The 144,179-nt window shown below is 39.6% G+C and overlaps 1 protein-coding gene across 1 annotated transcript; it reads right to left on the reverse strand.

Moving 5' to 3' along the window:
• Window positions 1-17,516: 17,516 nt before the first annotated feature.
• Window positions 17,517-120,149, reverse strand: MTP11 (Cation efflux family protein). The gene is made up of 6 exons (XM_089424424.1): window positions 119,605-120,149; window positions 116,277-116,392; window positions 115,901-116,146; window positions 113,309-113,389; window positions 20,555-20,788; window positions 17,517-18,135 (listed from the first exon to the last, which is right to left on the reverse strand). The coding sequence occupies exons 1-6, from the start codon at window positions 119,783-119,785 to the stop codon at window positions 17,788-17,790; spliced, it is 1,206 nt and encodes a 401-aa protein (XP_089280550.1). The 5' UTR covers window positions 119,786-120,149; the 3' UTR covers window positions 17,517-17,787.
• Between the last annotated feature and the right edge of the window lie 24,030 nt (window positions 120,150-144,179).

Here is a 144,179-nt window from a genome sequence, read left to right on the forward strand (position 1 = left end):
GGATCTAGACATCAAACACACATAGGCCACCTAGATTTCCTCCCAAGCATTTGCCATTAGATGCTTCATCTCTCCCTAATAAACTAGACATATCCATTTGTACAAGCATGTTTCCCAAGTGTTCATCCTTCTTCATGGAGAGATTTACCTATTCAAGCACAAACCCTAATCAACAAAAAACTTTTAAATATACATATACAAGTAAACACAATCCTTTGGGATCCTCAATCATCCTGATGCCACTTATTCATATGCAACCAATCAGAAGCTTTTCTTTTTTCATTTCTTCAGCAGCATCAAGACATCATCAATACATTGTAGTACTTTCATTTCTTTTTTGATTTCTTCTTCAAGGTATCCATTATGATCATCATAATATGTCCTCCCTCTTAATTGGGGAGATGTACTCTTTTCTTTGAACCATGCTCCCTCATAACTTAGGGAGATTAACTACTTTCTCCTTCTATGGCTTTCATTCTTTCTTACGGTATCAAGGTCGTCTTCCTTCATTATGTTTATATGAACATATTCATCATCTTGAATATTGTGTACCTGTAAATACTTCAATAGAAAGTACAACCAAATACAAATATATAGAAGTATTAAGTTAACCAAAAATCAAGTCATCATATTAAAACATTCAAACTTTAGACATCAAACACCCAGTTAGGTTCATGATCAGCAAAAGACATACTTTTTCTTAGGGTTATTGTTATAAACCCTTCGACTATAATATAAATCATCTTAATCAAGAAATCAATCTCATTCTATCTAGGACCTCAATATTACTTTCAGAGATATGTCAGACTCTACTATGATTTACTGCAAACCCTAGATTCCAACTTTGAGACACAAAGCCTTAGATATTAGTAGTTAATAACAATCCTACCATGCATCTAAGGTTTCAACAATGTTAGACACTACTAGGGTTTGTTTGAAAACCCTAGATTTTATCATCAAAACTAAATCATATCGGAAAACAATATTATCATATCCTAGAATGTCAATTACTAGGGCTTTGTTACGAACCCTAGAATTCACAGTTTATGAGTATCAAAAACTAGGTAAGCATACTTGCAAATACATAGCTGGGATTGCATGCACTAGCAATACACACCAAATCTACACAAACATCAATACATTAGAGTTAGACATATAACAATTTTGATCAGGCTAGGGTGTTGATGGGACAAACGAACAAATACCTAGGGATTCATTCATAGGACCTTGCTTTAGATACTATACAAGTTTCGTTCATAAACCCTAAATTACCAAACTCTAAATTTCTAGGGCTTCAATACATGACTTAGATCTTAATAACAAACCCTAAAGGGCTAAGGTTTCCATAACAATTCCAAAACATCAAAAGAATAGGAATTCTCGATTTCATCAAAACCCTAAGTAGACTAGGGTTTCAATATTAGCATCGACATACCCTTAGGTTAGAGTTTTATGGTGAACCTTTTTAAGGTTCCACAAGAATGATAATATAATGAGGGTAGATTCAATCTAATGATTAATAACCCTAATAAGAATCTCTTACGATTAAAAATCCTAGGCATTACAATTTCAGTAATGTAAAGCAAATTTAAAATAGAATAGACATACCTTTATGAAGAGAACTTTATAACAAAGTTTATATTTTAAGACATGCCTCAAGTTGTTCTTTAACAAACCTTGTACGACATCAAATCTTAACGGGTTTCAATAAAACTTCTTTCATGTTTCAAGTCTATCATTTTAATTCTCCTCCATAACCCTTAAAGCAATCAGTAAGCTTTCCTTTCCAAGGAAAATATAAAGAGAAAGGTTATTAGCATCCAATACAAACAAGTCTTGATGTAAGGAGGAAACCAAACATGAAAAGATGAAACCAAGAATAGAATACTTATATTTTGGTAAAATGATGGATACCTACAACCTTATAAGAATGAAAAATGTTCTAACAAGGAATATTAGACCTATAAGCTTTAGAAATCAAAACATAAAGGAAAACACTTCAAAACAAAAAATAAAAGATTAAGAGGGCTATGGGAGAGAAAGAGGACTTAGTAGTATAAATCCTTGACTTTTGATTCTTCAGTCTTGTTCTACTTAGGTGGATCTTCATCAACAACATTCGCATGTTCTCCCTCTCTCTTTTTATTTCTTGGATTCTCTGGACAATGGCTTTTGTAGTGAACCATCTTGTGACAGTTGTAACATTCAATCTTGGATAGGTCCACTTTCTTCTTTGGTCCTTTGAACTTCTTGAAGGTTTCCTTATTCTTGTGATGAGCAGAATAGGCATTTGAGGTGTTTTATTCTTCATCCTCCTCGTTGTTTACTAACGGAATTTTGGCTTCTTCTTAACTACATGTATTCCAAATTTGTTCAAATGTTGGAGTATCCTTCCAATTGTTAAGTCTTGATGCAAAGGCACTCCAATATTTTGGTAGTCCTAGAATGGCAGTAATTATGAGCTTCACTTCTGAGACAACTTCATCTATTGCTTGGAGTTCATCTCTGATTCTGGAAATTTTTATAAAATGTGATGAAAGTGTATCATCATTTGTCATCTTAATAGTTCTTAGTTCATTCTTGAGGCTTGCTATTTGACCAATGTTCTTGATTGTGAATAACTTGGAGAGAGCATTATACATTTCTTGAGAGGATTTTATGTTGGATATGTATGGAATTAGGGTATCCTTAACTCCATCCACTATTAGGTTCATATCCATGATTTCAATTCCTCTAAACTTTGATTTCTTTGCATCACTTGATTCATTAGTAGGCTTCTTGATTTTTCCTTGAACGAGATCCAAAACTTTGTTCTTTTCAAGAATGAGGTCTACCCTCTTTTTCCAAGCCTTGTAGTTTGAGGCTCCTTCTAATTTGTTTTCTCCCTTCATTGAGTTTGTCGTAGTTCTTGTAGATAGTAGGCTTGTCTCGTTATATGATCCTTTTCCTTAATGATATTTCTTTGTTACCCTTTTCCTTAATATATCTTCGACCTGCATTTTTCCTTCTTCTTCACCTTAGCTTTGATACCATGTTAGAAAATCAGAAAGATAGAAAGATTTCCTTATGTTGATAATTACTTGTGACACTCTTATGTTCTTATTAACTTTCTTATGTTCTTTTTTTTTCATCAAGAAACTATCAAAACAAAACATGAAGATCAAGTACACCAGATGTAGGCAGATAGCCAGGGCTAAAACCCTTATATAGGGGGAAACCCAGTCAAGAACTCTACCTTCAGTAATTCAAATTGAGATGGACCAAGACCCTAGACCAACAAACATTCCTCCTCCACCAAGTCAAGCTTCCAATGAGATAATGCAACCTTCAAATGTCTCTTCTTGTCCAGCAGTTATAGCCCAACATCAACCCATAAATTTCGACCCCAGCTTCACCAGCAGATTTAGGATTTCGGCCTTCCCAACAACTGCAGAATTTCAACCCCTCCAACAGCTTCACATGAGTGAGACAAAGAGAGAATTTAGACTTCCTATGCTTGTGAGAGGCCTCCTTCTTCGCTATCCTTTTTCCTCTTCTTCCTTGAAATTTGCACTTTTTCTTAGCCAGGAAATTGCAGATCGAACTTTTTGTGAGTGTGTGACAAATGAGTTTGAGTTGTTGCCTTTATATAGTGGTTATGTTGTCCAGTTTATAGGCCGACTTGTCCAGTTTATAGGCCGACTTGGTGGAGGAGGCTTGATTGACCTATTTTAGAATAAAATCATTTTCTTCTTTGACAAATAAATCTCAAGAAGGGTTATTTACATTATGACAAGGACAAAGACATTTAACATAAATCCTAAAAGCCTGCAATGGAGGCTTTGACCTAAAAATAATTGACCCAAGCATGAAACTCATGCTTTAATAAGTCAATTTATTTAAAAATAAAATTTCTTTTTCTTTCTTTTGATAAATATATTACATCATGACAAGTACAATTATGAAGACTGAAACTAGTTACATTCTTCAACACTTGTCATATAGCAGGTTAGGTTGAGCCTGTCAAAGAAAATGTAACTAGGTTCGGTTTTCATGACATTATGATTTTTGTAAAACAAGAAAATAAATTTATTATTCCTTGTTGCATGGGTTTCATGAGCAAGAGGTTTATTTTATGGATGGCTCTCATTGAGAGCCTTAGGATTTATAATTAAGGTCAAAGAGTCAAAGTCATGAATAAGGAACTCTTCATGAGCCTATGTAAAATGTATACAAGCCTAGAGCAGCGCTCCAAGACCAAGCACAATCCTCCAAGACAAGCACAAAGAAGTTTGCAAGCAAAGTGAGGTAGAAGATAGTCATGTCGGCCTAAATGCATACATAAATGTCATGTCGACTCAATAAAGAGACACAACAATTCAAGGTAACATGTCAGCTTATTTACAGAAGAGACCTAACCACTATAAATAGGCGACTAAAGTCACCACAGGAAACATAGAATTTTGGATTCTCTCTTAACTTCGGATAGGTGCAAATAGTACAGGAGGTAAAGGATCTCGGATGTCTTAGGGATGATTGCAGTAAGGAATCTCGAATACCTGCAATGTTTTAAAGGGCTTTGACAGTGTGTATTTCGGAAGTCAGTCCACCATATTTTCGGCCTCCTTACAGTCTCACTGTCATCACCATAGCAGCATAACAGTCTCAACATACTTGTGAATGGAAGGGTCATAAAGTAACACTCTTTGTCTCGGCCTCGGTGCTAGCCTCAAAATTTGGTTGTCATTACAATACCTTTCACAGCCTCGGTGCTAGCCTCAAAATTTGGTTGTCATTACAACCCATGTCATACCACAACAATCTTAAAGACTTAAGCAGTTTTGATGATTGGTATTGAACAATGCTTGAAGGCCACAAAGATCTTTGCTCATGCTAGTCAACTCAAGCAAGGTTCTACTCCAGCAAAGAGCATTGCAGCAAGGTTACAAAGATATACAGTCACAACATACATTACAACAATATCAGTTTAGAAGGAGAACACAATGCCACATCTCGAGTGGACATCATGACAGTGCTCTCAAAAATCTTGATTTCAATTCCATACCCTCATAGTCAAGGAATCAAATAATCTCAACATATCATAAAAGGCAGTAGTGCTTGGTGTTGAACAATGTAAGGAAGTCTCAAGAAAGGTTCTGGAACTCTATTGTACCAAGCAGCTCAAGCAAGAATCTCATTGAAGGAGATCATTCAAGAAAGCATCAAGGTGAATATTTCATCTTCATATGACAAGTATCTTTTTATTCTATATTCAAGTTTGGTTAAATGACTTCAGTATTGCAATGATATCTATGAATTGGATGGGTTATCAAGATTCCTTGCATGAAGAAGGAGAATAGACATAGTCCTCTAAGTAGTTGAAGTCATCAAAAGGTCTCCTCTGAATTTATGAAAAGGGATATTTATGAAAGATTCCCTCACATAGCAAAATTGGAGACATCAAAGTGATGTATATGATAAACTCATTCCCTTAAGGTGCAATAAAGAAGGTCAAATGAAATCTGATCTACAGGAAAGTAAAAAGGCATCAAAGAATGTAGGATATCTTCTGACAAGGTCTTATTTCTAAGATCTAGGAATGAAGACAACCATCATTGGTGCACTGGCAAGAAAAGGAAGGCAAGGTTGGTCCTCAAGCAAGATAAAATAAGTATAGTTAAGATTCAATGCCATAGAAATATTTTGGAAGCTCATATCACTGAAAGATGGAGGATGCTGAAGAAAAGGACCAAGGAAAGAGGGAGTAACAAATCTCTCCTATGAGTATGATAGTATCCCTCACAAAAAGGTCCTATCATAAGCTCCTAGATATTGTGTTATAAGATATGATAACGATAATAAGATGCATCATGGCATCATGGAAGCATTAGAAACAAGAGCTCGTAACATCTCCATAGGGATCATGAGGGACAAAATCCATGGCACTACATGAAGGATATAGCTCTTGGAAATCTCATTGAACATTGAAGGAAAGGCAGATGTCATCCGGGACAAGGCCCATCATACATCAAGAAAAAAGGAAACATCTACCAGATGGGGATATGCAAGATCCTCAAGGTTCTCTGATGGAATCCTCATCAGAGGGTTCACTGATCTAGAGAGGAAGCAAGTTTTTCATCAAGAACTCCAACTTATGTAATTCATGGGATGATGGTGTGATGACATGAAGCATTTCAAGGAATTGGAGATCTGTTCAATCAAGGAAGCTGCTGGAAGAAGCTTAGATGACCTAAAGGTAAAATGAGGTATGTATGCTTGAATTTAATATTATAATGTCATATCATATGGTTGCGGGTAACATGGATCATTACTAATATTTTGAGAAGCATGATCAAGAGAAAAAAGGATCTTCTCCTCTGAAAGAATGTAGGAAGGCATAAGTCACACTAAATGAAATCAACATGATATGTCCTCATATGAAGTATGAGGTAGTTGACTAAGAAAATCTGATTAAAAGCTCCTAGAAATGGAACGTGTGAGGAAGGAAGAGATCGTGAGATATGCACCCATGATGAAGCAATCAACATCCAAAAGACCAAGAAGATTTGACAAGGAAATCTCTTGGAAAGATACGATGACTCTGATGAAAGTCTGAAAAAGATGAAGACACTTGACAATGGATATCTTTGGGAGATGTGTCAACATATATGCGGGATGTTGATACCTACGGGAAGATGTCATGATGAAGAGCCATCTTGAAAGGTACAATTTGATTTAATGTTATGTTTTTATTTCTTGAATAATATCTGGATGAGTTCATGCAGGGCTATTGGCACAAGAGTTGTAAGTACAAGTACAACTAGCATTCATGTGGTGGATGGAAATCATTGAAAGAAACATGATAAGGAAGAAGTAGCCATATGACAAAGGTTCCAGATATGTATCAAGAAGGAAAGTGATGGATGGCTAATGCCCTACAAGGAAGAAGCTCAACTAAATTTCATGACATTAAGGAGAGAAGTTGATCAAGCAACTAAAGGACCCACAAAGAAGAAGTTGTTGATATATAGAAGAGTCCCTAGCTAAGAGGGAGCTCTGACAAGTCCCTGATCAAGAGGGAGTTTGAATTAAATCACCCCTAATTAGAAAGGATAGACAATTATGTTTTTCTATTTCATGTGTCATGCACTAGACTAGGACTAATAGTCGTAAGTCTAGATGAAGGTCGTGAATGGAAATGCAGACACATGATAGACACATCATTTTTGTCTTCACTTGGGAAGAAAAAATGGAGAGTTGGGTATTCATCTCACATCCAATACTCTTTGAGGATGTGTAAGGCATCCAAGATAAGAGTAGGCAAGAGGACTAATATTCTTTGAGGGTTAGGAACCCAATATAAGAATAGTCCTAGAAGGTCATACGCAGTGAACACCTAGGTGGGTATGAACCTTGAGAGACAAATGATGAAGGTGTCTATAAATAATTAGTCTCACTAACATTGTAGCTCATGGTCTCGTAGAGAGATGGAATTGTTAGTCAAGGCCTTGCACTGTGACAATGTTGATTGATATGATGCTATACAGATGGGATTACTAGTTTGATTCTTCTTATGAGAAATTCTTCAGATTGAGAATGACCAAGTACCATCATGAATACCTCCCTAGTTAAGAGGGAGTGTTGAAAAAAATGTAACTAGGTTCGGCTTTCATGACATTATGATTTTTGTAAAACAAGAAAATAAATTTAGTATTCCTTGCTACATGGGTTTCATGAGCAAGAGGCTTATTTTATAGATGGCTCCCATTGAGAACCTTAGGATTTATAATTAAGGTCAAAGAGTCAAAGTCATGAATAAGGAACTCTTCATGAGCCTATGTAAAATGTATACAAGCCTAAAGCAGCCCTCTAAGACCAAACACAATCCTCCAAGAAAAGCACAAAGAATTCTGCAAGCAAAGCAAGGTAGAAGACAATCATGTCAGCCTAAAAGTATACATAAATGTCATGTCACCTCAATAAAGAGACACAACAATTCAAGGTAACATCTCAGCTTATTTACAGAGACCTAACCACTATTAATAAGCGGCTAAAGTCACCACAGGAAACATAGAATTTTGGATTCTCTCTAAACTTCTAATAGGTGCAGGAAGTACAGGAACAATAGGACCTCAGATGTCTCAGGGATGATTGCAGTAAGGAATCTCAGATACCTGCAATGTTTTGAAGGGTTGTGACAATATGTATTTCGAAAGTCAATCCACCATATTTTCGGCCTCCTTACAGTCTCATTGTCATCACCATAGCAACATAACGGTCTCAGCATACTTGTGAATGGAAGGGTCCTAAAGTAACACTCTTTGTCTCAGCCTACTCTCTAGGTGTCACTACAGTCTCGGCATACTTACCAGTGATCTCATTCCAGCATTCTAGACACAGTCAAGATCAAGGTGAAGTAGCAATGATGGTCTCGGTCATGATCACTATCTCAGAGCAGCTCACATGCAAGTATAAAAGACCTCGTTGATATGGTGATGAAACAATGATCTAGGAGGAAGTACAAGCAATGGTGCAACTACAAGAACCTTTGTGGTACTATGATGATGATCCCACTAAAGCAGCGATAATGATAATGATGATCTCACTGAAGCAACAATAATGATGATGATGATCTCTACAGTAAGAAGAAGATTGATGTCTTCGTCTTGGAGTGGCCTAGTAGGTCAAGGGTCAAGGTCTTGGTATTCGTCAACTCGAATCTCTATAAGAAGAATTGTGTGTAGGCTTTCCTCTCCAAGAGGGAGAGGTTTTTGCCCTAGCAAAAAGCCAACATTTCATGTTCTTGTCTCTTTGTTTTGGTAACAAGTTGATGAAGAAAACAAACACACTAATAATAGAAGATCAAGCTAAGATAAATTCTAAAAGAACTTCACAAATTGTTATCATGCTAAGAAGAAACACTCTAACTCTAACTGCCCTAGATTCTTCAACATAACCTTGCCAACCTTGTTAACTTGAGCAGTAACAACCCCCACCTGGCCCATGTACTCCATGACATAGGAAAGTTCCACACCTTATGTCATACTCCAGCTCATGAAACATTCACACATCACCTCCTTCACATATCATAGGAAATCCAATGATAGAGATTCAATCAAGGATGATCAAAGAGTTATCTAGCATTGAAAGAGGGAAGGAGATAACATGTGTGTGTATAGTGAATGATTAACATAAGTAACTTGATTCTAATTGTATAAATAAAGGACATTTCAAGCTCTAACAAGATTTAGGCATTGATAGGGCAAGCTTGGTCGCCTCGAGGCCTTCATTATATGGACCTGTGGTGATATGTCATCTGCAATGTGTTAATTGTACGAAGGGTTGACATGGAAAAAGTGAAGAAAATCTTCGAAGGCTCATAGCTTTGTTCCTAGAGCTCAAATTTGGATGAAGTTTATATCATTGGAAATCTCTATATGAGCAAAAGACAATGATTGTCTCACAATTAGTTTTTGAACTAAGTAAAGGAAGCAGAAATTTTATACCCCCTCCTGCTCAAGGTGACATAAGGGGGTGGGCGTGTTACAAGGGGCATCTACCTATTGTTGAAAAGTGTAACTAGGTTCGGTCTTCATAATGACATGTGTAATTGTGATTTTATGTAATTGATGCAAAGAAGAAAAATTATATTATTATTGTAATGCATGTCTCATGGGTTTCATGAGCAAGGATTTTTATTTTAGGTAAGGCTCCATTGTGAGCCCTTAAGATTGGTCATAAAGTCAAATTGAGTCAATGTCATGTATGAAGGACCCTTCTTATGCATGTTAGATATTTGTATGAGTCATTAAAAGAATAAAAAGGCCCTCCAAGACCAAGCTAAAGCATCTCCTTCAATTCAGCTTCAAGATGGAGTAATGGATCTACACCAAAAGACATGTCGACTCACCCACCGTTCAAGTTGGCTTATTTGATGGGAAAACCACTATAAATAGGGCAGCTCAACCTCATTTCAGAGATAGAATTTCAGTCAAGAAGAAGTTTGCAATCGGAAGTGCAGGAATCACTAAGAAAGGAGTCTCATATCTAGCGAGAAGGAAGGAAGAGAGAAGTTGTTTGGGTCTCATTTTTGGGCTAATATCACTCCACGCATGCGAGATTGTAGGATTATATACTGTAGAAAAAGGGTTGAGGCATTTCAGTAATCTAGGTGGTTGAATTGGGAGAAGGAAAAGTCAAAAGAGAAGTCGAGTCAAGCAAGAAGAAGCTTATATCCTAAGTGAAGGTGTCAAGGGCATTATCTAGAAGGTGACACTTTCCAAGTGCTGCAACTAGGGTTTTTGAATTAGAGCCGAAAGTTGCAGGTTTGTTTTAAGAGTCGAAACACTACAAGGTAGCCCAGAAGAAGGAAGAAACAAGGAGTTTTTGTGACTTAGTCTTGGAGAGGTCAAATAGGTCAAGGGTCTTGGTCTTGGTATTCGTCAATTGAAGTCTCTATAAGAAGAATTCGTTTGGGTTCTCCTCTCAAGTGGGGGAGGTTTTAGCCCTGGCTGATAGCCTACATTTTGTGTTTCTCATCTCTTTATTGTTTGTGCTTTGGTAGTTGTTTGATGAAGAAGAACACTATAATAATCTAACTAAAGAAAAGATCATAATCTATGGAAGTAAAAATCATTCGCAAGCAGTTATCATTAATAGAGAAATCACCTAATCTTGATGCCCTAGATTTCTCAACATGGTATCAGAGCTAAGGTGACAAAGTCAAGGGCGGGCATTGTATCAAGGGACAATCAAGGATCAAATCTCGAGGAAGGCATCAAAGCCAATCTAGAATATCGTCTGGAAGTCAAAATCTACAAAAGAAGTATCAAAAACCCTAGATTAAAGAAGAATTCTACACTAGAAAGAAGTCTTGGAATCCTCAAGTAATCTGAAGAGACCTCAAAGACCCTACTCGAGTTGAAGGACTTATACATCAAGATCCTTTCTAGAGAAGCAAGACCAAGGACGTTGTCATCAAGATTCGAAGGTGATCTCCCTCTCATTGAAGCAAGGCCCTTACCATTGAAGACATCATCAAGAAGTCATCATTGATCATCATCAACAAGGACATCACCATCAAAAGATCTAAAGTGATCTCCTTGTCGAGGATCACTCTTGAATAGATCTATGTTCATCAAGGAAAAGTTCTCTATCATCTTTACTATCATCAAATTCAAGGAGCCTTCAAGTGGAAGAAGCATCTTCTCAAGTAATAAGTATATTTATGTATGAATCTATCAAAATGTCTTTTTGCAAGGAAAGCAACAAATTGGTTGGGGCTTCAAATTATCTTGCATGGAAGAAGAGGACAGATTTGAATCTCATTGAAAATGAGGTTATGGAACGCGTCAAAGGATCTATCACCAAATCAACAAAAGAATATACTCAAGCACTTGCGAAGTTTATGAAAGGGGAAGTGAGGGCTCAAAGGATTCTCTTAGAATCCATCAAGAATCCCCTCATTCCATATGTATCTAAACTAGACACCTCAAAAGAAATATATGACAAATTGGTAGAATTATTTTATGTAAGCGTTGCAGGAGAAGTTATCTCTCTAAGGCAAGAACTCTACAAGCTAAGGATATCGAAAGAAGAGGGAATAGCCTCATACTCTATGAGGATATCCGAAATAAGGGATCAACTTCGAGATCCGGGAGAAGTAATGTCTAAGATTCAATATTATGGATGTCAAGAATATGGGCATTACAAAAGAGATTGTCTTAAGCTCAAGAAGGACAATAATAAAAGAGGTAGAGAAGAAGCCCATATCACCGAAGAAGTAGAGGAAGTTGAAAATAAGATGTCCAAGAAAGAGGAAGTAAGAGATCTCTACTATCACTGAGATAGTCTTCCTCACCTAAGTTCTTTTCAAGATCTTGTTCTTAAGTCTTCTGTTGTAAGATATGGCTATCATGATTCACTAAGAAAATGATGGGATGCATCATGGCATCATAAAAGCATTGAAAGAAAGAGCTCGTGACATCATCATAGAGAAGCATGAAAGATGGTTGAAATTGAAGTCAATGGCAGTCACCCATGGAAGGAGATAACTCTTGGAAACCTCATTAGTAACATAAGTGGTATTTAGGGGAAAAGGAAAAAGTCATCTAGTACAAAGCTCATCATAAATTAATCAAAAGGAAAAATTTGTTGGATGAGGATACTCAAGATCCTCTATTAGAATCTTCGACGGAAGGTTCACCAATCAAAAGGAAGCAAGGGTTTCATCAAGAATTCCAACATGTGGAATTCATGGGATAATGGTATGATGACAAAAGAGGTTGAAGCAGATCAAGGGATTGAAGTTCTTTCAATCAATGAAGTTGTTGAAGTTACTCTGGATGACATAAAGGAAAATGAGGTATGTATGCTTACATTCGATATTGTAGAGTCATGTCATTGATCCGAATTTAAACAAGGACGCAATAAAATACAGAGATAACCATAAAGACAAATATGCAGCGGAAATAATACTTCATTTCATTACTGTAAAATAATGAAATATGCTTACAAATAGAAATGGAAATAACCCAGCTAGGGCAACGGTAGCTTATCTCTGAGAAGAGATGTGTCGGCTACATGCCTCTGAACTGTTCTCCAAAAACTGTGTTACAATGAGGCTCGAGGGCCTATTTATTGTTGAGAAACAATGGAAAACCCTTCACATTCCAAAACCTAACCCTAGAAGATGAAACGCCAAATTGTGGGCCCCGTTTTTGGGTAAGTTGGTACATCAACTTCCCGGGGTCGCGAATTGGTCGTACTATCTCTGTTTGACGCGCATGATAGCCCGTTGGAAAGATCTCTCCAAGGATTGCAACGGAAAAGACGATTTTTAAACAAAAAAAATCGCTAGCTAGTGGATTTCCCAAAAAACGTCGTTTAGGGCCTCAAAACGGCTCCGGAAGTTTAGGACCCGAAAAACTGCTAAAAATAGTAAATTGTGCTATAATTAAGGAAACAGAAAAACTGAAAGAGACAGTTGTGGGGGTTCAAATGGGATAGGTGGGTGGCCACCAACATCCACCTGGATCAGTCATATGGTTGCAAGTAAACATGGATAAATGCTCTATCTCGAGAGCATGATCAAAAGAAAGAATCTCCTCCTTTGAAAGGATGCAAGAAAGCATGAGTCACACATTGTTTAGATGAAATCAACATAATATGTCCTCATATGAAATATGAGGTGGTTGACCGTGATTGGAGGTACTCTGATTAAAAGTTCCTGGGAAGAAAATGTGTGAAGAAAGAAGGAAAGAGATTGTGGAATATGCAACCATGAAGGCAATCAACATCTAAGGACTAAGAGATTGGACTCTTGACGGTATATAGTTGGGAGATGTGTCAATGTGTATGCAGGGTGTTGATGCAAACTAGAAGATGTCATGATGAAAGACCATCACAAAGGTAATTTTGATTTAATGCTCATTCCTTTATCTTTGAATGATATCTAGATGGGCTTGTGCAGGACTGTCAAGGGAAGATCTATGGATATCCTCCACCCATGATGTCCATGTAGTAGGATGAAAGATCCTTAAGGAAACATGACATGAAAAAGGTAGCATGCCATGAAGGAAGGTCAGATATGAACTGATGGATCACTTTCCGATGAAAGGAATAATAACATGATTGACTATGGATGAAAGTGATGGATGGTCTGTGCCCTACAAAGAAGTCCCAAAACATAAAGACTCTTGAATAAAGAAGAGAAGTTCATGACATCGTGAGGAGTTCTTCAAGCAACTAGTTGTCTCATCATCTCCACCTAAGGAGTTGTTATAGGTCCCTAATTAAGAGGGAGCCTAGAAATAAGTTTCTTACTTGGTAGAAACTTGGAAGCAAAATTCCTAAGCCAAGAGGGAGCTTAGGTACATTCCTTTCGTAGGAATGATTGCATTCCTTCATTGGAATAGTTATGTCCTCCCTAATTAAGAGGGAGAGATAGACACATCCTTCTTGTCTTCACTTGGGAAGACATAATAGAGGATTGGATAAACATCTGGCATCTGATGCTCTTTGAGGATGAGTTAGGGCATCCAAGATAAGAGTAGTCATAGAGGATCGATATTCTTTGAGGAAAGGGAGTCGAAGATAAGAATAGTCTTGGTGGAACACACCCTAAGAACCCGGGTGGGGTATGTTCCGAGAGAGATAATGATGAGGGTGTTTATACTTCATTGGCCTCGCCAACGTTGAGCTCAAATCTTGTGGAGAGATAGAGATGTTAGTCAAGGCCTTGTTATGTGACAATATTGGTTGATATGACACTAAACAGATGGGTTACAATCTGACTCTTCTTATGAGAATTCTTTAGATTGAGATTGACCAAGTACCATTATAAATACCTCCCTAGTTAAGAGGGATTGTTGAAAAGTGTAATTAGGTTCGGTCTTCATAATGACATGTGTAATTGTGATGTTATGTAATTGATGCAAAGAAGAAAAATAAAATTATTATTGTAACGTTTGTCTCATGGGTTTCATGAGCAAGGAATTTTATTTTTAGGTAAGGCTCCCATTCTAAGCCCTTAGGATTGGTCATAAACTCAATTTGAGTCAATGTCATGTATGAAGGACCCTTCTTGGGCATTTTACATATTTGTGTGAGTCATTAAAAGAAGAAAAAGGCCCTCCAAGGCCAAGCTAAAGCATCTCCTTCAAGTCGGCTTCAAGATGGAGTAATGGATCTACACCAAAAGACATGGTGGCTCACCCACTGTTCAAGTCGGCTTATTTAGTGGGAAAACCACTATAAATAGGGCAACTCAGCCTCATTTCAGAGATAAAATTTCGGTCAAGAAGAAGTTTGTAATAGGAAGTGTGAGAATCACTAAGAAAGGAGTCGCATAGCCAGCGAGAAGAAAGAAGGAAGAGGAAAGTTGTTTGGGTTTGTTTTTAGGGTTGATATCACCCCACACATGTGAGATTGCAAGACTGTATACTGCAAAAAAGGAGACGAGGCATTTCAGTCATCTAGGTATCCAAATTGGGACAAGGACAAGTCAAAAGAGAAGTTGAGTCAAGCAAGAAGAAGCTTCTATCCTAGGAGAAGGTGTCAAGGGCATATCTAGAAGGTGACACTTTCCAAGTGTTGCAAGTAGGGTTTCTGAATTAGGGTCAAATTTTGCAGGTCCGTTGTAGGAGCTGAAACACTACAAGGTAGTGAAGAAGAAGGAAGAAACAAGGAGTTTTTGTGACTTGGTCTTGGAGAGGTCAAATAGGTCAAGAGTCTTGGCCTTGGTATTCGTCAATTGAAGTCTCTATAAGAAGAAGAATTCGTTTGGGTTTTCCTCTCAAGTGGGAGAGATTTTGGCCCTGGCTGATAGCGTACATTATGTGTCTCTTGTCTCTTTATTGTTTATGCTTGGGTAGTTGTTTAATGAAGAAGAACAATATAATAATCTAACTAAAGAAAAGATCCTAATCTATTGAAGTATAAAGCATTCACAAGCAGTTATCATTAATAGAGAAATCACCTAATCTTGATGCCCTAGATTTCTCAACACCTATTTATTCTCGTCACAATGGGCCAAGGGCCAAAGTCTCTTCAAAGACTTGAACCCGAATAAGGAGATTGCAAGACCCACCTCTCAACCATCATATAAAAACACAATTATTATCGCAAACACCCTTACTCATACTTGGTACCAAAAGATCTCAAATTCATTTCCTCCAAATGTATAGAATACCATCTCCCCTTACCCCTTCAATGTAATATTTTTCTTTTATGTCAGCGTACTTCACTTTTACATTATTTATCTTTACAACATTCTCTTGTATATCTTACCTTACCCTCTTCTACGATTGTCTCCTTATTGAATTTCAATCTTGAATTTTCAAATCTGAACTGTTAAAAACTTACAAAATCATCTGCCAAACAATGCACTACACAGAAAATAATAATAACAATTGAATAGGTGTCTTCACCTTTGAGTTTGTGAATGACAATGCCACAACCCAAAGTTAACTATTAATTATAGGGGTTCTCTAACTACCTAATAGGTATAGATCTCGTTTTGACTTCTCACACTCTTAGGTTTGGTCTATATGGTGAGCATAGCATTAATGTTTTCTGGCATCTTCATCTACTTTTAAGCAAGTTAATGTACTTTTCATAGGAAAAAGAGACTTTCAATACAGCAGCCATTTTCTCAACTTGCTCACAAATTGCATGTGCCTACTTCTTAAAAGACGATCATTTATATCTAAGGTAAGGGTGGCATGTATGCACTAATATTACACTAGCTGTAAAGTAACTGCTAGTTGAAATCATAGTCACGGTCAAGACAATGGATTTGCATTAACAAAAATAATAAGATTATCTAATCTTAATAGAATCAGTCAGGTTAAGTGGAAAGAAATCGCAGAAGGCAATACCTGTTAGAAACTGCTACGCACTCACTTTTCAAACTGCAATGGATCTACATCACATAAACTACCACAGTTCATCTAGATCACATAACTAACAGATGGGAACTAGTGAGAGCGGAACAAAAGTTTAAACTTACTAACTACGTTTCAAACAGTCTATCTATAAGCTTCCAGTTTAATTTCTGCTGGTCAAGATATAGGTAATGTTACATGCCATCAACTGGAAAATTGAGTAGATACTCAAGCTGTGGTTTAATGGTTGGGATGGAGCATCACCATGCAAAGGGTTGAACACTGTTAGGTGTAAACCTCTTGTGTGCGTGAGGGAAGGCATTTGACCTCCTAGGATTGATCTCCCTCAATCATCAAAGAGGCACAACAAATGTCTGATAAATTGGTCTTGGTAAGACATTAATGGGGCCTTTTATGCTTTATGAAATTTAGCTGCCAAATTCCTCCATCAAAGGGAATTAACAGACATCCAGAGAGTTGGTATAGGTAAGAGATTAATCGGGTCTTTATCCTTTATGAAATTCACCTGCCAAAGATTCTGATGTGTTTATACAATAGGTGTGAAGCAAGTGCAATTGACATGGGTGACAGCAGACAGCATATCTGGGATGTGTGCTAATGTCTTCTTTCTTCCTGCCCGCAACCAAAATATGCACTAATCATTATATCAGCAGTGCTACAAAACTAGAGACCATGACAACCACTAGTAGTTATGATTTTTCAGGTAAATATTAATTTGTTTGAATGTAACAGCCATGGTGCAAGCATTAAGGTGACTGGCAACCAGCAACATATTTGCCCTGCAATGTCTCCATGGGAGTATTGTCGGTAATTATATGACTCTACCCTGCTTCATGAAGGTCAGAGTCACCACACATCAGAGATATATTTGCTTTCACAAATGCAGAATATGTAAAGCTTCATTTTTCTCTTCCCAGTTAACAAGAAGGATCAACTATTGTGCCAATATTCTATGGTCAACGTATGATGGACTGTTAGCTGCATTGATAAATTGGATCTCAAAATTTTCTTTAATGCAAACACAAATATCACATGGTATATTCAGAAAACAAGAAACATTGTTCAAGTTTATAGTCCATATAACCCCGAGCTTTAAGAAATAGATTATTCAGCTAAGCTTGACAACAAATGTTTCAAGAAGAAAATTAATCAATTTTAACCAAGCCATTATATAGAACCCAAGATATTAGGAAGTGTTAACATACAAGCAATGTTGATTTCTGTATGCAATTTTCTCGGAGCAAAATCTGCTAACTTGTAGGTCAAGATGGCAGATCTACAACTACCACAATATCACTTTACCATCACATCCTAGGATGAGAATGATAGCAGCGGAAGAATAAAAGAAGACCTGAAAAGCAGATTATGAAGTTTCTATTATAAAATGAACTCACATACAGAGTTAGGAGTAGCTTTTCCCATGCTCAGGTCTGTGACTATATTCATAATCTAAATGCACAAAAGCCCGTTCTATGTCAGGAAGAGATTCCAGTTTTTCCTGAAGTGCTTCACCAATGTCATGAGCCTTGTGTAAAGGCATATCCCTGGGTAGCACAATGTCTACCTCAACAAAATAATGAGAACCAAATGTGTAAGCTCTCACTGTATCAATATGCAGAATTGCTTTGTGATGATTCCAACAGAGGTATGTCAACTTCTGCAAATAATCAGGTGAAGCTGTTTTCCCAACCAACGAATTCACATTTTCCAAAACCGTGCTTGACCATGTTCTGATTGTGTAGAGAGCCAGCTGCAGAGAGAGTCCACTATCAGCTTTATGATGTCAAATACAAAAAGTGTATAAATTCCATAACCCATTGAGGACTCTCAGTTGCATTGCATACAAGAACTACAGATAGCAGGATAATTCTTGCAATGAAAAGTAGGTTTCATTCATACATTCATAGTTCGGTATTAATGGAACCAATACAAAAACCATTTTTTTCCAACTGCTTCATTCTAACTTTATATGACCATTACCAAACAAGCCAGGTCCTGTGAAAAATACGATATCTAGCCAGATAGAAGACTAAGAGGGGAAGGGAGACCAAAGCAGCCATTGGCAGAATTAACACTGGGTCATGGATAAAATCATCCAAAAGATTTTGGAGACCAATGAGAAAACATATGAATGTACAACCGCCTTAATACATATTTAAAGTGCAGACATTAATAACTTAACAGTGAAATTTATATATCTTTGGATGTTGGATATGGCAACCTTGTCATGTGGCAGATCAAGTTAATAATATTCCAAATACCCCTTATACAGAAGGTCATGATATGGACATCATCATTGCTATTGCAAACTGCATAACAAAGAAGAACAATGTTTAAACAAGTGCAGCAAGGGAGGTTTATAAATGTGTGTAGCATACTTGTGGGTTCGGTTGAATAATTTGGTCAGCTTTGAAACAATGTCAAATGTAGGGTTACCAGTTGTGTGTTCTCAATACACCTGCATAGTGGTACCATATGACGGTTACCCCTATCATATCTGAGAAAAGAAAGCCAAGCCATAGAATTTCGAGTTGAATGAAACCAAGCACTCAAGCATCTAAATCAAATAATACAGTATGGTGGCAAATGTATTCAAATGCATGCTTGCACCTGCACCTCCACTAGTCACTTGTGCACCTGCATTTGAAGACCCTTTTAACTCTCTGAACCATATAGACTGGAATCGTGCTATCCTACAATGGACATATGCCTTGAACCTATTACCCTATATTCTGCGCAATCCTTGGAAACCAAAAAATTTAAATAACGTTCAATAACAAGTATCGGAGGAGCAAACAGCAAGATTCAATTAAATATTAAATAAAGTGTTGTATTATGACTTTAAATTAACGTTAGTTGACATGTGACCAAATAAGATACTAATTATAACACATGTTAACGTAAGGGTTATGTAGTTAAACTACTAGAATCCTCTTCGGGTGGTATAATGTTGTTATGAATATGGATATAGATGGGAGTGGTATACGTATTGTGAATGTATCCTATACCAGGCTCTAGATCGTGCACTTGCTGAAGTTAATATATCTGACATTGTATTTTGGGTAGACTACCTTCTGGGCCATTGTTTATTTGTGGTTGTCATCTATGTGATGTTACAGGCCATCTTGTTATAGTGGCACATCCCTGTGTTGGAGAAGAAAACAGCAAGCTCCAACTTAATATTAAATGCAATTTTGTATTGTCAATTTTTTATTAATGTTAGTTGACATGTGACCAAATTATATAATAATCGTACCATAACATGAGGGTTATGTTGTTAAACTACTATAACCCTATTTGGGTGCTATAAATGTTGTAATGTAAGAGGATATTAGATAAGAATGGTATATGTATTGTCGGTACAGCCTACCTCGGGCTCCGAATCATGTACTTGCTACCGAATTGATATATCTTGCATTGTATTGTGGGTAGCCTATCTTATGGGTTGTCTTTTTCTTGTGGTTGTTATCTATGTAATGTTACAGGCTATCTTACTACAGTGGCATATCCCTGGGTTGGGATTTCATTCCATGTTAAGACTTCTTTTTCTTCCTCTTCTTCTCCACACATGTATGTGTCTATTATTGTGTATATGCACCCATATAAAATTCTACAACAAAATGTCTTGATTTCCCAAGGTAAAACAAACAGAATTATGATTTGTGAATCCACAAACTGTGATTCAGTCAAAAATGCAAAAGAAATCAAATGGAGTGGATATATTCTCTTGCACCTTTGCAATCAGTTCTCCCTACTTAAAATTTAATAGACCTGGAATATGTTTTTCCTTTGAATCTTAAGCTGGATAGATTCATGGCTCCATCCTAGCTCCACAATTATTTGGGGCCCTCTATGGCTTGGGAGTTCCACACCAGCCATTGTTTATGACAGTGAAGAGTACTGATGACCAAGAACATGTGCTAAAAAGGTCATCTATGTTGCTACTAAATGCAAAGATATATCATGATAATGAAAAAAACAACAGCAAGTTTCTTATTAAACAAGTAGACGCTGATTATAAAAAGGAGAGGATGACATAACAGAAGACAAACTACTCTTCAGTAGCCAGTGCCAAGAAACCATGGTGCACACTCAACAAAATAGATAAGCATAACAAGTGAAAAATTGCAAACTATGAACTGTAAAGCAAAGGTCAAAGAACTGCTTACCACAATTGCTCCAGCAGGATCTATCCACCAGTACAGAGTACTTGCAAGAATAGCAGCAATTAGACCAATTGTGTTGGTGATCACATCAAAGAAATGATCTTGAGCATATGCCTTCACAATCTCATTAGTAAAACTTCGACAATACATTACGAGGAACAACTTCACAAAAGTAACTGAAACCATAATTCCAACCACCCAATGCCATTTGTCACCATCTAAAGATAAACCATCCTCCTGTGGAAATTTGGAAATAGATTTGACAAAAGTTAATTCCTTGTATGCAAATTGGCAAAATAGTCTCTCTCAAAATACAGTACACAAAATTCTGACCATAAGGTACATGATAGAGCAACCAACAGTATGATATGAACTTGAAGCATGGAGAAGCAAATCCATGGCTAATATGAGCTCAATATCAAGGTCGCTTTTAAGACAGTGAGTAGGATTATAACTGCGCAAAAAAACAAGAGTATGTAAAATGATTTATTAAAAACAAAACTGTAAGACTTAGCATACAAGTAGGCCCTGAGAAAGGTGCATGGGGTTGTCGCAAGCCCATGCTTCCTTTTAATCTATATTCATAAGACTAGCATTTGTAAATAAAGGAGTACTTGCAAGAGTTAATGTCAAGATAGGAGGGTTTCTACTAATGGCCATACAAGAAAACAAATCAGAAAGATTTTAATCTTTATTTGAAAAATAGAAAGCAATTCTGCCAGATATCAGAGAATATATAAAACCATAAATGCAGGCTTTGCAAACTTAGTTTTCCCGTGAGAGATTATAGAAACTTCAAATGTAAAAAGAAAATGTCCAAACAACTATTCTAATTTGACATTCATGATGCAAAATTCAGATCAACAATTCAAATTTTAACGTTGTGATAAAATGTGATTAAATCCTTCTATTTGCAAAACATATTCATATTTTGCTGCTGTTGAAATATCGGCTTTAAAAACAATGCCCTTTGTTGCTGTTAAAACTACCTATTAAGGGTGAAATTCAAACTGTTTTTAAAGGATTTTATTTTTGAAGATGTCACTTTACAGGGGGGATTTTACATCATTTATAGTCTTTGTACTTGCAGTCATTCTTAGGCAATTTTTCTGCCCATGTGATCGTTTAAACATTGTCGAAGTGATATATAAGCACTAAAGGTTAAACTTTATAACTGTTTTTAGCCTTAGAGAAAGGTCTATGTCTATCTCGTCAAATCTTACTGATCATAGCCCATGGAATACAAGTGTAAGATGACACACAAACCCCAACAATGTTAAAAATCTGAAAGTTCTATGCAGAAACTTAAAAATTCTTTGTAGAAACTTGAAAGATCTATGCAGAAAATTGAATATACTTTGCAGAATGTTGAATGTACTCGCAGAAAACTGAATGTTCTATGTTGGGACTTGAAAGTTGAAAGTATTTTGCAGAAAATTAAATGTTTTATGGTGTTACAATTAGTTTGAACACAAATTTCTTCTTCAAAACTTTTCAAATCAGCGATTGTAGATAGAACATAAACATAAGGATCATATGAAAACAGCCAAGCACAAATATGAGACACTGAGATTTAGGTCCAATGACCAGGGAAAAACCTCTCAAGGGAAACACCCAAATGATTCTTCTTTTATTAAATCTCTTCAATTGTTCAACATAGTATAAAGAGAGAGAGAGAGAATGAAAATGAATAAAATCACAAATGTCTGATCAACTTGCAGCTAAAGTGCTCTTGCTCTTTGCTAGAAAATATCCTCCTTCTCTTGATCAGATCTTGTCCTTCACACATGTTCCAGCTCTTCACTTGTTCTCACATTTCTCTTGCACACACTCAACACATGCTCTCCCTCTTCACAATGAACATACTCCTCTCAACTCTCATTTGTTCTTGCTTAACTAGATGAGGAAGGAGAGGAGTTACAAATTAATTCATGCCTTGAGCCAACAATAGGAGAATCAAAATCCATGAGGGAGGAGTCACTTGAGGAGAAGTGTAACTCATCCCAAGAATAGAGAGAGAGGTACACTTGTTATGAGGAGTTACAATTCGAATTTGAGAGAGAGAGAGAGTTACACTTAAACACGAGAGAATACTTCGTGAGAGTTACAAATCGAATTGAGTGGGGGAGTTACAAGTGCATTTAATGAGGAGTTACACTTTTGTCATACATCGAATTAGTGAGGGAGAGTTATATTCTCTTAAGTGCGGAGTTATTATTTTATTCCAAGAGAGAGGTTTGATTTGCCAAGTAAGAGATTCTCAATTTAATTGCCTTATTACATTAAAATATTGAGGATTTGTTTTTTATTAATCCATTAAAGGTGAATGACTTTAGACTATTTTATAAATAATAATATCATAATAATAATAATAATACTAGTAAGGATAAAATATTAATTCTTGACTTGTATAATCATGATTGATTTGATTTTAAAGTGGATTTCATATGTCGAGACCATCCTTGATCATTTAAATGACTTTCTATTTTTGGAAAATCACTTCCAAATTGAGATGTGACTTTTTATTTTTGGAAAGTCATATTAAAATTGTTAGAAATGAAATTTTATTATAGGTGGTTCAAACAGAACTGAAAGATATGATTTCTTCTAGGAGAAATTTATCCTTGAGTTGCCAAATTTTAATACTCCCTCTCAGTTAGGGAGAAATTTCTTTATGCATCAAAGATCTTCGCTTCCTCTGATCTCTTTCATTCATCTCAGTTCAACTCTGCTCAGTAACATCTGTAATAATGAAGTTGCAATCTAAAGAAGAATCATCCACTTAGCACAAATTTGGAAAGGAAAGAATCATCACATGTCACATAGACAAGGATTACACTCAACCAATTTTCATCTCAAAAATTAAGTGATAGAACACAGAGATCAAATAGACAAAACTCAAACAAGTCTCACAGACAAGAATCAAACACAACCAAGTTTCTTTAAACGTCAAAGTGGTGGAACACCTGCATCCCAGACAAGTCACACAAACAAATCTCACTACACCTATTGGCCAAATAGGTTGCACATCCCATGTCTAGACTGTGGGTCAGATGCATACTGAGGCCTACTCTTGTGGCACACACTACACAAGAGGTACCTCATCCTCAGAAGCTTTATGGCATCATTCCCTATTCTTGTGAGCTCTGACAGGGGGGAAAGGCAGCTCAGTGTTCTCGACTAGTTGTGACTGCTTCCCAGAAGGGTCACATCCATAAGTCCAATTTGCTCTCTAAAAACCAAGAACTTTCCTTTCGGTAAAGGCTTGGTAAGAATGTCAGCTATCTAATCATCAATGGAGATGTGATGGAGCCTCACTGCTCCTCTCTACACCATATCCCAGATATAGTGATACTTGATCTCAATATGCTTAGACTTGTCATAAAACACACGATTTTCTACAAGACAAATCCCACTCTTATTGTCACAATATATAACCGTTGTGTCTGGAACTTGCTCAAATAGTTCCCCAAAAAGATTTCTTAGCCAAACTGCCTCACAGCTAGCCATGCTAGCAGCAATGTACTCAGCTTCAGTTGTACTCAGTGCAACAAACTTCTGCTTTCTGCTCATCCAAGAGATCATGGCAAATCCCAAGCTAAAGCAACTCCCAGAAGTGTTCTTTTTATCAACAGAGTTACTAGCCCAATCAGCATCAATATATCCATGAAGTCTTACATTTTTAGTAGTGTATTTCAATCCTAAATTGATAGTTCCATGCAAAGATCTGAGTACATGTTTTGCAGCAATCCAGTGGGCATGAAAGGGATCAATCATATGTTGACTTAAAGTGTTTACAACAAAGCATATGTCAGGCGTAACGTTTACCAAAAACATCAAATCACCAATGAGTTGTCTATACTCCGAGGCATTTGCCAAATTCAGTATTGTAGCTTTGCTACATAATTTCTTAAAGTTCATTTCCATAGGAGTATGTATGGACTTACATTCTACCATAGCAAATCTTTCAAGAAGCTTAACAACATATTTTCCTCGAGAAAGATAAATTTCATCACATCTTTGCCAGACCTCTAAACCCATAAAATAATGCATCAAACCAACGTCTTTCATTTCAAATTCAGAAGATACCTCCCTCTTACACTGGAGTATAAGAAATTATCCTCCTGTCAAGAATAAATCATCAACATACAATACCAAATCAAAGGTATACCTTGGACAGTGTTGAAGTACAGGTTTGGGTTTGCACTGCTTTTGGTGAAACCAGGCTTCATCAATTAGCTATTAATGTGAGCATACCAAGCTCTTAGAGCTTGCTTCAGCCCATATAAGGATTTCTTTAGTCTGCATACATGAGTTTCCCTGTCATACTCTTCAAATCCTTATGGTTGTTCTACAAATACCTCTTCCTTGAGGAAGCCATGCAAGAAAGCAGTTTTCATGTCCATTTGGTGAAGAGTCCATCTTTGGCTAGCATTTAAGGCAACAACAGATTGAATAATAGTATATCGAGCTATACGTGCAAAAATCTCATCATAATTTATTCCCTCTTTCTGAGAGAAACCTCTAGCTACAAATCTAGCCTTATCTTTTTCAATGCTACCATTTGCATTATGTTTAATCTTAAACAACCATTTGGAAGTGACAACAGACTTACCTTGAGGTCTAGGAACCACTTCCTAAACATCATTTTGGATGATGGACTTGTATTCTTCAATCATGGCATCTTTCCAAACTTATTCTTTTGCAGCTTCTTCAAAGTTGCAAGTTTCTACATGAATTATGTTGCTCATGGGAGCAACATACCCTTGAAGTTGACTTGGCTTCTTACTTCCTTTGAACATTCCTTTTGAGGCAGCATGTTGTTCAGCATCTTGCAAGGTATCTTGCAACCATAGTGGTCTCTTTCTGGTAGGAGGATCATGTAGTGGAGGATCTAGAGAATCCATAGAACCCATGGGTGTTTATTTTGGGTAGCATCGGATGTGCTTTAGCCATGAAATTTGGTGGAGAGGCTAAGGCACATGAGATCTCCAAGACCCAGAAATCGTTTGGAGAAATTCCACCCGGATTAGGAGTTATTAAAATAATTAGTGGGTTCCTAATTCTAAACATAGGAAAATAAAAATATTAATGTGTATTAATAAAATATGGGTGAGAAAGTTCTAAGTGACGAGGATCAAGCTAGTTCTAATCTTAGCCGTTTATTAGGGACTTAATCTCGGTCGTTGATTCGTCAACAGGAAAAGTATAAGAGGAGGCTTGAGGGTCAGTAGGAGACACACCAAGTAATCAAAGAATTCGATTTTTTGGGGCGAGGTTTGCTGAGAAAATCGAGTTAGCGATCAGAGTTGCAGCGAGGGGTAGTTCAGCAAGGAATTTTCATCCAAGGCTGAAGAATACATAGCAGAGAGGCATCACAGTGCCGGGAGAGACAACGCATGCCCTAGAAAGGCTGACACAAAGGCCATAAAGTTGATGCAGAGGACACAGAGGGCTGACGCAGTCAGAAGCAGAAGCAGCAGAGGCTGACGCTGGACCTCAGAGGCAGCGCTGGGGAGATTCTGTGGGGCAGATTGGGAGCAGATCAGGAGGTTCCAAGCAAAGAGAGGGTGACGCAACTCTTGGAGGAGTGACACAATTCCCTAGCAGTGCTTGGTACAGCTTTCGTTGTCCAGCATAGGGAATAGTCAGAGTCGCTGTGGGTTTGATCATCCATTTGTTGATTTGCCGGAATATCTGTCTCTGGATAGAGGTACTACTGCCAAGGATATCCTCTGTTGGGTGAGCCATTTCTGGCACCCTAGTTGTATTCACAAAATCTTCTTAATAATACAAACCCTCTATATGTTGCACCGGTTTTTCCGAATTTCCGGGGACGATTGTCCAAACATAACGGTGTCCGTTGTGTTATTGTCTCAATTTATTTCAGTGCATGATCTGTATATTTGTGAAGGCCGCGATAGTGTTTACTTCAATGTTTATGCAATTAAACAACTTGTTAATGTAAAGAACGAGTAGGAGATTGTAAACTAGTAATTGTAGTAGGAGTTTTTGATGTGTTAGATTCAGGAATTTTCATATGGTACCAGAGGGATTGCAGACCATAGATGACTGAAAACACCAGCCAAGAAATCTGAGAATTTGCAGCAGAAAAGCAGTTGTCTCGAGAGACAGCGTTGTTCTAGAGCCGAAAGGTAGGAGTGACGCAGTGCAGAAGAGGTGACGCAGAGGCTCACACAGTGCCTGCATCAGCGTTCTGAGCCGGGAGAGGAAGACGCAGTAGCCGAGAGGAGCCCACGCAGAGATTGCGCAGAGCCTGAGGGGCTCAAATTCTTCAAGTTGTCAGGGTTAAGGGAGTTGTTGTTGGCATTATGTTATCTGGTATGACTGTATGTTATAGATGTTGTACTTGATGGCAACTCCAGTGATAAGGCTCTCAGTTTGTTGAAAAATTAAGAAGGACGCAGGCAATCGGTTCCGAAAGTGCGTCCCCGCAGGTATACCATGCAGAACCCGCGTCCAGGGACGCCGGCCAGCCGTTCAGGGGGTGCGTCTACCCAGTGCACACATTTCAAGGCAGAGAAAAGCACGTGGGGGTTTCTTGTGTGGTATCTAGCCGACGGTTTTATGTTTCTATGGTGTCGGCTCGTGGTATTGTTCCATGTTTTGGGGAGGAGCTTGCCTATATAAAGCAAAGGAGTTCATTTGGATTGTGCAATTGTCTTGGGTTGAATATCTTATTTGGTGAGATCTAGTCCAGATCTAAGAGGGCGAATCTTCTAATGGACTGTGATCTCTATGGCGCATGATCAGATCTGTAGATCTGACTGTTTGGGTTTGTCCTGAAGCCTTCATATCATTTATATCTAAAGGGTCGCAGGTTCAGTGAAGGGAAAGTGCGCCGGGACGCAGGTACTGTAAAGGGCAAGTGCGCCGAGACGCAGCATAGTAGAGAGAGACCTGCGTGGGGACGCAGGGCGATCAAGGTTCAGGTGCGTCTCTGAAGCAGAAGGACGCGGCGCGATAGTGTTTTCAGGTGCGTCTCTGTAGCGAAAGACGCGGCGCGATAGTATCTTTGGGTGCGTCCCTGAAGCAACAGAACGCATAGCAGTCAAAGGAACAGTGCGTGGGCACGCAGCGGAGCAGAAGGATATCTGCGTGTGGACGCAGAGTAGCAGAAGGTTAACGGCGTCTGGTCGCAGGCCACAGAAAGAAAAACTGCGTCTCTGTTTTAAGATGTTCTGTTGATTGAATTTCTCTATTGATAAGGTGTTCTGCGTTAGTTCTGTTGTTGCTGATCTGATATCTGTAGTGATCTATATATGTTATGTACTTGTTGATCATCTGATGCTTTATGAAAAGAAGTAGGGGGTTGTAGCTCCCTTCCAGGAGTAGACTGGAAAACGAGAGAGAGAGAGAGTTGTAGCTCTCTGCAGGTTGCAGCCTGCGTACTGGTAAAGGACTGCACCAGTACAAAATCATTGTAAAAGAAGTTTCTAAATTGAAAGAAGATAGAGACATATTGCAGCAGGTGGTTTTCACCCACATTGGGTTTCCACCTTACATCTTGTGTTCTTTGGTGTGACTATCTGTTTTTCATGCTCATTATTTTATGGTACTGACATGCTAAAATAATTCAAAGATCAAATAAGGAAGATTTATTAAATTGCTAGATAATACTGATTCACCCCCCCTCTCAGTATTATTTCCAACAATTGGTATCAGAGCAGGTCCTTCAGAGAAGCTTGATCGCTTGAAGGTAGATCGTTCATCATGAGCAACTACGAGAGAGAAGCATCAATCAGGCCACCGATTTTTGATGGGACAAACTTCAATTATTGGAAGGTAAGAGTTACTGCATATCTTCAATCTCTTGGTACAGAAGTTTGGGACATTGTAGAAACAGGCTATGCTTTTCCTTCAGCTACTCCTACAGATCCAGCTGAGAAAAAGAAGTATGAAACAAATGCAAAAGCAGTCAGTACTCTATTAGGAAGTATATCCCAAACAGAATTCATGAAGGTAATGCACTTCAAATCAGCAAAAGAGATATGGGACAAAATGGTCACGAGCTATGAAGGAGATGAACAGGTAAAACAAGCTAAACTTCAAACTCTCAGGATTCAATATGAGACTCTCAAGATGTATAATGATGAAAGTGTGGCTAATTATTTTCTTCGGGTAGATGAGATTGTTAATTGTATGAAAAATTTGGGTGAAGAAATAAAAGAGGCTATAGTAGTTCAAAAGATTCTAAGATCATTATCCCCCAAGTTTGAATCTAAAGTATCTGCAATAGAAGAAAAGGAAAATCTCCGTGTTCTCACTATGTCTCAGCTACATGGAATTCTAACTGCTTATGAAATGAGAAAGGGAGGTCCATCAGACAGAAGGGAAGCTGCTTTTAAGGCATCAGGCAAAGAAGATTACTATGAAGCAAGCCATGTTCCAGAAGAAGAGGAAGAAGAATCAAATTTTGTCAGAAATCTTCAAAGGGGTTCTGGAAGGTTCAGAGGTAAGCTACCTTTCAAATGCTTTGCTTGTGGAAGAGTAGGTCATTATGCTGCAAAATGTCCTTATAAGGATAAAGGAAAGGAACCTGCTAGATGGAACAAGAAACAAAGTGCAAATAAGAAAAGCTCCTACACCCATGAAGATAGTGATGGTTTATCAAACAGTGATGAAGATGAACAAGGTAATAAATATAAGTTGTTAATGGCATTTGAAGATGATGATTATGAGGATGCTGTAGATGTGAATAACCTCTATGATGAAATTACTAGACTCAAGAGATGTATAGAAGAAAAGAATGTGATCATTGATACTCTACAATTTCAAATTGATGAAAAAGAAAAACATCTTGAAAAACTAGAAGGTGAAATTGTTGGTCTCAGAAAAGAAATTGAGAAAGCAAAAGCTATTAATCTTAAGTTTGTCAAAGGATCTGAAACTTTGGATGAGATTATCAATGTGCAGCGGTCTCCTCTAAACAAGACAGGTTTGGGTTACAATGGAGAAACCTCTCAAGCATCCACCTCAAAAAGTTATCTTGATGCGGCAAGAAGAAATGAGCAGAAGAACAATGAAGATAATCAGGTAAAGCAGGGACAAAATACAAACAGAAACTATCAGGGGCAATCCATCTTAAGGATGAACAAAAGCTACAACCAGCCACAGGTAAAATCTTCTCAGTTTGGTTCAAGAATAGATGAAAATAGAAATTACAATCAGTTGGCAGGTAGATTCAATAACCACAGAAGCTTCTTCAATGGACAATGCTTTTCTTGCCATAATTTTGGTCACAAAGCAGCTCAATGTGTTGCATATAAAACAATCATGACTAGGGAAGCTCAAAAACAAAGAAGTATGACAGGGATGACAAAAAGGACCTATAACAACTTTTCGGTTCTTGAAAATGAAGTCGAATGTTCTATTTGCAATAACTTTGGTCATGAAGAATCTGAATGCAGGAGCAGGTTTCAGCAGAAAAAGGAGCAAGCCTCAAGCACCAAAACATGGAGAATAAAGGAACCTCAAACAGAAAGATGTGGAATAGCATTTTATGCAGAGGGACAGGAAAATCTATGGTACATTGACAGTGGATGTTCGAAGCATATGACAGGTGATAAAGAAAAACTTGAATCTTATTCTGTTCTAGAAAAAGGAAAGAAAGTCTCTTTTGGAAACGATACTCCTGCAACTATAAAAGGAAAAGGCATTGCTCAGTTAAAAGGAAAGGTCAAAGCTGGAAATGTTTTGTATGTTGATGGATTGAAGCATAATCTTCTAAGTGTCAGCCAGATGTGTGATCAAAGAACCGAGGTTATTTTCAGATCGAATGGATGTCTTGTTCGTGATCTTGATACAGGTAAAACAGTACTCAAAGGCAAAAGAACTCCAAATAATCTGTACATATTTGAAGAAGGACAACAACAATGCTATCTAAGCAAGGATGAAGAGCACTGGTTATGGCATCGAAGGTTGGGACATCTAAGCTTCTCACAAATAAGGAAAGCATGCAAATATCAGGCAGTTCGCGATCTTCCAGATATCAAAATTCCTGACAACACCATATGCAGATCATGTCAGTTTGGAAAACAAACCAGGACTAACTTTCCAGAGAAAGAAGGATCAGCTAGCATGCCTCTTGAGCTAGTACATACAGATACATGTGGTCCATTCAGGAAAAGAACACCTAGAGGAGAGGAATACTTGATATTATTTATTGACGATTTCTCCAGGTTTGTCTGGTTAGGACTTATGAAGCACAAAGATGAAGCATTCGAAAAATTCAAATCCTTCAAAGCCTTGGTTGAAAATGAATCAGGTCACAAAATTAAGTGCCTCAGATCCGACAGAGGTGGGGAATTTACTTCAAATGAATTTTTCGATTTCTGTGATGAACATGGGATAAGGAGAGAATTCTCTACAGCTAGAACTCCTCAGCAAAATGGAGTTGTTGAAAGAATGAACAGAACAATCCAACAAATGGCTCGTGCTATGCTTGATGAATCAGGAACTCCCGCAACTTTCTGGGGTGAAGCTGCACATGCTGCGGTTGTTATTCTCAACAAAACAAATGTCCGGGTGAACAGCACTCAAACTCCTCATGAGCTTTGGAGTGGCAGGACTCCTTCGGTAAAGCACTTCAAAATCTTTGGGAGCAAATGCTATATCAAGAATACTGATGAGCAGCTTGGCAAACTTGAACCTAGAACAGATGAAGGCATTCTTCTTGGCTATTCTCCACATAGCAAAGCATACAAATGCTACAATAAAAGACTTGGCAGAATTGTTGACAGCATTGATGTAGTGGTTGATGAGAAGGGATATATTCCTAGGCAAGTACATCATGAAGATATAGAAGAAGATGAAGGCTACCCTCAAAGACAGAATAATGAAGAAGAAGAACCCCAAGGAGAACCTCAAGAAGAACCAGAGGAGCAGACAAGAATAGAAGAGAAAACTCCATCCAGATATGTTCAGAAGAATCATCCAGAATCTCAGATTGTGGGGCAGAAAGAAGCAGGTGTACAAACAAGAAGAACAGTTGCAGAAGCCTCAAGCTATTTGGCATTACTCTCCTCTACTGAACCACAAAATGTGAAAGAAGCATGCAAAGATGAATGTTGGGTGAAAGCAATGGATGAAGAACTTGAGCAAATCGAAAAGAACAACACTTGGGAGCTAGTTCCTAGACCAAAGGATAAGAATGTTATCGGAACAAAATGGGTCTTCAAAAATAAATTGAATGAAAATGGAGAAGTAATTAGAAACAAAGCCAGACTTGTTTGTAAAGGGTATGCGCAGCAAGAAGGAATAGACTTTGAAGAAACTTTTGCTCCTGTTGCAAGACTTGAGGCCATCCGAATGTTCCTTGCTCTCTCAAGTTTTCAAAACTTCAAAGTATTTCAAATGGACGTGAAATCAGCCTTTCTGAATGGAGACTTGGAAGAAGAAGTGTACATTGAACAGCCAGATGGGTTCATTCTTGGAAATGATCCAAAACTTGTATGCCGATTGAAAAAGGCTCTCTATGGTCTCAAACAAGCTCCAAGGGCTTGGTACTACCGGTTGGACAAATATCTTCATCAACAAGGTTTCTCAAAAGGTTCAGCAGATAGCAATCTGTATATAAAAGTTGAAAATGACAAATTGCTAATACTTGTTGTGTATGTAGATGACATTATTTTTGGCAGCAATGAAGAAGCTATGAGTCAAAGCTTTGCCTCGGTCATGCAGAAAGAATTTGAAATGTCCTTGCTAGGAGAACTGACATATTTCCTTGGTTTGCAAATCCAACAAAAGGAAGGAGGAATCTTTTTATCTCAAACCAAGTATCTCAAGCAGATTTTGAAGAAATATGGCATGGAAGATGCAAAACCAGTATGTACACCCATGGTCACAGGATGTAGTCTCAGTGCAAATGATGAATCTGCAGCAGTACATCAACCAACCTACAGATCTATGATTGGAAGTTTACTATATTTGACAGGTACCCGACCGGACATCATGCATGCAGTTGGAATAGTTGGAAGATTTCAGGCAAATCCGAAGGAGACTCATCTTCAGGCAGTAAAGAGAATTTTCAAATATCTTCAAGGGACTCAAAATTATGGCTTATGGTATCCTAGAGATACAGATCTTACTCTTCATGCTTATACAGATGCAGATTGGGCCGGAAGCGTGGATGACAGGAAAAGCACAAGTGGTGGTGCGTTCTTTATGGGTTCCAGACTGGTATCTTGGTTCAGCAAGAAACAGAGTTCCATTGCCTTATCTACAGCTGAAGCAGAATATGTTGCTGCTGCATCTTGTTGCACCCAACTCCTTTGGATGATGCAGACTTTGCAGGATTTTCAAATCACTTGTACTCCACCAATCCCCATCTTATGTGATAATACAAGTGCAATCAGCATCTCAAAGAACCCTGTTATGCATTCAAAAACCAAGCACATACCAATCAAGTACCATTTTCTCCGGGAACAAGTGCTTGAACAGAAAGTCAAGTTGGAGTATGTTCCTTCCAAGGAACAAGTTGCTGATATTCTCACCAAACCATTGCCCAGGGACACATTTGAATACCTCAGGCAAAAGCTGGGGGTTGTTGATGCATCATCTTATTGTTGAACATCTTCTTATTGGTAGTACAAGGCTCAGGGGGAGCACATAATGCATTGTTGGCATTATGGAGAAGGAGATCTTGGAAATAGCTGCAATATGTCTCTATCTCTTTCATGGTGGATTTCTGGTTATTTGTTGCAGATCTGGAGGAGCATGAGCTAAGGGGGAGCATACCCTTTGCCCTTGATGTCAAAGGGGGAGAATGAAGCTGAAGCTTGTAAGGTTGAGGTTGCCAGGTTGAGGTTGCCATCAAGTCCAAAGGGGGAGATTGTTGGCATTATGTTATCTGGTATGACTGTATGTTACAGATGTTGTACTTGATGGCAACTCCAGTGGTAAGGCTCTCAGTTTGTTGAAAAATTAAGAAGGACGCAGGCAATCGGTTCAGAAAGTGCGTCCCCGCAGGTATACCATGCAGAACCCGCGTCCAGGGACGCCGGCCAGCCGTTCAGGGGGTGCGTCTACCCAGTGCACACATTTCAAGGCAGAGAAAAGCACGTGGGGGTTTCTTGTGTGGTATCTAGCCGACGGTTTTATGTTTCTATGGTGTCGGCTCGTGGTATTGTTCCATGTTTTGGGGAGGAGCTTGCCTATATAAAGCAAAGGAGTTCATTTGGATTGTGCAATTGTCTTGGGTTGAATATCTTATTTGGTGAGATCTAGTCCAGATCTAAGAGGGCGAATCTTCTAATGGACTGTGATCTCTATGGCGCATGATCAGATCTGTAGATCTGACTGTTTGGGTTTGTCCTGAAGCCTTCATATCATTTATATCTAAAGGGTCGCAGGTTCAGTGAAGGGAAAGTGCGCCGGGACGCAGGTACTGTAAAGGGCAAGTGCGCCGAGACGCAGCACAGTAGAGAGAGACCTGCGTGGGGACGCAGGGCGATCAAGGTTCAGGTGCGTCTCTGAAGCAGAAGGACGCGGCGCGATAGTGTTTTCAGGTGCGTCTCTGTAGCGAAAGACGCGGCGCGATAGTATCTTTGGGTGCGTCCCTGAAGCAACAGAACGCAGAGCAGTCAAAGGAACAGTGCGTGGGCACGCAGCGGAGCAGAAGGATATCTGCGTGTGGACGCAGAGTAGCAGAAGGTTAACGGCGTCTGGTCGCAGGCCACAGAAAGAAAAACTGCGTCTCTGTTTTAAGATGTTCTGTTGATTGAATTTCTCTATTGATAAGGTGTTCTGGGTTAGTTCTGTTGTTGCTGATCTGATATCTGTAGTGATCTATATCTGTTATGTACTTGTTGATCATCTGATGCTTTATGAAAAGAAGTAGGGGGTTGTAGCTCCCTTCCAGGAGTAGACTGGAAAACGAGAGAGAGAGAGAGTTGTAGCTCTCTGCAGGTTGCAGCCTGCGTACTGGTAAAGGACTGCACCAGTACAAAATCATTGTAAAAGAAGTTTCTAAATTGAAAGAAGATAGAGACATATTGCAGCAGGTGGTTTTCACCCACATTGGGTTTCCACCTTACATCTTGTGTTCTTTGGTGTGACTATCTGTTTTTCATGCTCATTATTTTATGGTACTGACATGCTAAAATAATTCAAAGATCAAATAAGGAAGATTTATTAAATTGCTAGATAATATTGATTCACCCCCCCTCTCAGTATTATTTCCAACAGTTGTGCAGACTTTGATCTGAGGAGCTGGTGGGATGTTGTTTCTGTCGATGTAGAACAATGTCTAAGGAGACTGAACCAAGGTGGAGGGAAGTACTACCTCGACAGATTTCTAGCCAAGAAATCTAGATTCAGGTTGCAACGGCAAATGAAGATTGGAGAGGAGTGATTCGAAAGTTGGCCGAAGGATTTCCAAGAGGGAAATCAAGACTCAAAGGGAGTCTAGAGAAGAGGAGCAGAAATGGCAATGAATGGGTTGAGAGATCAGGACAGATTGGATGAAGCATCCAACTTTGTCATGTGTAAGGCCAAAATCTTAGCAATCCTAGACAAACATCGCATCAAAGACTATGCCTTGAAGGTTGTTGTTGAACCAGTCGACGCTGATCCATTGAAGAAATACGAGGAGGCCCAGGCTAAGGCCAAGTGCATGATCCTAGATGGGGTGAAAGATCATGTAGTACCACACATTGCTGAGAAGAACACAACGAGGGAGATGTGGGAGACCCTGACCACCTTGTATCAGGGTTGTCTTGTGCAACGGAAGATGCCATTAGAAAATGAGCTAAGACAGTATCACATGCAGAAAGGAGAGGAGATAGATCCCTTCCTTCTCAGGTTGCAAGGGATTTGTGACGAGCTTACATTCGTGGGGTCTACACAGGATCCAGAGTTCATGGTCAAGATTGCGCTGAATGCATTCTCCAAGGAGTGGGGAACGTTTGTCCAAAACATTTTGGGCAGAGAACCTCTCCCCAGTTGGGAGGAGATGTGAGCATCTCTTCTATAGGAAGAGCTCAGGAGATTGACCAAGGCAAGGAGTAGTGGTAAGGGAGTTCGAATCAAGGAGGAGGAGGAGGAGGATGCAGCTCTCGCATCGGCGGGACAGCAGGGGCTACAGAAGAGGAAGAAGAAAGACATCTCCAAGGCCAAGTGCTTCAATTGTGGGGAGTTGGGACATTATGCCTCTCAGTTCCCCAGGAAGAAAGGCAAGTGAGAAGCTTCCGAATCAAAGGCTGCTCCAGCAAAGGCGGAGAAAGATGTCCAAGATGATGACGATTGTGCCATGAGTGCTCATGCGCCTCTAGAAAAGAGGTGGGGGGACTTCGTGCTGTAGTCGAGAGGACTACAAAAGGGGGGCAGGATCCTTGAGGTGCCCAAACTCTTGGATCACATCCGGCTACAGGAGCTCTTAAAGACAATAGCATGATGACAGGTATCGGGTGGAGCAAGGTGTGATGAAGCGACAAAGCAGTGCTAGAGTGCAGAAGTCTGTAGCAGCGCAGTGGAGGTTACAACAGTGCGAGAGGCACATAAGAGGTTGCAACAGCGCAGTGGCAACAGACGAAGCAAAGGATAGCAGCAGAGGTGGCTTCAGCATCACGAGGCTTCCAGACTGACTAGGATCTCAGTGTTTGGGTGAGGTCAGTGACTTACTTCTCGGTAACTGAGTTGCAGTGCAGCAGTTAGCAATGGCAGTGCTATGGGCAACATGAGGCAGCATTTTGAGAGGGTGTTGCAATACAGATGTAGCAGTGGCAGTGGCAGAGTCATAGGCAGTAGTACAAGAAGCAGCAGTGCAGTGGATGTGGGGCAGTAGGCCAAGCATCAGCACAGAGGACCGATGCGGAGGATCAGTATGATGCCTCTATGGTGAAGCATTGTTAGAGCACATTCCTCGCTAAGAGGGAGTGTTGATTTTGGGTAGCATCGGATGTGCTCTAGCCATGAAATTTGTTGGAGAGGCTAAGGCACATGAGATCTCCAAGACCCAGAAATGGTTTGGAGAAATTCCACCCAGATTAGGAGTTATTAAAATAATTAATGGGTTCCTAAGTCTAAACTTAGGAAAATAAAAATACTAATGTGTACTAATAAAATATGGGTGAGAAAATTCTAAGTGACGAGGATCAAGCCAGTTCTAATCTTAGCCGTTGATTAGGGACTTAATCTTGGTCGTTGATTCGTCAACATGAAAAGTATAAGAGGATTGAGGGTCAGTTGGAGACACACCAAGTAATCAAAGAATTCGATTTTCTAGGGCCAGGTTTGCTAAGGAAATCGAGTTAGTGATCAGAGTTGCAGCAAGGGGCAGTTCAGCAAGGGATTTTCATCCTAGACTGAAGAATACATAGTAGAGAGCCAACGCAGTGTCCGGAGAGGCAGAGCAGTGCCGGGAGAGACAGCGCAGGCCCTAGAAGGGTTGACGCAAAGGCCATAAAGTTGACGCAGAGGACACAGAGGGCTGACCCAGTCAGACGTAGAAGCCGTAGAGGCTGAAGCAAGACCTCAGAGGCAGCGCTGGGGAGATTCTGTGGGGCATACTGGGAGCAGATCAGGAGATTCCAAGCAGAGAGAGGGCGACGCAGCTCCTGGAGGAGTGACGCAATTCCATAGCAATGCTTGGTGTAGCTTTCATTGTCCAGCATAGGGAACAGCCAAAGTCGTTGTGGGGTTTGATCATCCATTTGTTGATTTGCCAGAATATCTGTCTCCGGATAGAGGTACTACTGCCGAGGATATTCTCTGTTGGGTGAGCTATTTCTGGCACCCTAGTTGTATTCACGAAATCTGCTTAATAATACATACCCTCTATATGTTTCACCGGTTTTCCTAAATTGGGTTTTTCCGAGGATGATTGTCCAAAAATAACAGTGTCCCTTGTGTTATTGTCTCAGTTTATTTCAGTGCATGATTTGTATATTTGTGAAGGCTGCAATAGTGTTTACTTCGATGTTTATGCAATTAAATAACTTGTTAATGTAAAGAACAAGTAGGAGGTTGTAAACCAGTAATTGCAGTAGGGGTTTCTGATGTGTTAGATTCAGGAATTTTCAAAATGGGATTATCAAGAAGCTCATTCTCAAGCTTCAGTTCAGCCTCATATGCAAACTCTTTTTCATTAACAGCTTGTCTTTCAGCGATGGCAAGAAGAGGAGTGTCTCTTTCTTTTCCAAGAGCTGCATCTTCATCAAATGTTACATCTCTGCTAAACTCTATAGTTATTTGACCAGGTACATAAATTCTATTAGCTTTTGAATTATCACAATAACCAACAAATGTACCTTTCTTACCTGAAGCTTCTAGTTGTTCCTTTTCTTTTTCCGCACATGGAAGTACACAGGGTAGCCAAATATTCTCAAATGACTCACATTAGGCCTTTCACCAATGAAGACTTCTTCACAAGTCTTATTGTCTAAGGCCCAATGAGGAGTTCTGTTTTGCACATAAATAACAGTGTTTACAGCTTCTCCCCACAGAAACTTTGGTAGCTTTTGATCATGCAACATGGCTCTGACCGCTTCCATAATGGTTATGTTCTTCCTCTCAGCCACACCATTTTGTTGTGGATTGTATGACAGTGGTTTCTTTCTTATTCTGGCATCTTTGCAAAGGTCATTAAAATCATTGGTGGTCAACTTTCCCCCATTATCAAATCAGAAAGCTTTGATCAACTTTCCAATTTAATTTTCAATCAGAGCCTCTGAACATGTCAAATGCGTCCCCTTTCTTTTTCAAAAAGAATATCCATGTCTTGCAAGAAAAATCATTAACAAAAATTATGAAATACAAGTAGCCCAAATTGTACAGGTGAATGCAACAACGACTCAGAGCAGGGGTTGTCACTCTGATCCCCGCCCTCTCTGTTCTAGCTATCTCCCTACAAGAGGCTATGGGGGGTAGTCCCTATGAAATGTGAGGATGAAAGACATGTCAGGAACCAAGAAGTTCGAGAGACACAACTGAATGGCCTAGCAACTTGGTTTAGCAAGTTAATTATTAGCATTATTTGATTAGATTATCGAAAAACCAGTGCCTTATGGAGTCGAATCACTTGCATGATATAAATTAATCACCAAGTTACCAGATGAATAGTTGTTGCTTACCATGCACACTATCCTATATTAAATGAAACACCTAAAACTAAGTGGAAGCAAACACTTGGTTGATTTTAAATTTGATGCCTACCTAAATGAGTCATTCCTCTCACCTGTTTTGGAGTTAGTCTCAATTGTAGGTTGTGGAGAGAAACCCATGGGAAGATAGCAATGGCTATATTAAGGATACCACCCTTAGAGTTCTAACCACCCGAATGCCTTCAACGCTGTAGAGACTGTGGCTCTAACGACTGCAAGGTCAGCATGTTAACCACAAGTGAGGGTCTAAACTTCACAAGCTGGGTGAGAAAGGTTGTCCTATCATCTTTAAACCAAGCTTAAGATTGGAGGTGAATTTTAATAATGCAGTACTAGTTCTAGAATGCAATGCAAATATAAGTGATAAGCCTTATAAGTGAGATTGTTAAATGATTAAGTTTTTTGAGACAAATAATGTTCAATTTAGAGCAGTCGAGGAAAATACTTAATAATTACAAAGACAATCTTCCCCAAAAGTAGTGCTTAATGAAACCTTTAAAAAGATAATCCAATGACAAGTAAAGAGCGTAAAGAAATTTCAAGATTAGCAATCTCACAATGGACAATTCATAAATCAAATAAGCATAAAATTCCAATGTCTCTCTTAACAATGTTAATGTATCAATTAGATAATGCTAGTCCTTCAACAAGATATCAATAATTAGCAATCCTTTATATTACTCAGATGACTTATCACAACATCAATATGGTGATGAATTAAGTGCTTTAAGTGTGAGCTACAATATTGCAAGATTATGATTCTTAGATATGATGTTCACTTACAAAACAATATGTTAGTGCACTTACTACAAAAAGTAAACACACAAGAAATGCTAATTATAACAATGGCAATGTAACCACTTATCCAATAGCCAATCTCTTTAGGAAATGATAGCAATGACAAGCACAAGTATTAGTATTCCTTTTAAAACCAATGTCACAAGAAATGTTCGCAATCCTTTAGACAATACAATGTACTAACGCTTTTCAATCTCTATGAAGGAAAGAGAGCAAAACATTCACTAATTACAATTAGAAATCCTCAGAATATTACTCTTTAATTTATGCTAATGAGATTAAGAGAGCAAGAGTAAGCTTGTGAGAGAAACAAGCCTATCTTATGTAAGAAATACCAATTTAGTCCAAGGACACCAATTATCTTTTAGAGCAATAGCGAGTGCACATATATCTTGTTAATTAGATGAGATTACTAGCAGTGAGTAACTTATGAATACAAGAGGGAAGTAGGTGAATGAAATGCAATAATGATCACAGCAGTCATCCAAAATCATAAGAGATGTTAAGCAATGTGTAAGCCCAACAATGCAAATGAGATGAGAGGATTGTTAATTGCTTTTATGCCATTGTTATGTGTTCTCTAGTAGTATTGTAGATGCATACAAGTTGTAGTAAAAACAATGATGAGAAAGAGAGGGCTAGAGGAGGAAACCAATAGGCCTAATGGTATTATTGGTGACCAATTTCACTGCTAGGACTCTTCCAATGAGTTTATCCACCTGCAACAACAAAGTTTAACACCCAAAGCACTGCAAAACAAAATATCAGTGCAAAATACCAATGCAAACCAAGTAATGACCAAGATAGAAAAGGAGGGATAGACTAGGGCTAGGAAAAGGGGCAGCAATGAGGAAAGGAGGGTTGAAAGAGACCTTAGCCTAGGGATCAAGGCATGCGACACTCAAAGAGAAGCTTCCTAGAGGCTATCGCAAGGGAGGGAAGCCCAATTAGGGCTCATGGCTCAAGGGATCAAGGCCCTGTGGAAAGGATGGAGGAGGCAGCTTTTGGCGTGTAGGCAGTAAACGTACAACGGCCAGCGATCCCATTCAGGTGACACTGCATGGCAGATGTGACAGGAGGAAAACATCTTTCCCCGCGAGCTAACGTGCGGGCAGCTTACAGCATCGGGAGGAGCGAACGTCGTTGGATTGTGGTGAACGCGATCGCCGGTGGGAAAAGTAAACTGGGTTTAATGAGCGGGGAAAACAGCGAAGATCGTCAGATCGTGATGCGATGATCGAACGGTACGGGTTTAATCACACAGGTAACCGTAGGAGACAGGCGTGCGGTCATGCTAGCGCAGTTACTTAGCGCCTAGGGGCTAAACAATCCTGGACTTTCACAACAATTTAGAGGTAGAAATGGAGGAAAACACATGCAGCGGGGGCTATGGCCGTACACCAAAATGAAGGTGGAGAAGGGAACAGACCGCTACGAGCTCCCTTTGAAGACAACTGAGCAGAGCAAGCCTGTCTCTGGCCTTGGAAAAACATTACTGTATAGCAGAGCTAACACTGACTCCTTCTGGGGATGAGATCCTCCCTGTGAGGTTTCAAGAACCTACAGACCATTGCCTTTCTGATGAAAACAAGTTAGCCAAAATTCCTAGTGTTCCATTGGGCATGGAGTCTGACTAAAACTGATAAAACAACATATTTACAACTTTAAAGCCAAAAGACCTTAAATCACATAAATTTTTAGAAAATGCCCATTAACTGGGCCATCAAAAACTGCTTCTCCTCCTATGTTTTTCAGCATGAAGGTATTGTTCCCTTGAATTTGAGAAATGATAAAAGGCCCTGTCCAGAAAACATCAAATTTCCCATGGTTGTCTTTCTTTTCTTTTAGTGCAACCCATTTAAGGACCAAATCTCCAACCTGAAAATTATCTGCCTTTGTCCTTCTGTCAAAAACTTCCTTGATCTTTTTCTGATGTGCTACAGACTTTTCAACTAATTGTTCTCTAATCTGATGTACCTCTGTTAAATCAATGATCCTGCGTGCCATGTCTTCTTCCTCATTACATTCATCTTGCAGGAGCTTTGCCACAGGGAGAGTTAACTGAATTGGGAATACAGCTTCAGTGCCATATACCAGCTTGAATGGAGAATTCCCTGTGGATTTCTTAATGGTCACTCTGTCAGCCCACAGTGCATACTTGAGCTTAGAATCCCAGTTCTTTTTATTGTCTTCCAACAGCTTCTTAATTATCCTTATTAGGCTTTTATTAGAGGATTTTGCTAGACCATTGCCTTGAGGGTAATATGAGGTGGAATGAACTAGCTTGATGCCCATTGAGTCACGCATGTCCACCAATTCTTTTGCCCTAAAGGCTGCTGCATTATCTGTGACCAATTTATGTGGGCAACTAAATTTGGTAAAGATATTTTCAATTAAAACTTCATGACCACCTTATGATCAGCCTTCTTGGTAGGGATTGCTTCAATCCATTCAGTAAAATAATCAGTGGCTACTAATATCCATCTGTACTGGCCGCTAGAATGTGGATTTATTTCTCCAATGAAATCCAAGCCCCACTGCTGAAAAGGTCATTTTTTATGTATTGGTTTCAAGAGCAAGGACTTCAATTGCTGCCTTCCTTCAAATCTTTGGCACCTGTCACAAGATTTAACAAATGAAAATACATCAGAAAATAAAGTGGGCCAATAGTACCCGGCTCTGAGAATCTTATGGGCAGTGGTTTTCCAATAATGATGTCCTCCACACATGCTGGAATGAAATTGTTGCATAACCTCCATGGACTGTTCTTTGTCCAGACACCTCAAAAGCAATCCAGATGGATCCCTCCAATAGAGCAGATTTTTGTTAATGCAATATTTAGTTGCCCTAAGCTTAATAGTTCTGGCTTGACCTATGCTCGAGCCTAGAGGGATTTCTAGCTTCAGCAAGAATTTAACTATTGCAGAATACCAATCACAAGAAGCTAGATTTTCGGCCACTGACTGCTTTCTCTCTGGTTCAGTTGCTTCCTCTTCTTTATCTGTCTGACCAATTTCTGCAATTGTGCACAGGAAATCAATATCCAATGATCTGCAATTTTCTTCAGCTAACAATCTGGCAAGACCCTGACCTCTGACAAGTTTGGTGGGCTTCAGTTCTATATTAAATTCAATTAACTTTGCAATCCATTTAGCCCTTCTTCCATCAGCATCAGGTTGTGTTAAGACATCTTTTATTGCAGCAGAGGGCACATATGCAATTATCTTGGAATGCAGAATGTAAACTCTGAAAGCTTTCAAAGATTTGATAAGAGCATATGCTTGTTTTTCAATGATATCATACCTCAGCTCAGCATCCCTTAAATTTTTGCTGAAAAATGCCACCCGATGCTCTGAGCCTTCTTCATCTGCTTGCAATAAAACTGCTGCAAGGGTGTCATTAGAGGCAAAAGAAAATATAGAGGAACTCCTTGCTGTAATCTGGACTTATTAAAGTGGGAGCTTCCATAATGGCATTTTTAATAGACTCAAATGATTTTCTTGCTGCATCAGTCCATCTGACCTCTGACCCTCTCTTCAACATGGAAGTAATATGCTTCATAAGTTCTGCAAAATTTGGTATAAACCTCCTCACGAAATTAATCTTGCCCAGAAAGGACTGGATATCCTTCTTTGATCTCGGGACAGACAGGGTCTATATTGCTTTTACTCTTTATGGGTTAATTCGGACACCTGCAGCAGAAACAACATGTCCTAACAGCTTGCCTTCTTCTAAAGAAAATTGTGATTTTTTAGGATTGACTAAAATCCCAAACCTTCTACACTTCAGAAACACCTTCTTTAAATGTTGCAAATGATCTTGATGGTTGCTGAAGTATACTGTTATATTATCAAGGTAGATAAGGACAAATTTATCCTTCTCTCCCACAAATGCTATTATCCATAGCTCTCTGAAAGGTGGCTCCAGCATTCATCAGCCCAAAATGCATCTTGGAATACATAAAAGTGCCCCAAGGAGTGGTGAATGCAGTCTTCTCTTGGTCATCTAGATGCACAACAATCTGATTAAACCCTGAAAATCCATCCAAGAAAGACATTACTTTGGCTCCTGAGACTTTTTGCAGCAAATGCTCCATCTTGGGTAGAGGATAGTTGTCTTTTTTAGAGCACTTGTTCAAGTTTCTAAAATCAACACAAAGTCTGATTTCTCCACTTTTCTTCCTTACTACCACCAAGTTGGCTACCCATTTTGAATATCTGAGAGGGACTATGATTTTGGCAGCCAGCAACTTTTAATTTCTTTTTCAATCAGAGGAAGAAGCATAGGATTTATTGGTCTCAACTTCTGTTTGAAAGGTATGGTATCTTTCTCCAAAGGGATTTTATGTTGAATAATCTTTTTATCATAGGTTTTCAGGTCACTATACTCCCAGGCAAAGACATCAACAAATTGCTTCATTAAATTGCAATATTCAGAACTTTGGTCAGCAGACAGATGGGAAGACAGATTTATGTATCTAGGCTGACCTGGACTCCCTATGTCATGCTTACAGACTGCAAATTGGTCTTCTTTTTGGCAGCCTTGTAAGGTACATCATTATGGTCAAACAGTCTTTCTAGAGGAATTAAACCCTTAGGAATATGATTGCTGGGAAGCTGGACAATGCTATCTTTGCCAATTTTGTTTCTAAGCTGGGATTTGGGGCTTTCTTCCAAGGCTTCATTCTCTTGGTCAATTTGCATTTCAGAAAATTCACCAATGACTTGCAAGAATCTATTCACTTCATCATCATCTTCAAAAACTTTCCAATGGTGGACATTGTCAAGCAAGGATGGTCTGTATTTCATTTGGACTTCATAAACTAGTCTGGGAGGCATGGGAGGGATAAACATGCTAGCAGACACAGCAAGGGAATCAGCAAGCTGATTTTTGGCTCTAGGGATATATGAAATACGGAAATTATCAAAGGAATCTTTGAGTCTCCATACCTCATCTCTGTATGCTTTCAGCCTTGGGTGCTTTGTTTGAAATGTTATGTTTACTTACTGAATGATTAAATCAGCATCTCCAAACACCTTTATGTTCTTGATTCCTCTGTCTTTTGCTGCGTTAAGGCCCAACAGCAGAGCCTCATACTCTGCGATATTGTTTGTGACTTGAAAAGCGAGTTTAAAAGACAGTTGTGTGCTTTTTTGTTATGGATATATCAACACCACCCCTGCTCCTGCAGTCTCCTTGGAACATGCTCCATCAAAGAACATCTCCCAAACCTGACTTCCTTGCTCTTTCTCGGCTTGGTTTATTGGTTTCCTGATCTGCATTGAGACCTTCTGTGATTCTTCTATTTGGAGGATACATGCTCCAAAATCAGTGTCCACAGCATATATGGGATGATTAGTAGGGTTCTTCTCATCACTGATGATGTATACCAGCTATGCTTCCTTATACAACCTCCTGCTTTCTCCTCCAAAAACTGGGACAGTGGCATAAGATAGATCATTCTGTAATGTCCCACCTAGTCTCTTAATCCATCCTCTGGACAGCAGCATGCCAAACTCGGGAGGGACATCTGCTACCACAATATCCATCATCATATTCTTCATGGGCAGCTGAGTTAGGGTAATGGCCAGATCTTTGATCAATCCCAGACATTTCACCTTTCTTGAATCAAAAGAGAATAAATCATGATATGGTCTAATGATATCAAGGCCTAACTCTTCCATGATAGCTTTAGACATCAGATTGTGGCTGGCCCCCATGTCTAGCAGGCAATTGTGGAGGATTTTGTCATGAATGGTCAAGGAGACATAAAATGATGGAGAATTATTATCAGCAGGTTCAATCATGGGGCTAAGCACAACAGCGGGCTTATCATCTTGCAAATTGACAGAGTCAATGGAGGTCTGTGTGGTTTCCAGCTCAAGAGCTTTAAGGATAAGGATAGGCTTTTTAAATACTTCACTCTTTACCAACTCTACCAGAGGCACAGATATTTTTAATTTCTAGACTTCTGACTCAAAGCTGAAAGAGGAAGGTAACTTATCAAAACCTCTTACCTCTTGAAGTAGAGCTTTGAGGATGACTAGATCAGCTGCGGGTCTTCTCTGTCTGATATTCTGTGACTCTGTTTGGACAGCAGCTCTTTAGGCAAGATTCTCCTTGACATTTTTTTCATTTGACCTCAGATTGTATCTTTGTTGTTCACCAGTCTGCAGAACAGCTTCTCTGTCCCACTCCTGAATGTCTTGTTCCTGCAGCAATGGTTCTTCATATGCAGCCAATGTCAAAAAGGCAGCACTGCCTTTATCTTCCATACAATGAATTTCATCCTCATCTTCCATCTGCTCCTCCTCCATGACTACATTTTGGAAAGGAGGTTTAACCTTTTGTTCTTCATTTGTTTCTTTACCTCTCTGAATTATTTGTAACTGTTCATTTACTCTTTTGAATGGATTCGGATTTCTAGGAGCAAATGTGTTCTATTGCCTTGTCTTTCCTGAATTTTGCTCAGTCTTCAGCTTAGCTATCTCTGCAGCCAATGACTATCATTCTAGTCATTTTATCTAATTTAGGCTCTGAAGATGAGGCAAAGGAAGAAGAAGCCTCACCTCTCTGCCTCCTTCTATCAGCATGTGTTTTGAGCTTTTCTGCAGCTATAATATTAGATTCGACTTCTAGCGCTGCATCTTGCATATCCGCTAGAGTGGCACATCTTCTTTCTCTCAATAACAGGAAGAAATCGGAGTCAAAAGCATTGGCATAGGTGAGTTTGGCAGAAATGGGGGTAGGCTTTACCTCAGCTGGTATCTTACTATACATACAATTGAATCTTTTATTAAAATCAGGCAATGATTCCCCATTTTCCCTCTTTAGGTTACCAAACTCAGTATGATAATAGAGCAGATATTTTCTATCTCCCCATTGCTTCAAAAATGCATCATCCAGTGCTTCAATGTCAGTTATGGACCTCTAGGGTAATTTTCTGAACCACTTCCTAGCCTCACCATCAAGGCTCTGAACAAAAACTCTCATCCACACATCATTTTCATTGATATCCAGGTTATCAACATAGCTATAAAAAGATTCAAGGTGCTCTTCAGCTGTTACTCCCTCTATACCTGTGAATTTAGGCATATATTTTTGGTACTCTACTGCAGGCATGGCATTCAAAGGAACAGGCAAAACTAAAGGCCCATACCTAGCAGCGATGATTCTTTCCATCTTCGTAGGTGCTTGCTGGCCCGCCATGACAGGGATATGTGGAAGGATACTGGCAGATTGAATAATAGGAAGTAATGGGATTGATGACAGAAATGAGGGAAATTGATGGACTGTATGGGAGACTTTCTTTGGACTGAAATCCAAAGGGGAACTAACTGAACAAGGGGCTGTATTAATCTCTGAAGGAATTTCCTTACTAACAGTGCTGGACTCTAAATCTTCAAACTGGGAGACTTTCAGAGATGCATGAGTTTTCTTAGGCTTACCTGATCTTGATGCTCCTTTCTGTGATGTTTTCTTCGGTTTAACAATCTTCTCAGGGTCGGGCACTGGAACAGCTGGAGATCTCTGAGAATTTCTTCGAGTGTGTCTCACGAACTGAGCCAAGACTATAATGTGGAGTCGCCAAAGGTTGGTCTTCCCCCAGTGGAGTCGCCAAATAGATGATTACAACAAGAAATGTGCCTAGACCTTGTCTATCATCAAAATCTGGAATTGTGTCGTTCTCCCAGGGACGTTGAGCTTCAATCTCCTCTCCCCGGCAATGGCGCCAATTAATGTTATCACCCCAAGAAACTCTCCTAGGTTGTATCTCGGAGATGCTCGAGAACATTACAAACTCAACAAAATGTTGAAAATGGATGAATGGAAGGAATGATGCATATTCAAGCCAGATAACCACTTCTATTATGCTTAACTCTAGACATGGGTGAACACCCCCAGACTACAAGGCTTTAGACCACCAATTACTCGCAGTTTGAAGATTAAGTGAACATGGAGAATACTGACCACACCAGCAGATGCACAAGACCATGTGATGGCCGGCTGCAACCAGTAAAGAGGTCTGCAAATCTATTTCCTAATGCACAGACAGGATGACAGCTCTCTGGCACTAAGTAAACAGAAACCTACATAACACATTCAATGATACATACTAGATTCTAACACAGAGGTGGGATGACAGCCCCTCTAATGCTAAACATCAAGAGCACATGAAAAATGCATAACAGGCACAGCCTAGAACATAGCAAAAATGGAAAGTGAGCAATTAACAGCAAAAGAAGCTTGTATTAGCTGAAAATGAAGACCAGACGCTGCAAGTATCACAGTAGTTACAGTCTCCAGAAGTTGAACCTTACATCAAAACAACAACCATCAACCCTCATCACATCTGTGTTTTGGGTATATATAGAGTTTGATTACAAAATGTTCTGCTATCCTATGCGTGGAGGGGTCATAATGGACCATCAACCACATTAACTATCTAATACGGGTCTCTGATACAATCTGATTGCTTCAGTGGATGAATTTGACGTTCTCTGATGTTCTGCTGTACTCCTCGAGCAGGTGGAGTGTAATATGAATAAAGCTCCATGACTGATTAATGCTTTCAACTGCTCTTTCCTTCACGGCTCTCTTTCCTTGATAAATGCAGTTGTTGTGGAGTAACTGCACCAGGTACTGGTAGTTGATCGTCGTTGTCTTTCGGGAGCACGGGACAATCAAAGGAGGTGAACACTGCATGGTGGAAGAATGGAGGAAGATCAGTCGTTGAATTGCGTGGATCGACAGTGAGAATCGTTTTGCAGAGGGTATCGGGAGAAAACGGGGGCGAACAAACGAGGGTCGTTGGATCGCGAGCGGGCAGATCCAATGGTGATCGAGAGCTAAAGCTGCGTAGGGACTTAACGGCCAGGAAAGTGGTTTTGAGCGGCGGGCGGTATTGATCGCACCGCTTTTGGCGTGTAGGCGGTAAACGTACAACGGCCAGCGATCCCATTCAGGTGATGCCGCGTGGCAGATGTGACAGGAGGAAAACAGCTTTCCCTGCGAGCTAACGTGCGGGCAACTTACAGCATCGGGAGGAGCGAACGTCGTTGGATTGTGGTGAACGCGATCGCCGGTGGGAAAAGTAAACTAGGTTTAATGAGCGGGGAAAACAACAGAGACCGTCGGATCGTGATGCGATGATCAAATGGTACGGGCTTAATCACATGGGTAACCGTAGGAGACAGGCGCGCGGTCACGCTAGCACAGTTATATGTGCTTAACACTTAGCGCCTAGGGGCTGAATAATCCTGGACTTTCACAGCAATTTAGAGGTAGAAATGGAGGAAAACACATGTAGCGGGGGCTATGGCCGTACACAAAAATGAAGGAGGAGAAGGGAACAGACCGCTGCGAGCTCCCTCTGAAGACAACCGAGCAGAGCAAGCCTGTCTCTGGCCTTGGAAAAACATTACTGTATAGCAGAGCTAACAGATCCTATAGAGCAACTACTAGGTCAAGGGCAACAATGGAGCAATAGCCCACTGTCACCTCAGCTAGGGCTCCCTACACTTTATAGACTTTCACCAATGAGAGAAGACCCAGTATAAGGGGAATCACTAGAATCTAGATGAATGGATCAAATAAGAGGATGAGTGATTCCAAAGGCCTATTCATAAGAGAAACTCAATTATATGGCTTTCTTGCTTGAAAAGCAAGGTGATAGGCTCTCTAGGAAGGGCTAAGAGGATTCTTGAGGCTAGGGTTTCAGAATATATCTTGTCAAGAGGTTTCCTAGACCCGAAAATCCTTGTGGAGAATTGGCCTTTACGTGATCTTTGTGAAATTAGAGTTGTAAAGTTGTAGGACCTAAAAAGATAAAGTGGACCTGAACTAGGTCAAGGGTATGAAGTTGATCACTCAAAGAGGGGCTTGACCTAATTGGGGAGGAGAATAGGATCAAAGGACTAATTTTCTTTGAAAATACAAATGTAATGACCCAATTGAAGACACTAACCCAAATCAGCCTATGGCAAGAGATGGTCAGGAGGCTAGGGATTGTTATCTCATGGGATTCCATTGTCGGAATCCTTGAAATTTGGAAGACCCCTTGAGTAAACTACAACGCAGTAGTGGACCAATTTTCAAGGTGTTTGGATGGCTACAAATAGATTCATTTGATGCCCTAGGTGACCTTCTAGGGTTAGGCCTAGAAATTGGAAAAGTGGAGGAAAGAGAGGTAAATTTGACCACCAAAGGGATATGAGGATCAATATCTTACTACTTGGGCTTAATGGATTCAAGATACACATAGATCATGAAATTTCGTGAGCTAAAGAGCCCTAATTGATCTTTGCTAGCCTCTCCAAGGGCAACGTCTAGATCTATGGAAATTTATACTTCAAATTTGCGAAGGAGATAAAGTTTTGAGGTATTTAACCTAAGAGGTGCTTCTAGTAACATTCGCCCAATCCCTCAAAGGTCAACACATGCATTTAATCACTTACTCAAGGTCCCAAAAGAATTTTGCATTATATTTAACCCATACAAGAATAAAGAAAACAACATACATGCAATTAACCAATAAGATAACAAGGATAGCATCAAAATTTTGACTTACATGAGAGAAAGAGTATATCCATTTATCAACTTCACATTAGAGAAGCTCCAAAGACAATAGTGAAATCCAAACATCAGTGTGCATCAAGAAAAGATCCAAAAATTTATCCTAGCAAAAAGTGAGAATATCTCATGAGAGATACTAATCGAATCCAAGTGATGATGAGAGAAATGAATCACCTCTTATCTATTTATAGCATCTTCTAATTAATTTGATTTGGCTAATTGACCTAATTAAGCCCCAAATAATAAAATAATGTGTAATAATAACATCCCTTGGTGACAAACACACCAAGATAGCTCAATAACATAAGAATAAGCCTCTCGAGAGGGTACACTGATCAATAAAATCAGTCGTTGGGCCTTTGAGTAGGCCTAATGAAATCTAGAGTGTGCCATGATGTGAGAGTGGACTCTAAACATAGTGGACAAGGAGTTGGCCCCTTGTTTTCCAGGCAAGACCCTATGGTGCTCCCAAGTGGTTCTAAGGGGCACAAGGACACCCTCATGGGTCTCAAACTGGATCGAAAATTCCTTTAAACCATCTGCAAGGGCTAGGATGATGACATAAGCCCTCCCTTTGTTTCCTACAATGGGACACATCCTCATTTGGACCCTAGAACATCTGCCAAGTGTATAAGTGTGGAGTCGGTTGGGCATGGTAAACCAGGTGCATCATCCTCATCCCAAAGGTGGAACACGAGCAATCAATAAGTGGTGTTGGGGGTCCATGAAGTACTCTCTGCTATGGTGGAGGTCCATGGCTCTCAATGCTCACCCTACAAGTGGCAATGTGGCCCTCTAGAGGGCTAAAACCCTGTATAGGGAGACCAAACCCCAAATTGAGACCCATCTGCAATCCTACATAAGATCCAATGTGTCCCCTCAGCCTCCAATACAACAAATCAACAGAATAATCAAGTAAAAGAGCTTACAAGTGATGGAACCAATGGGGCACTTCATGGTGGCATGCCCTTCCATAGTGGGCTTTGGCATGTACAAGTGTCTCCAAGCTCAATAAGCGGGTTAATCAAGGTCCCTATTAGGTGGTTTCAACCTTTAAATGGGGTGACATGTCCATGGTACATCCATTAGGTGGTAGGTGGAAAATGATAGTGATGGAATGGAGTGAGGATCAAGAGAATGCTCCAGGCCACATGGCATGGTATAAGGGTAGTCATAATAAGGGAAACCCACACCTAGGCATATGAGTGTAGGAGGGAGCAAATCGTGGTTACTGAGCTACCCCGGCCTTTGTTTTTCCACCGTTTTGTATATGCCTTTTGTCTTTAATTGATTTTTCTTCATAACAACTCGAGGCTCCAGGGGATGAAAGCATGATGCGTAGGATATAGCAGTAAGTACCCCCATTTAAGGCGAAGCATTTCATTGCCCTATTACCGCTCAAACTAGCAGGGGTCCTAAAAGGGGATCTTTGAAGGGCTACTACTAGACTAAGGGCAGCAATGGAGCAATAGCCAATTGCCACATTGGCTAAGACTCACTACTCTTTATAGACTTTCACCGATGGGAGGAGACCTATTACGATAAGGATCATGAAATGGATGGACCAATGATAGGGTGAGGGGTGATCCTAGAAGCCTATTCACAAGAGAGGTTCAAATATGTGGCTTGCTTGCTTTGGAAGGCAAGGTTGAAAGCTCTCAAGGAAGGGCTTAAGGGGAATTTCAAGGTTTAGGTTTAGGGTATGTATCTTAAAATGGAGGTTCCTAGGCCTTAAAATTTTTGTGAAAGTTTGGATTCCAAGTGATCCTTAAAGAATTATCTTTAATAGTGTAGGGGACCACACGGGACCAAGTGGGCCTGAGGTTAGGTCAAGGAGGTAGGGTTTAGCAACCAATGATATTCTTAACCTATTCCGAAGGGAGACAGGGACCAAAGAAAGAATTTTTAATGCAATACAATGTGAGGATCCCATGAGGTTTCTAGCACAAGGAAACCAAGGGCAAGATTCAGTGTTGAGGTTAGGGCTTGAGATATCTCAAAATCCCACCGTTGGATTTTTTTCAAAATTGGAGGGCACATAGGAGACACACCAGCGCAGTAGGGGCCAAGAGATTGAATTTTTCTGATGGGTGGTCTGCAAGATAAATGATGCCCTACGAGACCTAATGGGCTAGGCCTAGAAAAGAGAGGAAGGTGAATGATATAAGCTTTGAGGTGATCACCTATGGAGGACTAGTGCCTAATCCTTTTGGGGAGATTGGAGTCAAGTAGAATTATGACTACGGACTTTAGATTTTCTATGTCAAGGAGGCCTCGAAGACAGTTTAGCTTATCATTAGAGCAGCGTCAAGAGATTTATACTTCGTTTTGCAAAATAGATGGTTTATCAAGATGAATTTCAATGATCAAGTATTTCTAGGAACATTCACTCATAATACATGGCCCATACATGAAGCATCACTATCTAGAAACAAAATTTCCACAACTTCGCATAAATGGATGCAGTAAATTAGCCCTAGTATAGCAAAATCCCAACAACAATGTATGTGACAAAATAGAAAGAAAGAATAGCATTAAATTGCTTACATGTATTAAGAGTATATCCAACCATCAAAACTTTGCCAATCAAGAAGCTCCAAGGCAAGATAAAATAATCCAAACATCAAAATTCATTTCATGCTCCAAAAATTCGTCCTCCAAAAAGGATAGTGAAGTTCTCTAAAGAGATACAAGTCCAATCCAAGTGATGATGCTAAAATGAATTCACATCACTTGTATTTATACACTTCTAATGAGTTTGATTTAGCTAAATAGGCCTACATTAGCCGCTAGAATAAAATAATGCACAAAATAACTAACTTTTGGTGACAAGCCCACCAAACTAGCTCATAAACAAAAGAATAAGCCTCTCAAGAGGTTGAATGATCAATAACACATGTCGTTGGGCCTTTTAAGAAGCCTGATGAAATCCATAAGCGCCATAATGATGAATAGGACTCCCAAAAGTAGTGGATAAGGGGTTGGCCCCTTGTTCTTCAAATAATAAACATGTGGTGCTCCCAATAGGTGTGGGGGCACACAAGTAACCTCATGGGTCTCCAAATAGATCAAAGATGCCTGTAAACCATTTGCAAGGGCTCAGAGGAGGACTTGTCTTCCTGCTAATGTCTCCAAGCTCCAAAGGGGGTTAACTAAGTATCTTATTAGATGGTTTCTACCTTTCGAGGGGATAGTATGTCCAAGGTACATCCTTCAAATGGTGATGGCATGTGATAAAGAGATGAATTGAATAGGGAATGGGAGGGGCAATCCTAGGCCACATGTCGGGGTACAAGGGTAGTTAATAAAGGGAGGCCCACACTTGGGTATGTAATGTATAGGAGGGAGAAATTGTGGTGCACAAGATACTACAGCCTTAATTTTTCCACCCTTCTTTATATGTCTTTTGCCTTTTATGATTTTTCTTTGATTAATTGCTCGGGGCTCAAAGGATAACAGCGTGATGTGTAAGGTATAGCAGTGGATACACCTTTTAAGTTAGGGAAGTTCATTGCCCACTAGGGGTTGGGACAATCATGGGTTCCAAAATGATAAAGGAGACTCATCTAGGGCCTATAGGAACCAAGGTGATGGTCATGGGTATGGGGTAGAGCTCATGCATTTGGCTTTTGCCCACATGCTAAATGTGTTTGTCTTGGCCATCTTTTGCATTTTGTGGTACATTTTCCTGTTGAATGTGGCCAATTATGCTTTTAATTTTCTTTTCAGTTACATCAACCTCTGGGGTATCATTTCAAGCCCGACCGATGGTGTGGGCAAGGGATAGGGGAGGCCAACCCTATGTGGACCTAATGGGAAAATGTGGACCCAGGTGGGAAAAATAATCAATAGGGCTATAATGAATGGAAGGGGAGTAATGTATGTGGATGACGGAGCAGGACCATGCAACCAAAATCGGGGTTTCCCATGTAGTACCACCCTAAAACCCAAAGGTCAGTAAAAGAAATCCCACGGGAGTAAGATCCAAGGGTAGCATCCAAAAGAGGTCTGGGGAACAGAAGCACAAACCTAGCCCACTCTTTCCGCCGAATCCCCCCATTAATCCATGCCTAAAAGTGTCCATGATAAGAAAACTACAATACTCAATTACCAAATGACAAGGCATACCTTTAGGTTCGAGAGGCCCACCTTCAAACATATGATCATGACAAATGGGTGAGGGACCACATGGTTGGCTCAAGTGGCAGAGAAATGGCACAACGAGCTAGTTGGTGGTTGCAAGGGGTTGTTGGTTATCGGTTGAGGACCATCTTGGAGAAAATTTTCTCCTAGGGATATCACCCACAAAATGGTGGGTAACATCTGGCTCCAACTGGGATGTGATCTCTCAGAAAGTGGGCGAAGTTACTCGAACGGGAGGTTACAAGAACACTAGCAATCTCTTGGTTACCACAGACCTATTACCCGCACATATCAAAGACTAAACCCATGGGCAACATGTTTGTATGGTGTCTTATGATCACCCATGCTTAATGTTAGGCCGTAAAATCAACAAATAATAAGATGTGCAAATTTTAATCTAAATGCAGCTACTCTACTATGAGCAATATCATATGACATTAGTTCTAATGCAAAAATCAGCATGCAATGCATCCTACTCTAACATGCATATGGTGCAAAACTAATACTAAGTGTAATCATAAAGCCAGTGCAACCAACATATCATCAAAACAATATAAATATGTCGGCCTATATGATTACTCATGTAGCAAATGCCAAAGCGAATGTGGATAGAATCACATGGATGATAAGGTCGGTGGGAGGTAGGAAAATAGAATGCCAACACACGGATAATCATGTGAGAAGAGGTAAGAAAAGGATGTAATCTAGTCCATGAGATCCTCTCTTCTAACCAAAATATAGAGATGTCAATGATTAGGCTCATAAACTTTTGATGGATGGCAACCTCAGGCATATTATTATGGTCCTTATTATTTATGTCATATTTCATGGCCTCTACAGGGTTATGATTAGTAGGGAAGGGAGACTGATGAGATGGAGAGGCACAAGTAGGTTGCCCATGATGATCACACTGGAAAGGGGGAATTATAGATTGATCATGATCTTGAGGGGGTGCCCAAGGAGATAACGAATATTCAATGAGGGGCTTTTCCTTGATACTATAGTCAAAAAGGGGAAAGGGATTATGAGAACAAATGCGAGAATCACTTTCAAAATGATGAAGAAGAGATGGGACAAAGAGGGGTGTGGAGTTTTGTATCAAACAGGATTCTCTTCCTCAAAATCACAAGGCTCAAGCAATTTGAATATCGCACAATACTTAAGGGAGGTGGGATCCTTACTGATTTCCTTAGTATCAAACATTGGGCTTCTCATAACAGGAAAATTTATCACTTCAAACTGCCCCTCGTTATGAAAGGGAAAATATTTCTCCTTCCAAAGGGCATCAATGGATATATCATCATAAATAATGCTCGAGATAAAGGGAGGACCAATTGCAGCCTCATCCTGCTTGTCAGTATCGTAAATGGGAGCACAATCAAATTGAGGACCAACAATTTCCCATTTCTCCTTTTCAATATGGAAGTAATCTCCAATGTCATCTTCTAAGGGGCAGATGGAATCACCTTCCTCAAGGTTCTCAAAAGGAGATTCATTAAGAGTAATATCCTCGAGAAAGATAGGGTTGGTCTCAACTTCATCCTTCCCAACACGTGTTCTCAAAATCATTATTTTCGTCATGTGGACCCAAGGAGGACTCATCTTCCTGCTCAATGTCTTGATGATGGCTAATGAAGGCTTTCCCTTTGATGCTTAATGTGGGACATACTTGAAAATGTCTAAGAAAGCCATCAACGAACTCCTCAATAGATGAGATGCTCTTAACTTCATGATCATGCAGCCATGAGTTATGACCACTAAGAGATCCAATGAACAACAACATAATGACATCCTGGTGAAAAATCTCCTCTCTTGAAGCATGTGCATTAAATATTTCAACGTGATTAATTGCGGAGAGTGGATCACCATCAAACACGGGCACCCCATGTACCCTCCTTCCCGTGACGTGATTTGGGTGCCCAGGGATGCTAGCAATGTCCAAAGCGGGAAAATTATCAAAGAAAGACAACCTCCTTGAGATATATACATGAAAAATATGTAGGCGTCGCAAGGGTGAATTTAAAGATGCCCAGAAAAATGCTTGCTTCACCCTACAAGCATTGACCTTAAAGTTCAATGAAGAACTAGGGCTTCGTTCTTCCAATGCAGTCGCCAATAATGTTATGTCAATATGTCATATGGGGAACAAAACACACGGTTTGTATCCCTGGCAATGAGACCAGAAATATTACCGCTCAAACTAGCAGGGGTCCTAAAAGGGGATCCTTGAAGGACTACTACTAGGCTAAGGGCAACAATGGAGCAAAAGCCCACTATCACCTCGGCTAAGGCTCCCTACTCTTTACGGACTTTCACCGGTGGGAGGAGACTCGTTATGATAAGAATCACGAAATGGATGGACCAATGATTGGATGAGGGGTGACCCTGGAAGCCTATTCACAAAGGAGGTTCAAATATGTGGCTTGCTTGCTTTGGAAGGCAAGGTTGAAAGCTCTCAAGGAATGGCTTAAGGGGAATTTCAAGGTTTAGGTTTAGGGTATGTATCTTATAATGGAGGTCCCTAAGCCTTAAAATTCTTGGGAAAGCTTGGAATCCAAGTGATCCTTGAAGAATTATCTTTAATAGTGTATGGAACCAAACAAGACCAAGTGGACCCAGGGTTAGGTCAAGGGGGTAGGGTTTAGCAACAAATGATATGCTTAGCCTATTCTGGAGGGAGAAAGGGACCAAATAAAGAATTTTTAATTCAATATAGTGCAGGGATCCCAATGAGGTTTCTAGCCTATGGAAACTAAGGGCAAGATTCAATCTCAAGGATAGGGCTTGAGATATCTCAAAATCCCACCGTTGGAATTTTTTCAAAATTGGAGGGCACCTAGGAGGCACACCAGCGCAGTAGGAGACGAGATCAAATTTTTCTGATGGGTGGTTTGCAAGATAAATGATGCCCTAAGAGACCTAATGTGTTAGGCCTAGAAAAGAGCGGAAGGTGAAAGAAATAAGCTTTGAGGTCATCACTTATGGACGACCAGTGCTAATCCTTTTGGGGAGATTGGAGTCACGTAGAATTATGACTATGGACTTTAGATTTTCTATGTCAAAGAAGCTTCGAAGATAGTTTCGCTTATCATTAGGGCAGCAACAAAAGCGGCGTTAAGAGCTTTATACTTCGTTTTGCAAAATAGATGGCTTATCAAGATGAATTTCAATGATAAAACATCTCTAGGAACATTCACTCATAATACATGGCCAATACATGAAGCGTCATTATCTAGAAACAAAAATTCCACAACTTTGCATAAATGTATGCAGTAAATTAACCCTAATATAGTGAAATCCCAACAACCATGTATGTGACAAAATAGAAAGAAAGAATAGCATTAAATTGTGCTTACATGTATTAAGAGTATATCCCACCATCAAAACTTTGCCAATCAAGAAGATCCAAGACTAGAGAAAATAAGAAAAAATAATCCAAACATCAAAATACATTCCATGCTCCAAAAATTTGTCCTCCAAGAAGGATAACAAAGTTCTCTAAAGAGATACAAGTCCAATCCAGGTGATGATGCTAAAATGAATTCACATCACTTGTATTTATACACTTCTAATGAGTTCAATTTAGCTAATTAGGCCTACATTAACCCCTAAAATAAAATAATATGCAAAATAACTAACTTTTGGTGACAAGCCTACCAAATTAGCTCATAAACAAAAGAATAAGCCTCCCAAGAAGTCGAATGATCAATAATACATGTCGTTGGGCATTCTAAAAGTTCATAAGTGCCATAATGATGAATAGGACTCCCAAAAGTAGTGGACAAGGGGTTCTCCCCTTGTTCTACAAATAATAAACATGTGGTGCTCCCAATGGGTGTGGGGGCACACAAGTAACCTCATGGGTCTCCATATAGATCGAAGATCTCTGTTGACCATCTGCAATGGCTCATATGATGGTGTAAGTGATGCCACATCAGCATACAAGTCCTAGGTCATCTACCAAGTGCATGGTACAACTATGGGGTCGGTTAGGCATGGTGAACCAAGTGCATCTTCCTCGTCCAATAGGTGAATCTCAAGCAATCTCTGAACATCTCTAGAGATCCATGGAACGTTGTCTACAGTTGTGGAGGCCCATGTCTCTCTACACACACCCTACATGTGCCAATGTAGTCCTCTGGAGGGTTAGGACCCCACATAGGGAGACCAAACCCAAAATGGAAACCATCTGCAATCCAACATAAGATCCAATACGTCCCCTAGCCATCCAGTACAACCAGTGATTTAAAGGAATAGAGTTAAAGAGCTTACAAACCATGGACAACAAGTGGGCACTTCATAATGGCATGCCCTTCCACAGTGGGCTTTGGCATGTGCTAATGTCTCCAAGCTCCAAAGGAGGTTAACAAAGTATCCTATTAGGTGTTTTCTACCTTTAAAGGGGATAGTATGTCCAAGGCAGGTATATCCTTCAAATGGTGGTGGTATGTGATAAAGAGATGAATGGAATAGGGAATGAGAGGGGCAATCTTGGGCCACATGTTAGGGTACAAGGGTAGCTAATAAAGGGAAGCCCACACTTGGGCATATAATGTATAAGAGGGAGCAATCGTGGTGCACGAGATACCTGGCCTTGATTTTTCCACCCTTCTTTATATGCCTTTTGCCTTTTATGATTTTTCTTTGATTAAGTACTCGGGGCTCAAAGGATAAGAGCATGATGTGTAAGGTATAACAGTGGATACCCCTTTTAAGGTAGGGCAGTTCATTGCCCACCAGGTGTTGGGATGAACATGGGTTCCAGAATGATAAAAGAGGCTCATTTAGGGCCTATAGGAACCAGGGTGATGGCCATGGGTATGGGGTAGAGCTCATGCATTTGGCTTTTTCCCATGTGCTAAATGTGTTTGTTCCAGCCATCTTTTGCATTTTGGGACATTTCCTTGTTGAATGTGGCCAATTATGCTTTTACATTTCTTTTCCGCTGCATCAACCTCTGGGGCATCGTTTCAAGCCCGACCCAAGGTGTGGGAAAGGGGAAGAGGACCAACCCTATGTGGACCTAGGTGGGAAGAATAATGAATGGGGCCAAAATGAATGGGAAGGGAGTAATGTATGTGGATGAGGGAGTGGGACCATGCAACCAAAATCAGGGTTTCCCATGTAGTACCACCCAAAAACCCAAAGGTCACTAAAAGAGATCCCACGAGACTAAGATCCAAGGGTAACATCCAAAAGAGGTCTAGGGGATAGAAGCACAAACCTAGCCCATTTTTTCCATCGAATCCCCCCATTAATCCATGCCCAAAAGTGTCCATGATAAGCAAACTACAATACTCAATTACCAAATGACAGGACATACCCTTTAGGTTCGGGAGGCCCACCTTCAAACATGTGATCATGACAAATGGGTGAGGGAACACATCGCTGGCTCAGGTGGCAGAGAAATGGCACAACGGGCGAATTGGTGGCTACAAGGGGTTGTTGGTTGTCGACTGGAGACCATCTTGGAGAAAATTTTCTCTTAGGCATATCACCCACAAAATGGTGGGTAACATGCCCACCAGGGCTTGGGACAATCATGGGTTCTTTTATGTGGAGGGGGGTCATCCAGGGCCCTTAGGAACCAAGGTGATGGCCATAAATAAAGGGTAGAGCTCAAGTTTGGCTTTTGCAAACGTGCTAAATTTGTATGTCCCAGCCATCTTTTGCATTTTGTGGTACATTTCCTATTGAGAGTGGCGAAATGATGTTTTTTCTTTTCAGTTTAGCTGCATCAATCTATGGGCCTTCGTTCTAGGCTCGACCCAAGGTATGGACCATAGTTTTAAAAAACGACCGTTCGAAACGGAAACAGCCGAGTTGGTCCGCGTTCCATTGCCCTACAGAGTGACTCGGTACAAAAAACGGCTCGGTTGGCCGAGTCATTGAATGACTCGGCCGAGTCATGGCTGACTCGGCCAACTCGGTCGTTTCCTGTACTAACTCGGCTGAGTCACAAATAGCGGCCTGTAACCCACTAAAACAGCAATTTAACATTATTTTAATGAAATTTTAAGGGGTTTGCCGATTGGTTTGGACTCCAAGGTGTTTTATGAATTAGCTAAACGTTCTTTGGGGTCCATTTCCCCCTCCCAAAACCTATTTAACACACTCAAATGCTCTCTACTATTGATATGCTATTCAAATTTCATGGTAATGTTAAATTCTTAAAGTAAAAGTGACATTCTCCTTAATCTTCATTTTCATCTTTTTACTTAAATTTTTAACATTACCATGAAATGACTCAGGATGTTTGAGAGTGGTTTCGGCCTCATTGGATTTCATATGGAGAAAGTAGAATTTTAGATTTCATTCAAAATCCAGCAGATTTATCAGTTTTTCAGGATTTCAAGATTGGAGGATTGCAATGTTTCCATTGAATTTTGTCATGTATTAGGGTATAGAACTCGTATTTAATCAAGAGCACCAATCCCTCTATGTACCTTGATGTTAGTGACATTGGTTGTCGAACTCCTTTGGGATTCACTCCCAAACCAAGAGCTTCTGAAAATGTCGCTCCTGCTCCAGTTTTCGCTCCTGCTCCCAAGTAACACAAAGAAGAGAAACCGATTGGATAAAAAACGGTTAAATGATCTAGTTTATGTCCAATACAACCTCCGGCTCAGACGAAATCATTTGCTGAACAAAAGACCTGATTCAGATCCCATTGTGTTGGAAGACATTGATCCAACATCAGATTGGGTAGTGGAGAGTCGTCCAGCAGAGTTTGATCCTGATGAGGATCTTGATTTAGATTTAGATATCAAGACATCAGTTGAACTTGAACATGCTGTTCAGTTGAATGCAGATCCCAATCCACCAGCCTCAGTCTCACGGCCAGCAAGGACTCTAGTTGTAGGTGCTTCCTCTGCTCAGCCACGACAGAAGCGCAGCCGCATATCTACTCTATCTCAGCTTGCATTTGTTGTAGTTGCACAGCCTGCTAGTGGTACCACTTCTACAGCTGCAGTTGGAGATGATGATGATGATGAGGAGCCATGGGGCCCCCTGTTTGACTCTGGTGATGATCCAGAGATTGATCGACATTATCTTGGATCCTCTGGCAGTAGCTACTAGCCAGTAGCTATAGTACTAGTATTGGAGTCTGGTCACAGTTTACTTTTGTTGTAGAGGCCATTTCTAGCCTCTTTGGTTATGTGTTTTTTGTTTTGAGTCTTTGATCATGTATGACAATTGACTATGTATTGCCATTGGGTACCATTTTGATATAATGGATTGGTTCATGAGCCTACTTTGATCATATGTTGTCTTCCATCTATATTATAATGTTGTGTTTTTGGAAACATGAATGAAAATCTTTAAAATTATGTTTAAAATCTTTTAAATTATTTTTTTTATTAAAAAAATAAATATTTAATATATTTTTTACAACGACAGAGTCTCCGGCTCGATTCATTACCGTTTCGGAGTCGGAGTCGGAGTTGATCCTCGGCCGAGTCAGAGTCGGAGTCGGAGTTTAAAACTATGGTATGGACAAGGGGCGAGGGAGGCTAACCCTATGTGGACCCAATTGACACGTGGACCCAGATAGGAAAAATGATGAATGAGGCTAGAATGAGCAGAAGGGAGTGATGTATATGGTGTCGAGAAGCAGGACCACGCAACCAAAATCAAGATTTCCCATGTAGTGCCAACCCTAAAGCTAATGGCCAGTAAAGGAGATCCCACGGCACTAGGATAAAAGGGTAACCGCCAAATCGAGCAGAGGAAACAAGAGTATAGGCCTAGCCCACTATTTTCGTTGAATCCCCCCACCAATACATGCCCAAAAGTGTCCATGATAAGTAAGGAAAATTACTCAACCATACCAATGAAAAGCCATACCTTCGGTGTCGGGAGGCCCACCTTCAAACATACGATCATAACAGATGGGCGAGGGACCACATCGCTAGCTCAGGTGGTGGAGATAATGGCACATCGAGCTATTTGGTGGTTGTAAGGGGCTGTTGGTTGCTGGCTGAAGACAATCGAGGGAAAAAAAATTGCTTTTATGCATACTACCCACAGGTGGTGGGTTACATCTAGCTCCAATTGGGACATGAGCTCTCAAAAATGCACACAAAGCTACTAGAATGGGAGGTCATGAGAACACAACAATCTCTTAGTACCGCAAACCTATTACCTACACATATCAAAGACCAAGCACATGGGGAAGCACTTTTTTATGGTGTCTTATGATCACCCATGCTTAGTATTAGGCCATAAAAATCAACAAGAAGGTAAAATCGTTTTCCGTGCAAATTTAATCTCAATGCAGCTAATCTACCCTGATAATATCATATGATGTTAGTTCTAATGAGAAAATCAACATGCAATGCATCCTACCCTAATATGCATGTTACATCACCGAAATACCAAGTGTAATCATAGACCCAATGCAGCCAACATATCATCCAGTCAAATATGAAAACAATTGTCCTTCTACTTACTCATGCAATAGATCCAAAGGTGGGGATAGGAATGACAACATGGAAGGTCACAAGGGCAGGAGGCGATAAAATGAAATGACCCTGCATGGAGTACCATCGGGGAAGAGGGAGCCAAGGGATGCAATTTATTCCGCAAGATCCTTTCTTCCAACCAAAAGATAGAGATATCAACAATTAAGCTCATAAACCACTAATGGATAGCAACCTCAAGCATATCATCCCCATTATGGTCCTTGCTGCACCATTTTTGTCAAAGTTCCAAGTAAGCAAATATGCCAAATATTTTTCAAAAAATCGGATCATTTTTAGCAATTTATCGAGTCATTGTAAACCCATTATGCAAATTTATAATGTAAATGATGCTAGTAATATTGTGTGTGTATGTAACAACCTACGTAAGCTTGTTATTTTGGCGAAAATTTCATCCTACGAAGTTTTTCGTCTCACTGACTCATTTGTATTTCTAAACACGAATGGTCGGTAGAGTTTTTCCCTCCAACCTTGTCCCAAAGCTAAAATGGAATTGTTCGTCAAAGTCTTAGGTGAGACCTAGTGTTTTAGTTGAGTCTTATGTAAAAGTGATTTGGAAATAATTTAAGCTAGTTGACTAAATTATTTTATTACAAATCACTTGGTCTACTAGATCATATTGTGTCACATCAATAACAAAGTGAGTGGGAATCAAAGTAACAACCCCCGCCCTGAGTCGTCGTCGCAGTGCCTATACAATCTGAGCGACAACAGTCCCCATCATTAATATCATGCTTGATGACCACCATAGGGTCATAACTGGGAGGAAAGGGAGACCAATGACAAGGGGAGATACAACAAGCCGGTTGCTCATGATAATCATATTCAAAATCCTAAGGGTATGAGGCGGATGGAGGGATACATCTAATGGATAGTTCTTCCTTAGCATCATACCTAGGAGAGGAAAACAGATCATCAACAATTGTGATAATGTGAGAATGGCCAAGGCGAGGGCTCATGGATAATGTAGCTATGCTATTGGGATCCAGAAAAAGGCATGGGAAAGCAAGGCCTTTATTAGAGTCATCATTGATGTCGCAAATGGGGCCCGTTATTTCTAATAAACCTTCTTCATGCATGGGAAAACAATGACCCTCCCTTTCAATGGTGTGAGTAGTCATGTCATTATGAGTAATGTACAGGAGAAAAGGAGAGTCAATCTCAACCTCATTTTCCGTGTCAGTGTCATAAATAGGGTCACTGTCAAAATGATGGTTGCCCATATCCCATCTTCCCTCATTAATGCACAAGAAATTAGAAATGTCATCTTCACAGGGAGCTACAATATTCATATCTTCAAACACTTTTTCTTGAATGAAGGTCCCCACTTCATCGTGCTCATCCTCATGGACTTCAATAGGGCTTTCACTCATGGCATGGACATTCTCAATCATTAAATTTGCATCCTTAAGGTCTTCATTACGATCTTCTTTAGATGGATTCCATTCATCCACATGTTCCTCATTTTCATGATCATCTTCCACATCTGAATTTTCTTCAAGGTCACCTTAATCATCCAACTAATTACATTCTATAGGGCTTTGTGATTTACAATAATATTTTTCATTAACTAGATCAATTAGGATACATAAAGTATAAATCTGATGGGAAAGCTCAAGGAGACGACTAGAATCTTTTTCATAAGCATGTCATACATAGTAGAGCTCATTACTCTTCAAAGTACAATACTCGCATATAAAATCCTTGTTCTTGTGATCTATCAAATACTCATAAAACATAGCCAGCTCATCCACACATTCTTGCAGTTCTTGAAGCTCTTCATGATTAAGTTTATTGAAAGGAGAGCAAAGAACAATTTCTCTTTCAAGACTAGCCATTTTTCATGATTTTGCATATAATACCAAAATGGAGTCACCAAGGTGAATTTAAAATGCCTTGATAGATGCTTGCTTCACCCTACAAGCATTAAGTTTGAAGTTCAATGAAGAACTAGGGCTCTGTTCTTCCAATGGAGTTGCCAAATGATATATCAATAATGTCGTAAGGGAACAAGGCACACATCTCGTGTCCCCAGCAACGGCACCAAAAATGTTACCACTCAAACTAGCAAGGGTCCTAGGAGGGGATCCTATAGAGAAACTACTAGGTCAAGGGCAACAATGAAGCAATAGCCCATTATCACCTCAGCTGAGGCTCCCTGCTCTTTATGGACTTTCACCGATGGGGGGAGACCCAGTATAAGGGGAATCACTAGATGAATGGATCAAATAATAGGATAAGGAGTGATTCCAAAGGCCTATTCACAAGAGAGACTTAATTATATGGCTTTCTTGCTTGAAAAGCAAGATGATAGGCTCTCTAGGAAGGGCTAAGAGGATTCTTGAGGCTAGGGTTTGGGAATATATCTTGTCAAGAGGTTTCCTAGACCCAAAAATCCTTATGGAGAATTGTTCTTTACGTGATCTTTGTGAAATTAGAGTTGTAAAGTTGCAAGACCACAAAAGACAAAGTGGACCCGAACTAGGTCAAGGGTATGGAGTTGATCACTCAAAGAGGGGCTTGACCTAATTGGTTAGGAGAATAGGATCAAAGGACTAATTTTCTTTGAAAATACAAATCCAATGACCCAAGTGAGGAAACTAACCCAAATCAGCTTAGGGCAAGAGATGGTCATGAGGCTAGGACTTGCTATATCTCGGGATTCCACCGTCATAATTGCTTGAACTTTGGAGGACCCCTTGAGCAAACTATAGCGTAGTAGTGGACCAATTTTCAAGGTGTTTGGATGGCTACAAAGAAACTCATTTGATGCCCTATGTGACCTTCTAGGGTTAGGCCTAGAAACTGGAAAAGTGGAGGAAAGAGAGGTAAATTTGACCACCAAAGGGATACGAGGATCAATGCCTTATTGCTTGAGCTTAATGGAGTCAAGATACACATAGATCACGAAATTTCGTGAGGTAAGGAGCCCTAATTGATCTTTGCTAGCCTCTCCAAGGGCAGGAACTAGATCAATAGAGATTTATACTTCAAATTTGTGAAAGAGACAAAGTTTCGATGTCTTTAAACTAAGAGATGCCTCTAGGAACATTCACCCCATCCCTTAGAGGTCAACGCATGCATTTAATCACTTATTCAACGTCCCAGAAGAATTTTGCATTACGTTTAACCCATACAAGAATAAAGATAACAACATACATGCAGTTAACCAATAAGATAACAACGATAGCATCAAAATTTCGACTTACATGAGAGAGAGTATACATTTATCAACTTCGCATTAGAGAAGCTCCAAAGACAATAGCGAAATCCAAACATCATAGTGTATCAACAAAAGCTCCAAAAATTCATCCTAGCAAAAAATGTGAAAATCTCATAAGAGATATTAATTCAATCCAAGTTATGGTGAGAGAAATGAATCACCTCTATCTATTTATACCATCTTCTAATGAGTTTGATTTGCCTAATTGGCCTTATTAAGCCCCACATAATAAAATAATATGCAATAATAACATCCCTTAGTGACAAGCCCACCAAGATAGCTCAATAACATAAGAATAAGCCTCTCAAGAGGGTAGAATGACCAATAAAATGAGTCGTTGGGCCTTTGAGGAGGCCTAATGAAGTCCAAAATGTGCCATGATATGAGAATGCACTCCCAACATAATGGACAAGGGGTTGGCCCCTTGTTTTCCAAGCAAGTCCCTGTGGTGCTCCCAAGTGGGTGTGAGGGTCATAAGGACATCCTTATGGCTCTCCAAGAGGATCGAAAATGCCTTTAAAACATCTGCAAAGGCTAGGATAATGACATAAGCCCTCTCTTTGTCTCCTACAGTGAAACACATCCTCGTCTGAACCTTGGAACATCTACCAAGTGTATGATGCAACTATGGATTCGGTTGGGCATGGTGAACCAGGTGCATTATCCTCATCCCAAAGGTGAAACACAAGTAATCAATAAGTGGTGTTGGGGGTTCATGAAGTATTCTCTGCTATGGTGGAGGCCCATGGCTCTCAACACTCACCCTACAAATGCCAATCTAACCATCTAGAGGGAAAGGACCCCGTATAGAGAGACCAAGCCCCAAATGGAGACTCACCTGCAATCTTTCATAAGATCCAATGCGTCCCCTCGCCCTCCAATACAACAAATCATTAGAATAATCAAATAAAAGAGCTTACAAGTCATGGAATCAATGGGGCACTTTATGGTGGCATGCCCTTCCGTAATGGCCTTTGGCATGTACAAGTGTCTCCAAGCTCAACAAAGGGATTAACCAAGGGCCCTGATACTGCTCAAACTAGCACAGGACCTAAGGGGAATCCCTAAAGGGAAAATGCTAGGCCAAGGGCAACAAATGGAGTCTTAACCCACTATCACCTCAGCGAAGGCTCCCTTTTATTTATGGACTTTCACCGATGGGAAGAGACCTGGTATGTGTGGATTCACTAATGAAGGATAAGTCAATGGATATGAGTGACCCGAATAACCCTTTTCCATAATTCGAAGGATAAAGATTGCTTGTTTTATAACCAAGGTACTAGGTAATCTAGGGAAAGGGAGAGAGAATTTGAGGGTTAGGTTTATGGGATAAGACTTGTAAAGGAGTTTCCCAATCCCTAAAATCCTTGTTAGAATTGGTATCCCGAATGGTTCTTTGAAGAATGGTCTTTCAAAGGAATGGGACCACGTGGGGCCAAGCGGACCTAGTCTAGGGTATGAGGAAGGAATGTAGCAACCAATGATATTCTTACCCTAGGCAAGGTGGAGAGAGGATCAAAGAAAATGTAAATACTCAAAGATGTTGGTTTGACCATAGGAAGTGCTAGCCTTGGGGATGGCAAGGCAAGTTTTGGTCTGAGAGCTAGGGCTTGGCTTTTCTCCCAATTCCACCGTCGGAATGTCTTCAAATGAGGAGGGCTAGAGGAAAGGCCAGCAGGTGACCCTAGGAGATCAAATTTTTTTAGTGGCTAACTTGTCAGGAAATTGATGCCCTAGGCACCCCAATGTGGGTAGACTTGGGAGAAGGTGAAAGAATAAGAGTTTTGATGACCACCCTTGGTAGATCAGTGCCTTAATCCTTGGGAGAATGGTGTCTATGTTGATTGTGTAAGATTTCTTGGTCTCCAGTTAAGGAGGCCTCAAAACTACTTCACAAACCCTCTAGGTCAAGTGAAAGCAATTTTGCAGCTTTTATACGTCAAGTGCACAAAAGGAATGACTTATCAAGGTCAGATTTTACCCCTAGGAGATTTCGCTCATACTACATGGCCCATACATGGAAAGAACGTTATAATAGAGACAAGCCCACAATATTAAGCAATAATTTGCATGCATCAATTAGCTCTAAAACAACAAAAATCCCAATCCAGCATATATGACAAAAGTAACAAGAATTACATCAAAATTTTGTACTTACATGCAGTAAAGTATATCCAACCATTCACAAATGACAATAGAGAAGCTCAAAGAGAAGATAGACCAATAACCATACACCAAAATTCATCCATAAATGCTCAAGTTCATCCTCCAGAAAAAGTGCGAAATTCTCTAAAGAAGAGAAAGATCCAATCTCAAGTGATGATGAGAAATGATCTTACCTCACTTGTATTTATACACATCTTAGGAGTTTGAATTAGCCTCCTTGGCGCACATAAGCCCCAAAAATAAAATAATGTGCTAATAATACAGCTTTTGGTGACAAGGCCACCAAACTAGCTCATAAATGAAAAGGTAAGCCTCTCAAGAAGTCAAATAATAATCCATGCATGTCGTAGGGCCCTCTAAGAGGCCTAATAAGTTCCATGGGTGTCACAATGAAGAATAGGACCTGTTTACCACTCTGTGTCAAAGACCCCATAGTAGTACACCCCCTTTTTCGCAAAAGGGATCTATCATGTTCAAGTATTCGCACCATTCAGAGTTCATTATCAATCAGCAGTTTGTTAAAAATGTAAACCCATTCTGCATGGTTATAATGTAAATAATGCTAGTATGACCACGTCTGTATGTAATAGCCTAAGAAAATCTATTGTTTTGGTCACAATTTCCATTCTAGGAGGTTTTTGGTCTCACTGATTCATCTGTGTCTCTAGACACAAATGATCGGCAGAGTTTTTCTCTCCACCCTGACCCCAAAGCTAGGGTGGTATTGTCGTCTAGATCTTAGGTGAGTCCTAGTGTTTTAAATCGAATCTTTGTAAAAGTGACTTGGGAATAATTTTAGCTAAGTGGCTAAATTATTTTATTACAAGTCACTCGGTCTACTAGATTATATTTTTTGTGTCGCATAAATGGATAAATGTTGAGGATCTATAACGAACGGGTTTTCCCCCTTCATGTATTAAAATGTAAGATCTTCAGGTAAAAAATATTTAATGCATGGCCCTTCATAATTAGACACCATGGGTAAATATTAGAGAATTGGAAAAATTATTAATCCCCTCATAAGTCAATCAATTAAATTTTCTGGCAAAACTAAATTAAAATCCTAAGCCAGAAATTTAATTAATTTTGTGTCTTAGGTAAAATTAAATTCTCCAAAGGTAAAATTCATGGGTTTTCAAAAAAAAAAAAATTGGAGGTCCCTAGCCAAGGGAATATTGAAAATTTCAAGAAATTTTGGACCCTTGGGCCCTGGTAGTTGAGTCAAAGTCAATTTTTTGGGGAAATTAACTCAAAATAATTATTTTTAAGTTAATTAAAAAATAATTAAATGAAAAATTCGAAATTCTTCAAAAAATAAAATAATTTCGACGGAGATTAAAAGATAATTAAATCTTTTTCAAAGGTCGAGATTAATTTGACGAGGATCAAGCGAACTAGCCGTTGGAGAGTTTATCTATAAATTAGAGGTTGGTGTAAGTTTATTCTATCCGATCATTGAATCGTGTACTAATTTGTGAAGCTCTGGAATGATACAAAGCAAAGTCTTTGGGGTCTTACTTGATGGCAGTGTTCCTCTCTGATATCTTATGGTAACGTGTGTTTAATTTTTTGCTGATTTTATTCATAAGTTGTTTTTTAATAGCTCTCGTAGATCAATTTATTGCACAAGTATCTTTCTTAAAGTGTTGGGTTTTAAGATAGCATTAAGATTTTTATTTGATTGGCAGGTATCTCTAATCTTTGAATATTTAATCGTTATTTTATACCTCTATTAATTTGACGGCTTATATTTTAAGTGTGCAGAAGTCATCTTTATTCACAGATTTTTGGGTGTTTGGGGAAGTCCTTGATTCGACCAGCCGACTTCTGAAACTTAAGATTTGGAGAGCCTTCCAAATTAAAACTCTGAGATTACCTAACGAGATATATTTTGCAAGGATTTTTTGGGCTAGTACCTAAAATTTAAAAGAATTATTTATCTTCAAAATATTGTACTAAAGAATTAGATCTAGCTAGCAAGAGCCTGAAATCTTCAGATCTGGGAACGAAGTCGGACTCATACTCCTCAAATCTGATAGATATGTAATTTTAATTGTATAAACATCTAGAATTTTTAGATTTGATCTTCCAACTTGGGGTTTTAATTTCAGATTTCTTTTGTATGGGGTTTCTGGGTTTTTGTTTGTTGTTTGTGCAGGTATAGATATAAAGGTTTGTCAAGGAGAATTTTCAAGATCTGAGACAAATCTAGGCCCTGGAGGGCAAAATCTTGTATCAGAAATAATTTGTTTGCAGGAAAGAAATCTAGATCTGGGTTTCTTCATAAAAAAATTTGAAATCAATATACTTCTGGGCAAAGATTTCGGATTTAAATTTTTTTAAATCCAAGGGACTAACCCCTTTTTTATCCCTCCATCCTCTGCTCGAAATCATTCTTCTCTCTCTGCCAAATCACAGTCCTCTCCTACTACATCTTTTAGACTTCTCCTCATTCTCCTCTCTGCTTGCATAACCCTCATATTTTTACTCGTTTTTCTCTGTGTATTTCATTCCTCCCTTTCCTGCGTTCTCCTCCCATCTTCTCTGCGTCCTCTTCTCAAATCACAGTCTTTTCCATTTGCCCCGCAACTCCTTATCCCCTCAGCTTTCTCTTCCTCCTCGCTTTTCTTCCCTATCCTTCGAGCTCTCCCCTGCCCGCAGGCCCCTTCATTCTTCCCATCTGTGGCCCTAGTTCATCCCTCATTTTCCCTCCATGAGCTCCTCCTCCTCGCAACCCATCGAACCTGCATCCAAAGAACCCCTCCCATCACATTATTTATAACCCTTGCTCCTCGTTGCTCCTCCTCGCTGCTCCTCCATGGGCTCCTCCTCCTCGCAACCCATCGAACCTGCCTCCAAAGACCCCCTCCCATCACATTATTTATAACCCTTGCTCCTCGCTGCTCCAACCGGCATACAATGTTACCTCTCCCTCACCCTCAACTGAGCCTTTTTGATTTGGTTAAATTTTGATTTTATTTTTTGGGTTAGCTTTAAGCACAAAACAATAAAAAAAAAATCAAAAGTTTGCTTCATTCAAATGTCATTTCGAATTTTGGGTTTGGCCTTCTTAAAAAAAAAGAATTAAACTTCATAGCATTTGATTTAAATTTTTTTAAGTGGCCTTTGGCCCATAAAAAAATTTTAAATTTTTTCCACATTAGATGTGTTTTGGCCCTTCAAAAAAAATTCTAATTCACAAACATTATCACATTTAACTTTAAAAAGAGCAACATAAATTTGATTTAAAAGTCTAAGTCCTTTTGAGTTTATGTGATAAGGGTTTTGGGACCCACAAACTTCAAAAAAAATTGCGGTAAAATTTTTTTTTCAATTTTCCTATAGTCAAGGCAACATATAAATTTTTAAATTATCTCTAAGTTTGACTATAAGAAAAAAATAAATATTTTATGGATTGGAGTTACTTAAGAAAATCAATTTAATTTTGGAATTGCTTGACGTGTTTATTTGATTAGCATTTAAATTTCATGGTTTTTCCTGGTAATTAATTTTCTAAATTTAAGTGCTTAAGCCTTCTGCATTAAGTTTCATTATCATTGGCAATGGATTTTAAATATCTTTAATCACTCTAAGTGTGGGTTTATTTACTTAAATTATTGGATATTTCTCGCATATTTAATTTTGAGAACTTTTCAAGTAATTGTTGAACACTCTATCGTGGACTTGTGCAAAATTGTATATCTTTCAGTTCTTGAGTAATTTGAGCATCTACATAATGGATATTATCTTAAGGATGATCTTGAAGAATTGTGAAGAATTTTTTGTTCTCTTTAAGCTACAATTGCATTGGAAAGAATCTAGATATACTATTGGACATTATACTATGATATTTTAAGCACGTTGTTGAGTTGAGTGTTTTAAGAAGTTTATCTTTCATTTATTGTCTTGTGAAGTGAATATTTTGGCAATCAAGGCTTTGGCATATAACTCAGAAATAAATCATGACATAAGCGCTTTCAATCCTTGATCTAGCTTCATCTCGCTCCATCTTCTAATCATTTCGTGCATTTGCATATTAGGTTAGTCCTGCATAATTAAAATTTGCTTCCAAGCATAAGCTTGGTCGATAGAAAGATAGGTACCCATTCATCTTTGCTTGAGAAGATTGGTTTTAATAGTAGTTGAAACAGTGACCTTGGAGTCGTCAAAGCCACAGCTCTGCAAAGTCGGAGGCACCAGATACGTTAGATTTTCAGGAGAGTTATCGTTAATCACACTTTAGTGTGCTTCACCTTATCTTCTCTCTGCCACTTACTACGAAATCGGGTTCATATAGAAAGGATTGAAGGGTTTAAAATTAGAATAAGCATTTAACTAAAATTAACCAAGATTCCTGCATCTCACATTAGTTTTAGGATATGCATTTCATATAAGATAGTTATTTATCCAAGCAGCAATTACTAATCAATTAATTGGTCCTAAATTTTCTAGCAAGATTGTTGACTCCATAAGGCACTGGTATCAATCATCTAAATCTAATCAAATCCTATAAGTCTTGCTAAATCTAAAATAAGTACTTGGTTTCTTAACTGCGTCTCCTGAACTGGTTGGTTCCAAACTAGTTCCCCTTCATTCCATTTCTGTAGGGTCTACCCCCCTTAGTCTGTTATTAGGAGATAGCTTGAACGGAGAGATTGGGGATCACGGTGACAGCCCCCGATCTAAGGTGTTGTCGCGGTGCCTAGACATTTTGTGCGACAACAAGACCCTCAAAAGTAGTGGAAAAGGGGTTGGCCCATTGTAATAACCTGTGGTGCTCCAAATGACATGTGGGGGCACACAAGTGTCCTCATGGGTCTCCAAACAAATCGAAGATGATTGTAGGTGGTCGGCAAGGGTAGGATGATAATGTAGGTGATGCCACATCATCGTACAAGTCCCGGATCATCTGCCAAGTGTATGGTGTAGATTTGGGGCCAGCTGGGCATGATGGATCAGGTGCATCCTCCTCGTCCAATAAGTGAACCACGAGCAATCTCTGAATGGCTGTGGGGATCCATGAAGTGCAATCTACTGTTGTGGAGACCCATGGCTCTCAACGCTCACCCTATATGTGCTAATGTAGCCCTCTAGAGGATTACGACCCTGTATAGGGAGACCAAACCCAAATGAAAACCATCTGCAATCATGTATAAGATCCAATGCATCCCTAGCCTTCCAGTACAACAAGTCATTAGAGAAATCGAGTTAATAATCTTACCTAATCATGGACCACGGGTGGGGACTTCATAATGGCTTGCCCTTCCATAATGGGCTTCGGGATGTGCCAATGTCTCCTAAACTCCTAATGGGGTTAACCAAGTATCCTATTAGGTGGTTTCTACCTCTAAAGGGGATAATATAGTCAAGGTACATCCGTCAAAAGGTGGTGGCATGTGACAAATAGGTGGATGAAGTAGGGGATGAGAAGGGGCAACCCTAGGTCACATGTTGGGGTACAAGGGTAGCTAATAAGAGGGAAACCCACACTTGGGTTTATAATGTGTAGGAGGGAGCAATCGCAGTACATGAGGTGCCCCGGCCTTGATTTTTTCACCCTTCTTTATATGCCTTTTGTGTTTTTATGATTTTCATTGATTAACTTCTTGGGGCTCAAGGGGTTAGAGCATGATGTATAAGATATAGCAGTGGAATCCCTTTTATAAGGTGGGGCGGTTCATCACCCACCAGGGGTTGGGGCAATCATGGCTTCCTATATGATGAAGAAGGCTCATAGAACCTGCAGGAACCAGGGTGATCACCATGATGATGGGGTAGAGCTCATATATTGTCTTTTGCCCACGTGCTAAATGTTTTTGTCCCAACCATCTTTTGCATTTTGTGGTACTTTTCCTGTTGAATATGGCCATATATACTTTTAACTTTCTTTTCAGTTGCATCAACCTCCGGGCTTCATTCCACGCCATGACCCAAGGTGTGCGCAAGGGAAGGGGCGAGCTAACCCTATGTGGACCCGATGGAGGGATGTGGACCCAAGTGAGAAATATGATGAATGGGGCAATAATAAGTGGATAAGGGAGCGTGACCACGCAACCAAAATTGAGGTTTCTTATAAAATACCATCCCTGGAACCAAATGGTCAATAAAAGAGATCCCATGGGACTAGAGTCCAAGGTTAATTCCTAAAAGGGTCCTAGGGGACAAAGACATAGACCTAGCCCATCTTTCCATTGAATCTCCCCATTAATCCATGCCCGGAAGTGTCCATGATAAATAAACTACAATACTCAATTTCAAAATGACAAGGCATACCTTTAGATTCGGGAGGCCCACCAGATGGGCGAGGGACCACGTGGTTGGCTCAGGCAGCGGAGAAATGGCACAATGAGCTAGCTAATGGCTACAAGGGGTTGTTGGCTGCCGACTAAGGACCATCTTGGAGAAAAAAATTCTCCTAGGGATATTGCCCACAAATAGTGGGTAACATATGGCTCCAACTGGGACATGATCTCTCAAAGAAGTGCATGAAACTACTCGAACGGGAGGTCTCGATAACTCCAACAATCTCTTGGTTACGGTAGACCTGTCACCTGCACATACAATAGATGGAAAAACATGGGGCAACATGCTTTCACGGCATCTCATGGTCGCACATGCTATATGTTAGGCCATAAAATCAACAGAAAATAAAATATGCAAATATACATCTATCTACCATGAGAAATATCATATGATGTTAGTACAAATGCGAAAATCAACATGCAATGCATCCTACTCTAACATGTATATAGTAAGGTTGATATTAAGTGTAATCATAATACCAGTGCAACCAACATATCATCACATCAATATACATATGCCTGTTAGTATGATTACTCATGCAGCAACTCCCAAGTCGAAAGTGGACACGGTCACATGGCGGATGAAGCAGGTGGGAGGCAGCAAGAGATGATCCCCATCTGAGGTAGAGGGAAGTCCTATGAGAAAGAAAACACGTCAATCTAGACGTCTCGAGCTTTCCTTCTAGGTACACAATGGTGGATGAATGATCCCTCTGAAGAACTCCTCATCACAATCATTGTTTGTAATATCATGCTTCGAAGATGTCACATTGTTGTGATGAGAGGGAAACGAAAGGTGTGAGAAAGAAGGAGTGCAACAAATAGGTCACTCAATATGATGGTCACATCAGAGAGGGGAAGTTGCAAAGTGATCATAATCCTGAGGAAAATGGGATAAATTATATTCAATGAAGGGTTCTTTCTTGACACCATATTCAGAAAGGGGAAACGGGACATGGTCACTCGAGGTTATACCAAAAGGGATGAGGGACTTACTTGAGGAAAACCGAAGATGATGAACAAGAGGTAATGGCAAAGGGGAGGGTGAAGTGTCATATTCAACGAGTTTTCCTTCCGCACAATCTAAAGGCTCAAGTGATTTGAATACATAATCATAAGGTGGGTAGGTAAGAGCCTCATTGCTTTCCTCATTATAAGCATCAAATATTGGGCTTTCATTAAAAGGAGAGTCAATCACTTCCATCAAAGATTGTCCTTCTTCATGCAAGGGAAAATAATAATTCTCCTTCCCAAGGGTATCGATGGAGATGTCATCACAAGTAATGCCCGGGATAAAGGAAAAACCAATCTCAATCTCATCTTCTTTGTCAGTATCATAAATGGGAGCACAATCAAATTGAGGCCCAACAATCTCCCATTTGTCCTTTTCAATGTGGAAATAATCTCCAATGTCATCTTCCAAGGAGCTCATGGGATCACCTTCCTCAAGGTTCTCAAAAGGAGAGTCATCAAGAGTGATACCCTTGAGAAAGGTAAGTTCAGTCTCGGCCTTACTTTCCATAGCCTCATTCTCCTCAACACATGTGCTCTCAGAATCATCTTGTCCATCTTGCGGCCCCAACGAGGGCTCATCTTCGAGATTCTCAAGGTCATCTTCATCTTGGTTGGTTGACAAGCGAGACCCCTCTTCTTCTCTCTTCTCTTGAAGAACAATGGCTAAGGTATTTGTTACATGATTTTGGTAATACGCTTCTAGGAGGAGAGCATTAGTAGGGTTCTCTTTATATTCACATTTCATCTTATGAAGCTTCACCTCTTCATCATATAAACGGGAGAATACTTCATTAGAATTACATTCCCTTACTAACCCCCTACATGACCTACTATATTCATCCATTCTTTCTTGTGTGATTTGGAGGCTTTCAGGATCCAACTCTTCGTCGTCCTCAGAGGAGATGTCTTTCACTTCACTGCTATGCTCATCATCCTCATTTTCTTAGTCATCCTAGTCATCCAAATCCTCATCTGGTAATGAGCCAAATTTTTCCTTGATCTTGTGAGACAAGGAATTAAATGCACTAGTATAATAGGCAAGCTCCAAGAAGAGATAATCTGTGGGCCCTTCTTCATACTCCTTCCTTATGTTGTCGAGGTTTGACTTGCTCTTGTTATAAAAATTGAGTATGAAGTCCTCGTTCTCGTGCTCTATTAGATGATAACAAAGCTCAGACCACGAATCCAATCTTTCCCATTAGTCTTATTATTCTTCAAGGCTAATGTCGTGGATACTTTCTTTAACCATTTTTCATGATCTTGCATATAATGTGAAAATGGAGTCGCCAGTGTGACTTAAAATGCCTTCACAAAAGTCCGCTTCACCCTACAACCATTGACTTTGAAATTCAATGAGAAACTAAGACTTCGTTCATCCAATGGAATCGCCAAATGATATATCAATAATGTCATATGCGGAACAAATCACATGTTTCGTGTCCCCGGCAATGGCGCCAAAATGTTACTTCTCAAACTAGCAGGGGACCTAAGGGAAATCCCTAAAGGGAGAATGTTAAGCCAAGGGCAACAAATGGAGTCTTAGCCCATTGTCACCTCAGCTAAGGCTCCCTTCTATTTACGAACTTTCATCGATGGGAGGAAACCTAGTATGTGTGGAGTCACTAATGAAGGATAAGTCAATGGATATGAGTGACCCGAATAACCCTTTTCTAGAATTCGAAGGATAAAGATTACTTGCTTTATAGTCAAGGTACTAGGTAATCTAGGGAAAGGGAGAGGGAATTTGAGGGTTAGGTTTATGGGATAGGACTTGTGAAAGAGTTTCTCAATCCCTTAAATCCTTGTTAGAATTGGTATCCCGGATGGTTCTTTGAAGACTGGTCTTTCAAAGGAATGGGACCACACAAGGCCGGTGGACCCAATCTAGGGTATGAGGAAGGAATGTAGCAACCAATGATATTCCTACCCTAGGCAAGTTAAAGAGAGGATCAAAGAAAATGTAATTACTCAAGCATGTTGGTTTGACCCTAGGAAGTGCTAGCCTTGGTGATGGCAAGGCAAGTTTTGGTCTCGGAGCTAGGGCTTGGCTTTTCTCCCAATTCCACCGTCGGAATGTCTTCAAATTTGGAGGAGGGTTAGAAAAAAGGGCATCACAGGGAACCCTAGGAGATCGAATTTTTCTAGTGGATAGCTTGTTAGGAAATTGATGCCCTAGGCACCCCAATGTGGCTAAACTTGGGAGAAGGTGAAAGAATAAGAGTTTTGTTGACCACCCTTGGTAGTTCAGTGCCTTAATCCTTGGGAGAACGGATTCTATGTTGATTATGTGTAAGATTTCTTGGTTCCTAGTCAAGGAGGCCTCAAAATTACTTCACAAACCCTCTAGGTCAAGTGAAAGCAATCTTGCAGCTTTTATACGTCAAATGCAGAAGAGGAATGGCTTATCAAGGTCAAATTTTACTCCTAGGAGATTTCGCTCATACTACATGGCCCATACATGGAAAGAACGTTATAATAGAGACAATCTCACAATATTAAGCAATAATTTGCATGCAGCAATTAGCCCTAAAACAACAAAAACCTCAATCCAGCATATATGACAAAAGTAACAATAATAACATCAAAATTTCGTACTTACATGCAGTAGAGTATATCCAACCATTCACAAATGACAATTGAGAAGCTCCAAGAGAGGATAGACCAATAACCATATATTAAAATTTATCCATAAATGCTCCAGTTCATCCTCCAAAAAAAGTGCAAAATTATCTAAAGAAGATAGAGATCCAATCCAAAGTGATGATGAGAAATGATCTCACCTCACTTGTATTTCTACACATCTTAGGAGTTCGAATTAGCTTCCTTGGCCTACATAAGCCCCAAAAATAAAATAATGTGCTAATAATACAACTTTTGGTGACAAACCCACCAAACTAGCTCATAAATGAACATTGAAAAGGTAAGCCTCTCAAGAGGTCAAATAATAATCCATGCATGTTGTAGGGCCCTCTAAGAGGCCTAATAAGGTCCATGGGTGCCACAATGAAGAATAGGACCCTAAAAAGAAATGGACAAGGGATTGGCCTCTTATAATGACCTGTGGTGCTCCAAATGACATGTGGGGGCACACAAGTGCCCTCATGGGTCTCCAAACGAATCGAAGATGCCTCTAGGTGGCCTGCAAGCGCTAGGATGATAATGTAGGTGATGCCACATCATCATACAAGTCCCGGATCATCTTCCAAGTGTATGGTGTAGATCTGGGGCTCACTAGGCATGATGGATTAGGTGCATCCTCCTCGTCCAATAAGTGAACCACGAGCAATCTCTAAATGGTTGTGGGGATCAATGAAGAGCAATCTATTGTTGTGGAGGCCCATGGCTCTCAACGCTCATCCTATATGTGCCAATGTAGCCCTCTAGAGGATTAGGACCCCATATAGGGAGACCAAACCCAAATCGAAACCATCTGCAATCTTGTGTAAGATCCAATGTGTCCCTTAGCCTTCCAATACAACAAGTCATAGAGAAATTGAGTTAATGAGCTTAGCTAATCATGGACCACAGGTGGGGACTTCATAATGGTTTGCCCTTCCATAATGGGCTTCGGGATGTGTCAATGTCTCCTAAACTCCTAATGGGGTTAACCAAGTAACCTATTACTGGATTTCTACCTCTAAAGGGGATAATATAGTCAAGGTACATCCGTCAAAAGGTGGTGGCATGTAACAGATAGGTGGATGAAGTAGGGGATGAGAAAGGGCAGCCCTGGGTCACATGTTGGGGTCAAGGGTAGCTAATAAGAGGGAAGCCAAACTTGGATTTATAATGTGTAGGAGGGAGCAATCGCGGTACATGAGGTGCTTCGACCTTGATTTTTCCACCCTTCTACATATGCCTTTTGCCTTTTTATGATTTTCATTGATTAACTGCTCGAGGCTCAAGGGGTTAGAGCCGGATTTGTAATATATAGCAATGGAATCCCCTTTTTAAGGTGGAGCGATTCATCACCCACCAAGGGTTGGGACAATTATGGGTTCCTATATGAAGAAGAAGGCTGATAGAACCTATAGGAACCAGGGTGATGGCCATGATGATGGGGTAGAGCTCATGTATTGGCTTTTGCCCAAGTGCTAAATGTTGTTGTCCCAGCTATATTTTGCATTTTGTGGTACTTTTCTTGTTGAATGTGGCCATATATGCTTTTAACTTTCTTTTTTCAGTTGCATCAACCTTTGGGCTTCATTCCAGACCACGACCCAAGGTGTGGGCAAGGGGAAGGGGCGAGCTAACTGTATGTGGACCCGACGGAGGGATGTGGACCAAGGTGAGAAATATGATGAATGGGGGAATAATGGATGGAAAGAGGGTAATATAAGCGGATAAGGGAGCAGGACCACAAAACCAAAATCGGGATTTCTTGTGAAATACCATCCCTGGAACCAAATGGTCAATAAAAGAGATCCCACGAGACTAGAGTCCAAGGTTAATTCCTAAAAGGGGTCCAAGGCACAGAAGCACAGAAGTCCAAGGTTAATTTCTAAAAGGGGTCGGTTGAATCCCCCCATTAATCCATGCCCAGAAGTGTCCATGATAAGCAAACTACAATACTCAATTTCAAAATGACAAGGCATACCTTTAGATTCAGGAGGTCCACCTTCAAACATACGATCATGGCAGATGGGCGAGGGACCATGTGGCTGGCTAAGGCAGCGAAGAAATGGCACAATGAGCTAGTTGATGGCTACAAGGAGCTATTGGTTGCTGGATGAGAACCATCTTGGAGAAAAAAATTCTCCTAGGGATATTACCCACAAAATGGCGGGTAATAGACCCTATTAGGTGGTTTCAACCTTTAAAGGGAGTGACATGTCCATGGTACATCCATCAGGTCATAGGTGGCAAATGATAGTGATGGAACAGAGTGGGGATCATGGGAATGCTCCAAGCCACATGCCATGGTACAAAGGTAGCCATAATAAGGGAAACCCACACATGGGTATATGAGTGTAAGAGGGAGCAAATTGTGGTTCATGAGTTACCCTGACCTTTGTTTTTCCACCCATCTTCATATGCCATTTGCCTTTAATTGATTTTTCTTCATAACTGCTCGAGGCTCCAGGGGATGAGAGCATGATGTGTAGGATATAGCAGTAGGTTTTAAAGTGGGGCATTTCATTGCCCACCAGGGGTTGGGACAATAATGGGTTCCTTTATGTGGAGGGGGCTTATCCAGAGCCCATAGGAACCAGGGTGATGGCCATAAATAAGGGGTAGAGCTCATGTTTGGATTTTTTCCCACGTGCTAAATTTGTATGTCCCAGCCATCTTTTGCATTTTGTGGTACATTTTGTGTTGAAAGTGGCCAAATGATGCTTTTTCTTTTCATTTTAACTGCATTAAACTCTGGGGTGTCGTTCCAAGCCAGACCCAAGGTGTGGACAAGGGGAGGGGAAGGCTAACTGTATGTGGACCCAGTGGACACATCTAGACCCACATAGGAAAAATGATGAACGCGCTAGAATGAGCAAAAGGGAGTGATGTATATGGTGTTAGGAAGTGGGACCACGCAACCAAAATCAACATTTCCCATGTAGTGTCAACCCTGAAGCTAATGGCCAGTAAAGGAGATCCCACAGGACTAGGATACAAGGGTAACCACCAAATCGAGCGGAGGAGACAAGAGTACAAACCTAGCCCACTCTTTCCGCTGAATCCCCCCACCAATCCATGCCCAAAAGTATCCATGATAAGTAAGGAAAATTACTCAACTATACCAATGAAAAGCCATACCTTCGGGGTCAAGAGGCCCACCATTAAACATACGATCATAACAGTTGGGCAAGGGACCACATGGCTGGCTCAGTTGGCATAGATAATAGTGCATCAAGTTATTTGGCGGTTGTGAGGGGCTGTTGGTTGCCGACTGAGGACCATCTAGGAGAAAAAAATTCCTAGGCATACCACCCACAGGTGGTGGGTAACAGGGCATGCGACCCTCCTTCCTTGACTATGCGTTGAGATTTTAGGGCGTTAGGAAGCTAGATTTAGGCCTCTAGGGCTTGGATCAGCCCTTCTCACTCGAGAAAATTTGACAAATAGGTTGGGCGGCTTCCCATCGGGGTGAGAAACCCTTGAATCCATAGCCCTAGGGCTAGTTCCTTTAACCAAATTCGAATTCCTTTGCGAACTTGAGAATTCACCGGTACAAATGAGGAGAAAATTTCCCAAAACCCAATATATACAAAAATGAAAATAAAACCCCAAAATTTATTTACAAAACTTCAAAGACAAACAAGGGTTAGATTTATTTACAAATATTTACAATATTTTCAAATTAAAATATTTGCTCTTATCAGCTAATTAAATCTTTGTAGCACAAAATAAATAAATTTTGAGATTTTATTGTAGATAATATGGATGAATAATTCTGAAAAATTACTGGCCAAAACCCTCCTGCAAAATCATTCGTCAAAATGAAAGCCCGGAGCTCAAACAAGGTCAATCCTTCCCCACAGTCTGTCAACTTCGAGCCCAAGGGCTAGTGTACCAGTAGATCTCTATTTAACCTTTAAAATAATGTTAGATCATGGGGTAAATGATTAAATCAGATCACCTAATGTAAAGATAACCATACCAATAGAATGTTCTTATCACTGACAACTAAAATAACAATTATCAATTTTAGCACAATATAGAGTATGAAAGAATAAAATACTAGCACATACCACAGATCAGCAAATTGAAGAACACCATGAACTGAAACCCCAAATTTTTTCTATTATGCGAAAAATAATTCCAGCAAAGCAAAGCTCATCACATGTGTTACAAAATTTCATCATCTAAAGATAATCATAAGATGAGAAGTAGGAGCTCAATAGCTTCCTTATATAGAGAATGAGAGAGAAATAAACCCCTCCAAGTGGAAATAACGGCTAGTTGGCTTGATCCTCACCAAAATAATCTTATCTGTCGAAAATAACTTGATTTTCTTTTAATCTCCACCATCGATTTCTTATCTTTGAGGAAAATTCGAATTTCTCTTCAAAACCATTTTTTATCAACCCAAAAATTAATATTTTAGATAAATTTCCTCAAAATTTTGACTTTGACTTAACCACCAAGATCCAAAGCATCAAATTTTATTAAAAATATCCATTTTTCGCTTGATGGATGACCTCCAAAAATTAATTTCCTTTTTGACCCACGAATTTTTTATTATTTTTCACTTGGAGAGAATTTTATTCTTCTCTAATTATTTTTGACAAAAAATTAATTAGTTGACTCTAGAGGGAATTAATTATTTTTCCACCCTCAAATATTTTAGCCATGGTGTCTAATTATGACTAACCATACACTAAAATATTTTTTACATCAACATATTACAGATTTAAACCAGACCCTCAAGACATTATCCAATTCTGTAACACAATTCCTAAAAGTAAACACACGTTTACATAGACTCGATAAACACTAGAAATCACCTATAAGGCATTGCCAACGAATTCCACCCTAGCTTTGGGGTTACTACTGGAAGAAAAACTTTGTCGATTATCCGTGTTTACAAACGCACATAATTCGGAGAGGTTAGAAAAACTTCCTAGGATGAAATGCTTTGACAAGAATCATAGGCTTACCTAGGTGCAATTACATGACTCAATGGTCATACTAGCATCATTTACAATAGACTTTGAAGAATTTGGGTTTACAATCATATAACTGGAAGTTGAATGATGACATTGATTTGAAAAAATTTGATCTACTACTTTGAACTCTGCTTCTTGGACTGTTGACAAATGTGGTTGTGAAAATTTCAAGTCTAAAATCCTATTGCAACAACTAGAAATTCTTCTTCTAACTATTAATTAACTTAACAATTTATTTTCTACGGCAAATAGTCAATAAATCACACTGCAACTTTCACAAATAAATTGTGGAAAATAATAGCACTGGAAACTGAGAAATGTGCTAGCACACACACAAAAATTAACACAGTTATTTTTGGACAATTGTCCCCAGAAAAACCCAACTTGGGAAAATCGATGCAACAGTTGAGGGTTTTTATTATTATACAACAGTGAGAAATTCTTAGTACAATCTGGATGCATAAACTGGCAATCCACTACAAGAGAAACTAGCCACAAAAATTAGTGAGAATTTTTGTCTCACCCGGCACTAATCTAGCTCCAAAACTAGCTCTGAATGGGCTCCATGAAACCCCTGCATCAGCCTCTACATCAAACCTGCGCAGGCACTAGAACGCTTTGCCTAGAACTGCAATTGATCAAGTTGTTTGCGCAATCCAGCCTCTGAGAATGACTAGTTGGCACCTTCTGGAAATATTCCTGACCTCCAGCGACTGAATCGACCCTCTATCTGGCTAAATCGAACTCTGCCTTTGAAGCTTCTCCGCAGCCTCATTGAGGAAACTCGACCCTCCTGTAGTTGACTCTCTAGATCTAGAAAAAATTCCTCAAGACTCACTGTCCCTGCCCCTCACTGTCTTTGCTTCTTTCTCTAACTTTCTGGCAACTGCTACTGTTCTCTGGAAATTGAACTGCCCAAGGAAATCGAGCTCCATAAGTGTCTCAAGTGTGTTCTCCATCTACTTCTTATAATCCTTTATTGGACCTCCTACAGCAAAGATTAAAACTTAATCAAGGGCCAAGATCATATCAGAGTCAATTAGTGTGAGTTTCGAGATGATAAACACCTTATCTCAATTAATTCTGATTAATTAACCAGTTTTACTAAGTTTAGAATTAGGAAACATTAAAAAAATAAGTTAATAATCTAATTGAGACACTTATAAGTGGAATTTCTATAAACGATTTCTGGGTTATGGAGATCTCTTGTGTTTTAGCCTCTCCAACAAGTTTCGAGACTAAAACACCTTCGAAACTACAAAAACTAACACTCCCTCTTAGTGAGGAAGGTGTTCTCTGTAGTGTTGCACATTCTACCACAACACCTTGTCTCTATACCACACTCTGTCACATTGTTGATGTTTGGCCACTGTGACTTCCTACCACTGACGACCAACCACTCGCAACTCTGATGCTACATCTGTGATGTCGTTGACACTGTTGTACTACTTCCAACTCTACATCTGCACTGCAACTCCCTCTCATTTTTTGTTGTTGCAACTGCAACAACTGCAACTTAGAAGCATTCGAAATACTGAATCATCTGTGTTTGTTGAATCTGTATTTTGAGTCCTAACTACTACTAGCATATGCACTGTCCACTGAAGAATATGCGTTGTTGCCAACTCTGCATTGAGCCACCTATTCTATTGTCAACACTACACTACGCTCCTCAGCACTTGACTGCTACTAGTCTGCAACTATCACTCTAGATCTGACTGCATCACTAACACTTGTCCATCCTGCTACTGAATATTATGAGCCCCCGTAGCAAGGTAATAATCCAAGAGGAGGACACCTCAATGGACCCTGCCCAATCTCTGCAATCTCTGGGACTACAACTCCAAGTCGCCCCACCTCATTCCTGCAGGTATGGTTGCTATTAAAGTGAAGTCTTCCTCCAACCCAAAGGACAACTTGTCTATTTCAGATGGCGTTGCCACCTGGTCCTGCTTCTCCTGCGTGTCCTTCTTTCTGAGAGGACATTGCGTATTGTAGTGACCGAGCTTACCACATCTGAAGCACCTGACCTTCAACAAGTCTTTCTTCTTCTTCTTCTCCCACTGCCCTTAACTGGTACCCTTAGATGCTAGGGCCACATTCTCCTCCTTTCTCACTCTTCACGGCCTTGCTGTTGTTACCGCTGATGGTGCTATTTACTAGAGCTCGCCTCAACTCCTACTGCAGATTGGCAAACATCCTGCCCCAACCAGGTAAAGTATCACTACCCAATCTACTTTGAACAAACAATTTCCAGTCCTCTGAGACACTATTTAGTGCCAATCATACAAGCTTTGTGGGTTGGGGTGCCTCCCAAATGGCTGACAGTTGATCTCGAATCCCCTGAACCTGAGTTAGGAAGGGATCTATACCCTCACCCTTCTACATTCTGATGGTTCTCAGCTTCTCCTGGAGAAATATTTTCTATTGCTCGGAACAACTCCAATATAGCGTGGAGAGAGCTACCCACATTTCCCTGGCAGCATTCTTGCCAGAAATATGTGAAACTATATGATCTCGGACTCCATCCAAAATTGTCGCTTCGCCTTCGCCATTTTCTTTTTGTACTCCTTCAACTGATTTGCATCCTGGGGAACTGCCACTACATTGTCTACATCAATGTTCCACCAAGACTCCGGTGCGGGGAGACGCGGGTGCGGGGAGACGCATAGGGGGGACGTGTGGGAGTACCCTCAAATTTTAGCGAAATTTCAGGGGTGTGGGGAGTCGTCGAGGTGTATATATATATATATATAATTCAAGTTCATATTCATTGTTCACTGTTCAATAATGAAAGCATAAAAATATTAAATAGACAATTGAAATTTGAATCATTGATCCATACTCATCATTCATTTTGATACATACATCATTCATATGACATACTCAAGTGACAAGTCTCATTATTGAATTAATTATTATTCATACATACCATGAGATTCGAAAAACAAAAATAAAAATCAATAATAAAATATTCAAATACATTGATCGATATCATTCATCATTCAATGGTTCATCATTCTACAATCTACATTGATTTAAAAACTAAATTCATCATCCATCATTCTAGAATCTAAATTGAAAGCAAAACATACTAGTATATTTTCAAAGTTTGAACACTAAATCTATATAACTCAAAGTTTCAAAGTTCAAACTCAAAAATAGTTAAGAGTAAAATGGAAATGACTTTGGGTTGAAATGAAATGAGCTTTTAACTTTAAGGTTTAGGCTTTTAAGTTTTAGTTATTTAGTTTTAATTTTAATTTTTTTTTAGACTTTTAAGTTTTAGTTATTTAGTTTAAAAAAAATAAAATTTAATGGTTTTGAGTTTTGAATTTTTGATTTTGAATTTTGAATTTTTAAGTCTTATTAGACAAATTTAAAGGGGGACGCACAGGCGCACCCTTTTTGGGGAGTCTAGACTCCCATACTGAAGGGGGACGCCCAGAAGCACCCTTTTTGGGGAGTCTTGGGGAGTCTAGACTCCCACACTGGGGAAACGCACCCCCTTGCGTCTCCCCAAGACTCCCCAAAAAGGGTGCGTGGGGAAACGCACCCCCAAGAGACTCCCCGTCCCGGGTGCGTGGGGTGCGAGGGGTGCGCGCACCCGACCCTGGGGGACGCGTCCCCGTGGAACACTGGTCTACATAGGCTTTCAGGTCATATTCATCTAGAAGGAAGGACATCCTAGCCTTCCAAATGACATTGTTGGAGACTCCCTCCAACCTATCCTGATCTCTAAGCCTAGTTGTGGCCATCTCCAAATCTAGTCGAAAATCTCCCTCTTTCCCTTTGCTCGGTTGTTGGATCTGCGATTCACACTCCCAGTTGGAGTGAGAAACACTGCTCACGGCTACTGTCAATCTACAACTGGAAAAATTAGATCTCTAAAACTTAAGATCCCCTGAGAGAAAACTTCCCTTTGTGTTATTTCTCTTTCCCCTGACGCCGATTTTGCTGCTGCAAAACCCTCCTGCGTCCAAGCAAGGAATCTGCTCAGCGGAAGTCTGATCTTCTTCACGGGAACTTCTTTCCGACTTTTCTACTGCCTGCTGAAACTACTCCTAGGCACTGCAAATTTTTCCTACCACCTGCACTAGAAAAATCAAACCATCTGCCCAGCAGTTTGAACTGCTAAGCCAACCTCTGCGCAGATCTAGAAATCATGTTGCCAAACTCCCTCTGAACCTGGTCGATTTCTGCCTTTCACTTCTAAGCTTCCAGCCTGATCTTTTGCGCTCTGATACCATGTGAAAATTTCAAGTTTGAAATCCTATTAGAGCAACTGGGAATTATTCTTCTAGTTGTTAATTAACTTAACAATTTATTTGCTACGGCAAACACTGAATAAATCACACTGCAACCTTCACAAATAAAACTACGAAAAATAATAGTGCTGGAACTGAGAAATATGCTAGCACACACATAAAAATTAACACAATTATTTTTGGACAATTGTCCCTGAAAAACCCAACTTGGTAAAATCAGTGCAGCAGTAAAGGGTTTTTATTATTATGCAGCAGTGAGAAATTGAGTACAATCTGGATGCACAAACTGGCAATCCACTACAGGAGAAACTGGCCACAAAATTAGTGAGACGATTTTTGTCTCACTTGACACTGATCCAGCTCTGAAACTAACTCTGAATGGACTCCACGAAACCCCTACATCAAACCTTCGCAAGCACTAGAATGCTCTGCCTGGAACTGCAACTGATCAAGTCATCTGCCCAATCCAACCTCTGAGAATGACTTGCTGGCATCTTTCGAAAATCTTCCCAACCTCCAGCAACTGAATCAACCCTTTGTCTGGCCAAATCAAACTCTGCCTCTGAAGCTTTTGTGTTGCCTCTGCGCGGCCTCACTAAGGAAACCTGACCCTCCTGTAGCTAACTCTCTGGATTTGGAAAAACTTTCTCCAGGCTCATTGTCCTTTCCCCTCACTCTTTGCTTCCTTCTCTAGCTTTCCGGCAACTGTTGTTGCTCTCTAGAAATCAAACTACCAAAGGAAATCGAGCTCCACAAGTGTCTCGAGCGTGTTCTTCAACTACCCATCGACTTCTTCTTATAATCCTCTGTTGGACCTCTAATAGCCAATATCATATTGGAGTCGAACTGTGTGAGTTTCTAGATGATTCACACCTTATCTCAATTAATTCTGATTAATTAACTAGTTTTCTCATGTTTAGACTAAGGAAACATTTAAAAAATAGGTTAATAATCTAATTGAGACACTTCTAGATTGAATTTCCATAAATTATTTTTGGGTTATGGAGATCTCTTATGTTTTAACCTCTCCACAAAGTTTGGAGACTTAAACACCTCCTATGCTACACAAATTAACAATGGCCAACAAGTCCACATAAATCAGAATGTATGAACTGAAGTGTCTGACTAGTTTTTTCTCTGCTTGAAGGGAATGGTCCCTTTACATGCTTTCCACTTGCAAATCCTAGGGAAACTCCTTCATGATCCATTATGATCTCAGGGATTCCAAAAACCATCTTCCTTATATGAGGTAAGACTTTGTCGTGTAGGTGAGTGAATTTTCTGTGCCATAGCTCACACTGAAGATTGGTATCATGGACCAGTGCATGAATGGGTTTATCATTGACTTTGTAAAGCCCTTCACATCTTGATGCAAGAGTGAAGTCTTCTTTCATACTTGAGTTCAAAGTTCAGGTTAAAACTTTTCCATTAACAAAAACAACTTTCATTCCTTTATCTTCTACAACAAATATGGATAAAAGATTCTTTTTCAAACTAGGTACATACAAAACTTCTTGCAAAAAAATAGATTTGTCATCATCTAACTGAAATGAAACTGAACCATAACCTTTAACTTGGTGAGTAGAATTATCTCCAAAGATAACATTTAAATTAGTCTCCCTCTCAACTAAATTAAAAAGTGCTTCTTTGTAACCAGTAAAATGTTTGGAAGCACCACTATCAACTAGTCAGGGATCAAATGAAGCTGTAGAAGAGCTGAAACAAGAAAATATTTTGATTGAGTTTCCACTGCATTATTCATATACCTTGGATTTCTTGTTTTCTTAGGATGGTCTTTTCTTTGATTTTCAGAAATGTCTTTTCTATAATCAGATTTGTTTTTGAATCTAGGTGCTCTTCTTCTTTCTCTACAAGTCAAGAGCAAAGTGACCATATTTTTAACAATTAAAGCATCTAACTTTTGACATGTCTAGATTTCCCTTTAAATGAATCATTTGATTTGAAAGTAGATTCCTTTGAAAAATGATGAGTCTTTATTACCTTTCTTTCTCATGTTATAAACTGAAAATATAGTAGGTTCTCCTTCTTCATGATGTGAAATTCTCCCTATGGAGATCACTCTAGCCTCCTCTTGAATACACTTTCCCAGGAGCTCAACAAATGTGGGAATAGTGTTAATATTGTTGATGGTGGTGATAAAAATCTCCCAAACAGAATAAAGGCTTCCATGCGTAGTCAACACCATTTCTTTGTCGGGTACAACTTCACCCACTGTTAACAATTGATCCCTGGTTTTGGTCATTCTCAAAAAGTATGCTTGAACCGTCTTTCCTTTGTTCATCTTAATGTCCTTCAGCAGATTCTTTAATGCAATAATATGGTTCAAGTTACTAATTGAAAACATGTCGATTAGTTTGTCATACATTTCTTTAGCTTTTTTCAAACTAGAAACATAAGTAATAAGATGATCACTAAGAGAATCAAAGATAAATTTTTTAGCTTTGATTTCACCATTTTTATGTTTGGATTTGACAGCAGAACTTGCATTCTCTGGTGGATCAACTATTATGTCTTCAACATACTCCAGAACTTTGTGTTCTTCAAGAGTGATATCTAGCCTTGCTTTCCATGGACCAAAGTTTGAAGCATCATTCATTTTCTCCTCTACCTTGAAGTAGGACGAAGTCATCTTAATCAGAAAACTTTGGCAGCAAGTGGGGTCTTTTCATGTGATCTCTAGTCTACTTGGACTTGTCTTCACCAAGGCCCTAATACCATGTTAAAAATATGAAAGTTTGATGCAGAAACGTATACATTCTTTGCAGAAACTTGAAAGATTTATGCAGAAACTTAAATGTACATTGCAGAAAACTGGATGTACTTTGTAGAAAGTTGAATGTACTTTGCAGAAAACTGAAAGTTTTGCAGAAAAATTAATGTTCTATGTTGGGACTTGAAAGTACTTTGCAAAAAATTAAATGTTCTATGTTGTTACAATTACTTAGAATGCAGATTTCTGCGTCAAAACTTTTCAGATCAGCAATTGTAGATAGAACATAAACATAAGGATCATATGAAGACAGCCAAACACAAATATGAGACACTGAGATTTAGGTCCTGTTACCGCTCAAACTAGCAGGGAACCTAAGGGGGAATCCCTAAAGGGCAAATGCTAGGCCAAGGGCAACAAATGGAGACTTAGCCCACTGTAACCTCAGCTAAGGCCCCCTTCTATTTATGGACTTTCACCGATGGGAGGAGACCCGGTGTATTATGGAGTCACTGACGAAAGATAAGTCAATGAAATGATATGGAGTGACCCAAAAAAATCCCTTTCCCAGAAGAGTGAGAAGGATAAGGCTTGTTTGCTTCCCAAGCAAAGTACAAAGTCTTCTAAGGAAAGGAAAGGAGGATTCAAGGGTTAGGTTTATGGGATATGGCTTATGAAGGAAATCTCCAATCTCTAAAATCCTTATTGTAACTGGTATCCCGAATGGTTCTCGAAGGATTGTCTTTTCAAAGGAATGGAACCAAGTGGACCCGGTCTAGGATAGGGGGAATGAGTATAGCAACCAATGATGTTCTTACCCTAGACAAGGTGGGTAAAGGGTTAAAGAAAGAATTTTCACTTGAAGGTGTTAATTTGACCCTTTGATGTACTAACCTTGGGGATGCTAAGGCAAAGTTCGATCACGGAGCTAGGAATTGGATTTTCTCCCAACTCCACCGTCGGAATGGCTTGAAAAATGGAGGAGACCTTGGGGAAACACCAGCGCAAGAGACCCTAGGATATATAACTTTTTGGAGGGATAGCTTGTTGGGAAACGATGCCCTAGGTGCCCCAACTTGGCTAGAACCGGAAGAAGATAATAAAAAAATGTGATTTTTGGTGACCACCTATGGTAGACCAGTGCCTTAGTCTTTGGGAGAATAAAGTCTATGATGAATATGAGTAGGATTTCTTGGTTCCAAGTCAAGAAGTCCTCAAGACCACTTCGTTAGCCTTCTAGGTCAAGGAGAATAAATCTTGCAGCTTTTATACTTCGATGCACAAAGGAAATGGCTTATCAAGGTCAAATTCTTTAATAGAATTACCCCTAGGAGATTTCATTCATATTACATGGCCCATACATTGAGAGATACTATAATAGAGACAAAATTTCCACAATTTCAAGCAGTAAATGCATGCAGCAATTGGCCCTAAAACAACGAAAATCCCATTCCAATATAAATGACAAAATAAAACAAGAATAATATTAAAAACATGTACTTACATGTAATAAAGTATATCCAACCATTCACAATTGACAAGAGAGAAGCTCCAAGAGAATATAGACCAATATCCACACATCAAAATTCATCCATAAACCTCCAATTCATCCTCTAGAAAAAATGTGAAATTTCAAGAGAGAGAAAAGATCCAATCCAAAGTGATGATGAGCAAATAAGCTCATCTCACTTGTATTTATACGCAACTTAGGAGTTTGAATTAGCCTCCTTGGCCTACATAAGCCCCAAAAATAAAATAATGTTCTAATAATCCAACTTTTGATGACAAACCCAACAAACTAGCTCATAAATGAAAAAGGTAAGCATGTCAAGAGGTCAAATAATAATCTATGCATATTGTAGGGCCCTCTAAGAGGCCTAATGAAGCCTATGGGTGCCACAATGAAGAATAGGACCCTCAAAAGCAATGGACAAGGGGTTGGCCCCTTATAACCTGTGGTGCTCCAAATGACATGTGGGGGCACACAAGTGTTCTCATGTGTCTCCAAACAAATCGAAGATGCCTATAGCTCGCTTGCAAGGGCTTGGATGATGGTGTAGGTGGTGCTACATCATCGTGCAAGGCCTAGATCATCTGCCAAGTGTATGGTGTAAATCTGGGGCCAATTGGGCATGATGGATCAAGTGCATCTTCCTTGTCCAATAAGTGAAACAAGAACAATCTGTGAATGGATGTGGGGATCCATAGAGTGCTTTCTACTACTATGAAGGCCCATGGCTCTCAACGCACACCCTACAAGTGTCAATGTAGCCCTCTGAAGGATTATGACCACGTATAGGGAGACCAAACCCAAAATGGAGACCATTTGCAATCCTGCATAAGATCCAATGTGTCCCCTAGCCTTCCATTACAACAAGTCAGTAGAGAAATCGAGTAAATGAGCTTACCCAATCATGGACCACAGGTAGGAACTTCATAATGTCCTGCCCTTCCATAATGGGCTGCAGGATGTGCCAACGTCTCCTAAACTCCAAATGGGATTAACCAATAATCCTATTAGGTAGTTTCTACTTCTAAAGGGGATGATATAGTCAGGGTACATCCTTCAAAAGGTGGCGGCGTATGACAGATAGGTTAATGAAGTAGGGGGTGAGAAGGGGTAGCCCTAGGTCACATGCTGGGTTACAAGGGTAGCTAATAAGAGGGAAGCCCACACTTGGGTTTATAATGTATAGGAGGGAGCAATTCTGGTACATGAGGTGCCCCAGCCTTGAATTTCCCACCCTTTTTTATATGCCTTCTGGTTTTTTATGATTTTCTTTGATTAACTGCTGGGGATTCAAGGCATGAGAGCATGATGTATAAGATATAACAATGAATACCCCCTTTTAAAGTGGGGCGGTTCATTGCCCACCAAGGGTTGGGACAATCATGGGTTCTTATATGATGAAGTAAGTTCAAAGAACCTGTAGGAGCCAGGGTGATGGCCATGATGATGGGGTAGAGCTCATGTGTTGGCTTTTGCCCACATGCTAAATATGTTTGTCTGGCCCATCTTTTGCATTTTGTGGTACATTTTCCTGTTGATTGTGGCCATATATGCTTTTATCTTTCCTTTTAACTACATCAACCTCTACCCTTCATTCCAGGCCACGACCCAAGGTGTGGGCAAGGGGAAGGGGCATGTTAACCCTATGTGGAACCAGTGGAGGAATGTGGATCGAGGTGGGAGAAATGATGAATGGTGTAATAATGAATGGAAAGAGGGTAATATAAGCGGATAAGGGGGCGGGACCATGCAACCAAAATTGGAGTTTTCCATGAAATACCATCCCTAGAACCAAATGGTTAGTAAAAGATATCCCACGGGACTAGAATCCAAGGTTAATACTTAAAAGCGGTCTAGGGGGCAAGAGCACAAACCTAGCCCATTCTTTGTTAGGATATTCCGACACATAGGATATAGTTAAGTTCAACTTGGTCTAGCATAGAGTTAGGTTAGAGTTAGGTAAAGTGTGTTTCTTTACCGTTGTACATTTTGTAACTTACAATCCGACGGTCACGATATGTAGTGATCCGACGGTTCACTCTCACCTCGGTATTACCGACACTTGATCCGTGGCTTGACACCCGATTGGTCCATGAGTTCTATTTAAAGCGCATGGAGGGTCATTGTTCGGGGAATCCGTGCATGAGAGAAGCTTATGTAAATTTTCATTCTTTGATTAATAAATTGTCTGTACCCACGTTGGGACAGGCCGTGGACTGTTTCCCTCCTTGCACTCTGAGGGTTTTAACCACGTCAAAAATACTGGTGTATTGATTTGAGATCTGGTTGTGAGCGGTGTCCTCTTGGTATTCTTTCTGAGGAACTTACCCTGTAAATTCCTACATGGTATCAGAGCTATTTGAGGGCCGCGTCCGTTGGTGATCCAAATCTGAAGCCGGTAGAACTGCATGCGGCTGTCGTTTCCTAGATCTGCTGTTTCTGACTGCTTTCGGGCCGAGAGGACTGCTCTGTTGCGTTCGGAGCATCTGTTTCAGTGAGGAACCCCTTTCGTTTCACGCGAAAAGGTTTCCGGTAGCCCTAGCTGCGTCATTTTTCAGATCGGGAGGTATACAGTGTTTTTTTTTTGCAGTTTACTGTCATTTTCTCTCTGCTTATTTCGATTTCGGTTTATTTAGCCTTTTTTTTCCGGATCTATACCTTTCATTTCTGCGTATGCTCTTTGCCCTGCGACTCTGTGCGATCTGGGCAAATCAGAAACAGAAAGAAAGGATTTTTCTCATGCGTATGCTCTTTTCCCTGCACCTTAGTGTGATCTCGGAAAATCAGAAACATTGAGAAAAATATTTAGTTTTTCGGCTAAAAGCTAACTTTGAGATTTTTTTTTAAATTTCTAGTTTTTTGGCTAAAGCTAACTTCGAGCCGTAAGGTTCGTTTTTCTTTGGATATTCGTGTTGGGTTTTGTGTTTTGTGTTTTGTAGGGGAAAAGAGTCTTCCCAAGGCAAGCACGCAAATCGAGGCCCCCCCCCCCCCCCTCTCTCTCTCTCTCTCTCTCTCTCTCTCTCAAATATTTTGTATAGATCAATTGGTTCAAAAACCTTTTAAGAGAGTAGAGGTCTTGGGTTCAAGTCTCCATTTTGTGGGGGCGGATTTTTTCATTCCCGCACATTCGCGCACTTTGCCGGCAACGTCAACAATTTTTTTTCAAAAAGCCATAACTTCTTCATCCGGAAGCCTTTTTCAGAGCCGTTTTTTTTAAAACCGCCTATTTTTTCGAGATCTATCCATTGGACCACTTACTTTCAGCATCTTCAGCTTCAGTTGTTTTTCAAAAAAATGGAAAGTCCATGCCAAGTCATTCTTGACAGCACTAACTACTTCCAATGGGTAGCCTACATGGGAGATTTACTTAGAAGTAAAGGTCTCTTCAGAATAGCCACAGACCAAGAGAAGAAACCCAAAGACGAAGACAAGGCCGAAAAATGGGAAAATCGACAAGATCAAGCACGTGGTTTGATAGGAATGTCTGTTTCTCCTGATCTTAGATTCCACATTGCAGAAATTGAAACTCCTCATGAAGCATTAGAAAAACTTGCTAAAGTTTTTGGGATTAAAAATGAAATTAGAGCCCATCAACTTGAGAATGAGTTGCTTACTTTGGATCCTAATAATTTTTCTTGCATTGAAGATTTCTTGTCCAAATTCAAGACCCTTAGATATCTCTTGGAAGGTGTTAAAGTTAAGAAAGAAGATGGTAACCTTATTTATTCCATCCTTACTAAGTTGGGACCAGCCTACTCTGTATTTGTTTCCACTTTCCATTCTACCAGGGAAGCTTTCATTTGTCAAGGCAAAAGACTACAAGCCCCCTTCCTTTGACTCCTTTTGTGATTCCTTAATAAGAGAACAAGAAAAACTCTTACACCTTGGTCTTCTTAATCTTGGAAACTCTTCCTCGAAAGCGTTAGCCGCCCAGCAGCAACCAAATTCAAAGAATCCTAAGAAGTCTTATCCTCAAAGGAATGGTCCTAAACCAACTCAGCCTCAAGATGAAAGATCATTTCAGCAATATGACAAGACCAATAAAAACAAATGGAAGAAGACTGACAGACATTGTAACTTTTGTAATCGAGATGGCCACTTAGAATCTAAATGCTTTAAGAAGATGGAAGCCTTGGAAGCCGCAATGAAGAAACATAACATCCATCTGGAGCCTACTTCAACTTCAACTTCCGGAACGGCATTTTCTGCATGTCATCGTCAATCATCTCAGTCTGGTTATGCATTAAATGTATCTTCTTCTTCTTCTCATTCTCATGAGTGGCTCATTGATTCTGGAGCCTCTTGTCACATGGCCAAAAACCAAGCCATGTTTTCTTCTTTAAATGATTGTAACACCAAAAATATATATGTTGGTGATGATAGATCTCTTAATGTTGTAGGGACTGGAACTGTTCATCTAGACAATGGTCAGTTCAATGATGTATTATGTGTTCCAAACTTATCCTGCAACCTTCTATCTGTCTATCAGATAACTCATTCAGGTGAAGGTAAAATTGTTGAATTTTCACCTCATGATGTTGTAATCAAGGATCTAAAAGATCCTAAACAGATTCTAGCTACTGGTCTTGCTGATGATTCCAAAAGGTTGTATAAGTTTCACAACTTTGGGTCATCCCATCTTCCCTCAGTATTTGTTGCTCATAATGATGAAGTGAGCAAACTTTGGCATGAGCGGTATGGTCACTTAAACTATCGCTCCCTTCAGCATCTATGTAAAGAAAACATGGTGACAGGTCTTCCTATGGTATCTTGCAAAGATGGTGTTTGTTCCGGATGTGTACTCGGAAAACATCATCGGGACAGTTTTGACAAACGTGCCTCTTGGCACGCCTCAGCCCCTTTACAGCTTGTGCACAGTGATTTATGTGGTCCTCTTCCTGTTGCTTCATTCTCTGGCTGCAAGTACTTCTTAACTTTCATTGATGATTTCTCCAGACGCACTTGGGTATACTTCTTAAAACTCAAGAGCGAAGTATTTACCACCTTTTTGGCCTTGTTGCTCGTTTTATGCAAAACCCCCGTGAAAGTCATTGGAAAGCAGCTAAAAGAATACTTCGTTATGTTCGAGGTACAGTACAGTTTGGGATTCATTACAGTGCCAAAGCAGCTCCTCTGTTAGTTGGTTTCACTGATTCTGATTGGGCTGGTGACCTTGATGATCGGAAGTCTACTGCCGGTTATGTCTTCACTCTTGGTTCAGGACCTATTACATGGGCTTGTAAGAAACAGGCTGCCATTTCTCTTTCGTCAGCAGAAGCAGAGTATCGTGGTGCCGTGGAAGCTAGTAAGGAAGCCTTGTGGCTTCGTCAGATCCTATCCGAATTTGGCTTTGAGCAGCAGCATCCAACCACACTTTGGTGTGATAATCAAAGTGCTATTCAGCTATGCAAAGATCCAGTCCAGCATCAGCGCAGCAAACACATTGAACTACACATGCACTTCATCAGAAAGCTCATTCATGACCATGTTCTTGAAGTGCAATATTGTCCAACGGATGATCAGGTTGCAGACATCTTCACAAAGGCTCTCACAGAGGCGAAGTTCACTAAACTTCGATATATGCTTGGAGTTCAGGAAGTTGTCACTAAGGGGGGATAGGCTCTAGTGCCTCCTTCCTTCTCCTATTGTGTCATATTTGTAAATCCTTCAATCCTATCCCAAGTTGTTCTTAAGGGGGGATGTTAGGATATTCCGACACATAGGATATAGTTAAGTTCAACTTGGTCTAGCATAGAGTTAGGTTAGAGTTAGGTAAAGTGTGTTTCTTTACCGTTGTACATTTTGTAACTTACAATCCGACGGTCACGATATGTAGTAATCCGACGGTTCACTCTCACCTCGGTATTACCGACACTTGATCCGTGGCTTGACACCCGATTGGTCCATGAGTTCTATTTAAAGCGCATGGAGGGTCATTGTTCGGGGAATCCGTGCATGAGAGAAGCTTATGTAAATTTTCATTCTTTGATTAATAAATTGTCTGTACCCACGTTGGGACAGGCCGTGGACTGTTTCCCTCCTTGCACTCTGAGGGTTTTAACCACGTCAAAAATACTGGTGTATTGATTTGAGATCTGGTTGTGAGCGGTGTCCTCTTGGTATTCTTTCTGAGGAACTTACCCTGTAAATTCCTACATTCTTTCCCCCGAATGCCCCCATTAATCCATGCCCATAAGTGTCCATGATAAGCAAACTACAATACTCAATTTCCAAATGACAAGGGATACCTTTAGGTTTGAAAGGCCCACCTTCAAACATACAATCATAGCAGATGGGCGAGGGACCACTGATCCAGGTGGATATTAGTAGCCACCAGCCAAGTCCACTTGGACCCCCACCATTGTTTCTTTCAGCTTTTCAGTTTCCTTAATTGTAGCACAGTTTACTATTTTTAGCAGTTTTTCGAGTCCTGAACTTCCAGAGCCATTTTGAGGCCCTAAACGACGCTTTTTGGGAAAACTGGGAGCAACATGGGTCCATGGACCGATTTTGCTATTCCCAAAGTTGTAGCTCTCGGATAGATCTTTCTAACAAGATATTGTGCGCGTCAAATGGAGATCGTATGCCAAAGTTACAACCCCGGGAAGTTGATGTACCAATTTACCCAAACGGGGCCCACAGTTTGGCATTTCATCTTCTAAGGTTAGGTTTTTGGATGTTTAGGGTTTTCCATTGTTTCTCAACAATAAATAGGCCTTCGAGCCTCATTGTAACACAGTTCAGAGGCATGTAACCGCCATATCTCTTCTCAGAGATAAGCTATCATCGCCCTAGCTAGTTTATTTCCATTTTTGTTCGTAAGCATATTTCAGTATTTTACATTAATGAAATGAAGTATTATTTCCGCTACATCTTTGTGTTTATGGTTATCCCTGTAATTTTTTGCGTTCCTGTTTAAATTCGGATCAGGGTATCAGAGCGGTCTGCTGTTTCTCAGGTTTTTTTTGCAGGTCCCCAACAAGGTCGGGATATAAGGAGTTAGGGCTTGAACTGGTCGAATCTTTGCAAGACCAGCCTCGTAAATCCCGACGGCCTCCCATGGCGAATGAAAAGAAAGATGAGGAGGCAGGAGATCCTATCAAAATCTTGCTCGAAGAAGCCCTCGAAGAAAAAGGAACGCGATGATGGACAACTTTGCCCAGATCCTTCAGCGGCTACATAGAGGCGACGCATCGACTTCCAACAGCTACTCTGGAAACGCCACGCTGTTTAAGGTACAAGTTAATTTTGAAATCCCCATATTCGAGGGTCAGATAGACGTAGATGTCGTCGATAAATGGTTAAATTTGCTAGAGGGTTATTTTTCTGTTCATGATTTTTCCAGTCGGGAAAAGATTATTTTTGCTCTTCTCAAAGCAACCCCCCACGTCAAGGACTGATGGGAAACCTACTACGAGCAGAAGGATGAAAGTACAAGCTCACTATTTTCAGCCGCACCCACTTGGAATTCATTCCAAGATGCCATCAAGGAGCAGTACTACCCTGTCGGAAGCTATGAGGATCAACACATAAAATGGACCGCACTGCGGCAGGGAAGGGACCAAGACGTGCCAGAGTTTACCAATATTTTCCATACCCTTCGAACAAAGTTGGGTATCAAGGATTCGGAGCAGCATTTGGTACTCAAATACCGTGGTTGCCTGCACAAGTACATCCAGGAAGAAATAGAATTCCTGAACATCTCCTCGCTCAGCACGGCATACTGATATGACGTCAAGGTCGAGCAAAAGTTTAAACAGAAAAAGCGAGACTTTGGATCTACGTATCCGAAGCAAGGGAAAGGTGCCCCCAAACTACAGAACAAAGGACAAAGCCAAGGCGAGGCGGCCCAAGACAACCCTCCAAAGCTGCAAGCAAAGAACAGCGTCGCGAAGCCAAAAAAGGACACAAGAAAGTGGTGTGAGTTCCATAAGAGCTCCACTCACAACACAAGTGAGTGTCAGGCCAAGCAGCCACTGGTGGCTGAGCTAAAGGTTTCAGAATCAGATGCATGTTCTGACTATGAGTCAAAACCCGACAAAGGGAATGACAAAGGGAAGCAGATTATCGATGCGGAGCCCAACGCCACCATTGCCACCACGAAGATCCAGAAGGAGGGACCCGAAGATCCAAAGGAGGAGGAGCGTCTCTTCCATTCCCAAATGTGGGTAAAGGGCTCCCTGCTATAGTTCATTGTCAACAATGAGAGTCAAAAGAACCTCATTTTGACAGAGGTCGTGAAGCAACTGAGCTTACCGACCACAGCTCATCCACAACCGTACACCATCGGGTGGCTTCACCAAGGACGGGATCTTCACGTGAGCCAGCAGTGTCACCTTCCATACAACATCAAGCCCTTCATGGATGAGGTATTGTGTGACATTGCTCCCCTTGAAGTTTGTGATGTATTATTAGGACAACCATACTTGTGGAAGCAACATGTTGTGTATGAATCAAAGCCACGTGCTGCTATTGTTAATTTGGGAAATAACTTGTACAGGATACCGGAGGTAGCACTGCCTACCGCCATCTCTTTGGTTACTGCGAAAAAATGCAGTAAGCTCATTTCCAAAACCAGAAAATTTGTTTTCTTGATGATACGCCCTCAAGGAAAGAAGAAGACAGTGGCCACGACCTCCAGACAGGGCCCCTCCGCACGAGAACTATAGATGGACAAGGTCGTGAAGGAGTACGAGGACATCTTCACCTCCCTTGCAAGGGTTCCTCTGCACTGTCAAGTCAAGCACTCCATCGATCTGACCCCAGGTGCACTGCTGCCCAATGGGCCAATCTATCGGCACTCCGTTCTGGAGAACGATGAAATCACGAGGCAGATTCAGGAGCCGTTGCAGAAAGGTCACATCCGTCCGAATTCATCACCCTGTGGGAGCCTGATTGTGTTGATACAGAAGAAGGATGGGACTTGGAGACTCTGTATTGACTATCGGGTGCTGAACAAGATCATTGTCCATAATAGGTACCAGATTCCACGGATTGATGACCTCCTGGACCAACTGAAGGGGGCAAAATATTTCAGCAAGATCGATTTTAAGTCAGGATATCACCAGGTACCAATTGAACCCTCCGATGTGTAGAAAACTGCCTTCAAAGCCAAGGAGGGCCTTTTTGAATGGTTGGTTATGCCTTTCGGATTGACGAATGCTCCTGCAACCTTCATGAGGCTAATGGATGACATCTTGCGGCCATTCACCAACTCATTTGTAGTGGTATACTTGGATGACATCCTGATCTTCAACCAGAGTTGGGAAGAGTGCCTCCACCACGTCCGACAGGTTCTCCAAACACTGCGGCAACACAAGTTATCTGCCAATTTGGAGAAATGCACTTTTGGCATGACCCAGGTTCAGTATCTAGGATACATTATTGATGAACAGGGGATGCATGTGGATCCAGCCAAGATCCAAGTCATTCGGGATTGGCCATCTCCAACCACTCTGATAGAGCTTCGCAGCTTTCTAGGTCTTGCCAACTTCTACCGCAAGTTCATGTTGGGATTTTCTCATATCACTTGGCCTTTGAGTCAAGTCACCAAGGGAGAAGCGAAAGCAAAATTCTTTTGGTCTTAGTCTCAACAGGAGGCATTCACAAAGCTGAAAGATCGCCTCTGCTTGGCACCAGTGCTCACATTACCAGACTTGCAACAACCATTTGAGGTCGAGACAGATGCCTTTGACTATGCTATTGGGGCAGTCCTTACTCAACACAGGCATCCAGTGGCATATCACAACGAGACACTTTCAAACACAGTCCGGAAGTATCCCACTTATGACAGAGATGTATTCCATTGTGCAAGCCTGCCAACAATGGAAGCATTACATTTTTGGGAAGGAAACGGTCATCCACACAGACCACCGACCCCTGCAATTCATACAGACCCAAGGGAAATCGCAGAATGATCGCCATCAGAAGTGGTCCACATACCTGCAACAGTTCCATTTGAATATCAAGTATAAGAAGGGCAGCACCAATAATGTTGCAGATTGCCTCAGTTGACCACCGATCATGGCATTAACCACCGTGCTCAACTCTTGTGGGCACGAGACTTTTGATTGGCCACTTCTCTACAAAAGCGACCCAGAATTCGACCACACGTACCAGACACTCTTGGAGGGTCAGCATGTTCCAGATTTTCACCTACAGGATGCCCTATTATTCCACCTAGGTCACCTTTGTGTTCCTTCAAGCGAGCGTGCCAAGATGATTTGGGAAGCACACTACAGTCGGGTTGCTGGGCATTTCGGGGTCGAGAAAACAGTGGCAGTACTGCAGAAGTATTTCTATTGGCTGAATCTTCGACAGGATGTCGGGAAGTACATTAGATCATGCACTACCTGCGCCATTGCCAAACCGACCATCAAGAAGCAAGGCCTCTATACCCCACTGCCTACCCCAATTCGACCTTGGGAATCCATCTTCATGGATTACATGTCAGGCCTTCCTTCCACTAAGCATGGAAACGACTGTGTTTTTGCGGTCGTCGACAGGTTCTCAAAGATGGCCATTATGGCGGCCTGCAAGAAGAATATCACAACAGAAGCCACTGCTAAATTCTTCTTTGAACGAGTGTGGATACACTTGGGGATCCCATAGTCTATCATCTCAGATCGGGACAGCAGGTTCCTCAATACATTTTGGCCCAGTCTCTGGTCGATGCTGGACACCAAGCTCACTAAGTCCACAACCTTCCATCCTCAAACTGATGGCCAAACAGAGGTTGTCAATAGGATGATCGTACACATTCTGCGCATGTACTACTCAAAGCATCCACGCACATGGGACGAGAGCCTCCCCTATGTTCAGCACAACTACAACCGGGCTCTCCACAGCTCGACTGGCCACAGCCCTTTTCAGGTGGGCTTGGGATTCCAGCCACTATGTCACATTGATGTGGCCATGCCATTTACAACTACTCACGCAAATTCGGCACATGTCCAGTCCGAAAAAGATAAGGCAAACAGCTTCATTGAGCACATCCAACATATTCGCCAGCAAATCCATGACATTCTAGAGAAATCAAATGCCAAGTACAAGCAGCGACATGATCAACATAGGGTGCCACACAAGTTTTAGGTGGGCGACAAAGTTTGGTTGCATTTGCAAAAGGAACGCCTTACCGGAGCCTATTGAAAACTCAGACCACTCCGATATGGTCCTTACACCATTACCAAGGTTATGGGAGACAATGCATTTGAGCTCAGCATTCTCCCATTCCTTGGCCTGCACCCAGTGTTCAATGTGGACCGCCTTCGGCCATACTTTCCACCATTACTAGACACATCCGACATTGCAGAACACCTAACACCCACGGAGTGAAATCCAGATTACATGGAACAAGCTGCAATTGATCGGATCATGGACACACAGATCAAGCACACTCGCCAGCAAAATATCCAACTGTATCGAGTGGTCAAAGCAGGCCAACTCCTTCACCAGGACAAGTGGCTCACCAGGGACCAAGTTCAGTAGAGGTTTCCTCATCTCATGGAGGAACTCAACGCAATGGGGACCATTGCTTCCTAAAGGGGGAGGAATGACCCAAGTGGATATTGGTGACCACCAGCCAAGTCCACTTTGACCCCCACCATTGTTTCTTTCAGCTTTTCAGTTTCCTTAATTATAGCACAGTTTACTATTTTTAGCAGTTTTTCGGGTCTTGAACTTCCGGAGCCGTTTTGAGGCCCTAAACGACGTTTTTTGGGAAAACTGGGAGCAACATGGGTCCATGGACCGATGTTGCTCTTCCCAAAGTTGTAGTTCTCAGATAGATCTTTCTAACGAGATATTGTGCGCGTCAAACGGAGATCGTATGCCAAAGTTACGACCCCGGGAAGTTGATGTACCAATTTACCCAAACGGAGCCCACAGTTTGGTGTTTCATCTTCTAGGGTTAAGTTTTTGAATGTTTAGGGTTTTCCATTGTTTCTCAACAATAAATAGGCCTTCAAGCCTCATTGTAACACAGTTCAGAGGCATGTAACCGCCACATCTCTTCTCAGAGATAAGCTACCATTGCCCTAGCTATTTTATTTCCATTTCTGTTTGTAAGCATATTTCAGTATTTTACATTAATGAAATGAAGTATTATTTCCGCAGCATCTTTGTGTTTATGGTTATCCCTGTAATTTGTTACGTCCCTGTTTCAATCCAGATCAACCACATGGTTTGCTCAGGAAGCGGAGAAATGGCACAATGAGCTAGCTGGTGGCTACAAGGGGTTGTTGGCTGCCGGCTGAGGACCATCTTGGAAAAAAAATCTCCTAGGGATATTACCCACAAAATGGTAATGGTGGGTAACAGGTCCAATGACTAGGGAAAACCCCCTCAAGAGGAAAACCCAAATGATTCTTCTTCTATTAGATTTCTTCAATTGTTCAGCAGAGTACAAAGAAAAAGAGAGAATGAAAATGAATAAAGTCACCAATGTCTGATTATTCTTGCTCTTTGCTTGAAGATATCCTCCTTCTCTTGATCAGATCTTGTCCTTCACACTTGTTCCAACTCTTCCCTTGCTCTTGCTCTTCACTTGCTCTCACACTTCCCTTGCACACAATCAACACTTGCTCTCCTTCTTCACAATGAACATACTACTCTCAACTCTCACTTGTTCTTTGCTTAAATAGATGAGAAAGGAGAGGAGTTTCAAAATGAATTCATGCCTTGAGCCAACAATAGGAGAATCAAATTCCATGAGGGAGGAGTTACTTGAAAAGTGTAACTCATCCCAAGAATAGAGAGAGAGGTACACTTATCGTGAGGAGATACAATTCGAATTAGGGAGAGAGAGAGAGTTACACTTAAACATGAGAGAATATTTAGTGAGAGTTACAAATCGAATTGAGTGAGGGAGTTACAAGTGCATTTAATGAGAAGGAGTTACACTCTTGTCATACATCGAATTAGTGAGGGAGAGTTACATTCTCTTAAGTGTGGAGTTATTATTTTATTCCAAGAGAGAGGTTTGATTTGCCAAGTAAGAGATTCTCAATTTCATTGACTTATTCCATGACACTATTGAGAATTCATTTTTTATTAATCCATTTTAGGTGAATAACTTTAGACTATTTTATAAATAATAGTATCATAATAATAATAATACTAGTAAGAATAAAATATTAATTCTTGACTTGTATAATCATGATTGATTTGATTTTAAATTGGATTCCATATGTCAAGATCATCATTGATCATTTATGCGATTCGAGAATCCCACCCGAATCAACTACTGCAGCAACTGATTAAACTTCTCTTATCTGTTAATTACTGAAGCAAATTATTCATTTTTTCCTACAACAAATATCGAAGCTAATACAACTGCAACCTTCACTTAATTAATTAATTTGCCCAAAACAAGAACAGAACAATAGCGAAAGATACACACAAGTGACAGTATTTTTTGGACAAATGTCCTCGAAAAAACCCAATGCGGGAAAACCGGTGTAGCAGCTCTGAGGGTTTTTATTATTATGCAAAAGTATTCTGAATACAACTCTGGAATCCCTCCCGACAATCCCGTTACAGAGAAAATAAACTAGCAGAATAATTTAGTGAGAGTACCTCACTCTACCCAACAATTCCCGGCTATTCCAACAGCTGAACCAACTATCCCAGCAATCTCTGCGTTGCCCCTGCGTAGGCCCTGCGTCAGACTCAAAAGGCTATGACACAGGCTATGTGTCAGCTCAACTGGGAAAAGTTTGCCCTCTGTAGCAGTTTCCAGCTTTCTCAGCTCAGAAATGTCAACTCCTTTAGCAAAGTCGGACTTCTGTGTTAAAGACTGCACATCGTCTACGTGAGCCCTCCTGGCTCAGCGTCAAGCTCTGCGTGGGCCCTTCTGGCCCAGCGGCAACCCCTCTTCATTCTGCACTCGCTCCTCCTGGTGTCTCTCTTCCTCTCTGTTACGTATCCTGGGTCCTAGAGAAGATACTCCAACCCAACTATCTCTACCCCTCACTGTAATAGGCTAATAGCCCACTATCGAAAATCTCCCGACAGCTAGTCTGCTTCAAAAAATCGAACTTCTGAACTATCTGTGTATCTTCCAAGTGACCCTCAAGCTTCCTTGAATAATCTCTTCATTGACATTCAAGGGCCCAGATTAGAAGCTAATCAATGGCTAAGATCATTTTTGCTTGATCCTTGTCTTCTTCTAGAGGTTACACCCACAGTTTATATTAATACCCTTTAATTATTTTATTTTCCTAAGTTTAGACTTAGGGTACCTTTAAAAATAATTAATTATTTTAATAAAATTGTTTCTGTGTAGAATTTCCCAAAACGCTTTATGGGTTCTTTGGTATACATGCGCCCAAGTCTCCTTGTAAAATTTGAGACTTAGAGCAGGTCTGATGCTACCAGAAATTAACAATTTAGATATAACTTTCTATTTTTGGAAAGTTACTTCAAAATTGAGATGTGACTTACTATTTTTGGAAAGCCATATTAGAATTGTTAAAAATGAAATTTTATTATAGGTGCTTCAAATAGAACTGAAAGATATTATTTCTTCTAGGACAAATTCATCCCTGAGCTACCAAACTTTAACAAGCATAAACAAAATTTTGTCTACATGATGCAGTAATAGAACCCTGTATTCACAATACTCCTTTCTCTATAGTAAGATTAAATGTGAAGTCTGCCCTTGTGATAGGAACCATGAACTGAAAACGTTAATAATTGCATAGTGAATATGGAAGCATGGTCTTCCCACAGTAATATGCCTGATGCTAAAAGGTCAACTTTCCCATTTGAAATACTGGTCGTAGTGGCAAATATGCACACTATTGAAAGAGAAGAGAAACCAATCCTTTGGAAACATGGGATGAATTAATCAAGGAATTAAAAGTTATAGGTGACAGTTTAATCCACTTCTGCATTTTATTAGTGCATCAGATCGCCTATGTTTAGGCAATGGCCTTTAAAAAAAGTAATAGATTATTTCCACTAATGCCTTAATTCTCAAATTTCAAGGACTTCTACCATACTTGTACCAGGTGTAACATACCCAATTTATTAAAAATTATAATTTCCTTTATTATAACCAAATATATGACAGCAAATGATAGTATACAAAACTCGATATATAATTCCTTGCTAGGGTCTCATTATTTTGATTAAGTCCTACCCCTGGGATTATCAAAATTATTCTTCACTCAATCACCTTAAACTTATTTTCTGAGATCACCATAGTCTTGTGCTCGTCGAGAGCTTTCCAACAGAATAAATTTCTTCCAAATCTGAGTTCTAGATACAAAGTTATGGCCATCAGAAGTTTCATTATCTAATGCCATGTCAATAGTTGACACATGGCAGTCTGTTCGCACATCACCACCACATTATGCCATGTCATATAACACATGGATCTGAATGTGACCATCAGAATTTGGATTGGAATCTATTATTGTAGAGAATTCCCGTCTTCTGACAAATCTGTTAGTTTGGAATCTCCCTTTATTCGAAAAATGGTCATTCATGGCTTTTATGGATCTGGATGTGTCTAACGGAGTCTGGATCAGCATTTGTCAATGGTTGCATCTGTCAAATAGTTCATGTTAATTGTCAAAAATCAAATCTCGAGTTTCGTCAATTTGCAAATCCATCCTTTTGAAGAATTGAACTGATAGGATTTTCCCGATTCTGGATTTGTTAACAGGAGTTCCCATCAATTGTTGGGAATTGGATCATGAATCTGTTAATCCCGAAAGTTGGCTCGTTACCGCTCAAACTAGCAAGGGACCTAAAGGGAAAATGCTAGGCCAAGGGCTACAAAAGGAGAATTAGCCCATTGTCACCTCAGCTAAGGCTCCCTTCTATTTACGGACTTTCACCGATGGGAGGAGACCCGGTATGTTATGGACTCACTGATGAAGGATAAATCAATGAATGGATATGAGTGACCCAAATAATCCTCTTCCCAGAATGAGTTTGAAGGATGGAGCTTGCTTGTTTTCTAAGCAAGGTACAATGTCTTCTAGGGAAAGGAAGGGGGGGATTTGAAGGTTAGGTTTATGGAATATGACTTGTGAATGAGTTTCCCAATCCCTAAAATTCTTATTGAAATTGGTATCCTAGATGGTTCTAGAAGGATTGACTTTTGAAAGGAACGAGACTACATGGGACCAAGTGGACCCAGTCTAGGGTAAGAGGAAAAAGTATGGAAACCAATGATGTTTTTACCCTAGACAAGGTGGGGGAAAGGATCAAAGAAATAATTTTCACTTAAAGGTGTTGATTTGATCCTATAAGGCACTATCCATGGGTATGCTAGGGAAAAGTTTGATCTCAGAGCTAGGGCTTGGCTTTTCTCACAACTCCACCATCGGAATGGCCTCAAATTTGGAGGAGGTCTTAGGAAGACACTAGCGCATGAGAGGCTAGGAGATAGAACTTTTTGGAGGGATAGTTTGTCGGGAAAATGATGCCCTAGGTGACCCAATTTGGCTAGACCTAGGAGACGCTGAAAAAGGTATGATTTTAGGTGGCCACCTCTTGGTAGATTAGTGCCTTAGTCTTGGGAGAATGGAGTCTACGATGAATATGAGTGAGGACCTTTGGTTCTTGGTCAAGCAGGGCTCAAGACTACTTCGCTAGCCTTCTAGGTCAAAGAGAAGCAATCTTGCAGCTTTTATACTTCAATGTGCAAAGGAGATGGCTTATCAAGGTCAATTTGTTAATGTAATTACCCCTAGGAGATTTCATTCACATTACACAGCCCATACATTGAGAGATGCTATAATAGAGATAAAATTCCACAATTTAAAGCGAAAATGCATGCAACAATTAGCCCTAAAAATCGCAAAAATCCCAGTCCAATGTATATGAAAAAGTAAAACAAGAATAACATTAAAAGTATGCACTTACATGTAATAGAATAGATCAAACCATCCACAATTGAGAGAGAAGCTCCAAGATAAGATAGACGAATATCCACACATCAAAATTCATCCATAAAGCTCCAATTCATCCTCTAGAAAAAGTGTGAAATTCTCAAGAGAGAGAAAAGATCCAATCCAAAGTGATGATGAGATAATGAACTCATCTCACTTGTATTTATACACTAATGAGGAGTTTGAATTAGCCTCCTTGGCCTACATAAGCCCCAAAAATAAAATAATGTTCTAATAATCTAATTTTTGGTGATAAGCCCACCAAACTAGCTCACAAATGAAAGAATAAGCCTCTCAAGAGATCAAATAATAATCTATGCATGTCTTAGGGCCCTCTAAAATGCCTAATGAGCTCCATAGGTGCCATAATGAAGAGTAAGACCCTGAAAAAGTGATGGATAAGGGATTGGCCCCTTGATCTCCAAACAATAAACTTGTGGTGCTCCCAATGGGTGTGGGGACACAATAATAACCTCATGGGTCTCCAAATGAGTCGAAGATGCCTGTAGATCATCTGCAAGGGCTCTGATGATGGTGTAGGGGATGCCACATCGTCCTACAAGTCTTGGGTCAGCTGCCAAGTGCATGATACATCTGTGGGGCCGGTTGGGCAGAAATGAACCAAGTGCATCTTCCTCGTCCAATGAGAGTATCTTAAGCATCTTTGACCATCCTCAGGGATCCATGAAGTGTTATCTACTGTTGTGGAAGCCCATGGCTCTCAACACACCCGTATATGGAGACCAAACCCAAGATGAAGACCATCTGCAATCCTGCATAAGATCTAATGTGTCCCCTAGCCTTCCAATACAACAAGTCATTAGAGAAATAGAGCAAATGAGCTTACCAATCATGGACCACATGTGGGAACTTCATAATGGCTTACCCTTCCATATTGGGCTTCAGCATGTGCCAATGTCTCCTAAACTCCAAATGGGGTTCACCAAGTATCCTATTATGTGGTTTTTCCTTCTAAAAGGGATGATATATTCACGGTACATACTTCAAAAGGTGGTGGCATGTGGCCAAAAGGTGAATGAATTAGGGGAAGAGAAGGCGCAACCTTGGGCCACATGTTGGGTTACAAGGGTAACTAATACAAGGGAAGCCCACACTTGGGTTTATAATGTACAGGAGGGAGCAATCGTGATACATGAGGTACCCCAGCAATGATTTTTCCACCCTTCTTTATATGTCTTTTGCCTTTTTATGATTTTATTTGATTAACTGCTCGGGGCTCAAGGGGTAAGAGCATGATGTATAAGATATAACAATGAACACCTTTTTTAAGGTAGGGTGGTTCATTGCCCACCAGGGGTTGGAACAATCATGGGTTCCTATATGATGAAAGAGGCTCATAGAATCTATAGGAACCAGGGTGATGGCTATTATGATGGGATAGAGCTCATGTACTGACTTTTTCCCACGTGCTAAATGTGTTTGTCCCGGCCATGTTTTGCATTTTGTGGTACATTTTCCTGTTGAATGTGGCCAAATATGCTTTTATCTTTCATTTTCGCTGCATCAACCTCCGAGGCATTATTCCAAGCCCGACCCAAGGTGTGGACAAGGGGAAGGGGCAAGCTAACCCTATGTGGACCCAGTGGAGGAATGTGGACCCGAGTAGAAATGATGAATGGGGTAATAATGAGTGGAAAGGGGGTAATATAAGCGGATAAGGGAGCGGGACCACGCAACCAAAATCGGGGTTTCCCAAGAAATACCATCCCTAAAGCCAAATGGTCAGTAAAGACATCCCACGGGACTAGAATGTAAGGTTAATATCCAAAAGGGGTCTAGGGGACAAGAGCACAGACCTAACCCATTATTTCCGCCAAATCCCCCCATTAATCCATGCCCATAAGTGTCCATGATAAGCAAACTACAATACTCAATTACCAAATGACAAGGCATACCTTTAAGTTCGAGAGGCCCAGCTTCAAACATACGATCATGGCAAATGGGCAATGGACCACATGGCCGGCTCAGGGGGCGGAGAAATGGCACAATAAGCTAGCTGGTGGTTGCAAGGGGCTGTTGGTTGCTCGCTGAGGACCATCTTGGAGAAAAAAATTCTCCTAAGGATATCACCCACAAAATGGTGGGTAACATGGCCTTTTTGGTAATAGACTTCTAGGAAATTTTCCAGATCCAGATGTGGTTGGGTAGTTGGCATGCCTAGCAACTAGCAATTATCAAAATTGAAAATGACCAATTCATGTATGAAATATCAAACCAAAAAGAGAATACAAAGAAGGAAATAAATCTTTGCAATATGTGTTACTTCCACAGAGTACATCAACTCTTACAGGTTCAATAATTCTGAAAACACAACTAATTCCCATTTGTTCACCCATCATACATTCAAAATTTTTAACTGGAATATTGTAAATAAATAGCAAAATTAGAAACAGAAACTTATGTGCAAATGAAGAAAATATGACTAGCAAAACCAAGTGGAATGGGCGATTTCCACCCAAATGTAGGCAGTTCTACTGTAGAACTCCACCCCCTAGGCAGGCTATGATAACACTAGAGTGAAGTAGAAATAATAGCCTTAGGTTTAGTTTACGGGAAATTCAGCCAGGATAACTTCCACTGCTAAGTTTTGCAAAGGACATACCAGCTACAGGCACCCACATTACCTGCCTCTCACAAAACACAAGAACTTCCTTCTCTACTTCTCAGTCCCTCAGAAGTCTCTTCATCTTGCGCGTATCAGAGAAGATATAGAAAGGTGCAGCTGATGTCACAAAACTTCTTGCAGCTCTTTCCTGGTTTTCTAGTGCTTTTCACAAGTATATCTACTAGTCTGGTCTATATATTCATGGCACTTTATTTTCTGCTCTCCTCCTCTCTTGAACTTCTCCTCTTCCCTTTTTTCCAGCTTGTCCCTTATTCGAATTTCTCATGGTGATCAGTATCACAGAAACAAAAAAATATCCATGCATAGTTTTAAACAAGTTTAATTACAAATTTTTCCTTGGAGATAAATTGGGATGTTAAACTGAGACTAAAGTTTCAAAATATAGACAATATTAATGAGGTATTTTGTTTAGCGCGGATTGCAAAGGAAAAGGATTGTGTAAGGAATCACAAGAGCAGCAGCCAATCAAGTTTTAATTCCATAAGGAGAATGCTGACAAAAGCGAAATCAACACCAATTACAAAACACAAAAACAGAATCGTTTCATCTCCTGCTTCTCCTTCTCCCTTTTCTTCACTTTCTCCTTCTTTATGAATATTTGGCACTAAAAAAAAAGTAAAAACATGGCCTTGCCAAGAATCAATGCCTCAAACTCAAAAAGAAGAGAATAAATCCACAGCAAGAATACACATGTAGAGGCTCATTCTTACAACAAACTCAAAACACAAAGAACAGTTTAACGATTCACGCAAAAAACTAAAACTAAATAGAGAAAGCTTTTTCATTACAAGGGTTAACCTGACCCTTTTCCATCGATTGCATACACTTTTGGGTTGATTTTCAGGAACCTACTTCCTTTCATCTGGCCTAGATTAGTTAATCGTCCTGTTCACTTATATACATACTACAAAATAACAAGATAAAGAGGCAGATTTAAGACCTATTAGCCAAGATTTAGACAGACCAAGTATTTATACTTGCACCTCTCTTACCCTCATTGTTAAGAAAAAGCATGGAACATGGAGATATATCTTGATTTCAAGAGACTTCCCTTGAACATATGGTACGTAGGTTCAGTTGCAAGGGGCTAAATTCTTCACCAAAATTGAAAGTACCATGAAGGTCAAAAGATAAATTATGAGCACTCCTAAAGAAGAGTGAGAGAAGTGACCCTGAGCCCACCACCAGAAATGGATTTGACTATTTGAATTTTCAACTACACGTGCTTCAAAGTCTGCATACTAGGAGCTCTTGATTCAAATAAATAATAACCTTAATTCCATAAGAACCAATAAGAAAGCCCACAAAAACCTCCCAGAATTTAGACAAGCATGAGGTGGTTCATCTAAGGAAGAAGAAAACTACAGTCTATCATTGTATTTGTCAATTGGGTCTAGCTTGAGGAGAAATTATTACCCTCCCCACCCATTTTCTCTTCATGAGCTGTTTATTGATTGGGACTCTTCATGAGCTAATTGTTGATTGGGGCTGTCAAGGTGGGTGCATGGCAAGCATAATTTTATATAGGAAAAGCAAAGATTATTGTTCCAAACAAATACAACACGAGAGAACTCGATGACAAGGTTCACGACATCATGTAAATGGTTATCATCAAAATATAACAAGAAAAGAAATATACTGTGTACATAGGTGACCAAACACAATTAATGTAAAACCTAAGTCACAACACGAGGACATGGGACATGGAGAACATGGAAATGCGAGTGTCTAACATGGGACACGTCGACCCCAAAAAGAGAACATGGAAGATAATTTTATAATATATATTCAAAAAAATTATGCATATTAAAATTATACAAATTACAAATACACAAATGAAATATAGACAGATGCAATTTGCTAAGAAAAGAGAACATTTACAAAACACTTGGAATCCATTCAAATCTCTATTTCACCCTTTACCTGCACAATGGGAGACCATAAAACATCTTTCCGTACAACTAAAAGTGAGAAAATAGCAATGATAAACGTTTTTTTAGAGTTGAACAGGTACGACACATCTACAACACATGTTGGAAATGTGTCCTAGCATGTCATGTGTCCAACGCACAGGATATGGACACAACACCCCCTGGGGCCGTGTCCTGTTATTAAGTGTAAAAATAAACAAAAACACAAAATGTTTATCATGGATGCTATCCAGAGTTCAAATGGCAGAATGAACCAGAGAAACAAATGGAGAATCTATTGTCAACTGCTAAAAAAATAATAGTTGTGAAAACAAACAAGGTCAAGAGATTTACCTTGTGTACAAGTTGTCGAATAGATTCTAACAAGATCTGCAATCCCAATGTAGCCATGACTGAAGCAAAAACCAGAATTCCCTGTATATAGAGCACTTTATCGATGTGATCAATGCTTATAAAATAATTCATATTGTAAATACTTTCTGCAATACAAACTGTATCAACTGATAAAGAGAACATAAAAAAATTTATCACATTTATATAAAGTGAATACCAACATCTAATTCTCACAAATTTGCATGATTGTTTTCATTATATTTCCAAATATTATGCATCCATACATGGAAGGACTAATTCTAGTGAAGTCTCGACTCTAAATGAACCTCTCTGGAGTTTCCAAATGTCAGGACCACAGAAGAACCATATCAATAAATCAAGACACCAAAAGCTGACTTTCAACTAGAGTTAAACCCAAATTACTCGCTTGTTGCCAAGAAACCTTACACCAAAGCACAATGCAGAAGCCATTGGAAGCATGGGCATGGGTATGATTCATAAGCAGGAGAGGCACCCTGACCAATTCTTAGCAATAGAGAAATCAACAGAAGCCTGAACTCTTTAAAAGAAATCAACAATGTTGATATTTTCACAAATATACACACATGAGAGAGAGCGAGAGTGCAAATTGGAATACAAACAATGTTCATTGTTCAAGAATCAAGATTCCATACATAAATTAGAATGTCTAAATAATCACCCACATACATGCCAACATGCCAATAATGAATAACACCAACCACATACATGCCAACATGCCAATAATGAATAACACCATAAGTGTGTGTGTGTGGCGCATCTCAGCGTTACTCTATGCATGGCATCTCGATCACAATGGTTTGGCAATACACATCATTGACATCTCAGTTATATATATATATGGCATTGGTATCTCTGCTCTTCATAGTTATGGCATCATTGTACCATAGTTGTTTAGCTTCACAATTACTTAATATCTCAGTTTTATCTCAGAGCAGTCCTTGATATCATAGTATGGTTGGAGTCTCGTTCCTCTATTTTATGTATAGCCCTTGGCATTACAGTCATGCACAACATCACATGTATCATATGTACAGCAGTAGTGACATCTCAGTCCAATGATATGTACAGAAGTAGTGACATCTCAGTCCAATGATATGTACAGCAGTAGTAACACCTCAGTTCAGCAATATGTTCAGCAGTATTAGCACAGTGATATGTATGGCAGTCTTAGACCTCAGTTTGGTTATTTGTACATCTGTTATAGTATTTATATGTTGTAACACTAATATCAATATGGCGAATCATTAATGACAATGTTTGAATCTTGTTCACAAACGAAGTTGTGAACAAGCCTTGTATATGCTCCGGGAAGCTTGATGGTATTTGTACCTCTCTGTTGAACTTTCAATGACAATCTAATAGAAGAAGAAGAATAATTTGGAAGGGTTTTCCCCGTTGTGGGGTTTTGCCCTGGTCTCCGACCAATCCTGATGTCTCTATGTGTTCTTGCTTTTCTTCAATTGTCCCTGATGTCTCTATGTGTTCTTGTTTTTCTTCTATTGTTCCTTTATGTTCCACTGCATTGTTGTTGATATTGTTCTTTCTACATAATTGCATATGATTTAATGATGTTATAATGTTATAATGTTATGGGGTGATCTCAATATGTAAATGATGAAACATATAATGATGCAATTATCTAAAGCAAAGAAGATACAGGTGGAGAGTTGTTCGGGAATTCATTGAGGAAGGTCATATCAGAGAAGATGGACTGGGGGTCTATATCTAGGGGAAAGGAGTGGTGTTTAGAGAAAAGAGTATCCCAGTGGGTTTTGGGGGAGGGGAAGGGCCGCACAAAGTTCACATCTCTTCCATGAGGGTGAACCCTCACTTCTTGCGGGGAAGGAAATGTTAGTTATTGCAGAGGCGAGGGAAAGGTGGGGAGTCGTTTGTAAAGGTGACGCAGAGGTCCTTGTGGATAGTTTTGCATTCCTCGTCAAACCACCAAATGGGGCAGGAGCTACGGTTGGGTGTATGGATTTGTTGTCCGATGGAAATGGGGTAGGAATCAAGGGCCGCCTCCCCCAAGGCCCAAGGGAAAGTCTCATGCTTGTCTGTGGCTGTGTCCAGTGACATGAAGTGGGAGAGGAAGGGAAGCAACTCCTCAAGGCAGGTGGTGTAGGACTTCTCCACAGCAAGCCATTTTTAAAGTCTTCATATTCTTCAGACTTACCATGCTAATTGTTGTATTATCATAATTCAAGATAATTACATATCTATTAAACTTAAGGTTTATGTGAACAATAGTTAGAAAATGTCTTTAACAAATTTAAAAGTTCAAGAGGCAGGCATCCACATAAATATGAAATAGTAATCACAATTATGTTCTTCTCCAGCTCAAATTTCAATTAGCATCCTGCAATAGTGAGGCTGTAAATATGTTAAGAATGAAGGGCATTGGAACAGCCATCAAAACAACAAAACATATTGCAAGCAAGAAAGGTTTGAACAATCACTGCAATTACAGTAGAGGTGAAATGGAAAATAAAAGCTGAAGAAAGGAGGAAAAAAAATGTCAGGACTCAGAAGTGATAAACAGAGGGAACTCACCAATGGCTGCATGCGTTTCTTCCCAATGGGATAAAGGTAAGGATTTGATGACTGCATCTTAAATGCAGTGAACCAAAGAATAAAGCCTGACAAAAGATCCAGAAGCGAGTCTAGAGTTGAAGCAATTATGGCTAATGAGCCACTCTTTATTGATGCATATACTTTCGCAGTGAAAAGGATAATGTTTGCTATGTTAGACAACCGAATTGCAATTGTCTCACTTCTTGCAACCTCTTCACGCTCTTCCTGCAAGAATTCGTGCAAACACATTTCCTTTCAATCTATAAACAATCCATTGGAGAAGGAAGGCCCACAGTTACACAGTGCACTAATTTGTTTACGTAAAATCGCATAACAGTAGATATAACGACCAAACCTTGGATAAGCCAGGAAGATAACCGCGCTCAGCAACTGTATCCATTTCTGTGAATCCCTCAAGCATCTCTTCCTGCTGTTGATAATATTCAGCCACCCCATCACCGCTACTAGCACCTGCATATCCACAAAGACACAACTAAGTAACTAATTGGGACACATACTGCAAAAGCAAAAATGTATGCTAGCATGTGTCCCATAACCAAATACACAAGAAATCTCTGCAGATCACTTTTAACAAGTCATGGCCACCAAGCCATAGAAAACAATATCAAGGTAAAAATAGCATGGTTTACCAGTATACCTAACTTTCTTTCTTCAGAAAGCTGTTCCCCTAAATCATAATTTAGTCAGGCACCTACCAAAGATGAGAGCATGGGATGCTTCAAAATTGTCAGCTTCACTCAAATTACTCTGAAATGATCATTTGCAGTTTGCATGAGAATTAAAGCACCCCAGTTAGACCCAGTCATTTTAAGTAATATTCCCTAGTTAGGTACAGGCCTATGTGCCAGTATAGTGCTCCGATGGCATTGACAACGAAAAAGAAAGAGCGTAGCTTTTATAGAAGAAAAATTCATTTGTTAATGAACTGTCTGTGACAGAAGAATGCAACAGCTTAACGGATATTTTTTCAATAAAAAACTATTTATATACTAAATAAAATAACACCGAGGTCCCAAATAGTGCATTGTGAAACGGGTTGGAACTACCAAGGTACAATACTGAACACCGGAGAAATTGCGGGAAGAAATTTTTCATACTTCCAGTACATTGCTATCTGAACCACAAGCTGAACACTACGTTGGGAAGGTATGCTCTGTATGCAATGCAATGCTTCAACAAGGACCAAAAACATGATAGCTCAATTCCTAACTGCTCATCACAAATCAAATACAGCTTCAATTCTGAAACTTATCAAAGGACCTTATGCTTCAATATCCATTAGATAGTCGGGGTTCCTGGCAGACACAAGACTTTTATTTTGATATATATAAAGAGGATTTGTAAGAGGAACGAAAATTCTCTTCTAAGCTCCTTTCTTTTTGGAGTTTTCCCCAAGAAACTTTCCAAATTCCAAGCTATATTCTTCTACTTCAGTTTTCTCAGTCATTCCCCATGTCCAACTGAATTTGCAACTTCGAGTCTTCAACACCACTACACTCCGTGGAGTAATTCACAAGACAAGGTTGCATTCAAAGTCTTTGGCTTTTTTTATCCATCACTGTTCAATATGCAATAGATTGCCTAGTGCTTGACTAATAACGACACGTGGAATTAATAAACCGTTATTATTAATTCTGACGAAATAACCCTATAAACATGCATTACATATGCAGAGTGTAATGCTTACCATACCCCTTGTATTATTAAACCAATTCCAGAATTATTAATACATAGTAATTCTATATATATTATTAAAATATTTTGAATCATGATGATTACGCTGGTCATTTGTATAAACTCCACATGAATTTTCAATATTTTATAAGCTGCCCATTGTTTTTTATTCTTAATTCCAGTGGAGAATATAAAATTTTCTTCATTTAGCAAGCATAGAAGATAATAGAAAAAGATTCCTATCTTGTTAATTGGGTTTATCTTGGGTGAAATGGTTATTATCTTCCTCATTCAAGTTTAAATTCAAATTTATAGTAGTATTAGTATTCACATTTTGTCAATTGGGATTATCTTGGGCGGTTGGGTGGAATGGTTGTTATATTCTCCACTTAGGTTCAAATTCTGGCTAATAACGTGATGAGTTATAATGTCTTGATAAATATTTTTGTCATGGCTTAGCGTTTATGAATATTGTTGAATTGGCTTCGAGCCTTGTGAACTCTTAAGTGAGTATATGTGTGGGTTGGCCTAGTACCAACAACTTCACTCTAACCCTGGGCTGAGAGGGAGGCTGTTTTTTTCCTCAGGAAAAAAATGACTTCAAACCTTATGAAATCTTAAGTGAGTATATCTGTGGGCTGGCCTGGTACTGGCAAACTCACTGTAACCCTGGGCTGAAAGGCAAGCTGATTTCTTATGGAAAAAAAATAATTTTGAGCCTTATGAAACTTTAAGTAAGTATATTTGAAATTTTAAGTGAGTATATTTGTGGACTAACCTGGTAACATTTCATCAATAAAATGATGTTTATGAAACAGTTCATAAAAACATAGTACAATACTCCACAGCCAAAAGATATTTCCAAATTCCAATGTCACCACAGTCTAAGTTCTCTGTCATCTAAATACTCAACCTAAATTCAGAAGCAATACCATCATGAGACTCGGCCAAAAAGACTTGTTCCATAAGAAGTGTAAGCCCTGCTTTAGAAAGAGAATCAGCGCTAGTAACGCTGCCCATTTATTCGTGTAGGGTCAAGATAGCATCCTCAAAGTGCATATCAGACCCAGGATTAAACGGAGATGTGCTAGTTTATCACTAAAATGGCTACTGCAACGCACCCACGCTACTCATTTTATTTAGTAGTAGCAAAGCTTCATTATAGTCTGCAAAATTATCAAAAAAATCCTCTCACACATACCTATGGGTTATGCACGTTACTAACCCCATATAGATAACCCTGTATATGCATATGGATTATTTATATAATATTGGATAACTAATGTGCAGAAAAATGGCATAAGCAATACCGTCATGAGACTCGGCCAGAAAGACTTGTCCCACAAGAAGTGTAAGCCCTGCTCTAGACAGAGAATCAGCCCTAGTAACGCTGCCCATTTATTCGTGTAGAGTCAAGATATGCATCCTCAAAGTGCATATCAGACCCAGGATTAAATGGACATGTGCTAGTTTCTCACTAAAACGGCTACTGCAACCCACCAACGACACCATTTTATATAGTAGTAGCAAAGCTTCATTATAGTCTGCAAAACTATCAAAAAAATCCTCTCTCGCACATATCTATGGGTTATGCACGTTACTAACCCCATATAGATAAACCTGTATATGCATATGGATTATTTATATAATATTGGCTAACCAATGTGCAGAAAAATGACATGGGTCGATATGTATCAGACTAGTACTTGTGTGCATGATTCTATTCTGTGACAAATTCTTTAAAAAAACGCATATCTCCAAAAAAATCATTAAGTGGTCTGGCCCTGTAATAATATTGGTTAACCAATATGCAGAAAAAATGGCATGGGTCGATATGTATCAGACTAGGACTTTTGTGCATGATTCTATTCTGTGACAAATTCTTAAAAAACGCAAAACTCCAAAAAAATCGTGAAGTCATCTAGGCCTGGGTAAATTTGACCAATCGCGGATTCAATGACAGATGTTATGAGATTTAGAGAACAGACCGAGCACACTGAAGCAATCATGAAGGCCGCGTTGTTGAGACCTTTCCTCCCTTTCAAACCTGGAAATCCTATTGAAACTCAAACGCCATGCATTCTCCTCGCTTGTCTCGGCCTTCTCAGCATTCGAAAGCAGGATCTCGGTCCCATCTTCTGACAGAGCAGACGTCAGAGGTTCCGCCATTGTAATTTTTGGGGATTGAGGCGGAGAAGCAGTGATCCCTGAGCTTCAGAAAACGTATGTGTAGAGAATCATCGACATTATTAAAGATGTTGGGTAGTTGACAGCATTGTCTAAGCAAGAAGAGCTGACAGATGTAACCACATGATGGTAGTGGGTATGTTGGTAGAAATGGGATTTAGTCCCTATCAGTAGGTTTCTCTTCAAAAGTCCTGTGAAATGGGAGAGGTCTGGCATGTAAACAGCCGGGCTACCAGCCCACAAAACTCCAAGTTAGGTGCGATTCGTTCTGTTTCCCACTTCAAGCTTTGAAGGGAGTTCACTGCAGTGGACATTCTAGTGAATTTGTCCCTTTTACCATTCGAGGTTGGAATATCCGCGTCTATTGATTGCAATTTATTTGTCCATTTGTTCAAGAAAAACAAAAAACAAGGAGGCGATCCATAGGTCAAAGTAAAACAATTGGTTGGAATAAGGTATGGATATATTAAGTTATAAATATATTATGACTTATTATGACTTATGTGTTAATGGAGGTATTTAAAAAAAATGTAATATGTATATTATTTTATTATTATTATTATTCTGGTCATAGATTAGATGTGATGGTATGAAGATGATTTTTTTTATGAGGATGTGGTGTATATCTTTTTTAACTTTATCTGAAATGGTTTCTTGAAGTTTTGGAAAACAAATTTTTAACATGCGATGCACTGTTTTTTAATATTATTATTTAGAATTATATATATATAGAATATTGAGAATGATTGCAGTGGTTAATGTACATTGAATTCAGATTTGGCTTTTTAAGTTTTATGAGAAGAAAATGTTTGGATTTTTTTAATAATTTGTTTTTTTAGGTTTTATAAGAAGAAATAATTTTTTTTTTTCCTTTTTGGTTTTCTAGGTTTTATGAGAAGGAAGGAAATGTTTGGATTTTTTTAATAATTTTATTTTTATATTTGAAAAATGTTGAGATTAGTATTACAAGATTATCATAATTTTGATAAGCGATAAAAGTTAAAAATTTTAGATTTGTTATATATTGTGATTTAATATGGATGACTTCAGAATATTTTAAGAGAAAATGATTTTCATATTCAATCATTTTAATGTTATAAAAACTAGCAATTGTTCATAAAAAGTGCAAAGGAACACAGAAGGAATATGTCAACTAAGCAATACACAATCAAGTGTAAACTAACAAGAAACCAAAATATGAAAGGACATGGCCATTAACATGTTGAATACTAGCTTTCTTTTGAAGAATATATAAATTAAATTTTTCCAACAACGGTGGATTAAAAAAAAGGCTAGTAAAAATGTAATTAGCATACTCACTAGTGAAGAGAAGAATACAATAGTCAAACTTCAAAGCAAAAGAAAATGGCAAATGTAAATATCATACTCACTAGTGAAGAGAAGAATACAACATTCAAACTTCAAAGCAAAAGAAAATGGCAAAAAGTCAATGTATAGAGCTATTACATTTAGATTGGTGTTGATGAAATGTTTAAGGTTGATGCTATTTATATTTGTGAGATTTTCTATATAGCTGACTACATAAATCTTATTATATAGCATTGAGAATTCCTTTATATAGATAAGAGAAAATTACATTGAGAGTGATTAGTGAGAATCCTTATTCAATTTTCCCATTCTTTGCCCTAATTTATTTTCTCAAAGCAATGGTTTGTAAACTCTGTTGCATCTTTTTCTCATGTTTGAAGTCACTTGATGGATCTTCTTCTCCCAAATAACTAAGTAAATAAAGCAACTCCATATTTAATATTTATATTTTTTTAGGAAATGTATTAAACCTATCTCTCACAAATATATTTGGTAATTTCTTCTCCCAAATAACTAAATAAACCAGCATAGATCCATCTTAAATACGGATCTAACATGAGCCGAGAGGGATCCAATTTCTTCACGTGCAATTTTTTTTATGAGCGGACATTATTTACATGTTTTGTATAGTTTTTTTTAGATTTTTTAAATTTTTTATTTTGGCTGACATAAGCAAAATTTCAACTTTTATGGTGGATGGACAGCATTACACGTCATACTGGGTTGTAGAATGAGCCTCTCGACTCAATAAAGCAACTCCATATTTAATTTTTATATTTTTTTAGGAAATATATTCAACCTATCTTTCACAAATATATCTGGCAAGAACAAACAATCTTCTAAAAAAAACATTATCACTACAAGAAGACATAATGTAGCTAAGTAGGATAAGATTCTCCACCTCCACAACACAAATTACAAATCTATGGATAACTTGGATAATGTGTTCATCAACATCTAAGATGGCGGCCATAACTTGGTGACTTGTATCTTCAATTCCATCAACAGGTTGGTATGTCTCTAGATAATGGCAATGAGTGTATGCAACAACTCTCCTGTGGAAATATTCACATTTTTCATGTATATGGTGTGGGAAATGGGCATTAAATTTGGGTCCTTCATCTTAGTGTTTTTGTCTTCTTGTTATATTAAAAGAAAGAATTTGTCATGCTCTGTAGGGAATTTTACTCATTTTTTTAACCAAGATATGGTCATCTCCTAGTCTCTAGATATGCAATGATTAAAAAAGGGCAATGTTTTCAAATTCTACATTTTATTTCATATATAAACATTTGTATATGTTCCATTGATGGAGGTGATTCCAACAGATTTATTATTTTCCTTTTTATATCTCTATGGAGGGTTTTTCATCTTTATTAAAAGGCCACATGACGCAGATTTAGTCCCCAAAGGAGAAGACTCTCATTCCATCTTGACACAGTGAACCAAAAATTTGAAAAGAAATATAAAAATTCAACTTTATGGAACAATAAACATTCACATTAAACCATTATTGAGTGCGTCAGATTTGGGGAGCAAGTGTAGAACCTATCAAAGTTTGCAAGTAGGTATGAATCCACCCTATTTTTAATGACAATTGCAATAACATGTCATTCAAATTGTAGAATTTTAGGAGTAGTTTCTATCAGATTGCTTCAATGCTTATTTTTGTCTACATGGCTGAGCTGAAACAACCAAAGCCATATCAAGGTACCTGTTACTGACTCTAAGGATGTATCAACTAATCCCCTCAAAAACTCTTGAGAAAAATGAGATTAAACATGAATTTTCAAGTATGTTAAAATTTCAGCACACCTCTCCAGCTAAAAACTACTCTATCAACAATTTGTCTTCTTTTGTTCAATCTTATTATTTTAAAAACGTTTGTCCTTATAATTGTCAAGTGCAATGAGCCTGCTTTTGGAGCTCTTACATTTCAAAATGTAAAAATGGGCGTCTTAGAAGATTCCACATCTTGGGTTTTCCAATAGTCTCATCCAAATTTTATTCACAGCTTAGGCTTCGATGTGTATCTAACTTAATGATGCATATATAGAATATGTATATATATATATAGATATATATATATATATATATATATATATATTTATAAATAATGCAACTAACAATCTAGGGCCTGAAATTTATAAATTTTTATCCCAGACAAACTATATGGTGTATTGATGATTATTTTTTCTATTTTATATCTAAAATATAAGTATTTTTACAAATTCCTTGTGTTCTTTGTTGGTCATAACTTTCTGCATCCCAGGTATCAATAAATATTACTCAAAATATCTCTAACATAATCTCATGATAGCATCTTATTTTTGAAATAGATTTCAATCGGTCAATCCAAGGTTTGAGATGCCCGGGCCAATACACACCATATAGTTGAGTTTGAAATCTTTGTCAAATTTACCATAAATTCCAGATCAATTTCAACTTTCAAGTTCCATTAACATCACAAAATTAAATATTTGAGTAGTTTTACATCTTCCTAAAGGCATTAAATGTTATATGGAAGTGAATAAATATGAAGTTACAAGTATTACCTATAAGATATTACACTAAATATTATAATTTATAAATAGTATACCTATATAAAGAAAGTTTTGGCATTCTTGTCTATTAATTTAGATTAAGAAAATCATAAAATAGTCTAACACAATTTACATTTTTATAAATAGTATACCTATATAAAGAAAGTTTTGGCATTCTTGTCTATTAATTTAGATTAAGCAAATCATAAAATAGTCTAACACAATTTACATTTTTAAGTTTTTCTAGATACATTTTGAGACCATTTTTCTCCAAAAGTTGGTTAAAAGTTTAAAAGAATTAATAGAATTGTAAATTTCAATATTAATATTAATTGGAGCCGACCTAAGATCAGATTTGCAGTTCACTCACACTGAATCGCCAGATTCCAATAATGGTTGTTGGAATAACATGGAGCAGTTAGACTTGTCCTCATAAAATCTATTTAACGAGTTTCTCCAAGATGAAAGAAAATAGGCAAAACATCATGTAGGCTCTTCTGTTAAATGTTATGGTCTAAATCCCCAACTTTGATTTACTGACGTTTTAAAGGGAACCCTCCATATTGCTAAATAAATAAGAGGTAAATGTTACGCGGGTAAGTTGTATCTCAAACTAAGGGTAGAGTGAAACATATTTGCACCGTGATGAACAACCATGCACATTGAGAGAAAGATCATTTTATATAATGCCTCGTGCAGGGAATAACAAGCATTCTCTTATTACAATTAATGGTTATATTATAGATTTATTCCAGCTCTGTCAGGACTCTTTTAATACAGAACAGCCAGAAGCTTGAAGGAGTTAGATATGATCGCCTGCAATAGCTTCACTAGTAAGCCCTTTTCACTTTCCACGGGTTCCATCTTCTCCTTTGACAATTTTCTATTATCTAGGCAAATCCAACAATAAACTTTCATTTTCTCTTTCACTATTTCATAAATTCAAGAGGCTACTTGAATGATTTGCTGCATAACCGATCCCTTAAGTTTTCATTTTTGTAATTATTTTGTCTTTCATATAATCTTATGATAAATTATACCTCTAACTTTTCACAGGTTTTTGAACATTCAATTAAATTTCCATGAGGATTGAGGACAATAACATGCATTTTGTGATATAAATTTGCAGGACAAATTGGGTAATCTATGCCCTACATAGTGAACTCTCTTCTACGAAGGAAAGGGGTTAAGAGCGTGAACCTTGTATGGAACCACCTTCCTTGCTTGGATGTATATGGTTTCTACCAACAAAGTTGCGATGAATGTCGTGAATAGAGCCATCAACACCAAAATCACAAACACTTATCATTCGGGACCTGAAAATAATAGCCAAATCGAGTTAAATAAAATATGTTCAATACATTTCATTTGAATTTAACATTTTTATGAAATCTGAGTTTTACCTTCCTATCTCTTCCAATGTTGAGGACAATCAACTCGACCAATCCTTTGGTGTTCATCAAGAACCCCATCGTCATTGCTTCATGACAAGGAACTTTGCGCGCAATTGCAACAAAAAATGTATCCAAAATATTCCTAGCCCATGAAGTCACAATTACCAAAATGAGCAGACTCCAAGTGGGCCTTCCATGGATCATTGCCACATTAGTCTTTAAACGACTGAAGGAAAAATACAATGGAAGTAGCAAGGAATTTCAATAAGCATCCCTGCGAAAGGGCCATCTTTGGGAATTGTGAATCCAAACACAAAATCTCTGAAGATTAAGTGAATCCCAATTACATTTGTTGCAAAATCAGTTGTTAGTACTCCTGCCAGAGTAATGCAATCAAATGTCTAGCATAACTATTCATTTTCAGCGTTTTCAGGTGAACATTGGGCAATCTAGGCCATTACTAACTTCACCACCACTATCATGAAAGCCACAAATCCGATGCCTCTTAACGGACTCTTGTCTGTATCTGAAAAGCAACCATATCGTTGACAACATCTGCAGCCATGGCCAACTGTCCTATATTGGTGGTGAGAATCTTATCCTAACAAGCATCAGGAATGCGGGAATGCAATGATAGACAACGACACACCCATGAAGACCAAGAATTGTCTACAGAAAACACCCTTAGAAATTGTTTCTCTAAGAACATAAGCAACCTCGATCCCAGCTACAAAGGGTAAGCTAATTCCGTAATTCCAGCTACTGCAATTGTAAATCTTTCCTTCTAGTTGTCTTAATGGCTGGTAAATTGTGCCCCAAAAACTCATGCCAACACAACTCAGAAATGGTCGTTGAATCAAGAAAAAAGAAAACTATATTGGTGATACCAAACATTGATTTGAAGGTCGGTGTGGAGGTCCATAGACGAGGTGCTAGTGGAGCTATCAGTGAGGATATGTGTAGAGTTGTGAGGGCAGTAATGGCTCTGGAAGACCGAATAACTGCGCGTGAAACCCTTTCCAGGTGTCAAATATTTATTCAATGGAGGAGGACGAAAATGGGGTTTTGGGATTGGCTGGGTTGAATAGTGTTTGCCCAACCCAAGCCCACAGAGGGAACACCTTCGGTGTAACTAGGTTAGATTCATCTTAACTTGGATCTATCAAGTACTAAGAGGGATCAAATCTCTAGAGGTACAAACCTCTTTTAAGTGCAAAACTTATGAAAAATTCTCACCTTGAGAGATTTGAAGTGCTTAATGCTAAGCTCGTCGGAATGTTTTTTTTCAATATATCATTTTTTAATTATAAAGTATAATATTTGAATATTTCATATGTGAATATTTCATTCTTATTAATATATTTGGCATAGTCTAACTTATAGATGAAATAGACGTCTACTTGGGTAGCTTAATTAACAATGGTCGTGGAAATGAAGTCTCAATGAACTGGAAGTCTTGGGTTCAAATCTTGTGTTATCCCCACGATCAAGATGAGAAGTTGGACATGATGAAGACGTAGTCCTACCAAGCTTACAAAAAAAAAAGAGATGAAATAGTATTTTTCACCAGAATCTGGCGATACAATTTCAAGCAATAATTTGATATAGATGAAATAGTCTTTTTCACTGGAATCTGGCCATACAATTTCAAGCAATAATGTGATTCATCTGAGAAGTTTAAAAAGAGAATAAAAACATGGTGAAAAAAATGGAATAATGTGATAAAGAGTATATTACAACCCAGTATGGGGAAGATGTGTAAGTGTAATATAAGAAAATATGTATGTTAACATTTTTTATCATCTTTCTCGTGCGTTTAAAATTATAATATTTTTAATTTAATATTCTTAATATAATATTTTTATAATTTACAAGTGTGTTAGTGACATATATAATGTTTATTATAATAAAATAATTTTTAACCTAAGGTTAGGGTTAAAGTACTATGAGTTTGATTTACAGTGATGATAATAATATATTTCATAATATTTTATTTTATAGTTTCTACCTACCTACAGTTAATATAATTCTATATATATAATAGTTTTTAATATGATTTATATTTATTGGTTAGAGTTAAAGCATGAGACACAAAATAATATATTTTTTAATATAATATTTTATAATTTACAATTATCTTATGGTTAATCTCATTTTATATAAAATATGTATTATAATATATAATTATACCTGTAAATTAGGGTTAAAGCACTGTAAATTAGGTTTAGAGCGTCAACACGTGCTAGAGGCAGAAGCAATACATGTAGTTAAGCTCAAAAGGATACATAGAATGAACAAAGTTTGCAAGTCGTAGGAATCAACCATTTTTTTATTCACCATGTTTTCACTCTCCTTTTAGACTAATAGGATTTAGCGTCAATTTTGAGCATATTTATGGAATGGTTTTTTAGGTTTAGTTTGTGTGTGTATTGTTTCACTTTACCCGATAGATCAACTTCAACAATTCATCATAAGTAATGGCTACTTAATTTTTTTTGGACCAAACATGTAGGCTCATAATAAGGTTTTGAATCAATGGTGACTATGTTTACATTCAAAGTGATAATGATTATATGAAGAAAGTTACCAAAAACATGAAAAAAATTAAGGTTAAACATTTTTGTCTTTTTATATGCTTTTATAATTGTCTTAGGATTGTAAACTGTAAAAAAAAATTACAAATTTAAATATAAAATTAAGAGTTTGACTTAATAGATCCAAAATTAAGATGGATCTAGGTTGGTTTATAATATCTATACATTGTAACCTTTATATATATTTTTATTTATCTCTCTTATGATTATAAAATTAAATAAAAAGTTCTCTAATATAAGTTCATGCATCTTTCTTTTTAATTTATCATTTTTTATACCGGTTATATTGTAATTGCTCTTTAGTCAAAATACCATTGTATTTTTGTTCTATAAATTTATTTGCAATGTTTTATAAAGTTTTAAAAAATTACTATATTAAAATGTTTTTTTTGAAAATTAAAATTATTTATAAAACATTAAAATTTCAATTTTTGATTGGTTTAAACAGGACAATTTTTATGGGCTTTAATTTATAATTGTTAGAAGTAAAAAATATATTAAAAATATAAATTCTTAAAAACTATTTATTTGACAAGTGTAATTATAATCATTATTACATTGTAACCTGAGTTAATGCAAAAGCCATTATTAAAAAATTGTATCATGGATTAAAGAATTGTGTCATCCTGCAAGCTCCATCCTTCTGATTGTCGGCAACCGGGGTCGCTCGCAAGCTCGACCTTGATTTACATGGAATTACTTAATTGTTATCCACCTTTGACATTGTTATTGAACATCACATTAACAAAGTAAGTTTTCTCACTTGATGAGAAGGTACATATATGATCCAAATTTAAACCGGAACACAACAAATTATAGATATAACCATAACTATAAAGATGCAACAAAAATAACACTTCATTTCATTAATATCAAATATTAAAATATGCTTACAAACAGAATGGAAATAAGACTAGCTCGGACGATGGTAGCTTATCTCTGAGAAGAGATGTGGTGGCTACATGCCTCTGAACTGTGTTACAATGAGGCTCAAGGGCCTATTTATTATTTAAAAACATGAGAAAACCCTAACCCCAGGAGATGTAACACCAAGAGTTTGTGGGCCCCATTGGGGTTAGTTGGGCAGCCAACTTCCCGAGGGTCACAACTTGGTCATATTATCTTCATTTGGCACGTACAATACCTTGCTCAAAAGGTCTCTCCGAGTACTACAAGTTTTGACACATTGACAAACTTATAATAGACCTCAAAAAATGCAATTTAGGGGGTCAAAATTGCTTCAGAAGTTTAGGACTCGAAAAATGCTAAAAATAGTAAATGTTGAAATAAACAAGGAAACAAAAGCAATTGACTAGAGATTTAGGTGGGATTGGTGGGTGGCCACCAATATCCACCTGGATCATTCCTCCCCCCTTAGGAAGCAATGGTCCCCATTGCATGTAGAGCCTCCATGAGGTGAGGAAACTTTTGTTGAACCTGGTCCTTGGTGAGCCACTTGCCTTGGTGCAGGAGTTGGTCAACTTTGACAACCCGATATAGTTGGATCTTTTGTTGGCAAGTGTTCTTGACCTGTGTGTCCATAATTCGATCAGTTGTGGCTTGTTCCATGCAGTTTGGGTTTAACTCTGTTGGTGTGAGTTGTTTTGCAATGTTTGATGTGTCCAACAATGGTGGGAAGTATGGTCGAAGGCGGTCCACATTGAACACTGGGTGTACGCCAAGGAATGAGAGAATGTTAATCTCAAAAGCATTGTCTCCCACGACCTTGGTAATGGTGTAAGGACCATATCAGAGCGGTATGAGCTTCTAATGGGTTCTGGTAAGGCGTTCTTTCTATAAATGCAACCAGATTTTGTTGCCCACCTGAAACTTGTGTGGCACCCAATGTTGATAATGTCGCTACTTGTACTTGACATTTGACTTCTCCAAGATGTCGTGAACCTGTTGGCGAATGTGTTGGATGCGTTCAATAAATCTGGTTGCTTTATCAGCCTTGGATAATACATGTGTGGATTATGTCTGCATAGTCGCATGAGGCATGGCAACATCAATCAGACACAATGGTTGAAATCCTAGACCCACTTGAAAGGGACTGCAACCAGTCGAGCTATGGAGAGCTCTATTATAACTATGCTACACATATGGAAGACTCTTATCCCAAGTTCGAGGATGATTGGAGTTGTACATGCAGAGTATGTGCATTATCATTGTATTGACGACCTTCGTCAGGCCATCAGTATGGGGATGGAAGGCAGTTGATTTGGTGAGCTTGGTGTCCAATAGTGTCCAGAGGCTTGACCAGAATGTGCTCATGAACCTGATATCACGATCTGATATAATGGTATGTGAGATCCCAAAATGTACCCATACTCGTTCAAAGAAGAGTTTGGCAATGTCCTCTGTTGTGATACTCTTCTTATAGGCGCCTATATAGCCATCTTAGAAAATATGTCCACTGCCACAAATACATAGTCATTACATGCTTAGTAGAAGAGAGGCCAAACATATAGTCCATGGAGATGGATTCCCACGACTGACTAGGAGTGTACATGCCTTGCTTCTTGATGGTTGGCTTGGCGATGGCGCAGGTAGTGCATGATCTGATATAGTTCCCAACATCCAATCGAAGTTTGGGCCAATAAAAGTACTTTTGTATTATAGCCACAATTTTCTCTACACCAAAGTGTCCTGTTACTCGACTGTAGTGCGCCTCCCAAATAAGCTTGACACGCTCGCTTGAAGGAACACAAAGGTGGCCCAAGTAGCATAATAATGCATCTTTGAGGTGGATATTAGGAACTTGCTTTCCATCTACTAGAATCTTGTATGTCGAGGTGAACTCTAGATCATTTTTGTATAGTTGCGTCCATCTATAGGTCTCATGACCATAAGAGTTGAGAACAATAGTCAATGCTGCAACTAGGGGCCATCTGAGGCAGCCTGCAACGTGATTGGTGTTACCCTTTTTGTATTGAATGTTCAGGTGGAATTGTTTCATATATGTAGACCACTTTTGATGGCAATTGTTCTGCAACTTCCCATGTGTCTATATAAAATGAAGAGGTTGGTGATCGGTATGGATGACCGTCTCCTTCCCCAAAATGTAGTGCTCCCATTGTCGGCAAGTCTGCATGATGGAATACATCTCTTTATCATAGGTGGGGTACTTCCGAATTGTATCGGAAAGTGTCTCACTATGATAGGCCATTGGATGCCCATGCTGGGTGAGGACTACACCAATAGCATAGTCTGAGGCATCTGTCTCGATTTCAAATGGTTTTTGCAAGTTTGGGAGTGTGAGTACCGGTGCAGAGCAAAGGCGGTGCTTCAAATCAACAAATGCCTTATGTTGGGACTCGAACCAGGAAAATTTTGCTTTCACCCGCCCTTAGTAATATGACTCAAAGGCCAAGTGATATGGGAGAATCCCAACATGAACCTTCGATAGAAATTTGCAAGGCCCAAAAAGTTGTGAAGCTCCGTTAGAGTGGTCGGGGCTAGCTAGTCTCGAATGACTTGGATCTTGGTTGGGTCCACATGCACGCCACGCTCATCTATGATGTAACCCAAGTATTGGACTTGACTCATGCCAAAGGTGCATTTCTCCAAGTTGGCACACATTTTGTGTTGTCGAAGGGTTTGAAGGACCTATTGAATGTGTTGCAAGTGTTTCTCCCAACTCTTGTTAAAGATGAGGATGTCGTCTAGATAAACCACCACGAACGAGTTGGTGAAGGGCCGCAATATGTCATTCATTAGCTTCATAAAAGTAGCAGGGGCATTGGTCAATCCGAAGGGCATAACCAACCAAAAAAAAGGCCTTCCTTGGATTTAAAGGCGGTCTTCCATACATCTATGGGCTCTATTAGAACCTGGTGATAACCAAACTTTAGATTGATTTTGTTGAAATACTTGGCCCCCTTGAGTTGGTCCAGCAGGTCATTAATCTATGGGATTGGATACTTGTTCCTGAGAGTGATTTTTTTTAGTGCTCGATAATCAAGGCAAAGCCTCTAGGTCCTATCCTTCTTCTGTACAATTACAATTGGGCTCCCACAAGGCAAGGAACTTAGTCGAATGTGCCCTTTATGTATAAACTCCTAGATTTTTCGCTTGACCTCTTCATTTTCTAGCATAAAGCGGTGATATATTGGCTCGTTGGGTATTGGTGCTCTGGGCGTCAGATCAATTAAATGATTGACTTGACAATGCAAGGGTACCTTTGTGGGTGAGGAGAAGATGTCCCTGTATTCTTCCACGACCGTATCCACCTGCTTATGCTTCTTGGAGGAACCCTTCTCGGGGGCCATGACTGTGGCTACGACCTTCCCCTTACTTTGAGAGTGAATAAAAAAGAAAACAAATTTCCCAATCTGGGAGATGCCCTTACTGCATTGCTTAGTAGAAATCAAAGAGATGGCGGTAGGTGGGGCTACCTCCGGTATACTATATAACTTAATACCCAAAGAAATAATAACAAAGTGAAGTATAGACTCATATAGCACGTGTCGCTTCCATAAGTATGGTTGTCCTAATAATACATCACAAACTTCAAGAGGAACAACATTATACAATACCTCATATGTGAAGGACTTAATGTTGTAGGGAAGGCGACACTGTTGGCTGACGCAGAGATCTCGTCCTTGGTGAAGCCACCAAATGGTATATGACTACGAGTGTGATGTAGTTGGTTGGCCTAGTTGCTTCACAACCTCTGCTAAAATGAGGTTTTTTTGGCTCCCACTGTCGAAAATGAACTGCAGCAAAGAATCCTTCACCCACATCTATGAGTGGAATAAGAGTTCCCCCTCTTCTGGATCTTCAGGCTCAATCTTCTGGATCTTGGTGGTGGCCATAGTTGCACTGGGCTTTGCGTCAATGATCTACATCCCTTTTTCATTCCCCTTGTCGAGTTTTGACTCAGATTCGGAACATGCGTCGGACTCAGAAGCCTTTAGCTCAGCCACGAGTAACTGCTTGGCTCGACACTCACTTGTGTTGTGAGTGGAGCTCTTATGGAACTCACACCACTTTCCCATGTCCTTCTTTGTCTTCGTGGTGTTTTTCTTTGCTTGCAGCTTCAATAAGTTATCCTGGGTCACCCCTCTGTGGCTTTGCCCTTTGCTTTGTGGTTTGGGGGCGCCTTTCCCTTGCTTCAGATTCGCAGATCCAAAGTATCGTTTTTTTCTTCTTTTGTTTAAGCTTATGCTCGATCTTGATAGCATATTGGTACGTCGTGCCGAGTGAGGATATGTCCAAGAAATCCATCTCATCCTCGATGTAGGCAGTTGTGGTACTTGAGTACCAAATGTTTCTCAGAATCCTTTATACCCAACTTTGTGCGAAGGTTATGAAAAAAATTGGTAAACTTTGGCACATCTTGGTCCCTTCCTTGTTGCAGTGTGGTCCACTTTATGTATTTATCCTCATAGCTCCCGATAGAGTAGTATTACTCCTTGATGGAGTCCTGGAATGAATCCCAAGTGGGTGCGGCCGAAAATAGTGAGGCCGTACTTTCATCCTTATGCTCACAGTAGGTTTCCCACCAGTCCTTGACGTGGGGGGCATGAACATAAAAATATCCTTCTAGCAGATTTAACCATTTATCTACGACATCCACATCTATCTGACCCTCAAATATGGGAATGTCAAATTTAACTTGTACCTTAAAGGTTGTGGCGCTTCCATAGTAGCTGCTGGAAGTAGATGCGTCGCCCTTGAGTAGTTGCTGAAGGATCTAGGCAAAGTTGTCCATCATTGTGTTCCTTTGTCGCTCGATGGCTTCTTCGAGGAAGATTTTGAAAGGATCTCCTCCCCTTCGTCTTTATTTTCTTCCCCCATGGGAGGTCGTTGGGATTTGTGAGGCTAGTCTTGCAAAGGTTCGACCATTTCAAGCCCTAACTCCTTATATCTCGACCTTGTTGGGGACATGCAAAGAAAAACAGAGAAAAAGTAGACAGCTCTGATACCACTGATTTGAATTTAAACAGGAATGCAACAAATTACAGATATAACCATAAATACAAAGATGCAACAAAAATAACACTTCATTTCATTAATATCAAATACTGAAATATGCTTACAAACAGAATGGAAATAGTACTAGCTCAATGGATGGTAGCTTATCTCTAAGAAGATATGTAGTAACTACATGTCTCTGAACTGTGTAACATTGAGGCTCAAGGGCCTATTTATTATTGAAAAACATGAAAAAAACCTTAAACAACCAAAACCCTAACCCCAGGAGATGTAACACCAAGAGTTTGTGGGCCCCATTAGGGTTAGTTGGGCAACCAACTTCTCGGGGTCATAACTTGGTCCTATTATTTCCATTTGGCGCGTACGATACCTCGTTGGAAAGGTCTCTCTGAGTACTACAGGTTTTTCCACAACTATTAGCCTATAACAAACCTCAAAAAAACATCGCTTAGGGGGTCAAAGCTGCTCTGGAAGTTCAGGACCCGAAAAACTATTAAAAATAGTAAATGTTGAAATAAATAAGGAAACAAAAAAAACTCACCAGAGATCTAAGTGGGATAGGTGGGTGACCACCAATATCCACTTAGATTAATATACGTGTCAATGATGTAAAGTCTATTAATGCGTTTCTCATTCAATAGTAAATCCACCTACACAAAATCATAATTGCTTGGACAATACAATGGAATTATGTAAGTCATTGCTTCTACTTCCACTGCACTTAGTTCTTCAAACAACTTTATGACATGAACATCCCTATACTTTGATATAAGCACAACCAAATATGATTTAGAAGTACTTATAAACAATCTTTGTTTCATACTCTTCGGGAAATTAATGCTTCTTATTATTAAAAACAAAATATCGATTACAAAAAGCTCATCCCTCAATTAGAAGTTAGAGATATGTATACACTTTATTGTGCACGATGGGAAGGAAATTTTCTCTATCCAACTACCCAAGCATAGGAGTATGACCCGCCTTATGAACCGCTAGTTTGTGAATATATGTCGGACCCACTACTTCCCTCAATTCGAAGTTTTGTTACTGACAATATAAGGCTCTCTGCCAACCATCCTCCTCGAAAGTTTGGATACTCTTTTTATCAATGGTTAATCATTACAATTTAATTACCGATCATTTTTAAATTTCAAAAAAATTCGAAGCAGAGGATCATACTTATACTTATTAGTGTAATCATTACTCGTATTACTCTCTTTGATTTGCTCATAGTCATTCAGCTCGTATAAGCTAAGTAAAGCAATGGGAATCAGACATTCCAATCTCCTAATCTAGCTTAAATATAGGAACACTTATACTCGTAACTGGTTCACAAGGTGTACTGTGAAATATAAATAATATAATATAAAATTAAATTTATTTTTTTAATGCTAAAACCAAAAATGTTTTAATACTACCAAATTAATTATATTTAAATTGTTTATGGGAAAAATCAATTATAATTTAATTTGTTTTTTAATAAATGAGTATAATCATTATCTATTTTTTGGAAAAAATTATGTCATTTAAAATAATTAAATGGTAGTTTATAAGAACGAAATTTTTTACATTTATTATATGTTTTTAGATTTAAATTATTGGGGTAATTTTCTAAGGATTTTGCTCAAAATCTAGCAAGAATTTTTTAAAATGCTAAGCTTGAGTTTTGTTTATAGAATTCAAGTGTTTCAAATGTTTTTCAAGGCGTTGAATCTATACTTGACTGTCTGAAGTCCATACTTGTGTACAGTGAGCTTAGATTTTGTTGGTTTTATTTCATTCAAATTTCTAGAGAACCTACATATAGGTTGATGCGGCAGCAAAGGAAAAAATCTTAGCTGACAATGAAATTTGTGCAGAAGCTTATCTTATGAGACCGGTGCAACTTCAACGATATCTTTACATCAATGGTTGATTGGAAGATAAAATGATGTTGGACGAAATGAAGTTAGGCATAAATATCCAATTCCTGATTCTAAGATCAAGGTCGTTTTCGTTAGTCACCTTTACAACATGATGTAGAAACATATTTTTTTACCATGAAAATTGCAGAGGAAATTTAAAGGAGGACATATAACTTCAAATAGTAATGAAAAAATTCCAATGACTAGTATTTGAAAGCTAACTTCATATTTTAAACATCCTTGCAGAGAGAGATAAGTGAAAATATGTGATCTAGTACCAAGTTCATTAAAGAAAACATATGAAAACTACAAATATACAAGGCTTTTAGAGTTTGTCCACAATCCACTGCAATTACATTCCTCTATATTGATTTTTTTAATGCCTAGCATATTTGGAACAATTTATGTCAACAAAACATCAAAGCATGCCACGAGCATCCAATGAGGTAACTAGGTCAATAAAGCTTCAACTACTTCAGAGCTAGAAATAGGATCACATCAAACTGAATCATCTGCCATGGAGACCACTGAGCTCAAACCTATGAGGAACCAGATGGAGCAAAATGACAAAGATTCATGTTCCAATTTCTGGTTAATTCTTGTATCATTCAGGTCACAACATAAAAAAAGTAATTTTCTTACACCTCCCAAAGCTCCATTCTTTTAATCAAGGTTTTGAAACCAAAGATAAAGCAAACACTTGGAATTTATGTCAAAATTCGACAATAGAGGAGTACTGACAAATAAATAAATTATAGTTTGAATTAAAAAGTTTCACTTTGCCAGGTTGTCTAGGTAAATCCTCTTTGTGGACAGAGACGATCCCTCTAGCCCAATGAGTGGGACTAGCAACCAACGTGACAATGTACAAGACACTTTCCTAAATTACACTCGAAATGAGAGAAGAGGAAGGAGACCTACCTCGTTCTGATGCTATAATGTACTCCCTTGTTGAAGATCTTGTTCACTCGCTCCTTAGGCTCAGTCCTTACTGTTCACATTGTTTGAATACCTACACAAGAGACCAAAGACACAACAAAGCATACAAATACAACAAGCGTAATCGAATGCAACCCACTTAACAGATCAAGGAGCAATAAGATAAATGATGCATTGACACAAGCATTTAAGGAAAGTGAACCAACAATTGTGTATATTAATAGATAAAAGAGGAAGCATACAACCTAGGCCTTGATGTTAGTAAGCCCTCCTTGAGTGAATGTCCAAGTCCAAGCCCAAGCTCTCCAAGCACTCCTTCTCCAAGCCAAAATGAATAGCATGTAAGCACTATCTCAACATAAGGGTGCAAATAATCAGAGACCAACCATTTGCGAATGGGAGAGGATGAATATATAGGTAGGGAGAGGGAGTTAGGAACTATCCAAAGATAGGGGAAGGCCCTCATCTCAAGGAGGAAGCTCGTAGGGATAAGATAAAAAAACAATATTGGGAGAATTTGACCACATCCACAACGAACAATCTCAAGCTCATCATTCTGGAAGCCTCTAAATCACGAATCTTCTTGTCCTTTTTGGGAAAACTTGCCTTTTAGGGATTAACATGAGTATCCAAGCCAAAAACACGCTGGCAACATGAGGCTAGTATGATGCAACCTGCCATCAACATTGGTTAGCAATGTTGCAGTCGTGCTGACCCTAAAATTAGGGTTTTTGAGCTCACTTCTTCAGGGAAGGCTCAAGGCATGTTTTCATCAGTTCTTCAGGGAGGATCTAGACTGCATATCAGGATGGGTACACTGCATAATTTCCAAGTTTCAGGCACTCCGGGGTATGACACAGGGAAGTGCAAGAGGTGTGACAAAATAATGTGTTACATATGACCCCTAAAGCACGAAGGCAAAACAGGGAGTGACGGCTAAGATGCTTTACGAGATTTCGCAAGGATGAGAACAAACACTGTCAGGAGACTTGCAAATAAAGGAAGCATATACATATACATATCTGATATCTCTGTCATATATATCAAAGCATGAAGCCACGGTATGGACGCAACCATCTGAATAGGAAGGACCATGTGAAAATATCCACGGTATGGGCGCAACCATCCGAATGAAAAGGATCGTCTGGAAGTCTAAGATCGAATGTATAGCCACAACCACCCAATATAAAAAGATCGTCATCATCATAAATATAAGGTCCCATTGCATTGTCGCAACCATCCATATAGAAGAAACATGTATACATTCATGAATAATACATAATTCCACGCAACCTGAGATATATCAGACAAACTCAGGTTCTTGCACTCTATCCCAACCCGATCACAATACAAATTCTAACATCCGAATGAATGTGTCGAAGTTGAACATGCCAGAAAACCACCTGATTATCATCCAATGATGTGGACCGTTAACATGCACAAGAGAAACCACCAATAATGGCAATGGCCCTTGAGGTACGACAAACCAATCCGTGAATGTGAAAATGAATATGAATTCGAACACTCGCGGAATCATCCGATCGAAGGCCAATAATGAAAACCTATCTAAGTCATCTTCTTGGATAATGAGCTGAAGTCAACAGGAAGTGACCTGTCAAAGGAGGGCCATAGTGATTCCCTCATCATCGACACAAAACAAGGAATAAAGTGGAATAAATGAATATGATCTAGGACTGTGGAAAAATGCCAGATAATGTATAGGTAGTAAATTGTAGATAGGACTTATCTTGAACATATCAATGACACAACTTTGGAGTGTGGCAACATTTGACTCAACATAAGACTAAGGGTCATGATGATGAAGTAGAATAGTCAGATGATAGGCAAAATGGATCACCCAAACTTAGAAGGAAAAGCCACTGAGTGAGGATATCCCAAACCTGACACGAGAAACAAATGAGTGTCATGTTCAAGAGTGACATGTTTCCTATACAAGAGATGTTTCACTTTCACTTTTTCCCCACTATTTCTAGTGTGTACCCCAATTATTTTTAATCACAAGCTTGAAGGGGATAGCATATGCTTGTCATATAAGTTCATTCTTCGAATTTTTGATTTGGGATAGCATCAGATGTGCTCTAGCCACAAAAATCGGGGGAGAGGCTAAAGCACATGAGATATCCAGAACCCAGAATTGGTTTGGGCAGAACCTAACCAGTTTGGGAGATATTAAAATAATTAATATTTTTAATGGAGTCCCTAAGTCCAAACTTAGGGAAACTAAAATATTAATGTGAATTAATATAAAACTGAGTTAGAATGGTCCAAATTTCATGGATCAAGCAAGATCTAATCTTAGTCATTGATTAGGGACTTAATCTTGGTCGTTGAATTGTCAACGAGAAAAGTATAAGAGGAGGCTTGAGGGTCACTTGGAGAACATACTGGGTTGATCAAGAATTCGATTTTCTGGGGCAGGGCTTGCTGAGGAAATCGAAGGAGTGATCAAAGTTGTAGCTGAGGGGCAGTGAATGCAGTAGCAGAGAGGCAGAGATAGTACCGGGAGCATCAGCGCAAAAACCGAGAGAGGGTTTATGCAGAGCCAGCTAGAGGCCATGCAGAAGCAGCAAGAGGCCACGTAGAGGCAACCATGAGTTGTACAGAGTCCAAGAGGGCCAGCGTGGGAGACGCAGAGGCTGACGTAGAGCCCTGAGAGGCTGATGCTGGGCCAGAGAGGTTGATGCAGACCTAGAGGCTGACGCTGGGAGATTTTGTGGGGCAGATTGGGGCTGATATTTGTCTTTGACTAAGAGGTACTACGGATGAGGGCATTCTCTATTGGGTGAGCCATTTCTGGCACCTAGATTGTATTCTGAAACTGCTTAATAATAAAACCCTCAGATAGTTGCACCGATTTTCTCGCATTGGGTTTTTCTAGGGACATTATTCCAAAAATAACGATGTCATTTGTGTGCTTGTTTTTCCTTCAGTTGATGATCTGTATGTGTTGAGACTGTACTTGTATTTATTTTCAGTATTTACATGGTAAATAACTTGTTAATTAATAGAACAAGTAGGAAGAAATAAATCAGAAAGTACAGGAAGGATTTCTAACAGTTAGACTTAGAAATTCCAACATGGTATCAGAGCGTGGTTGCAGATCACAGGATAACTGAGGGCATCAGCTGAGCAAAGCAGTAGCAACAGAAACAATTGTCCCGAGAGACAGAAGTTGTTCCTAGTGGAAACGCAACAAGGAAGGGGTGACACAGTGCCTGCGTCATCAGTTCAAGCCAGTAAGAGAATCAGCGCAGTGGCAAACAGGAGCAGACCTGACCTACACAGTGCCCAGTCATCTTTCTCAGTGAGGAAGGATTGATGCCTGTGGCTAGGAGGTGCAAATTTCGCTAGTTCTGAGATTGCGTAGAGCCTAGAGGCTCTAACCTTTGGTTTGTTGGGCATAGGAGGCTGTGGGTAAGTTGCGGAGTGAAGCTGGTGGGGTGTTGTGGTTAGATCAATAACTAACAAGGCAAGATCAAGGAGGAGGGAGTTGCTGCTGAGGATTTCTAGCCAATAAATCCGGATCACTGGTTCAGTTGCACTAATGATCAAAGTGGGGGCATCTCGACATTGGCAAAGGGGTTTCCAGGAGGGAAATTGAAGCTCAGAGGGAGTCACACCGAGTCATTCCAGGAGGGAAGTAGAGAGATTTGAAAGAGTTGAAAGAGGAGCAGTGAAATGGCAGTGAACGAGGTAAGAGATCAGGACAGATTGGATGGAGGCTCAAACTTTGTAGTCTGGAAGGCTAGGATCTTGTCCGTTCTAGATAGGAATCATCTCAAGCACTTCGCCTTGAACACGATAGCAGTCCCAGTTGACACGGATGAGAATGAAAAGTACCAGGAGGCAATGGTGAGGACCAAGAGCATCATCCTCGATGGGGTCAAGGTCCATGTAGTACCACATATTGCCGAAAAGGACATGACAAATACGATGTGGGAGGCCTTGACGAAATTGTATGAGCATACTTTCGTGTAGAGGAAGATGCTACTGGAAAATCAGTTGCGGTCATACCAGATGCAGAAGGGAGACAAATAGACACCTTCCTAGGTCAATTGAAGGAGATCCAAGACCAGCTAACTTCCATAGGGGCCACGTCGGATGAGGAGATGATGGTGAGGACCGCATTGAACGCAGTCTCAGAGGATTGGGAGGTATTTGTCCAGAGCATACTAGGCAGGTTGACCCTTCTATATTGGGAGGAACTGTGGGTGGCTCTTTGTCAAGAAGAGATCAGAAGGCTAACCGAGGTAGGAAGCATTGGCAAGGGGGCCAGAATCAAGAAGGAGGAACAGGTGGATGTTGCCCTAGCATCTGAGGGAAAGTAGGAGAAATAGAAGAAGAAGGACCTTTCCAAGGTCAAATGCTTCCATTGTGGGGAACTAGGTCATTATGAGAGCCAATGTCTGAGGAATAAGAGCAAGGGAGAGGCTTATGAGACCAAGTTTGCGCCAGTAAGGGCGGAGAAAGAAGTGGAGACAGATGATGATTGTGCCATGAGTGCTCATACGCCACTTGAGAGGAAGTAGGGAGACATCGAGTTGTAGTCAGACGGACTACAGGCGATGAGGGGCAGGATCCTTGATGTACCAAACCTCTTGGATTATACCTTGCTACGGGAACCCCAAAGAGGAGTAGTAGGACTGGTGGATGTCAGTAGAGACGGATGCGGATGGAGCGACAAAGGGGGCTATAGTGCAGGAGTCCTAGGACAACATGAGGCAACAATGTGAGATGTACAAAGTTGTTGCAACGACGTAGAGGTCAGAGAGGGAGCACTTGTCAGTGATAGAGGGAGCTTCAACATCGAGATTGTTTCTAGCCTGACGAAGATGTCAGAGTTGGGAGATCAGCTACTTACTTCTTAGTAATTGAGTTGTAGTGCAACAGTTAGTAATGGCAGTGCTATGGGCAGCACGATGCAACATGGTGAGAGGGGATGCAGTGCAGATGCAACAGTGGCAATGGCAGGGCCATGGGCAGTAGCATAGATGTAGAGGGAGTTGTCATACAGATGCAACAGTGGTAGTGGTAGGGCCTTGGGTAGTAGTACATGATGCAACAGTGCAGAGGATGTTGGGCAGCAGGAATAGCATCAGCACAGGGACCGATTTTGGATGATCAGGGTGATGCTCAGTGAGGAGTATTACTAGAGCAGAGTCCTCACGAAGAGGGAGTGGTAATTTGGGGTAGCATCAAATGTTCTCTAGCCATGAAAATTGGTGGAGAGGCTAGAGCACATGAGATCTCCAAAACCCAGAAATGTTTTAGGAAAAATCTAGCTAGTTTGGGAGATATTAAAATAATTAACATTTTTAATGGAGTCCCTAAGTCTAAACTTAGGGAAAATAAGATATTAATGTGAATTAATATAAAACTGAGTTAGAATGGTCCAAAAGTCATGGATCAAGCCAAATCTAATGTTAGTCATTGATTAAGGACTTAATCTCGACCGTTGAATTGTCAACGAGAAAAGTATAAGAGGAGGCTTGAGGGTCACTTGGAGAACACATCGAGTTGATCAAGAATTCAATTTTATAGGGCAGGGCTTGCCGAGAAAATCAAAGGAGTGATTAGAGTTGCAGCTGAGGGGTAGTGAATGCAATTAGCAGAGAGGAAAAGATAGTATTGGGAGCATCAATGCAGAAGCTGAGAGAGGGTTGACGCAAAGCCAGCTAGAGGCCACACAGAAGCAGCTAGAGGCCACACAGAAGCAGCCAGAGGCCACACAGAAGCAGCTAGAGGCCACACAGAAGCAGCCAGAGGCCATGCAAAGGTAGCAAGGAGTTGCGTAAAGCCTGAGGAGGGCCAGCGTGGGAGACACAGAGGCTCCATAGGCTGATGCAGAGCCATGAGAGGTTGACGCTGACCCTAGAGGCTGATTTTGGGAGATTTCGTGGGGCAGATTGGGGCTGATATTTGTCTCCGACTGAGAGGTAGTACCGCCAAGGGCATTCTCTGTTGGGTGAGCCATTTTTGGCACCTAGATTGTATTCTGAAACTGTTTAATAATAAAACCTTCAGATAGCTGCACCAATTTTCCTGCATTGGGTTCTTTCCAGGACATTAGTCCAAAAATAATAGTGTCACTTGTGTGCTTGTTTTTCCTCCAGTTGATGATCTGTATGTGTTGAGACTGTACTTGTATTTATTTTCAGTATTTACAATGGTAAATAACTTTTTAATTAACGAAAAAATTAGGAAGAAATAAATCAGAAAGTACAGGAAGGATTTCTAACAGATAGACTTAGAAATTCCAACATGAATGAATCCATCCTAATAAGTTTTATGAGTCCTAGGAAGGATAAACTTGGTCTCGTCATGGTGACCAGTCTTTCATCGTTTAATTTTTACGAGTTTGACGGAAGAGTAACTCGGTGTCTTTTTCATATTTAGAGAGTTTGAAAAAGAGACGAAAAAGAAAACTCCATCATGCCCCTTTTCGTAATTTGTTTCTCGAACCCTAAAAAGTAGAAAACAATATTCGAGAGAACCTCTTAACCATGTTGACCAAGGTGTACCTTTTTTTAAATAGTGATGAGCCCCAAAAATGGACAATTATTTGGGCTCATTCAACCTCCTAATTTGACTTAATCCACCATTCTCATTGGTTTATTGCATGTTTTTGATTATTTTTATGCTAATAGAGTGAATTTGGTTAGTCATTATGCCAACAAGTCTAATGGGTGCTTTGTGTAGCCTTTTTGGTCAATTTGGAGACAAAATTGAAGGTCTTAATGAGCACTTGGCAGCCAAATTCGTGGGAAGACAAGCTAGAGGATTTGTAGGAAGGTGTCCCCTTCATTTATGGGCCCTTGCCTCGAATTCTCCACCATTAGCTCAGAGTTCAAGGGCCACCGAATCAATCAACACAAAGGCAGCCAAGCAAGTCAAGTAGGACTGCTGTTAACTCCAAGTTTTGGGCAGCCGAGTCCCTAAATTTTAGGAGGACTGTTGGGTCCTCAAATTGTATAAATAAGAAGGCTTAGGGCCTCATTTTGTTTAGCCAGTTAGTCATTTTGTTAGCCAGTGGATGTTAGCTAGTTAGCCAGTAGATAGTAGCTAGTAGTTAGTCATTTCATAACCTTGTTGTAGTCATTTTTGTAATTCGATTTGTAGGCCATGGATTAGCTTTGCTTTCAGCTCATTCTCAAGCTCTCCTTGTGGACAGTTTTGATGTAACTCTTCATTCTTGATTAATAAAGATGAATCCAGCTTTGCACTAGCTCTAAATCTCTCTTGGGAGGCTGTAGCTCTTGGGGTTGGGCCCATCTCAAGCGCCCAGTACCTCCCCTGTTTATCTTTATGTGTGTTTGCTGCGTTCTTAAAATAAAATCTGCTCTTTAGATCTTGCTTTGTTATTTTGGTTGTTTTTGTTGGTTAAAGTAGCTTTTTATGTTTAGGATGGATTGGTAGGAGTTAGTCATGCGTTTATATCTCTTTGATAATGTTTTGTTCACATGTTGTACGTGATTCTTGTCATGAATAAGGTTGTTGTTCACTGATCTCATTAAACTGTTAGATAGATAATCTAATATTTTGATTATATGCAAGACGTAGTTGGTTTGATTAGGTAAACACTATGCAGGGCACCTTCATCACCTCCTCGTTCATCTGAGCCTCGTCCAGATCAGCTCCTCCATCACCAAGTCTGTTTCCTCATCTCCCATCTGCTCTTTTGCCACGTAACCCTACCTTCCTGCCTTTCCATT

Source organism: Pinus tabuliformis, chromosome 4_2 (genome assembly GCF_031772625.1).
Source record: "Pinus tabuliformis cultivar Carrire ecotype Pingquan chromosome 4_2, CPIR1, whole genome shotgun sequence".
Classification (NCBI taxonomy): domain Eukaryota; kingdom Viridiplantae; phylum Streptophyta; class Pinopsida; order Pinales; family Pinaceae; genus Pinus; species Pinus tabuliformis.

Excerpts from the sequence above, each read along its gene's own strand:
- MTP11 (XM_089424424.1), bottom strand. The coding sequence starts at position 119,785 with ATGGCGGAACCTCTGACGTCTGCTCTGTCAGAAGATGGGACCGAGATC. Across the intron at positions 20,789-113,308 it reads TTCGACAACTTGTACACAAG|GAGGATGGTTTATCTTTAGA; the intron begins GTAAATCTCTTG and ends AAATTTCCACAG. Across the intron at positions 18,136-20,554 it reads ATCCTGCTGGAGCAATTGTG|CTGGCTCTCTACACAATCAG; the intron begins GTAAGCAGTTCT and ends CTCTCTCTGCAG.